This window comes from Carex rostrata, chromosome 1 (genome assembly GCF_964058835.1).
Source record: "Carex rostrata chromosome 1, lpCarRost1.2, whole genome shotgun sequence".
In the NCBI taxonomy this organism is placed as follows: domain Eukaryota; kingdom Viridiplantae; phylum Streptophyta; class Magnoliopsida; order Poales; family Cyperaceae; genus Carex; species Carex rostrata.
Genome location: NC_135918.1, coordinates 8,027,670 through 8,171,516, shown reverse-complemented (window position 1 = coordinate 8,171,516; position 143,847 = coordinate 8,027,670). Strand labels below are relative to the sequence as shown.

At 33.1% G+C, this 143,847-nt stretch overlaps 13 protein-coding genes across 24 annotated transcripts; 9 read left to right on the top strand and 4 right to left on the bottom strand.

Moving 5' to 3' along the window:
• Positions 1-1,592: 1,592 nt before the first annotated feature.
• On the top strand, positions 1,593-4,576 carry LOC144565717 (uncharacterized). The gene is made up of 3 exons (XM_078315540.1): positions 1,593-2,188; positions 2,633-2,731; positions 3,645-4,576. The coding sequence occupies exons 1-3, from the start codon at positions 1,642-1,644 to the stop codon at positions 4,031-4,033; spliced, it is 1,035 nt and encodes a 344-aa protein (XP_078171666.1). The 5' UTR covers positions 1,593-1,641; the 3' UTR covers positions 4,034-4,576.
• A 9,921-nt stretch (positions 4,577-14,497) lies between these two features.
• LOC144555971 (omega-hydroxypalmitate O-feruloyl transferase-like) lies at positions 14,498-16,750 on the bottom strand. Its single transcript, XM_078304437.1, has 3 exons — positions 16,401-16,750; positions 15,878-16,327; positions 14,498-15,619 (listed from the first exon to the last, which is right to left on the bottom strand). The coding sequence occupies exons 1-3, from the start codon at positions 16,401-16,403 to the stop codon at positions 14,756-14,758; spliced, it is 1,317 nt and encodes a 438-aa protein (XP_078160563.1). The 5' UTR covers positions 16,404-16,750; the 3' UTR covers positions 14,498-14,755.
• A 2,555-nt stretch (positions 16,751-19,305) lies between these two features.
• Positions 19,306-22,185, bottom strand: LOC144555963 (pentatricopeptide repeat-containing protein At2g13420, mitochondrial-like). The gene is made up of 2 exons (XM_078304426.1): positions 21,328-22,185; positions 19,306-20,554 (listed from the first exon to the last, which is right to left on the bottom strand). Exons 1-2 carry the CDS (start codon positions 21,970-21,972, stop codon positions 19,598-19,600), a joined length of 1,602 nt encoding a protein of 533 aa, XP_078160552.1. The 5' UTR covers positions 21,973-22,185; the 3' UTR covers positions 19,306-19,597.
• Positions 22,186-23,010: 825 nt separating this feature from the next.
• Positions 23,011-27,918, bottom strand: LOC144555952 (uncharacterized). Of its 2 annotated transcripts, XM_078304407.1 has the most exons (10): positions 27,664-27,918; positions 26,784-26,956; positions 26,545-26,700; positions 25,963-26,112; positions 24,869-25,012; positions 24,108-24,264; positions 23,742-23,914; positions 23,599-23,654; positions 23,394-23,496; positions 23,011-23,293 (listed from the first exon to the last, which is right to left on the bottom strand). In XM_078304407.1, exons 1-10 carry the CDS (start codon positions 27,863-27,865, stop codon positions 23,204-23,206), a joined length of 1,404 nt encoding a protein of 467 aa, XP_078160533.1. In that variant the 5' UTR covers positions 27,866-27,918; the 3' UTR covers positions 23,011-23,203. The 2 variants fall into 2 exon arrangements, with proteins under 2 accessions (XP_078160533.1, XP_078160539.1); XM_078304413.1 differs by lacking the exon at positions 24,869-25,012 and having other exon boundaries at positions 27,664-27,911.
• A 10,531-nt stretch (positions 27,919-38,449) lies between these two features.
• LOC144555938 (glucan endo-1,3-beta-glucosidase 6-like) lies at positions 38,450-41,888 on the top strand. 2 transcript variants are annotated; one of them, XM_078304386.1, is made up of 4 exons: positions 38,450-38,742; positions 38,996-39,073; positions 39,178-39,545; positions 40,635-41,888. In XM_078304386.1, the coding sequence occupies exons 3-4, from the start codon at positions 39,214-39,216 to the stop codon at positions 41,743-41,745; spliced, it is 1,443 nt and encodes a 480-aa protein (XP_078160512.1). In that variant the 5' UTR covers positions 38,450-38,742; positions 38,996-39,073; positions 39,178-39,213; the 3' UTR covers positions 41,746-41,888. The 2 variants fall into 2 exon arrangements, with proteins under 2 accessions (XP_078160512.1, XP_078160520.1); XM_078304394.1 differs by lacking the exon at positions 38,996-39,073 and having other exon boundaries at positions 38,499-38,742.
• Positions 41,889-44,831: 2,943 nt separating this feature from the next.
• Positions 44,832-46,303, top strand: LOC144555929 (uncharacterized). The gene has a single exon (XM_078304374.1). The coding sequence runs from the start codon at positions 44,988-44,990 to the stop codon at positions 46,272-46,274; it is 1,287 nt and encodes a 428-aa protein (XP_078160500.1). The 5' UTR covers positions 44,832-44,987; the 3' UTR covers positions 46,275-46,303.
• Positions 46,304-49,222: 2,919 nt separating this feature from the next.
• LOC144565699 (uncharacterized) lies at positions 49,223-53,235 on the top strand. Of its 2 annotated transcripts, XM_078315531.1 has the most exons (2): positions 49,223-49,609; positions 52,443-53,225. In XM_078315531.1, the coding sequence occupies exons 1-2, from the start codon at positions 49,343-49,345 to the stop codon at positions 53,079-53,081; spliced, it is 906 nt and encodes a 301-aa protein (XP_078171657.1). In that variant the 5' UTR covers positions 49,223-49,342; the 3' UTR covers positions 53,082-53,225. The 2 variants fall into 2 exon arrangements, with proteins under 2 accessions (XP_078171657.1, XP_078171650.1); XM_078315524.1 differs by lacking the exon at positions 49,223-49,609 and having other exon boundaries at positions 51,782-53,235.
• A 1,508-nt stretch (positions 53,236-54,743) lies between these two features.
• On the top strand, positions 54,744-57,732 carry LOC144554573 (uncharacterized). Its single transcript, XM_078302919.1, has 4 exons — positions 54,744-54,923; positions 55,130-55,307; positions 55,726-55,811; positions 56,266-57,732. Exons 1-4 carry the CDS (start codon positions 54,744-54,746, stop codon positions 57,478-57,480), a joined length of 1,659 nt encoding a protein of 552 aa, XP_078159045.1. The 3' UTR covers positions 57,481-57,732.
• Positions 57,733-58,153: 421 nt separating this feature from the next.
• Positions 58,154-62,242, bottom strand: ARP2 (actin related protein 2). The gene is made up of 15 exons (XM_078304363.1): positions 62,113-62,242; positions 61,777-61,887; positions 61,543-61,677; positions 61,314-61,385; positions 61,109-61,187; positions 60,967-61,016; positions 60,774-60,877; positions 60,616-60,684; positions 60,458-60,521; positions 59,508-59,576; positions 59,325-59,408; positions 59,021-59,079; positions 58,746-58,812; positions 58,583-58,666; positions 58,154-58,475 (listed from the first exon to the last, which is right to left on the bottom strand). The coding sequence occupies exons 1-15, from the start codon at positions 62,152-62,154 to the stop codon at positions 58,395-58,397; spliced, it is 1,170 nt and encodes a 389-aa protein (XP_078160489.1). The 5' UTR covers positions 62,155-62,242; the 3' UTR covers positions 58,154-58,394.
• A 7,002-nt stretch (positions 62,243-69,244) lies between these two features.
• LOC144564120 (uncharacterized) lies at positions 69,245-70,772 on the top strand. 2 transcript variants are annotated; one of them, XM_078314606.1, is made up of 4 exons: positions 69,245-69,549; positions 69,672-69,816; positions 70,235-70,293; positions 70,565-70,772. In XM_078314606.1, the coding sequence occupies exons 1-4, from the start codon at positions 69,352-69,354 to the stop codon at positions 70,664-70,666; spliced, it is 504 nt and encodes a 167-aa protein (XP_078170732.1). In that variant the 5' UTR covers positions 69,245-69,351; the 3' UTR covers positions 70,667-70,772. The 2 variants fall into 2 exon arrangements, with proteins under 2 accessions (XP_078170732.1, XP_078170118.1); XM_078313992.1 differs by having other exon boundaries at positions 69,669-69,816.
• A 27,444-nt stretch (positions 70,773-98,216) lies between these two features.
• LOC144555867 (uncharacterized) lies at positions 98,217-100,888 on the top strand. Its single transcript, XM_078304308.1, has 2 exons — positions 98,217-98,770; positions 99,505-100,888. Exons 1-2 carry the CDS (start codon positions 98,375-98,377, stop codon positions 100,723-100,725), a joined length of 1,617 nt encoding a protein of 538 aa, XP_078160434.1. The 5' UTR covers positions 98,217-98,374; the 3' UTR covers positions 100,726-100,888.
• A 2,414-nt stretch (positions 100,889-103,302) lies between these two features.
• Positions 103,303-107,547, top strand: LOC144555877 (Endosomal targeting BRO1-like domain-containing protein). Of its 7 annotated transcripts, XM_078304348.1 has the most exons (14): positions 103,306-103,435; positions 103,537-103,648; positions 103,747-103,804; positions 104,099-104,344; positions 104,446-104,529; positions 104,610-104,659; positions 104,752-104,887; positions 105,267-105,363; positions 105,883-105,949; positions 106,049-106,147; positions 106,242-106,331; positions 106,742-106,896; positions 106,983-107,090; positions 107,209-107,547. In XM_078304348.1, the coding sequence occupies exons 4-14, from the start codon at positions 104,119-104,121 to the stop codon at positions 107,369-107,371; spliced, it is 1,275 nt and encodes a 424-aa protein (XP_078160474.1). In that variant the 5' UTR covers positions 103,306-103,435; positions 103,537-103,648; positions 103,747-103,804; positions 104,099-104,118; the 3' UTR covers positions 107,372-107,547. The 7 variants fall into 7 exon arrangements, 6 of the variants coding, with proteins under 6 accessions (XP_078160452.1, XP_078160458.1, XP_078160474.1 ...); XR_013512151.1 differs by lacking the exons at positions 103,537-103,648; positions 103,747-103,804 and having other exon boundaries at positions 103,303-103,435; positions 107,209-107,425; positions 107,477-107,547; XM_078304318.1 differs by having other exon boundaries at positions 103,537-103,804.
• A 5,934-nt stretch (positions 107,548-113,481) lies between these two features.
• Positions 113,482-143,498, top strand: LOC144555853 (leucine-rich repeat protein 1-like). 2 transcript variants are annotated; one of them, XM_078304289.1, is made up of 7 exons: positions 113,482-113,630; positions 113,948-114,080; positions 114,465-114,536; positions 114,631-114,774; positions 115,074-115,154; positions 143,153-143,205; positions 143,322-143,498. In XM_078304289.1, exons 1-7 carry the CDS (start codon positions 113,489-113,491, stop codon positions 143,372-143,374), a joined length of 678 nt encoding a protein of 225 aa, XP_078160415.1. In that variant the 5' UTR covers positions 113,482-113,488; the 3' UTR covers positions 143,375-143,498. The 2 variants fall into 2 exon arrangements, with proteins under 2 accessions (XP_078160415.1, XP_078160423.1); XM_078304297.1 differs by lacking the exons at positions 143,153-143,205; positions 143,322-143,498 and adding exons at positions 115,696-115,742; positions 115,861-116,042.
• The last annotated feature ends 349 nt before the right edge of the window (positions 143,499-143,847 follow it).

Below are 143,847 nucleotides of genomic sequence, written 5' to 3'. Positions count from 1 at the left end.
AGGTCCTATTCGGCAGCGTTATTGTTTTTGTGGGAAAAAAATAAATTTAGTTCAACTGAATTTTTTTTTCCACCAAAACAATATTTTTCAGTTCAATTTTTGTGCTCATGTATCTCAGTTGGAGATCAAACAGGGCCTTAACCTCTTCAGTTCGGGATAATTTGTAAATGGTCCGTCCACCTCTGGGAATTGGCAAATTGTGAAATCTTAATTCTTTTGTCATATTATATATATTAATTAACATGTTGTCAACAATTTTTTCTAGCTCGGGATGATATAATGATTGATTAATTAGCTTTTTATCCGCTAAATGATGCTACGCATGGCATCATATATTATCTAAATATAATCAATTATGTCATGCATTATACTATTTTAATGACGATATATTGCATAAATTGAATTTAATTAGCATATTAAAAGGCCATACTTGTAAATTTATAGTGAAGGAATTTTTTTTTATGGAATATAAATTGTAGTTTACAATATTTTGCAAACACAATAAATTATTATTTTTTAGAAGATGAGGGTTCAAATGCAACATGATTTAGTGCTCCAATATATTTCACATTTTTTATTTTCGTTTTCAAAGTCTGAACTATCGATTCGAACTACTCAACATGATATTCATAATAAAATATTATTAGAGATCAAATTATATATATATTTTTTTAATTGTTTACTATTTTTTTACATAGGTATAATATCACTTTATCGGATGCTCTAGAATCTCCTTAAAACTGTGATTTTGTACCTATCCAAAAACATAGTAAAAAGTTTCTAAAAAAATATAAAATTTGGTCTCTAAGAATATTTTATTATAAAGATTATGTTGAGTGGTTCGAATAGACTGCTTGAACTTTAAAAACAGAAATAAAGAATATAGAGCATATTGAAGTACAAAAATTATAATTATGATGTATTTGAACTGTCCTCCATTTAGATGCATTTGAACCGTCCTCCTTTTAGAAATCAATTTTTATTGATACATCAGAACCTGTAAAACCAATCTAAAATATGTCTTTTGAAATTTGTCACGTATTGATCATTAGTACTTAGATATTGATGACAATTAGCATGTTTTCTAGATTTTTTTTGTTTTTTTTTAAGGATAGCTAACAATAGTTAAGTTCAAACTGAAAAATGTAACTGTGAGAAATAAAACAATGAGGACAAATAAAATTGACTGTAATTTACAAATTACCATCAGTCCTGGGCTGTGGCGTTATTTTAAACATAAAAGAAAACTAAAGTAACTTGGTTTGTAATTTCCAAAGCAAAAAGGGTTTCTGCGCAGAGGAAAAGGAGCAAATCACACCTGTAACACGGTCTAGCTTAAACTGGAATTCTATAAATACCTCTCCTGCTATCTTCGTCTTCCCTCTCTCTCTCTCCACCCAATTACAAAAACCCTAACCCCACATTGTTCTACACTTTCTATACTCTTACTCAATTCTTACTACAATTGATCAAGGTTCGATTCTCTCTCTCTCTCCTTTATTATATCCTTTCTTTTTATTTTCTTTTCACCTCCATTTTTGCTATCCTGAGCTCAGACTCGAGCTCGTGAGGCCATAGCTACTAGTTTGAGTAGTCAACTTGTCATTTGTCTATTGTCTCTCTTTGTTACCCCTTTTGGCCATGGGAATTCTAGTTTCCTTAGAAAAGTCGACTTTAGATCTGCATATCTTTGTATTGTATTGTATCGAGGTTGTTGTGGGTCAAGCGACAAGAGCTCGGCGCGGGATTGTACTAGTGACGAGACATCATTCAATCCCGATTCTCTTCGTTTCCCTATGTTTAGCTTCCCTTTTTGTTGATTTGGCTCTTTTAACGAGGATCCGATCTCCTAGTCAAATCCCCTCTATTGTTTCTCTTTTATTGCACCTTGCCTCGATTCCAATGCCTCTGGATCTAACTTGTGGTCCCCGTTTCTCTTTTTTTTTCTTATTTGCTTTCTCTTCTCTCTCTACCATTGCTGTAACAGAGACGAGAGCTGAGGGGACTTCAAAAGTTTTGTTAGCACTACTCGAACTGTCGACTGTGATTTCAAGGATGAAACTGGGATTTCGTAGTGATGGTACTCTCAAGTGCAGGATCGATGGAAGGCGTTTCTTAGCAATTGCAACGATAACTGCACTGGCTGTCGTCTTCCTCATCAGCTTCTACTCGGTCGCCATTGCACCAGGTGTGTGTGTGTCTCTCTCTCTCTGATTTTTATTTTTCTGTGTTTTGACTGAATCTTTTCTTGTTATCTACTATCTGGGTTTCCGAATTTGTTTTATTTGTTTTTAGAAGGCATTTTAAAGACAAGCAATCCCGTCTTAAATTATTTGTAATTATCAGGTGCTTGAATTTGAATGATTGTTATATCATTGTAATAGTTATATAACTCATGCTCTTTTTTGGAAATTGGTTTCTCAATAATTTATGTTTATCTTTTGTTTGTTCCTCTTATCATGTTATTTTGGATTTCTCCTCTTTGTTATTTATATCATTCTGTTCTCTTTTGTTGTTTTTTTTTTTTCTTAAACACCCCAAAACCATTATAATATGCCTTTCACTAAAAATATTTTTAATATAATATCTCACATCTTTATTACTTGTTTAATCATTTATTTTTTACCATCAGGGATTTATTGGCCGCCTCAGCAAGAAATGACGGAGAATAACGTACAGCAAGAATCACAGCGCAGCGCCGTTTCCTCGCAGCGGAAGCTTCTCAGTCAAGGTACAGTTTCGCCTCATTATTTTCTCACTTTATGACCTACTTGAAAATCAAATCAACGGTTAGTATTAAATAATCTGCTCATCCAATGGCTGTATTTAATTGGGGAAGAATATTCGTGTCTATTTTGTACAAATGCCAAACGAACATTTATCCAAGGGGGCCCCAAAAATTCAGCAGGGAGAATTGTTGTCGTGTAGTTAGTTTTTGCACGGGAAAGGTGAGCGTGGGTTGGCATGGGTTGGTCCCCGCCGGTAGATACTTCCAAAACCAGCTGGTGCTGGCGTTTGGAACACATGTTTTTCTGTTTCTTTTTCTATGTTGTGTTCCGTGTAATCAAGTCTCTGCACCCAATGCTATTATTACATATTCACATGCATGCTGATGCAGTGTCTGGTTGCACAATTGGTTACAATTGTTTTCAAAAGTTTGTGTGGGGTCCAGTAGATTTCTGGTGAGTCGTTGTGAACACAGAGATAGAAAAAGAGGGCAGTTGATGGTGTGGGGTTCAGAATCTGTTCCCCACGGCCCACAGAGCCAGTGTTGTACCTCAGTAGAATGGCGTAGCTTTTACTAAAAATTTCACTTTTGAATTTATCATGAAAAAAATTTACTGTTTTTAACAGTTCTAAGTATTTTTCATTTTGATTAGAGAGTTACTTATGTACTATTTTTTTAAGTAATAGTTTTCTCTAGTTAAGTAAAGTATTAGAAAAAAAATTTGAATAGTTTTTTGTATATCTGTTGTATATTCCAAACTATGCATTGGGAAACAGGTTATGTCGCCTCCGCACATCAAATCCGTCAAATTCTAATTCTTATTCCAATGGAACAGTGCATAGAATAATGGAATGTCTTTTCTCTTTCTCATTATTCGAATTGTCATTTCCTTTATTATTTTTAAAAATTCCTGCAGGCATGACGCCAGCAAACCGTTCAACATCAACACTGGACACGTCCAGTGTAACCACACAAAGGGTTGGAGACGGTTGCACCAAGGATGACATCGTCATTCACCAAGGCGCCACTGCTCCATTGCCAAATGGGATACCAACCTACACGGTGCAGGTATTAAATGTGTGCGCTGAGAGGACCGATGCGGGTTGCGAACTCGGGCAGATCCATTTGAGTTGTGGTTGGTTCAGCTCCGCCCGACTTGTCAATCCGCGTGTCTTTCGCCGGCTTCGCTATGATGACTGCTTGGTAAATGATGGCCGGCCTTTCCCATCGGGCTCATCTCTATCGTTCCAATATGCCAACTCATTCCCGTACCAGCTAACCGTCTCGTCGGCATCTTGCGTGTAGAGATAGATATATATGGTTTAGTATTAAGTATTCCTTTCAATACCAATATTTGGTATGTTTTGTGTGTGTATAAGGGTGATATATACCTACTAACCTAGCTTAGAAAGGCAAAGTGATGGATATGAGTAGTTCATTATTCCACCATCGTTGAACAGTATGCTTCACACTGTTCAAATATGGTGGTCTTATTACCTGCTCATCTTTTGGGTTTCTTTTTTCTGATTTTGGTCTAAGAGAAAAATTACCACAAAAAGAACAAAAAAAATAGAAGAAAAGAAAGAGACTTGGTTTATGTGTAATGTGGAGTTAATGAAGGAGGGGCGAGTGATGGGACATGGGATGGATGGACGACCGAGATAGTGACAGCATCACGTGTGTATGAGATAGCTACTTTCTTTCTCTCTATCTTTTCTCTTTTGGGCTGAGTCTAGTAGACTAGGCATGGGCCGGACACTGCTTTTATATGTTTGTCAGCTAATATCTCTCCTTTATTGTCCTCCTTTGGATATGTTGTAGTAAGAGAATTATATATATAGCTTTGCTAGTTTTTGAAGTTTTAATTTGCTCTCTTGCTTAATACGAATTTAAATTTTGGAATCTGAATCACTGTTGGCCATTTAAACAATTACTGTACTATTTCTAAAATTCAAGTTTCCATTGCATATGCTTGTGGGAGACGAACTCACGCTTCACAATAATCTTACATTCATACACAACCAGACATGCACGCTTACCTTTGTAAGCGCTTTAATTTATTGAAAGTAAAGGATGCTGGGGGAGAATTCAAATTTGTTTTTTTATAAGAGCGTTATTTCTCTGAACGATGAACAAGTGTCACAAAGAAAATTAATAGAACTGATGGCGCATAATTTGGGTAATGTATTTTGATCTTATGTTATTATTTATTAGTCTTTTTTAGTGATAAATGATAGTATACATTTGTCCGACCACGGTCAGTCGGTCACACACCTTTCGGATGCAGCTGTAACTCTGAACCTGTCTCTGGCAATCTGGTGCATGTAAGCGTACTATCTGCATTAATACCAGCATGTACATTTTTTCTGCTTTTTACCAATTAATAGACTCGTTGACACGTGTGGGATGATTAAACAGTATTATAGATAATTGACGAGCATTTAATGTTTTCTTATCAGAATTTGCGGCCATTTTTATTAATATCCCTAAAAAAAAAGAAAATTTTAAAAATGCCCCTGTCCCCCAATTTTTATCGAATATGCCCTGACCGCCTGGGCCTGGGGCGGCCCAAATAACCCAGTGAGGCGCCCCCCCCAGTGGCGCCCCATATCACAAGTGAGGCGCCTCACTGGTATTTGTTTTTTTTTTTTTTTTTTTTTTTGAGAAATCTGAGGATTTTGATTTGAATAATTTTGTTGAAAAAAGTGTTGGGTTTATGTGTATGTGTATGTCAAAAAATAAAATATTATGTGTATGTGTATGCTAAAAAATAAAATATTTGAAGAGTTTTGTGAAGAAAAACAGATTAATCTGGACCGCACATCTTAATGGGTAATTTGACTAATCTGGACCGTCGGTTAAAGAATTTTCATGCAATTGACTTCTCTGAAAATAAAATTCTCCGGGATAAACAGAGCGGTGCTTCGTAGCCTCAGACATCGCTCGCAGGGGGCTGCCGCCCCCCTGCCACCCCCCGCATACTCCTACAATCAGGTCACCAAATTTTATATTTTTTGAATTTTTTTTACTATTTTTTTTAGATTTATTGAAAATCACTGTTTTTGGATGGTCCCGAATTTTCACATACACATACACATACACATATACACATACACATATACATATACATAAATAATATACGGTTACCAATTTTTTTTTTTAAATACCAACCGTAAGAACAGAAATTACATAAAAGACCCTGAAAACGCTAAAATTATAAAGAACGGTCCAAAACTCCATAAAGGAAGACTTGGATCGCGAATCTGAGCCATCCGACGGTCGGATCGAGCTGGAAACGAAGTTAGCTTGGATTTGGGGCTGTGGAGCTCCTGTCAAAATTTCAGCACGATCCGACGGACGGATCAAAAGTTACACGCCTTTTCGTAGGACCATGTTGCATCATTATTTTTTTTTTTTACTTTTTTTAAAAAAAAAATTTCATGTATATTTTCAATAGAAAAATAAAAAATATTAAATTTTTCTGTTTTTAAAAAAAAGTAAAAAAAAAAAAAATATTGGTAACCGTATATTATTTATGTATATGTATATGTATATGTATATGTATATGTGTATGTGTATATGTGTATGTGTATGTGAAAATTCGGGACCATCCAAAAACAGTGATTTTCAATAAATCTAAAAAAATAGTAAAAAAATTTCAAAAAATATAAAATTTGGTGACCTGATTGTAGGAGTATGCGGGGGGTGGCAGGGGGGCGGCAGCCCCCTGCGAGCGATGTCTGAGGCTACGAAGCACCGCTCTGTTTATCCCGGAGAATTTTATTTTCAGAGAAGTCAATTGCATGAAAATTCTTTAACCGACGGTCCAGATTAGTCAAATTACCCATTAAGATGTGCGGTCCAGATTAATCTGTTTTTCTTCACAAAACTCTTCAAATATTTTATTTTTTAGCATACACATACACATAATATTTTATTTTTTGACATACACATACACATAAACCCAACACTTTTTTCAACAAAATTATTCAAATCAAAATCCTCAGATTTCTCAAAAAAAAAAAAAAAAAAAAAAAAACAAATACCAGTGAGGCGCCTCACTTGTGATATGGGGCGCCACTGGGGGGGGCGCCTCACTGGGTTATTTGGGCCGCCCCAGGCCCAGGCGGTCAGGGCATATTCGATAAAAATTGGGGGACAGGGGCATTTTTAAAATTTTCTTTTTTTTTAGGGATATTAATAAAAATGGCCGCAGAATTTGTATACGGGCTATATAGCCTAGAAGCAGGTGCTTACAGCTCTGTATTAAGCTTTTACTGGGACTGGGACCATGCTCTATTCTGCAGTTAGTATTTGCCCCCCATCTTTTCTTATTTATTATGAGACAAGTAGTCATTAATTCATACGACTGGAATTGCGGTCCAACGGTACCTGCTTGGAATTCCTTTCGCCATTAGGTAACAGCCCTGGCTTGGATCATCTACAATCAGTGGTGTATATATCAATTGCTATTATCTGATAGTAGGCTGCATGTCAGGGGCAGTGGTCTGCCCTGAATTGAACTAACACTGTAGATAATCCGGATATCATGTTTGACAATTTGACTTTGAGAAATTCCTAGCATGTGCAGATTTGCTCTGTTATACTATTCAACTTATTTATGATATGATACCTCATGCATTAATGCACAGCATATTTGCCAGTGGTCGGGGCACACCTCTGTAATTATGTTTTGTTTTTTCAATGATAAAAAAAAAAACTTTTCTGAAATCTCATCGGGCCTGTTCGGCAATAGATAGAATAGTGAAGGAATAGAGGAATTGTGGAATTGAGAATTGGTGACTCTTCCAATGTATTCCATTTACGTTCGGCAAGCATGACAATTGGAATTGTGAAAATATAAAGTTATAAAATATGAATTGATAGAGAAATTACTATTATAGCCTTATTGACTTTTTGTATATATTTGTACTGCTTACCTAGAAAATTGTCAATGAAATGTAAACAAATAATAAATTCCAAGAAATATAAAACCATGATTAAATCTTAGAGCAAACATCAATACAAATTAATTAAAATCCATAACAAAGTTGGCACCAACAAATTAATAAAAACTAATAAAAAAACAAAATTAATCATCACATGATATTTCGTTTCTTTTCAATTTTTGTTTAGCTAACGGAACAAGAAAAAAAAATAAAAAATTCGAAAAATAAATGAGATTAAACATGAAATGGAGTTGTCCATTGTTATACAAATGGAGAGTCACACCTTTCTTCACCAACAGCGTCAACATTCCCAGTGTATATTTATATACACCGGTCTAAGCGTAATTTCAGTTCTCTCCGATAACTAAGGCTAATTTGTAACTTGTAATTAATAGCTGATTAGATTTCTATAAAAATATCGCATTGTACACATATTAGAGAAGATGAAATATTAAAAGAAAAAACTTCTATTCAAATCATCTTCTTAAAAAACCTTTCAAATCATTTGCTTAGTGAAAGAGCAATTTGTGTCCATCAATCTTGTAGTCTTAGAGCATCTCTAACAGTGATTGCTTATGGATTGCTTATGCTGATGTGTCAATTGTTTTTGTAATTGCTGGGTTGTATGGCTATTGCTTATTTAGCAATTGTTGGAAAGAATTGCTTAATAAGAAATCATTTTCTAAAGATGAGTTGGCCAAATATATAATTCTTATTGGTCAAATGTTTAATTCTCAATTGTTTGGTTGATTGCACCAATGTAAGAGTGGATTGCTTAATTTTTAAATTTTCATAATTGTTAATTTAGCAATTAATTTTAATTGCTGAATTGGAGATGCTCTTAGTTTCACAAATCTCTCACCAAATTGTTAGAAATACTGATCGGGAGCAAATAGAGAGAAATGGTATTTCTCCTCTGGAAGCGTGTCGAAGGACAAAGGATGGGAGAATATTAAATGGGGATGAAATTGCCATGTCAGCAGAATAAAGGATAGAAATGGTCATTTTTCGTTACTTTTCCAGGCTAATTCCTAATTCCATCTCCCCCCTGGAATTGAGAAAAGAGGAAGAATGCTCTGTTTCAACCTTTCTATTCCAACTCATTTTGTTTCTGTTCGGCAGGAATAGAGCACCAATTCCTTCTAATTCCTCTATTCTACCCTAGCCGAACAGGCCCGATCAGGAATAGGGATAGCTTCTCTGGAAATGTTTGGTTTGGAATTAGCAAATGAAGAGGTTACAAATTCTATGATAAGTTGTATACATTTAATTTGTTGTGTTTGATTGCAATAGGAAAGAAAATAAATTACGGTCAATGCAAAACAAAGGCGGAAATAATTACTAGGTCATTTTTATCTTTAAGTTACATTTTTGAACTCTCGTCGGATTAAAGTAACACCATACCTTTATGCAGCCCAAAGTAAGCCCATCTTACAAATGAGGCTCAGGTTGCATTAATACATGGATTCTCTTTGGATCTCTTTTACCATATATTAGACATAAATTTTTGGGGTTGCTATTCTAAAGATAATAATTTCAATAATGAGAGCTAAGAGAAAATTTCTTATACTAATGTCCAATATATCCTTTTCTTTTAATACTATATCTGAGTACGTAATTAATGAATAACTAATATAAAAATTATTCGGATCTCAAATATCTTTTTGTACGTATAGAATGGAAACCATATAACTCTATCTAATGTTTTTTTTTAATGTTTGAAATCAGTTCCTATACTTCATGTTAAATAATTGAAATATAACTCACTTGAGAGTGCGTATATTCAAACTAAATCAATGATATCCATGTGTTTTGGCTTTTTTCACACTTGTAAATATCTAGTTATCTAAACTTAATATATTTTGTACTAAAAATATTTTGAATTTTATTAATAGATAAATCTTAATGAGTCAGTCAATATAAGTATACACTAATGATACATAGCATGAAACTTTTCTAATTAATTGGCTTGAACTTTGGGACTTACGATGAACTTGATCGCGGGTGTTATATATGCATATTTAGTTCTTAATAATGTATTATAAAGTTTATAAATAGTTTTTATATCATTAAATGAGATGTTTGGTTTATTGGGTTTGCTTGGTTCGTTTGGTTTATTTTGGTTTATTTGGTAGGTTTTAGTATTGTTTGGGTTACTTGGTTTAGTTTGGCTTATTTTATATATTTGGGTATTGTTCGTTTGGTTTATTTTGGTTTATTTGGTAGGTTTTAGTATTGTTTGGGTTACTTGGTTTAGTTTGGCTTATTTTATATGTTTGGGTATTGTTTGGTTGGTTTATTTTGGTTTATGTTTGAGTGTTGTTTGGTTTACTTGGTTTGTTACAATTTATTTGGCTGGTTTAGGTATTGTTCGGTTTATTTTGGTTTATTTGGTATATTTGGATATTGTTTGCTCAATTTGATATTTGAATCATTTCCTTTTTAGTCTTTCATTAATTACCTACTTGTATGGTATTAAAAGGGAAGGATAAATTGGGTATTAATATAAGGAATTTTCTCTTTGCTCTCATTATTGAAATTATTGTTCTTAATATAGCACCTCCCATAAATTTTAGAGTGAGGCTGTGATACTTGAGCAAAATCTTCTCCGGAAATGTTTGGTTTGGAATTAGCAAATGAAGAGATTACGAATTCTATGATAAGTTGTATACATTTAATTTGTTGCGTTTGATTGTAATAGGAAAGAAAATTAATTACGGTCAATGCAAAACAGAGGCGGAAATAATTACTAGGTCATTTTTATCTTTAAGTTACAATTTTGAACTCTCGTCGGATTAAAGTAACACCATACCTTTATGCGGCCCAAAGTAAGCCCATATTACAAATGGGACTCAGGTTGCATTAATACATGGATTCTCTTTGGATCTCTTTTACCAGATATTAGACATAAATTTTATATAATGGATCCACTTACACCTTTTTGGTGATTACACCTTACATTTAAAAAAAAAAAAAAAAATTCAAATTTAAACAGACAATCCAAATCATTGCACACGATGGATATAGTAAAATGTGCTTGCAAATCAAATTTTATATTTTTTTAAATTTTTTACTATTTATTAAGTTTTTTACAAAGTCATTGTTTTCAAACCATTGAATTTTTGTACACATCTTAATAAATAATAAAAAAAAATTCAAAAAAATATAAAATTTGATCTGCAAGCACATTTTAATATATTTATCATGTTAAACTGTTTGGATTGATTATTTAGACTTTGAAAATGTAAAGTGTAATCTGGTGTCACAAAAAAAAAACAGTGTGAGTGAATCCCTCCTCATTTTACATTGCGTGAAATTTCGAATTGTGGTAATAATTCTCCTTTCTCATTACCTTTTAAATTACAGTATAATCTAACACTTGGCTAACTAGTATGTACACCACTTATTGTCCATAAGCAGGTGTACAAAAATACTGTCAACCCATCTGACCCGTCTGACCCGATCCGTATTTAACCGAGTTGAGATGTTATTGGGTCGGGTACGGGTTGGATTTTGACAAACTCGTTACTCTGGGTCGGGTCATGGGTTTGCCCTTAATAATCCGTTTATATCCGGATCCGGCCTCAAATCTACGTTTCTACATTTTTACATAACTTCTCTTTTTATTTACTCCTCTCACGTTTAAAGCACTCTTTATTTCTACCCAATCTGAGATATGTACTTTATATTTTTATCGTGATGGATTTAAATTGTGTTTTAATCTTGCTGGACATACAATTTTTACATTCACATTTTTTTTTCCAGAACATGCAACACCAAAGTTATCTAATGCTGGGGTTACAATTCAAGACTAAAGGTAATTAATCCATATATGATCCAGATTCTAGAACTTTATATGATTTTATTATATTTGCTGACAAACTTAACTTTTATTTTTTATCACATCTTTATTATTATTTCATTTACCAGAAAGCTAAAATGTTGGAGCTCTTGAAGATATTTAAGAGTTTTAAGTTTAATTTAAATTTGAATTGTTATGTTTTTTATTTCATGAATTTTATATGCGATTGTTATATGTCGCTGCCTTTTTTTTAGGATGTTACATTCTGGATATGTTTTTTTTGTTATGGATGTTATATGCTAAATTATTTTTATTTTATTTATGTTTGTCAATTTTATTTGTACCCAGTTTTAATAAAAATAGTAAAAAGATATATAATAGATTTTTGATCAAAATTATAACCCGTTTAACCCGTCTAACCTGCATAACCCATAATAACCCGTATATAAAAAAATAGATGGATTGCGTTGGATTATGGGTGGGTCAAGTAAAGAATTTTTTTAATCCAGTGTAATCAGATTGGATTCAAATTTTAATAAAATATCATTGATTCGCCCGTTGTACACCCCTACCATAAGTCCGTTTATCCATGAATATTTCCAGTAATAGTTTACTAATGACTAAAAATTAATTTTATATAACGAAGTTAATTAATTGTTAAATGGCCTAACTAATGCGTTATAATATAGCAGATCAAAATTATAATTTTAAAATTATACAAAAATAAGAACATTTTGCTGTTAGGAGTAGACAATTTGGAGTAAAGTGGCTTAATTGGATAGAAGCTTTACTTAGTAGTGCAACTACTTGTACTAATGTCAATGGAGTGTTATCTCTGTATTTTAACTGTAGGAGGGATCAGAGACAGGGAGACCCCTGTCTCCCTTTCTGTTTCTGTTAGTAAGTGGTGTGCTATGTAAACTATTTTCTAGAGATAGAGCTGTAGGTGCTTTAAAAGGGCTTGGCCCTACACCTGCCTCAAGGGTATACGAAACCGAATCGTCTGTCCTCCGGGGGGCAGGAAATTCCTGCCCCCAGAGTCTCTGCGGGGTGGGACCGGTTACTGTTTAAGAGTTTAACTATTGTTAATGTTTTTAAATGGGCCCCACCCGCAGAGACTCTAGGGACAGACGATTCGGTCTCAGGGTATACTATCCGAAACTCTTATTAATAGGAAATTTTTTAAAAAATATCTGTAACAGAGAAACAATTTTCAGAAATTTGATATTTAAGAAAAACGTGATGGGATTAATGGGACGTTACTACCTATAACGTCCTGGTTTTTTTTTTTTTTTTTTCCCTTTTGCTGTTTTGTTAATTAGCAGTAATCTAATTTCGCTAATCAGGACGTTGTGGTCTCTAGACGTTATAGATCATCATGTTTTTCTTATATATGAAATTTTCGAGAACTGCTTTCCAATTGTTGATATATATTTTTTTTTAATAAAAATTTCGGATATACTATTACAAACTATCATTAGGCCGACGATACTATTTTATTCCTTGAGCATTGACACACTACAGTAGAGTATGCATTATGGACAATGTGCAGTTTTGAGACCTTGTCAGGGTTTCAAATTAATTTTCATAAAACTGAGATGATTACTTTACAATGTTTACATAGCAATATTGAGGAGAGGACACACTTAGCCAATCTGTTTGGATGTACACTTGCGAAACTCCCCCAAGAAAAAAAAAAATGTATTGGAAACAAATGATAATACTAAAATACCAGTATAGTTTTGTTCCCTCCAAAATAAGACATTTTGGAGGGAGGTGATGACATTGCAACAAATTGGCGAAATCAGATGTTCCTATAAGATGGGTAATGGGCAGTCTATTAGGTTCTGGAATGATGTGTGGCATGCTACATGTTATGTACATGTTATTTTCATCTCTGTCAGTTATGTACTAATCCAAATATTTCATTACAGAAAGTACTAAGGGCTTAAGGGCATAACATTGATTTTTTAAGATCCCTACATGTGGTCCTGCTGTCAGAATGGCAGTAATTACTAAAAATAATTTCCTTCCAAAAGAGGCAGGACACAACAGATTGTCCTTGATGGAATTGGGAATCCATGGGGAATTTTTATGTGGTTATTGTACCAAAATAGAATTTTAACTATGGTGCAGCTTCAGTCCAGAGGGTGGTGACTGGTTAGCAATCAATGTGTCTTGTATACAACAGGGCTAAATCAAGAAACTAATGTGCATTTGTTCCTGTCATGTCCAGATATGTCTTAAGCAGTGTTGTAAATAACGGTATGCGGTCGTCGGACGGATAGGATACCATCAAGCGATTAATCAAGAATAATCGGGAATAATCGGCCATAATCGGAAATAATCAGCCGATTAATCGGGAAAACCCATGATGTGGTGACTTATGCTAAGAATCCTTGGTGTAAATAAGTGCAAAACTTTTTTGACCATGTTTAGTGAGGTTTAATTATTGGGTTATTTGGAAATTGAGAAATAATAATTGCTTTAATTTGGGACCTTTACAATCTGTTAGGAACACTATAATTCTAACTTGCTCTACTTTGGATTACTAGGCAGGTAACATGAAATCAGAGGATATGGACATGATCCCTCTGCAGTGTGTGGGACCCTTGAGTAATATGTCCTTGAGCAAAATCACAGAGATAAGGCCAGATGTCAGATTATGCCTTGCTTGCACAAGAATATATGTAATGAGATAAACATGTTTGATTTGATTTTCAGTTTTCTGATTCAGTCTGTAATAACTAATAAGTGATGACTCAGATACTCTGAGCAGTGGCATTTGTTTCGTTATGCTGCATATTTTCAATGTGTGTTTGTGTGTGTGTTGGGGTGTGTGTGTGTGTGTGGGGGGGGGGGGGGGGGGGGGGGGGGGTTGTTGTTTCAGTTGGCTGGTTTAGTAGCTAATTAAGGATAAGGGGGCGAGTTTGTGACTGAGGCAACAAAGGGACCCAAAACAACAGGGCCAAGAAAGCAATTGTCTGAAACTGGTAGACGGTACCACTTCGGTACCAGAGACACACTCTTCATCTATTTGGTTACAAGGTCACTTAAATAGTTAAATCAATTATTTTTTAAAATTTCAACTTATCATGAAATTCTATATCAATAAAATTATAATTCTCAAACCCAAATATAAATGAATACAATACAATGAATAGTACATTGGAACATTGAACACACAAGTAGACACCAAGTATATAATTTTTCAGGTACAAACTGTCCAACAACAACAAGCACACTTTACCAGTAGAACCTCATAGCTGTACCTTTCTAATTTAACTCCTCCATAAGCTCCTGGAACTTCACCATAGCGGAGCTCGGTAAACCGAGAAGTACGTTGATGCTTCGGCGCTCCTCTCCGTGCGCCAGAAACAATATCACCTCCTTCTCAGGCAGCATCACCGGCCCAGAGGCGGTCGGCTGACCCCACCCAAAATCGGCATCTTGAAATGATAGTCTGGACCAGGTGGTTATCAGCAGAGTAGCAGATAGTGACGGGCGTGCACGTGTTGTCTCAAAGTAGTCAATTGCCGATCGAATGTACTCGTCAGTCACCATTTTTATTGCACCTTGCACCAGGCTAACAGAGTGCGACAAAGGATTTGCCAGTAGTTCATTTGATGTTGCAATTGCATTGGTCAACACAATACCATTTCCGAAATATCCTTTGGGGAGCGGTGGGTTAAGGCGTTGCCGGCCATCCACGGCAAAAAGCAACTTGGTCTTCTGATCGGGGTTCAGTTGCAAAGCAGCAGTGCGGGCCCGCCATACCATTGCTGTCAGTGCCTCAAAAGATGTGCATTTGTTAATAATGCCATCCTCTAGGGCTTTAGACTTGACACGGTCGAGGTCTTCAGGCTCGAAGTAGAATGATCGGTAAAGTAGTTCTTCTTTGTATAACGAGGCCGCATCAGAGATGTCAGCAATTTCTTCAAACTCGTGGTGTGGGTTTGAGATGATTGGTGGGTCACGGGGTTTGAGCACCGAGCGGTCAATGACGGGTGGGACCGACAGTGGGAGGCCACGAGCAGTCTGGCCCCATGACGACACAAACTCCATTGCACCAAGCCCGTCGAACATGCAATGGTTCATTGCCAGGCCAAGGGTGAACCCACCACACTTGAATTTTGTCACCTAAATTAAGGATGAAAGTTAAATTATGTTAATTTTTTTTTTAATGTCTGTTCTTCTTCCAAGTTTAGTAAGTAAATCAACTTCTATGTTTTGCCTCTGTTTGTCATGTTGAGTTAATTTGTCAATTCAAATTCAAATCAAATCAAAACAAAAGTTTTTAAAGCAGGTATCCAATAAATTCTCAATTCACAAACCTACAGTACAGATAATGTTTTGACTTTTGAGAAATAAGCTTTTGTTAGAAGTAATAAACCATACCTGAGCAACCAAAGGAGGTATTTCCAAAATGTTCTTAGCACCAGGAACTTCATACACAAGCTTTCCAAGTGTTATCGGGTCAGGTTTTGCCAAATCGCCAATATCCGCCATGTCACAATCCGCCTCTGCCTCAACAAACACTCCACCCTCAGCACTGCAATCTACAATAAGCTTCATTTCGGGACTGATCGTCAGACGACCTGCCAGGGGATAGTAGTGCACCAAAACCCTTGCTAAGGCATCCTTCATAGCCTCAACCGCGGTTTCATTGCCTTTTTCGCCCGATTTGAAGCAGTAGATGGTTCTTATTATGACGGCTATATTTTGATCCAAATTCGATAGATAATAGAGTCCGTTCGGGGTTTCTGTTGCCGGTGCTACTAGTTGGGGCGTACCAGCCTTGACCAAAACTTCCTTCTCATTTTGCAAAGCATCTTTCAGTGCAGCAATCTAAAAAAAAAAAGATGATTAATTAAGTAGAAAAATAACATTAATAATGATAAGAAAAATATTTCTTATTTACCATCTTTGCAGCTCTTTTTGGTTGGCTTAATTTGAGAAAGAGTGAGGATTGAAGGGAGATTGAATTGAGTGTAGAGAATGATGCTTCTTGCTTTGCTTTGTTTAACTGTGTGTATCTATATATATAGAGAGAGAGAGAGAGAGAGACTTAAGGTGAGATTGAAAGAGATGTATGGAAGGATTGTTGGGGTTAGGAGAACATAATAACTACCCAATCAAAGCATTATTCAATGTGTAGATTTGGTGGCGTAATGTTTTAACTAACAACAACTCTTGTGTGAAGCATTCTAGTACACTTGAGTCTTGAGCAATGTTTCCTTTAGAGCATTCTAATTTTATGGGGGTACGGATATAAAATACAACAAAAAAAGAATATATTTTGTACTGAACATAGACCCGCTAATGAATTAACACGTGGATTTAGTTTTGTACTCTCCGTTTAAACAAACAATGGACGTACAGATTCCTTCTCCGTGCAAATTTATTAAATTTGAAAAAAAATACTTAAATTCATGATATAATAAAAGTATATTTTCTCATTTCTGGACATGATAAATCATAATTTTGTCAAATTTTTATTTTTATTTGTACGCTATAGAAGGGATTGACATTTCAAGGTATTTCTCCAATTTTTTAAAATGGAGACAAGAATTATAAATTTAGCTGGGGTTGGCCACCTATTTGAGATGCGTTTACCATGTAATATGAAGTCTCCATTGCATCACATGTGCCGGGTTATTATATGATTATAAAATAACCCAATTTATAGATGGCCACAAAAAGTGTGCAACAGAGATTATTGACCTTTTATTGGTAAGGTTTGGCAAGAATTGGTGGCCTGCTTCTAACTGTGGAATATATAATTGAACAAATGATGTGATATCCTCATATCCACTTAGGAAATAGAAAACATCATTTTTTTAGAAAGTGGTTATTTCCATGAAAGGACACTTAAATTTTAGCCACATCGTTTTATTAGTAACAATTAATATCTGAGGCTAGGGGTGAAAAAAAATATATCGTGACTCGCATCTGATTCGATTGCTAACAACTCGTTCGTTATTTGACCGAGTTATTAAAAAGTCAGCTCATTATTAGTTCGGTTCAAAATTAATTAATGAGTTCAAGCTGGACCTAGCTTGCTCGCCAGCTCGTGAGCTAACTCGGTAAGACATCAATTTATGTGGATTTTATACTGTCCAGCTCGATCCAAAAAATTTATAAAATTTATTTTTTCTTAAAACAAGATTCAACCATATTCAGTGAGCCAGTCTGTCAACTCGCGAATTAGCTCGGTCTAGCTCGTGACAATTTCAAACTAAAATTTCAACTCAGATCTCTAAAATCAGCCCACTCGTGACTCGAATGAGCCAACTCTTAATAAATTCAAGCTGAACCCATTTTGTGATGATCAATTTCGTTGCCTCTATCTGAAAATTGAGACTTGTCACGTGACAGATCTTAAACATTTCTCGCAATAAATGCAGCAGATCTTAAGCCGGAATAGACATTTATCATCAATTAGAACATGAGGATATTTATCTACTTGTCACGTGACAGATCTTAAGCCGGAACCAAAAATATTACAGAAGGGCTCGGGTACCATTATTTTTCATGTTTGTATAATTATGTGCTTATTTTTAAAGCTTCAATAACTTCAGATTTAAAATTTAAATACCTAAATAAAACAAAATCAACAATATGTAAAAAAAAAAAAAAAAAACAGAGATGTTGAGCAAATTCTGAATATTTATTTTTTAAAATTTGGTTTTCCATCTTATCAAGCGCCTACAGAAATCATATTTAATGATTTTATGTTGTTATTTTAGTTCTAATTTTTTGTTATTTAAATATTCAAAAAGAGGAGACATTTGAATACTACACAAAATATTATCAGAAAGGGTAAAATAAGAAAAATGCATATCACATTATGGTATACCAAACAATATTCCAACTAATATAAGAGTGTGGGTTCTTTGTTTCATTTTTTCATTTTTGGTGTGTGCAAGCAGAGAGGATCTTTTGCTATACAAAAGAGCTTATTATTGATAGAATTGGTAAAATTGACAAATTTGAATCTGACAAGAGGCCTTAATGTTACATAACATGATAAGAACCAAAATTGACATGATAATAATAATAATAGAAATAACGTCAACTGTTTTTCTTTTTCTTTTTGTTTGTTGTTGTAACTTTTTTTCTCTTATATTTTTTTTATTTCTTTCTAGTTTCATTCTAAAAATGTTTAATTCAATAAGACAAACCAAAGTTGATGCACGCAAGCTTTTTATCAATTATTTTCCTCAAAAGCTTTTTTTATCAATTCACACAAATGGCTATCAATCTCGATCGTTTAAACTATAGTGTGGATTTAAAAATGTCATCATCAATTTAGATCATACGACTATTTAGATTTTACGAATGATTAATCACCGACCATTTTTCAATGTTAATGTTGATGGTCCATAAAATATTTTCATTTTACAAAAACTAAAGTTTTATTTCGGTTTGTTCAGTTCAAACTGAAATATATTATTTTTTTTATTTAAAGCAATTGATTTATAATAAACCGAAGTATATTGAGAAATAAACCAAAGTGTTAAGAAATAAACTGGGATATTAAGAAATAAACCTAGTATTTAAAGCAATTGATTAAGAAAAAAACCGGAGTATTAAGAAATAAGCTAAAGCAGTCCGAACTAAATTCATATTCGGTCAGTTTGGTTATTTCGTTTTGAAAATTTTCAAACCGAATCGAACCAAAGTTACAATTCGGTTTTAAAAAATAAATCAAAAAAACCAAACCGTTTAATCCAAACTAATTCGGTTCAGTTCAAAACCGACTAAACCGGACCCAATGAACACCCCTAGCTGCATACTGCAAAAATACACAATACCACATCATCTGTAGCCCAACTTTTTCTTTATTTAAGCCAACAAAAATTCGAATTACATAGCCAGCACTTGAGATGAGATTTTGAATTCTATTCTAGACGCCAACGTCCACTAAAAAAAAAACAAAACTTAGGCCATCATACATAGCCAGCATCCTTCTATAGCAATGATCTGTTTTTCAACAAAGAAAGGTTAAAATATTATCACCTAAACCTTGTCCCAGATACTCAGTTTTTGGCTGGAGATAAGTTAGCTGTATAAAGCTTGTCCACTGCACAGACTCACAAACAATGATCACATAAATCACCTCTTATATGGTTTCAAGTGATACTTCTCAAACTCACCTCCAAATTTTGAAGCCTCCTCATCAACCCGCTTCTTCAACCTCCGCCAAGTAGGAAGCATATCGGCTTGTATCAACCCTCTATAGAGTGATTCAAAGGTAACCTTCTGTGGAAGAAATCCCTTCTCTATCATTTCCATGAACATATGACACGCTTGCCTCCATTTCTTCTTCTGGCAAAGCCCATGCACCAAAAGGGTGTACGAATCGAGATCTGGTCCAATACCAGTCTCACACAGATCCTTCCAAATTTCCTGTACCGGCCCGAATCGTTCCAATTTTATGAACATCCTAAGTAGAATATGGTATGTGTGGATATCAAAGGAACCAGTGTCTTTCATCTTATGGTATAATTTCAATGCGGCATTTACATCTTTCCTACCAAAATACTCCTTAAAGAAACAGTTATAAGTGGCCGGTGCAGGTTGAATCCCATTTGTAGACATTTCATCAAGCAACTCATAAGCATCGTCTAACCTACCACATGAGGCGAGGCATTTAACAACCGAAGTGTACGTGGCTATACTAGGGCTAATCCCTTGTTCCCTCATAGTCCTAAATTTACAGAGGGTCAATTCTGGCTTGTGGGCCCGGCTATATACATGTAAAACAATGGAATAACTCGTCATGTCAGGTTGTATACCTCTCCTTTGCATCTCCTTCAGAAGTTCCTCAGCAGAGTGAATCGTTCGGTCAAATCGGGTTTCAGGGTGCAAACTCACATTTCTGCACAACCCATTAAGGAGTGTGTTGTATGTGATTATGTTTGGTTCAATCCCTCGGTCGATCATCTCTTCTAGAAGCTTTCTGGCAAAGTCCGGGCGGCTTGTCTTGCACCAGCCAGAGATTAGGATGGTGTACATCTTTTCATCTGGTTCATATTTGTATTTTCTTTTGTTGAATAATTCCATTGCAATCTGTTCAAAAGGAGGAAGCATGATGTCAATCACAAATCTGACTTCGCACTAAAAAGATGCAGACAAATCTGACCCAAGCTGAAAAACTGCCAGAACCTGAAACCAATAAATATATAAAAGCCAACAATCCTAACAAAGACTGACAACCCAAAACCTGACTTGTCAACAATCCAGTCCGGAGAACCTCACATTAACACCCTTTCAGCAACCAGAATGGACTGACACAAGACTTGTGATTAAACCGGAAACCAATTCAACCTGAACCTGAACCTCCCGTCTGATACTGACCTGAGAAAACCAAAATTACCAGAATCATAGATACAAGTAAACAGACCCAAATCTGTCCCTGATCTGATCCAACCCGAACCCCAATATTGAAATATGGAATGAATCCAAAATTGCAAAATACACAATCAGGAAAACCCAAAATAAATTGTGGTAACATCAGTGCTTGGTTGTATTATAAATTCACTAGAAGTATCTGTCCACCAAGATACCTAAGATGTAGAAAATATTTTGGAAGGTCACCAGCAATATTTTATCACAATTGCACACAGGTAATTGACATCTCTCACATTTACAACTCAATTCACACATTCCAGTAATATTTTATCACAATTACACATAAGCATCGACATCTCTCACATTAACAACTCACTTCACATAATCATCGACATCTCTCGTATTTTGGAAGTTTGTAAAAATATACATAAGAATATATGGCCTGATGTGTATTACCAGCATGCCAGCATTTGCACGAACATTATGCATACCTTAGGATACTTGTATTTGCATAATGTATCTAGCAGCATACAAAACTCCTCTTTATCAGGTTCTCTTCCAATAAAAGCCTCCATGTCATCAAATGCCCTTATGGCTTGACGTGTAAGCCCTTCCGCCACGTGTCTCCTTATCAGCACAGCAAATGTCTTGCTCGTGGGCCCAACCCCATCCTGTCCCATCTCCACAAGGATTCGCCACGCGGCATCAAACTGCCTTGCCCTCCCTAGCGAATCAATAATCAAATCATACGCATCAGCTGACACTTGGCCGTTTTCTATGCGTTGAAAATGGTCACGGACCCAGAGGAAGAGAGAGAAGGCGGGTTTGGAGTGGTTGCGGAGCCGGAGGAGGGTTTGGGTGAGAAGCTCGTTAGAGAATCCAACTCCGGTTAGTTGGAGAGGGGATTCAAATGGATGGAATGGGTTGTGGTTGGTAATTAGGAGGTGCGACAGTGTGTCCGCAAGGGGACACGGTGTCAGTGGAGGTGGAGTGGGTTTTGGGGACTGAGAGGAAGAACCGGAACGGAGTTCGGATTCGGTTTCGGTTTCAGTATCGAACTCGGGTTGGTATAATGAAATGGAGGAGGAGGAGGAGAATAGGCGGCGGGTGGTAGAAACAGAGCTCAGGCGGAGCATTTGAGAGAAGGCAATCGAGCTGGAAAATTTTCGTGTAAGGCGCCCGGAGATTGAAAGGGGCTCACATCACTGATGTCACAGCGGTAACAAACAGGATGTCACAGCGGTAACAGGCGCGGCTATTCTTCTCTTCGCGCAGCGCAGGCGCAGGCTGAGGTCTTCTCTTCGCGCATTTTTTTTTTTTTTCCTTTCTTTTCCTTCGCTCTTGAGGTTTTTTTTTTCTATGGGCTCTGGGTTATTGGGTTTGAGTTCTAGACCGGGGTAGGCTAGTTCAATTATCTGGAGTAGAGCTCAGTTCAAAAGCCTGGTTCAAAAAAAAAAAATTCCAGGGGTCCTAATTATCTGGAGCAGAAGCCTAGCTTCGTCCCTGCACATCAGCAAGTAATTGGTGGCAGAACCATAATACGGTCCGATATCCAACTCCAGCTGTCCCATCAACATCAATATTCGTGCCAACTTAAGATTCGTGTGACTTAATTAGACACGAATTATTAATCGGATCGAACAGTTCAGATCGTTCATCAGACCGAATTTGGTCCGATGCCCATCGGACCGTTGGCTCTCGGTTTCATTTTTATGGGCCGGGTATTGGACCGTCGCCTCTCAGTTTCATTTTTATGGCACGTTTCTGAGAAAGTGCAGATAATATCTTTTGTTATTTAAACTGCAAAGGCATATCCTGTTTCTAATAAGCGGGTTTACAACTGGGCCGAAAATATAAATAGACGCATACAACTTGCACCATGTAAGATATAAAAATAACCAAAACTCACATATATATCTTCGATTTTATCGTTTACAAAAAAATGAATAAAAATTATTCGTACTAAAAGAAAAGGCACAATAAATATTGTGCTTAAATATAAGTTGAAAATGTATTAACAAAATGTCGCGTGCATCTATTCATATTTTGAATATGGCCAAATTTTAGATTCTAAAATCACTAAAATAGACAAATACTATATTTTGTCATTAAAAGGAATAGCTTTTGGCAAGTACTATACAATATATTCGTATGTAGCTTTGGTGGACAGAAGCTAATACAATGAATCCTTTGTCATAGAATTCATCCAGTGTACTTGTTTTCAACCCATGGAATAACGATTATTCTATAGCAAAGATTATTATTTATTCTAAGAAATAAAAGGAACAAAAAAAAAATAACATCCTAGACCGAGCTGCACATCGAATGATAAGCTGTACTGCAGAGATTTTGGCAATGCAATCTAACCTAGACAAACTTCATACGATCAGGAAGATTGATGCCGGCTCGTTCTACAAGCTTGCTTGCTTGTTTCATTGCCAACTGTACAATTTCCTCCTGCAGCATCCAACACAAAAGTAACACAAAGACAGTTAATATCGGGGCAGTTTTGCATCAACAAAGCAAAACATGTTACCATAACAAAAGAAATTTTTACCTCATTCACATTCACAATCTTACGGTCCTTCATAATCCAATTACCATTGCACATCACCGATTCTATATTCTCCGTCCTCATACAATACACCAGATTAGATACACTACAAAGTAAGACAAAAATACCCATCAAGAGGGGACTTTTGATTAGATTGGGATAATTATTTTGTTTTTCATGCAATCCTTGGGGCATAGTTCTTTCTTACCAGTCATGTAGGGGAACCATAGTCCATGAGAAAGGATTAACAACAATCATGTCAGCCTACAACCAACAAAAAGATAAGTAATACGGAAAAAACAAATGATTGGGAAGTAGCTATAAGAAATTTGTTATGGTTTCATAACAAACCTTTTTGCCAACCTCCAGAGAACCAATTTCATTGTCCCAAAGAACTGTTTTGGCACCGTTTGTTGTAGCCATCTTCAGTACTGTCTCAGCTGGTAGAACGGTTGGGTTGGTTGCACCACTAATGTACATCTCTCTTCCCTTGTTTATAAGTGATGCTAAATACATCTCATCAACTGTAATCAAAACACAAAGAGTTATCAAATTAATTCAATGCACAAATAAGCCTTGCTAACAATTGTTCAGTGGCACTGTTTAATTCCCCTAAAAAACAGGCTTGCAATCTAGCAAGAATTGCTTGCATATTTTATAATAATATTGATATAAAGGTTTAAAATAAGCACAGAGCAGTGAAATAAGAAGGTATACCCATGCTCATTCGGTTATTGCTCGGTGCACCATCTGTCCCAAGAGAGACACAGACCCCCGCCTCAAGATACTCCTTTATAGGTGCAAACCCCAGAAGTCGCATTGCTGATGCAGGGCAATGTGACACCTTCACACCCCCACTTGCGAAGTACCCTATCTGCAATGTTCAAATAAGAAAAAAAAAAATTGAGCAGCATACATCTTCTGTGCACGTGATTCTCCAGTGGGTAGTATGTCAAGCGTGAGTACCAAAATTTAGTAGTATGGGATAGATTTGGGTCCAACACCAATCAGACTCAAATTGGAGCCCAATGGGTTCCCAGTCCGTCCGATCCGCTTTAAGATCAGTGCATGCTACATCTGCATGGAAATTAAAGTGGACATGCACAAATATTGAAACAGCAAGCACGATTCTTAAAGCGGATCAGACGGAGAGGGCGTCGGACCCAAATTGTTCCTGAGTAGTATACATCTGCTGTATGTGATCCCCCGAGTCTTAAGTATTAAAAAAAAAAGTTACTGTTCGGGACATCATATCAGGTCAAGATATATTTAACTATATATGCTTGGGGATGGTGGATACCATAGAGCTGAGAACTTGAGCAAGAGAGGTTCTGGACAGCAAAGAATTACACAGACACAATCTGTTTGGTACAATACCGGTTTTGTACCAATGCGGAGAGAATTGGGCTCAAATTCTTGGTGTAGAGTGTAGACAATGCAACATTCCAATTTAATAGAGAGAAAATATGCCAACTAACCTCAGCCTCATTAAGCCAAACGGAATGAGCAGCCAACAAATTGTTCCTTAAAAGACCGATTTTTTCCAGATACGTAACTGTACCGTGATCAACCCCTTTTGTTCTCACGATCAACTCATTCTCATATGGTATCTCAGCAATATGCTATCACAATAAAAACAAAAAAAATAAGTTGACAGAGATACTACATGTACCCCAACCACAGGGTTGTAGCAAGTTTTGAGCATCCCAGTCTGATACAAATTAACAAAGAGACCAGGCTCAATTATATTTAGTGGTAAAATTATGTGTACCCTGCAGCTAAACCCTTATTATATATTCCCTGCAAAACAATAAAGGACATGAATAATTAAATGCCCCAAAAGGAATGACAGGACATATAATAAATTCCCCAAAGCACATAAATTAATTAATATCCTTTACACGATCAATGAAGAGACTAACTGTACCGTGATCAACCCCTTTTGTTCTCACGATCAACTCATTCTCATACGGTATCTCAGCAATATACTATCACAATAAAAACAAACAAAATAAGTTGACAGAGATACTACATGTACCCCAACCACAGGGTTGTAGCAAGTTTTGAGCATCCCAGTCTGATACAACTTAACAAAGAGACCAGGCTCAATTATATTTAGTGGTAAAATTATGTGTACCCTGCAGCTAAACCCTTATTATATATTCCCTGCAAAACAATAAAGGACATGAATAATTAAATGCCCCAAAAGGAATGACAGGACATATAATAAATTCCCCAAAACACATAAATTAATTAATATCCTTTACACTGTCCTTTCCTTAGTATAATTCCTCCCTCTTTTCACCTCTAGATGTAGTTTTCGTATTTTCACAGATTATTAGGAGGGATATGTAATAGTTCCCATATCTCTTTTGTATGTGAATATTTTAATTTTGTAAGGAAATTAGATGAAATTTGAAGGATTTTAAGATGCAAACAGACACCTTCAAACTTAATTTTTATTTACTGGCAGGTTAGGCAATATTTAATCTAGATTTATCCTACCAATTGAGAAAGATGAGGAAGCATTGCAAAAGAAAGGGAAAAACAAGAGAGAAAGAAAGAAAATAACCATATGGATGCCGGTATTCAGCTCTTGTGCTATATCCCTTGTTTTAGTTAGCAACTGATCAGTTGCATTCATGATCTGTCTAAGACCAAACCAGATTCTGATCCTCCCATCGGCTGTGTTGTTATATTTATCATAGAGTTCTTTCTGAGACTGTCAAAATAATAAAACATATTCAATCTCATTTATACTAGATGATGAAACAAGTATAATATTCATCAAAAAAAATAAAACGTAAGAATTTCCAAAGAGGGCCGATTATGTTTTCATTTTTCTTTTTTGCTTCCATTATGTCCTATTGAGTGAAGAAGAAGATTGGCAAGTACATTATTTGTTCGAATTTAGAAGTTGACATGTATCCAGTAGAGTATTTTAAACTTGAACAAACAAGAAACCTGAACAAGACAATTATGCCAGAATATGTTATCAGTGAGACTGTTATTCCCTTCAAAAGCCACTGTATAGTAAATTTCAATTCAGTGATATTAGAAACTAAGAACACAAAGACCTTCCCTTGACCCCCTTCTTCTTTCTCATTTTGTGTTCAAAAATAGAATATCGTGCATAAAAATGGAGGGAGCTAACCTGAATACATTCATCAGTTGTGTATTTCCAATTTGGTGGCAAACCGTCACCGCAATCCATTGTTGACTGGGTCAAACATGCACGTAACCCCAATTGGTCAACTGCTTTTACCATACCAGGAACATGCTGCCCTCCTGCCTCCGCAAAGCATGTTGTCTGCCTCAACATAAATCATCACTCACATACATATATTCATTTCTTACGTGAGAAAAGGAGGGGCACGGGGCTGTCAGACTTACGCCAGATCGGATGAGCTCTATACCACAGAGGAGAGTAGAGAGATAAGAATCCTCTTCGGTCATGTGAGACTCATATGGCCAAATTCGTTTGTGCAACCATGTCATCAAGTCCACATCATCAGCTATCCCCTTGCCAAGCTGCTGCGACGTGTGCACGTGCGTGTTTACAAACCCTGGCCACAAAAGGGATCAATAGAAGATTCATATAGAAACAATCAATGACAAACCTGCTTAGCTAAGCAGATTTTATTTTATTTTTTTAAATAGGTTCTGAATTACGACTTTACAGAATTTAGACGCATTACTAGATATCTCCCAATTAGACTCCCCGTATATATAGCAACTTTCCACGGAAGGTCGAAATATCTTATAATAATTGAATTAAATACTGATGTGACACGCTTGTGTGTATATTCATAGGAATTATGCACAAAGAAATCCATCCTTACCTTTAAAAATACTCTCATAACTTTGATGCGTAATTTCTTAATTGGCACTTGAAAGATTTAAGGAAATATTAGAATAACAAAAGCAATATTGATTTGTATCATCAGTAATGAAGATATCAAAACTTAGGCGACTTGATGTTCATTTCCAATTATATGCGCAGAAATTTGTTTGTCAACTTCAAGAGTCTTTATAAATAAAATGGATACTCCACTACACTGATTTTTTAAGAAATTCACCAATCAAATATTCTATACCATCGACTAGTCCTCTGTGAAATCAGTAAAAAAGTTCAAATTTAATGAGAATTCAGATCAAGTATAATGTTTGATTAGATACTTACTGATCACTGGCAAGGTCAGCATCCTTTGTACCAGGAATCTAACAGGTACAGGAAGCCAAATAAAATCAAAGGCAAGTAATGTAACAATACCAGGGAGCAGAAATCGACCGTTGAGGTCGACCGATTCATCGGCGGTGTTGGAGAAATCAGTGAGGATCTGAGAGGTGGGGCCCACCGCCTTGATACAGTCGCCCATGATGGCCACAGCGCCGTCACGGATGACGTGGCACTCCTGGTCCATGGTGACCACCACAGCGTTGTACAGTAACACCAGCGTTTCTTTCGTCTCCATTCAATCTCTGTTTGTTTGCTCTCTATTATTTTCCCAGTTCTGCTCCGAGCAGGCAAGGGCAAAAGTGTTTCGAATCTTTCGATTACTGTGTCAGTATCGCCGTTGACTGTAGGAATTCAGATCCTCCCCGGTACCGTAATAAGCGAATCTTTTAGAATTATTGGATCTGGACCGTTCTTTTTAAATTGGCACGAATCTCAAAGAGACTGGGAGTTAATCTCAAACCGTAAAGTGAAGGGAATCTTTTACAATATTGGAGAGGATACTTGTCCAGACTGTATAACAAGGGCCCATTCGGATAATTTGTATTCTCTCCATTAACTCAAATTTTGAGTTACAATATTAACCGTCTGATTTAAATCCCGTATTAATATTAGTGAATTCTTAATATTAACGGTCTCTGTGTGGTTCGAATTCTGATCGCACGGTAAAAGAAAAAAATATAAACGGTTCGTTGATGCAGAGGATGGGGATTCCCGTTCGGATGCATATCTCATATTCTCATGCTGTAGACTCGTGCGAATAATTGGGATTGTTGACTCATTAGGTAAAAAAACAAATATCAAGGTCTGTTCCGTAAATTTTATATTTAAAGTAAAATTTTATTTTCACCATCTTTTTTACATGTTTGAGTTTCGTCCTTTTTTTTCCTTTTATTCTCTTTTCTTTTTATTAGTTTGATATTGATAATGAAAAAACAAGTATGTAGAATTATTAGTTCGAGTAATTACTAAATGTGTTCATAAATTTATTATAATTTTCGTAACATTTTATCATGCAACTATGTATTATTATTTGGGATTAGTTAAGGAGCTTTATAGATCATTTGTTGTTTTACATTCTTATTTTCAACTTTAGAGTTCAAAAAGTCAATCCGAACTACTTAACATAATTTTTATATTAAAATCTTCATATTAAAATGAGCTTAGAGATCAAATTTTACATTTTTAATAATGTTTTAATATTTTTTTAAGAATTATTAAACGGGTTAACATGTTTTATCAGTTTTTTTATAATTTTTCAAAAACTTCAAAAAAATCCGGAACATAAAAAACAGTAGTTTTGAATTATTTAAAAAAAATAGTAATCAATTTTCAAAAAAATGTTCAATTTGATCTCTAATGTCATTTTAATATGGAAATTATGTTGAACAGTTCGAATCAACTGCTTGGACCACAAAAACAATTCGAAAGAACATAAAGCATCAAATATCCTATATTTTATAACGTACCTTATCACATCCCTTATTATTTTTACATGTAGAAAATTTAATTATATGAGTATTAAGAATTTTTAAGTTCGTAAATATCAATAAAACTTTATTGAATTATAGAAAAGTTATTATCAGTCTCATAATTTGACAAAATATAAAATATTTATTTAAAATTTTGAATTTTGAAATTTAAGACAAAATCTTATTTTGCAATGTTTTCTTACAATTAGCATTTTTTTATGAACTAATTTAAAATCTAAAATAATAATAATTAAAGTGATGAGTCATGTCATATTTAATTGAATTTTTTTTAGTTACCACTCTCAAAATTTCTTAGGTTGCGTGGATGTTTTATTTTTATTTCTTGAAAATGGTTAATTAACGGGATATGGTGCATAATGACAAAAATAACTAGAAATAAATTTCTAAATATTAGTACTTAATTTTAAATTTTAAGATAGATGAATAATTAATGAGCCGTTTCTAGTTCAAATAAAAGAAAAATACATGGTTGTTGAGAATCACAAGTTCGAACTGAAGTTTGAGTGGGTCTATAGTACTATGCATATTACGATTTGGTACCGTGTTACGGCTCTATATTTGAGTTTTCAAATCTTAACGGTCGATCCGAACCGTTCATCTTGTTCTCCATATTAATATGTGTTTGCAGACCAAATTTTACATTTTTTGAAATTTTTTTACTATTTTTTTAGATATTTAGAAAATCACTTGATCTGAAAATTCTGGACCATCCAAAAACAGTGATTTTCAATAAATTTCAAAAAATAGTAAAAAAATTTCAAAAAATGTAAAATTGGGTCTCCAAACACATATTAATATGGAGAACAAGATGAACGGTTCGGATCGACCGTTAGGATTTAAAAACTCGAATATAGAGCCGTAACACGGTGCCAAATCGTAATATGCATAGTACCATAGACTCACTCCTGAAGTTTTGTGTTTCTAAACGAAGTTTGTTTGTAATTTTGATCTCGTCGGCTTCTCGGAACATAATGCTCCGTAAAAAAAACATCTTTCGTCTTTGCTGCTTTCCAAATTTGAGTCAAATGTTAAAATCGGAGTTTCTTATCAAAACTCATTACCATTTAAAATTTGCATAAACAATACATCAACTTATTATTGCAAAAACTTCTATGATGCACCATGTTTTATACTTTGATTTATTCCAGCAGCGGTACAATGTACCAACTCTGCTCTAGAATTAACTATTTTTCAAAAAAAAAAATCCCATTTTCCAAAAAAAAAAAAAAAGGATTTGAGGGTAACTAAAAAAATACATGGTAAGATTGAAAAATTTCAGAAGTCGATGATAAACTTAAAATTCTGAAATTTGAGAGTATTAACTAAATTGTTTTTGGCACGTTAATCACATCGGTCATGTTTGATTGTGAAGTAAAGTTAATAATAATTAAATAGCTGAATTCATCTTACTCCGCATATTTTACATCTCATTTGATAGTTTAACCCATGCTTAAATTAATCTGTTAAAAAATAAGTATCTACCTACTGATAATGAGTCCTATAAGTGGAGTGAGTACGGAGTAAATTAATCGACTTAGAGAAGTAAATTAAGTAACTCATTTCAGATTAACTCGCCTCTTACTCCATCTTACTCCTTGTTTGATTGTTTAAATATGGAGTGCGAGTCTTACTCCATGATCAAACTTGACCGTCATGCATAATCACGACATGTTACCCGTAACGTAATCATTCACATGATGTGATGTGATTGCCCTTCATTATTATAATCACGTCCAACAAAAAATCAGAAAAGAAAGTAAGCAAGAAAGAAATAGAATAAATAAAAAAATAAATATGAAATTCAGGAATAAAAAGAATGTATCAAATTTTAAAATGCATTCTGTCTGTCTATTCTTATCTTAGAACTCTTTACTTTATTTAAAACTAAAGAGTTTTTTTTTTAATTTCGATAATAAATATTATGATGTTTCTGTATATCTATATTCTATAGATATAATAGAATATAGAAAAGATGAAAAAACATTATATGAGGATAATGTTACATAACATGATGAGTCATGTCGCATATCTCAAAATCGAATAAACTTTTAGCGTGTTAATTTAATGAAAGGCATCTACACCTTAGCAATATCAATATGCTTTGTTTAGTCATTGCTCCTTTCTAACTGAATTCACTTTTAAATTGGTAAAAAGGAAAAAGTAAATTCGAATAACGCCTGCTAAGAATAATAATCTTCAGGTTAGATTTGAGCACGAGAAAATACTGTATTGCTGAGTGCTTGCTGCTGCCTTATTTTTTATTTTATTTCAACATTTGTAAAATTCGCAATCAAACCAGTAATTTAACAGATTATTAGGTTAGACTTTCAAGAGATTTTAGAATCAAGCTTCAATATAGTGAAGGATTTTTGTGAATTTTTTTTGTCACCCAATATTTTTTTTCACAGTTTGCCTTATAGTATAAGATTTATGTAGATATGTGACACTCAGCTAACTAGTGATTTGAAAATTTTAGAAGCAAATACAATAAGGTCTTGTTATTTATGTGTATATTTTTTAATTTCGAGTCAATACAATTAGGTCTCGACTTTTTGGATCCGTCACTGGTAATAAAAGCTTCTTTTGTAATGTATGTGAGAAACTGAAGCAAAAATAATTAATACAAAAGGAGAAAAATGGAATCATAGGTCACAAGTTTAAGATTTAATATCCTTACTGAGATAAATTGGAATTTTTAATCCTCTGTCGATTCAAAAAAGTCGAAGAATTATTAACCAGTGTTGTAAATAACGGTATGCGATTGAAATTTGTATTTTCCGAGGTACGGTAGAGGATTATTCTCACTTTACATTAAATCTAAGTTGGTTTGGGATTCAGACTAGCGCAGAACACAATATTCTTGGGCTGTGAGATTCGTGCCAAGTTAAAAATAATGGTTTAGATCTACTAATTGTAAAAGATTGCCTTATCAGGTAATGGAGATGATGTGAATTCATGCGGTCGTCCGACGGACAGAGTAACGCTGAGCGATTAATCATAAATAATCGGGAATAATCAGTTATAATTGAAAATAATTAATTAATTAGTCGGAAAAATCTATGACGGCTTAGTCACCACCAACGACTAATCAGTCTAAGCGAATGTTTTTTTACAACACTGAAAATAATAATGATATGAAATTTAGAAACTTAACCTTCATCTTTTATTCAAAAAGTATAAAAATATATAAAAAAAGAAGAATTTGGATATACAAACCAAGAACGTACGACTGTCCGAGTAAAGAGAGAGGGGACCGAAGAGCGGAGTACGTATCCTCTGAGATATCTCAACTTTTGCGTGACCGACGTGTCCGGTGCCTATTCGGGGGTGATGTATGGGTCAGTGTCATGTGGACTTTGAGATTCGTGTAGAACGTCTTTAAACGGTTAGGATTTTTCATAAAGTCACGCAAAGTTTGAGATATCTCAGAGGAATAGAGGATACGAATTCCCGAAGAGCGGGCTGAGCACTGGAGGGATTCGGTATTAAAATCATTTATCACAAGAAGACAAAACCAGATTCTCAAGTTCATTTTTTCTGGAACGTATTTTATGTTTCCGATGTTGTTTATTAGGTGGGTCCAACAAAATTCTAATGATTTTTTTTTTTTTTAAGGGCATCTTCAGCTGTTCACTTGAAATAATGAAGGTTTCTAATGGCATGTTCAGTTGGAAGGATTATCACAGAACTATATTTTACATATATGAAAAGTTATAAATTAAATTATAAAAAGAGTTGGGTTATGGTGTTTTATGAAGTGAAGCGAGTGTTCTGCTTCATACTTATATTTTGCGATTTCGAAGTTTAAAATGTCGTCCGAATTATTTAAGTTGGTATTCGTATTATATTGTGTTTGGAGATCAAATTTTCAAAATTTGAAAATCACTAATTTTTTTATGGTCCACAATTTTCTAACAAATCGTGATTTAAAAGAGTCTAAAAAAAGTAAAAAAAAACTACAAATTATTAAAATTTGGTCTCCAAGCATATTTGAATGGTACATATTGACTTTTTGAACTTCATAATTGAAAATATAGACGCGAAGTAAAACACTTGTTTTACTTCATAAAGTACTGTAGTGGACATGAAAATCTATATTTATTAATATGCACTGTAATGGATATGAAAATGTGCTGAAAGAAATATTCAGTTGTATCGTGAAAACAAATATGAAGGATCTTAATGTGAAAAAAATTGTATTCTTTTAAAAAACTTGTAATCAAGATTATTATTTTAATTAAAAGTTACAAGTAATTTGGTGATTAATTTTAATAATATAAAGCGTACTAATTAATATAAAATAAAATTTAGATAAAAACAATTGTAACATGTAAAATTACGGTGAAAAAATAATTTATAATAGATTAACTATAGAAATAAAATAAAATAAACTTCTCATAAGATGAAAACGAAAAAAAAAATTTGTTGAAATGTAAAGAGAGAATGAGTAAAAGCTGACGAGCGAGAAATAAACGAAGTTCAACTTCAAATTGTTTTTTCCATGCAATTGCGCGTAAAATTAAATGCATCTTCTCTTGATCAGTGTTTTTTCTATTTGGGAAAATTCACGAAACATGTTATAAGAGATAAATCTCATTTTAATTAACTTCCACAAGTTCTCATTATTTGTGGGTTATCCAGACACAATCTTCAGAGCATCTACGTTCCAACAACTCAAGTTAATTTTTAAATAACTGTTAATTATTTTTTTAAAATTAAGGTCTCTGAAATTTCTAATTCTTACGTTTCTGAAATTAATTTTAGAGTTTCTACCAAAGCACGTTAGCAGTAAGTTTAAAAAGATAAATAATTTGAACCAATTATTTGACAAGTATGGAATTTATAAACAGTTTCTTAACAAGAAACTTTTTTGCATAGTTTCTAAATAAGAAACTCTCCCGCATCCTTGAAATTAAATTAAAAACTACCACATCAGATTAGAAACTCTCATAATACTACAGTCCACAGATGTAGATGCTCATAGTATAATGACTTTGATTAGTGACAGTAAGATATGGAATGAAATCAGAGACATACCTAAGTGTGTTGAAAATGTGACTAAGTCACTTTTATGCTTTTAAAATTTTATTATGTATATTGAAATGTAATTGAATTGATTTTTTTTTTTTACTTTATACTATAGTCTTACTTCAATAATTATTAAATATTTATTTGTAGTCTAGTAATTAAAATCTCTATTTTGTGATTGAGAGAACTCGAAATTCAAATTGCACTCACCACGCATTGTACATTTTAATTTTCAGCACTCTTATAAAAAATAGTATTTATTTACAGGTAAAATCATTTCCAAGATCAGCAGTAAATTTAATCTCTCATTGCTTCAATATTAATGGTAATTTATATAACGAGCTTTTATTAATATAATTAATTTACAAATAGTATTTGAAGATTTATTATCTAATCGGAATAATGGCTCAATTTGTAAAATAGAACAGCAGAGCGAATTAGAAGAGCTCAAATTGCATCTTTAAATCGGGAGAGAAAAGAGACATTTGCCAGATCATAAAATTTTATGTCCCAATAATTTTGTTGGAACTTTTTTCTACTGAAAATCTGAAATGAGTTAAATCCTACCTTTTTTGTTTTTTTTTTTTAATTCTGATCAAGTGATTATACAATCAAAAGACTAAAATAAAATTAGCATGCTCCATTAATTTACTTAATAATTATTTAGAAGTAAAAAATTCTTTTTTTACGGATCAAAACTTGAAGAAGCTAATATCCCACATCGTGTATTACTCGATCATAAACATCTAAATTAATTTAAATCCGTACAAAATTGTTGGTAACACCGTAGTGTTTGGTAAATGCCCCCGGGGACCCAACCCGGACCGGTCCGCCCGTGCCCGTGCCCGAACCGGACCGTGCCCGTGCCACGGGTATGCACGAGTACACGGGCACACGGGCACGGGTATTAAACGGGCCGGACCCGGTTTTTTGGAAAAATGCCCGTGAGAACGCGGACCCCCGTACCCGTAACCCGTACCCGTGACGCCCGTGCCCGTGAGTCCGTGCGCCCGTGCCCGTGCCCGTGACCGTGAGCCCGTGGCAGAATTTTTTTTTTTTTTTTTTTTTTTTTTTACTTTTGGTCTAAAATTCAAAATTTAAACTCAAATTCTCCCCCCCATTCCCCCCATGCCCCACATCCCCAATTTCTACCCGGACCCCTACCCATTTTTTTTTTCAGTTTTTTTTTTTTTTTTTTTTTTTAATTCAAATTTTAATCCCTCCAAACAAAATTCTATAAATATACACCCATTCCTTACAAATTTTCACATCTCTCTCAATATTTTCATCTCTCATTCTCTCAATCTCCATCTCAATATTTTTATTATTCTCCAATTTTAATTTTATTGTCAAAAAAAATAGTTGTTAATTTAACAAATACGCAAACGCAAACACGCAAACGGAAACGAAATTACGAAGGTATTCTCGAAGATTTTCTCGCGAAATTAAAAAGGCAACATTAATTTTTGTTAGATTACATTTTGTTAGATTAAATTTTGCTAGATTAAATTTTGTTAGATTGAAATATTGAATGTTAGATTTATTTTTGTAGAGTAATTTAAAAATTAAATTTGATGTTAGATTTATTTTTGTAGAAACAATTTAGAATTTAAATTGAATGTTAGATTTAGTTTATGTTAGATTTATTCAATGTTAAGTAATTAGATTTGTTATATTTATTGAATGTTAGATTTATTAAATTTGTTAAGTAATTAGATTTATAAGATTTATTTTATGTTAGATTTGTTAGATTTATTTAGTTTATATTATATTTGTTAGATGTGTAGTAATTAGATTTGTTTTGAATATGTTAGATTTTATTTTTGAAATTCGGATTTATTTTTAATAGGTAAATGAAAGATGTTAGATTTATTTTTTTGAATATGTGAAGTAATTTGATTTGTTTTGAATAGATTAGATTTTATTTTTGAAATTCGGATTTATTTTTAATAGGTTAATGAAAGATGTTAGATTTATTTTTTTGAATATGTGAAGTAATTTGATTTGTTTTGAATAGGTTAGATTTTATTTTTGAAATTCGGATTTATTTTTAATAGGTTAATGAAAGATGTTAGATTTATTTTTTTGAATATGTGAAGTAATTTGATTTGTTTTGAATAGGATAGATTTTGTTTTTGAAATTCGGATTTATTTTTAATAGGTTAATCAAAGATGTTAGATTTATTTTTTTGAATATGTGAAGTAATTTGATTTGTTTTGAATAGGTTAGATTTTATTTTTGAAATTCGGATTTATTTTTAATAGGTTAATGAAAGATGTTAGATTTATTTTTTTGAATATGTGAAGTAATTTGATTTGTTTTGAATAGATTAGATTTTATTTTTGAAATTCGGATTTATTTTTAATAGGTTAATGAAAGATGTTAGATTTATTTTTTTGAATATGTGAAGTAATTTGATTTGTTTTGAATAGGTTAGATTTTATTTTTGAAATTCGGATTTATTTTTAATAGGTTAATCAAAGATGTTAGATTTATTTTTTTGAATATGTGAAGTAATTTGATTTGTTTTGAATAGGTTAGATTTTATTTTTGAAATTCGGATTTATTTTTAATAGGTTAATCAAAGATGTTAGATTTATTTTTTTGAATATGTGAAGTAATTTGATTTGTTTTGAATAGGTTAGATTTTATTTTTGAAATTCGGATTTATTTTTAATAGGTTAATCAAAGATGTTAGATTTATTTTTTTGAATATGTGAAGTAATTTGATTTGTTTTGAATAGATTAGATTTTATTTTTGAAATTCGGATTTATTTTTAATAGGTTAATCAAAGATGTTAGATTTATTAATCTATTGTTTTAAAATAAGAGCTTAATTATTTTTAAAATAATAGATTTAAGAAATTTTTTATTTATATTTTATTATAACAAAAATTATTGAGTTCAAATATACAACCATGTCAAATGAGTTTAAATTGGTATGAATTTGAATTTATAATTTATTGGTTTTCAAAAAAAAAAACAGAAAAAAAACAGCAAAAAAAAACAGCAAAAAAAAAACAGCAAAATAAAACAGAAAAAAAAACAGCAAAAAAAAAACAGCAAAAAAAAACAGAACAGAAAAAAACAGAACAGAAAAAAAAAAGAACAAAAAAACAGAACAAAAAAACGAAAAAAAAACAGAACCGAAAAACCGAACAGAAAAACCGAAAAAAACCAGAAACAAAAAACAGAAAAAAAAAACAGAAAAAAAAACAGAACCAAAAAAACAGAACCAAAAAAACAGAACAAAAAAACCGAAAAAAAAACCAGAAGAAAAAAAAACAGAACAGAAAAACAGAAACAAAAAACAGAAAAAAAAAAAAAAAAAACCGGTCCGGACCGGACCGCCCGGCCCCCGGTACCCGGACCGTCCTACCCCCGAACCCGTGACGGGCACGGGTATTAAACGGGCAGGGCAGGATTTTTGAAAAAAAAATCCGTGACGCCCGGCCCGTTGTACCCGTGTGCCCGTGACGCCCGTGACCGTGACTACCCGTGCCCGTGCCCGGGTTTTGCCCGGACCGCCCGGCCCGGCCCGTTTACCAATCACTATAACACCGTAACAGTATACAAAATTCTTCTCTATAAAATCCAAGGATCTTATGAGAACCGGCCGAAGATAAGTAGTAGACTGTTATTAATATTCTACTGTCGTCGAAGGGAAAAATATAACGGAACCTGATTCGCTACAGAGAAAATTACAGAGAAAGGAAACATTGAATCTGGAGTCCATAGAAGTAGATGAGTACGGAGCTATTGAGGTAGGGTATGCTTTTTAGCACAGAGCGGCAGCTTCAACAAAGTGGGATTGGTAATCTGGTATGATGGCCTACTCGCTTCCCGAATCTTTTCAAAAATTTTTAATTTTATATCACAATATCACATCCTCTCTCTCTGCAATTGTTACAATTGAATATCAATACGAACGGCGTAATATAACCGTCCGATCAAATATCACGGTCTTGATGATGCTCTGATCTATTGGCCCGCATCGTCTGCATTAACTCAAAAGAGCATTTTTTTTAGTTAATAAAAATAGACCGTCCGATTGTAAACGGAGACCATCCGGCCTCCGCCTGAAACATAGGGTGTCTTTAATATCCGGATTTAATTTACACAAATCTTAAAGCTGATCGGACGGTCCAGATGCATTAACTCAAAAGATTCCTTTTTGAGTTAATGCAGAGGATACGAATTCCTGATCTATACATTTCAGGGGATAAAAAAGTATTGTTATTTATTTTCCTTTTGGATTATGTTCATCACTTCGGTGTACTGCCCCAGTGCCCCTCTCTCTACCACCTTATTAGCTAGCTCTGTTCCCAGTTGAACTGGCCCAGTTCTGCACTGGATTCTCTCTCTCTCTCTCCTCTCTCCTCTCTCCTCTCTCTCCTCATAGTCATATACACGTACGTACGCACCAGCGGTACACTGATACTTTAATAAATAGTTCAAGAGCTAGCTTCCAAGCTTCGCCACAGACAGACGCCAGCTTCACTGCCCTCTTACTCTTCTCCTTAAAACCCTAACCCAAAGATATCTGGTGATCTTTGCTTTGGCTTCATCCCCAAAATCGCTAGGGTTTTTAAGGTGATCTTTCTTTCATTTTGCTACTAATTGATTTTTCACAGTTTTTGAATGAACCAAAATTTGGAATTTCGTTCTCTTTTTTGTCATTATTTAACTTGTCTAACCAAACTTGGGAGCAATTAACTTTTTTTTTTAACTAAATCCAACTAAGCCGTTTAATTAAGTGCAAGTTGCTCTGAATAGTATATAATTCTCTTATGTTGAAATTCTTTATCTGATTCCTAACCCTTTTTTTTTTTAATTGTTTTAACAGGTACCACAGCCAAAAGACCCCAAATAATGAGATTCAGAACTTGTTAGACTATTTCTTAATAAATTATTTTGATCCAAGGTTAGTTGTTTTTGCCTTCTTCTACTATCCTTTTTTTTTTCCCCATAATATAATTATTGATTGGGTTTCCCTGGAACATTTTCATCTTTTTCCTTTTCATGTAGGTGCGTTTAATAAAAAAGAAAGATCCAGTTGGAAAGATGGAAAAAGTAAAGGCAATAATTGTTTTGCTTTCATGTATATCTCTTCTATCAATCCGAGTGAATGGCATTGGTGCAAATTGGGGGACTCAAACCAGCCATCCCTTACCACCAGATACAGTGGTGCAGCTGCTAAAGGAAAATGGCTTCTCGAAGGTTAAGTTATTTGATGCAGAGGATGGAACCATGCATGCGCTAAAAAAAAGCGGTTTGGAGGTAATGGTTGGCATCCCAAATGAAATGTTGCAAACACTTGCCACAAACGCGGAATCTGCCAAAAATTGGGTCGCTAAAAATGTTTCTGCTTACGTCAGTAATGGTGTCAGTATCAGGTACTTACTTTTTGTTTATGTTTTTTCATATCTTTTCTTTGAAGAGGCTATCTAATGTCGGTACCAATGAGGAATTGCATAAGTGTGGAGTTTTTACCTGGTTATAAAGATGTTTAGTTATATTACATAAAAGTTAGAACTCTACTTTGTAAGAGTTATTCTGGATCAAAAAGATTACCTATTGAGGAAAGAAAGATTGCTCTGTGATATATGTGCTGTCATGTTTTGGATCAAAATATTATTCTTCTATAATAATTTGCATTCAGATAAAAATGAAAAAAAGAGGTTTTGGTTGGTGGAATGCAAAAAGGGACCTTTGGAAGTCAATCATGTAATCTGGACCTTATTTTATTTCTCTTTTACCTTTTATATGAGGTTGGGGGGTCATGCTGAATTGGAAAACCATATCCTAAGTACAACTTGGCCTATTGCTCTTCTGTATGGAAATGAATCTGCTGTTATTCCTTGGGAATAACAGGAACCTGTTATTCCGATCCCATCCATTCAAACTTTTCCATGCGCTAATCTCAACAAAATAAGTTTTTCATGTGCGAATCTCAACGGTTGGGATCAGATAACAGGTTCCTGGATTTATTTCCCTTCTGGATATAGAAATTTATGTTTTCTTCTTTGTTTCTAATCAGCTATTGTACTTTGTTGTTGACCTAACCTTTGCCTGGATTTAGAATTACTTTTCATGCATTGTGCACTACCTACTCTCTTGTGCATTTTTGTGCTTGCTATAGCAGTAGCAATGATTTATCGAGTTATTGTTGTGTTAGGAATTAGTACTGAGAAGTGTGTTGTAGTAAATTTGAATAATATCAAGTTTATTTGATTCTAGTACCTGATAAACCTTTTCAAATCTTAATTTGAGGATATTATCATCTATTTGAATTTGAATTTAAGATTCATTAGTGTAATTAATGTGAGATGAGCAAGTCAGACTTTGGTCAAATAAATTAATTTTGCTGACAAATCTGTTTGCTCCGTTACAAGTGACTGTCAAGCACAACCTATTTGATTGTTTATAGCACGTCTTTTAATCTATTAAAAGATCAGAGTTAAAGCCATGTCTTTTTGTACCAGGTATGTGGCGGTGGGTAACGAGCCATTTTTGGAAACATACAATGGCAGTTTTCTCCAAACAACTTTTCCCGCTCTGCAGAACATACAACACGCTCTCATAAATGCAGGCCTGGGCAACCAAGTAAAGGTAACGTGCCCACTAAATGCTGATGTGTACCAATCAACATCTGGTAAGCCGTCAGACGGTGATTTTCGAACGGACATACATGACCTCATGCTAGCCATTGTAAAATTCCTTAGTGACAACTCAGCTGCTTTCACTGTCAACATATATCCTTTCATAAGTCTATACTCTGATGCCAATTTTCCGGTGGAGTATGCATTTTTTGACGGCAATGCCTCCCCAATTGTAGACGGCTCTAATACATACACCAACATGTTTGATGCCAATCTTGATACTCTGATCTGGTCCTTGAGGAGAAACGGGTATGGTAATTTGCCCATAATAGTGGGTGAGGTCGGGTGGCCTACTGATGGGGACATGAATGCGAATACCCAATATGCTCAACGATTCAACGAGGGTTTCATGACTCACATATTAACAGGCCGGGGCACTCCAATGCGACCCGGGCCAATCGATGCATACCTGTTTAGCCTGATCGATGAGGATGAGAAGAGCATTCAGCCTGGTAATTTCGAGCGTCATTGGGGAATTTTCACATATGATGGGTTACCTAAATACCAACTTAGCCTAGGTATTGGGAATTCTTCCAGGGGTTTAATTAGGGCTAGAGGTGTGCAGTATCTTGACAAAAAGTGGTGCGTTCTGAAACCATCAGTTAGTCTATCTGACTCGAAAACTTTTGATACCATTAGTTATGCATGTGCAAATGCCGATTGCACAAGTCTCGGTTATAAAACCTCATGTGGGAATCTCGATACAGGGGGGAACATATCCTATGCATTCAATAGTTTTTTCCAGAAGAATGATCAAGATGACGTGGCGTGTGATTTTTCTGGTTTGGCCACTACTACTAACATGGACCCCTCGACAGGTACTTGTCGCTTCGGAATTATGATAGAGGTTGACCTTGCAATTTCATCCAAGCTGCCACAGTTTGGTCTGTTGATTTCTAGTTTCCTTCTCTATCTGTTTTTAACAGCTTTATAGGTTGTTGCAGATTGGAGTTAGTTTTGTATTTTATTTATTTGATGCGTGCAAACTAAGCTTTTAGGAGCCGTTGCCGTGTTATTGTTGTAGGATTTTGTTTTGTGATAAAAAAAATTGTCAACAAATGTTACATTGGGCTGGAACAATTTGTGCAGTTGTACCTTTTGTTGTTGGTAAGGTAATGAAAGCACCAAAGTTGGATTTAAGACCTGAACTAAGATATTGTTTAATTTCCTACGCCTATGCTGTCACCTTTGAGCGCAAAGGCGAAAACATGAGAGGCCCGGTTATGTAAATGATAGTGTTTTCTTGTTATGGGTCACCTTTTGTTTGGGGTATCTTTCTTCTTTTTACTTAACAGAGAAATCATAAGAATTAAACTTTTTTTTTTTCATATTTTCTTGAGGCATCTCGGACAATATTCATATGGTATTTTTTTTTGGAAAGACCGCTATCACCAGAACCAATATCAGTTGTAGAAAAGAGAAAAAGGACAGAATTTTTATTTATTTATAGAAATAATATAAGAATAACATAGAATAATTAATGGATTGTAATATTGGATGGACATTTTGATTCTATAGAAGGTATTGAATATATTTTTTGGGTCTCTTTAAAATTGTCTAGATGAACTGAAATTCTGAAGGAATAAAAAAAATTGTTCAGTTTCTTTAGTATATCATCCACTTAATTTCATAGAAAGAGTACGGCTAACACGCTTCCTCTAGCATATGGGCCGAAATGCTTCCGGTGGAAATTTGAAATTTCAAAATCCAAAAAGTCGATCTGAACCGTTCATCTTCTTCTCCATATTAATATCTGCTTGGAGACCAAATTTTACATTTTTCTGAAATTTTTTACTATTTATTAAGCCACTTTGAAAATTGCTGATCCAACGGTGGCTTGCCAAACAGTAAAAATCAGAAGCTACCGTTGGATCGGCGATTTTCAAAGTGGCTTAATAAATAGTAAAAAAATTCAGAAAAATGTAAAATTTGGTCTCCAAGCAGATATTAATATGGAGAAGGAGATGAACGGTTCAGATCGACTTTTTGGATTTTGAAATTTGAAATTTCCACTGGAAGCATTTCGGCCCATATGCTAGAGGAAGCGCGTTAGCCGTACTCTCATAGAAAATATTATTCCTAAAGTAAAGGAATAAGGCCCAAGGGCATGAATTAATAAAAAAAAAATGAAAGGAATAAAAAAGAGATCGGTACTTTTAGAATTGCCCAAAGAAACTATTTTTTTTTCCCGACCCTTATTATGGGATTAAATCTCAAACTAATCCATTTATTACCTTATATTAATTTAAAATAATTTCAATAAATAAAAATGTTGGTTCTTACACCGTGCATTCCACCTAGGACTGTTCAATATTCTTTGACATTATGTGGTACTTACTCCGTGCATTTCACCTCGGACCGTTCAATATATGCTTTGGCATGAATGATAAAGGGGTCCTTTGCATTTCATCTCGTGTCAGATTGGCACAAATTCAGATCGGTCCGAATCTAAACTCAAATACTATGTTACTTCAGGATATGAATTCATACTGATACAATTTTCGTATTAGGGTGTCAATGGCTCCTTCTTACCAGTTTATTCAATCCGTAACACATTCGATAAGACAAGTACATATAATTTTTATTTTTTTGTTAACTTATCGAGTATGAGTAAAGTTTTTATTTTGTAACTAAACATGTAAGAATACAGATAAGATAAAGAGTAAAGACTATTTTAAACACGTTACCCAAATAGAATAATAATAATAAAAATTTAAGTTATACATATATAGAAAATATAATGACTATTCAACTGCACCCTGAGAGAGAAGAGTTGGATACTTATATTCAATGTTATCAAAATCGGACCAGATATCGACTCGGTAAACTTTCGGTTCAACAGTTTATTGATCAAATCGATGGATCAACCGATTCAATTGATGGTATGTACCTTTGTCACTTTACATAGTGTAAGGTACGGATGAGAGCCTAGCACAATAGCTTTGCATTTCTTGTCTCTCCTAATTAATGCTGAAAAAGTGTATCAAAAGCTGAGCCCGTTTAAAAATCGATTTTTCTCAAGAACTAGTTACTAGTTTTTACCAAAAAACCGGTCAATTAAACCGATATTTAGCAGTTCAGTTGCATATCCGATCATCTAAACAAACCAAACCGTAAATAGGTCCGGTTCCAGTTTTTACCGATCTGTCCGTCCGGTCTGGTCCGGTTTTAATAACAGTGCTTATATTGATAATTTTGGAAAAAAATACATTTCATTAAATATTAATTAAATTATCTTGACATGGACAGTTGACCATTACAAACAATGAAAATAAAGTACATTCTTTAAATTGCTCTGGGAATTTAATTGGGTCTGCAAATCTCAAAAGTTTTACTTAATTGATGGAGCATACAAGACGTTATTTTTAATGATTTATTTAAAAAATAATATAATTAATTATTACATTAATATTATCGGCTATTTATTCGTTATTGGATAATTATAACGGTTAAGAATATAATCAATTTGTATCAAGTAAAGGATAAAGTAAAAATAAAATTAATTCATAACGGATACGGATATGAAAATACCTCCACCGCACACGTATCGTACAATTGACACCCCTAATTCATACGGATCAGTTAATACCTGAGGTGATAGCAGAATGGCTGCGCCCTCGTAGAAATCTGCTTTATTATAAAAGGAATGAATTATAAATAATCATAAACATTGATTTGTCTTTTTACAATAGTAAACATAAATTTATTGTTTGTGAAGTTTCAAATGGATGCCCATTTGCTATATTATATAACAAGCACAAAGAACAAAACAGGTCTATGAGGCCTTTTTTGGGCCTAAACAAATTCCAGCCCAATTTTGATTTACAGGCTAATTTGAAGGGAATTTCTTTTAATCGGTGTTTGCTGTTTTGGTTGATAGATCGGATCAGAGGAATATACGCAATCCCTGTCGTTGGATCTTCTTCCAGAAAGTGCCAGAACACTCTCACCGGCACTGGTAACTGAAATCGTTGCATGGTTCTAGAAACCCCGAGGACGTTCTCAAAATATCCAGCTTTTTACTATCTTCTTCTCCAACCCATATCACAGAAGCTATATAAACTCCGCATAATTATCCTCTTCAAATCAACCAAAGCAAGAAAACAGAGAGAAAACAAAAGAAAAACCAAAGAGAGCTTAAACCACTAATTTAAGAAGAGAGAGTACGAGAGATCAATGGAGGAATACTTCGGAATTCCAAGGAAAAGCTTCACCTTCTATCCCAATTCAAATCTAAAACCAAATCACTACCGCAGTTCGAATTCTTTTCGTCATGCAAATCCATACGCTAATCACTACTTTAATCCTGACCATAATCCAATTTCACAACCTAATCAGTACAGTAAACCTTTCTATAATCCAAATTTTAATCCTCAAGAAACCTCAAATTCTACACTGAAACCTAAAGTTATCTCCGTCCCAATCCACTTCGTCAACTCTGACTCGGGAGCTTCGCAACTTCCAACTCAGACACCATCCCCGGTGACCCCGCCACGACCTTCACCTGAAATGGCGGCTGTGAAGCTTCAGAAGGTGATCCGTGGCTTCTTAGTGCGCAAGAATTGGAGTATTGTGCGAAAAATTGAAGCTGAAGCTGAAGCAATTGGGGAAGAGATTGCAAGAGACGAGATGATTTTAGAGAAGGAAGTCAAGGCTAGGATCAGGGTAGGAGAGATGCTGATGCGTCTGTTGTTTCGGCTCGATTCAGTCAGAGGCGTGAGAGATTACAGAAAAAAGGTGATCAGAAAGGTAATCTCTTTGCAAGAGCTGGTCGATTCAATTGGTGCTAGAGGTGATAATAAGGTCGAATCAGATACGATTGAGGTCGACGGATCAAATGTGGCTGTTGATTCTGTTGAATTTACTGTACAAAACCCAAATTCCCCTCAGACAGATGAGGACAAGGTGGTAGAAGCAGTGGATTCAATGGATGTAACCTCAATTGGCGTGATTGATTCAATCGATTCAAGAAAATGCAGAGAGGAAAATATGTCGGTGGAAGCTGTTGATTTGATGAAGGAATCCCCAATTGAACCCATAAATTCAATAGAAACACCTCAAATGAAGATATTGGATGAGAAACCAAATGTTGATGAAGAATTCACTGAAGCCCAAGAATTGGACGAGGTATGTGATCCTGCTGAAACCTTAGAAATGGAGGAAAGTGTTAAAAGGTCGAATGCTGTTGATCAAGCACCCGAATCATCTCAAGCTGTGACATATATTAATCAGAAGAATGAAATGGAGATGAAGGGGATGAAGGATGTAATGGAGAGGGTGGTGGTAGAGAACGAGACAATGAAGAATTTAATGGAGGAGTTGTGCCAGAGTAGTGCACGACAGTCGCAGCTCATGGAAGGGCTGGTGGACCGTGTCCAGCGACTCGAGAGGGAAGTGGCAAAAATGGAGAAGAGGGATAAGAAAAAGAAAAAGGGAAATGTGAGAAAATGTTACAAGTTGTAGCAAAAATAATTGTTGAATTGTGAGAACTTTTATGGTGTATGCTTTTGAGTAGAACTAGGGTGCTCTCAAGCTCACCAAAGTGTTTGGTGAGCTTGACTCTAAAATCCATCAAATCGATTTCAAATGACGAATCCGAACCGTTGAAACCTGCCTACCTTACGTGTGATGCGTCTACATGTGAAATTTTTAAACATTCGAATTAGTTTAGTATAAAGTCAATCGGTCAAAATTAGAAAGTTAATAAATTAATTTTAGTGCATTCATTTTTTGAATGTTTTTTGACCGCTTGACTTTATACTAAATTAATTTGAATGTTTAAAAATTTTACATGTAGACACATCACACGTAAGGTAGGCGAGTTTCAACGGTTCAGATTTGTCATTTGAAATCGATTTGATGGGTTTTAGAGTCAAGCTCACCAAACACTTTGGTGAGCTTGAGAGCACCCTAGTTGTACTCTATGCTTTTTGGTTTGTAAATTGAGATGTTTTGTTTCGTATTGTTGTAATGGCCTTTGATAGTGTTGATTTTATAGAAAGGAATGCTATTCTTGTTGGATCTTTTGTTTTGTAACCTTAGCTTTTATTTCTAATGAAATCATTTAAATTTCATTTGGCAAGGCCTAAAACTAATATTGACCACTTCTAAACTAGTCCATTTTTTTGGACATTATAATGACAATTTCTCAGACATTATGATCAATCACTAACATAGTAACATGCAATTTCAGAGCTCTTTTCTGATTCGTCCTCCAGTTTAGGCGCCATGGTATGAGTTGGTTTGCATTGGTACCCTTGCAAACTGTTGATATTTGCACAAGCACTGTAAAATTAGGAGAAGCAAGATTATTAAGAACCCTTTTCAGTAAATTACTAAAATCAAAAGTTAAAATTAAAGTGAATGTGCACATGTTGGCTCATATGGCGCCAGAGAAATGGAAAAATATTTGAAGGAAATTGCACACCAACACTGCTGATTGAGAGAACTGTGGCCTAGTTTGAACTGTGGAAGGAGGTACTGCTAGAATGTGTAAATGAAGTAAAAATGAAGGATGGCGTGATGACAGTACAGGGATTAGGGTTTGGGCGAATTAATTTGAAGCAGGTGGTGATTCTGGAAAGCTTTCTGGTAGGGAGGATGCAGATAGAGGTACCGGTATTATCACTGGTACAGGAGTAGGGGCATGGGAGAAGTGCAGCTAGTGTTTGGAAAATGCTTGCTGGTAACGAGAGGAGAGGAGGCGGGAAGAGATGTGTACTGGTAACGCTTATTGGTACGGTGAACAAATAAAGATAGGGTAGAGGATCACTAGAAAAGTAGAAAGTCGAGTTCCAAAACAAAATTAGAAGTGAATCCAAGTCCAGAAATAACAAGAAAAAAAATACAAGTTTATTGAGTCAATTTGAAATTATCGGAGCTGAAGAAATACGAACTTGGTTCGTCTGTTCTTGAAAATGACTGGAATGAGGAATGTAAGTAAAGAGCTATACAAATTAATTAATTTATATGGACTTTAAATAAAGGCTCAGATTGAATATATTAAGATATTTTTTGAAGCAACAAAATGATATATAATATAATTTGAATATTTTGAATAGATTAAGATAGTTAATTATGCCATAATTTTAGATTATTTTGAAATTTAAATAGAAACAAGATAGATTATGTTATGATGCTAAATATATTTTGAATAGAAAAAGATCTATAGTTTATGATATTAGTATTACTATGGGTATTTTGAGTCGCAATTTGAACTTTGTATTGGTTTAATATGAATATTATAGTTTTTTTAATCAATTTGATGTTATTTATTGTTATATGAGACTTAAATAATGTTTATAAAAATAAGAAAACGCTATATAGCATAACTTTCGTTATAGCGACGCTGTTCGCTATACCTTTTTTTTGTAGGCTTTCTGCTATGAGGTGATAAACGATATTTAGAAACTTGGAAAAAATAGAAGTGGAGTTACGTAATCTATGATTTGATCTCAAACTTGAACCTTGTTCTCAGCCTCTCTGCTATGTGAACTGATACTTTTTAATTTTTTATTGCCATTCTTTAATTTCAATTTAGTTGTAAAATTATTTATAAATTATGTACTAATACATTAAAACTATTAATTAGGATGACACTTAATAGTTAAAGCCATGTTTTTATTTTAGACCTCAATAAAATATGGACAATTTAAAATCGACCTAATTAAATAATTGCAGAACCATCTCTGAAATTGTATACAATTAAACTTCTATTATAATTGAAACCTATACAATTATACATAGTTACTACTCATCACCACCGGCTCCTATTCTTCCTTATTTAGCACATCATTTTTTCACATTCTTCCATTGTAGATCTCTTATCGCCATCGATCCATCTTCCTCGGTTAAGATTCAGATGTCCTTCATTGTTGGCTTCATGCCTAATACTACTGCAGAGGTCTCGAAAGATGAAACACCATTGGCTACACAACAGCTGCGGCGCTTCCACTCTGGCCCGATTCCTCAGCTTGACGACGTCTATCACAATAAGGTACAATACTACTACAGTCTGAATTTGGTTAGTATCCTCTGTATTAATGCAGAATGAATCCGGACCGTCCGATCAACGGCCGAGATGCATTTTTATCTTAGCTTTTTGGAATTTCTTTTTTCCTTTGATGTCACCAAATGAAGTTCCTCTTACATGCTGATCAGAATCATCATACTAAAGATTTCTCCTTCTTAGTCTTCTTTTTTTTTGTATTTTTGAAAGTTCCAATTATGAGATTCAGTCACCTCTTTCATTTTCCAATATGATTTTTCCTCAATTTCTCTCCCCATGATCACATTGTGATTCAAAAGCCTAATCAGCTTCGACATATAGAGCAAAACTTTCTTGTTTAAACACTAACATTATTCATTTGCACATTTTTAGAAGCTTGAACTGAGTCCAGGTCCCAGAAAAAAGGAGAAAAGATGGAAGAAGTTCAAGTTCCTTACCAAGAAAAACAAGGACTCCAGAAAAACAGCACCTCAGCAGACCCTTTTGCAAGAAACAGCAGCAGTGATGCTTCAGAAGGTGATGCATGCGTGGCTTCTTAGTGCGCAAGAATTGGAGTATTGTGCAAAAAACTGAAGCTGAAGCTGAAGCAATAGGGGAAGAGATTGCAAGAGACAAGATGATTTTAGAGAAGGAAGTCAAGGCAAGGATCAGGGTTGAAGAGATGCTGATGCGTCTGTTGTTACGGCTCGATTCAGTCGGAGGTGTGAGAGATTACAGAAAGAAGGTGATCAGAAAGGTAATCTCTTTGCAAGAGCTGGTCGATTCAATTGGTGCTAGAGGTGATGATAAGGTGATCAGAAAGTGTTAAAGGATGTAATAATGAGAAGAAAGAAATGGAGATGAAGGGGATGAAGGATGTAATGGAGAGGGTGGTGGTAGAGAACGAGAAAATGAAGAATTTAATGGAGGAGTTGTGCCAGAGTAGTGCACGACAGTCGCAGCTCATGGAAGGGCTGGTGGACCGTGTTCAGCGACTCGAGAGGGAAGTGGCAAAAATGAAGAAGAGCGATAAGAGAAGAAAAGGGGAAATGTGAGAAAATGTGACAAACTATAGCACAGATTGAATTGTGGCAACTTTTATGGAGAATGCTTTCGGTTTGTAACTTTAGATGTGTTGTTTTGTATTGTTGTCACGGTGGTCTTTGATAGTGTTGATTTTATAGAATGCAAATAAGTTAACAAGGACATATGCAAATTAATTTGGTACAATCTGCGACTGTAAATTATTTTCCTAACTACGGTTGTTCAGAACTAATCAGATTTAAATTTATTAACTAATTGAGTAATCGATAAAAACAATATTTTAACTTATACTTTCCAATATTTTGACTTGTAATTTTTGATACTCTAACTTATAATTCTAATTATCAATTAAAATTCAACAAATTTATATCAAATTTTAACTTTAAATTTAACTCAAATTACAAATCGAACATTCAGAGAAAGACAAAAAATTTCCAGGAGGACAAAGACAATCGAGACCGATAGATCTTCACTAAAACTCAAAATCCAAAAAGAACAGATGTTCTTCTTGAGACCATGTAGATCCACCCCTGCTGTTGTTGTTACTTATTAAGTTGTCAACTAGCAATTATAAACGGAAGTATTATCTTCATCGAAATCATAAAAACATAAGCAATCACCACTTAACAATGTGAATCCTGTTTTCAAGTATTTTATTAATTATTATCATGTTATTTTTGCAACCTTGTTATCCAAAACGGGTTTGTTATCCATTACCGCGTTTCACGGAAAATGACTTGGATTCCCTTCGCTGATTACTATTTTATATATATATATTTTTTTTATTTCTTCCCTGTATTATAATTGTCATAACATATTTCTGCGATGAACTCGGTTTTCTTTTCATTCAGGTTGGACAAGCAAAAAGTTAAAATTATTTAATAAACAGTAGGGCTTACGAACTCAATTAAATTTATTTTATAGAAACTGTAATGGATCTTAATTTTGTAGTATTCTTTTCTTAATTTAATAAATCAGAAGTTCAATTAAATTAATTAAAGGGAAAGTTAGAATGGTTTCTATTCTTCCATTCGATTAGAAATTTAGCGCCAGGTAAATTTGGATTTCCATCTCTATTTTTGTATGTTGTTCTGTAAATTATGTGTTGTTATTTTGAATTGATTTATAATTTTTATGTGCTAATTTTAAACTATAATTTTGTATCTTACTTATTTTCTAATTACGTAATATTTATTAAATAAGGTTGTTCTATTTAAATTTATTTCTAATTAGATATGAATGCAAAATAGGTTAAAAAAATTTAACTTGAAATCATGCTCCAATCACACAAAAATAGTTTAAATTTACCCAACTTGGATAATCAACATTGTTAATTTAAGCCTAAATCAAACATGTTATTATGAAATTAATAACGAGATCCCAATATATACTGAGTTGGAGATCTTCCAAACAGAGAGATGACACACAGAATCTTGTACAGGATTAAGAAGCAATAAATCCATAACATTCTTCGCATGATTCCAGAAATCCAGCTGACGTTCTAAAAATATTCAGACTATATTCGTCCGGGTCCAGATCCCCTAAAGTAAGGTAATTTTTGAATTCATATCAAGACCGTCCGATTCGAAACTGACGGTTCTGAACTAAACTAAAAAATTGAGTTACTTTAGGAGATCAGAACTCATGTTCGTCACCCCAACTCACAGAGTTCAGAGTGCGTATCCTCTGAGATATCTCATATTTTGCGTGGCCGACGTGTCCGGTGCCTATTCGGGGGTAACGTAGGGGCCAGTATTATTTTAGCTTTGAGATTCGCGTAGAACGTATTACAACGGTTGAGATTTTCCAAAAAGTCATGCAAAATATGAGATATCTCAGAGGATGACCCCAATCGACATCATAAAAAAGCTATATATATGTATACATACATACACAAACCCCCGCATAACTATCGTCTTCAAATCAAAGCAAGAAAACAGAAAGAAAAGAAAAGAAAAGAAACACCAAAGAGAGCTCAAATGGAGAACTACTTCGGAATTCCTATGGAAAACTTCACCTTCACCAATTCAAGTTCAAAACCAAAACCAAATCGCTACCGTAATTCTAATTATTACGAGCTAAACGCTAAATCCTTATTTGAACCTTACATTCATCCTTACTATAATCCAAATTCACGATCTAATCAGTACCGTAAACCTCCCCATAATCCAAGTTTTAATCCTCAACAAACCTCAAACCCTACACTGAAACCTAGAGCTGTCTCCGTCAACTCTGATTCGGGAGGTTCGCATCTGCCTACTCAGACACAATCTCCGATGATTCCGCCACGACCTTCACCTGAAATGGCGGCGGTGAAGCTTCAAAAGGTGATCCGTGGTTTCTTAGTGCGCAAGAATTGGAGTATTGTGCGAAAAATTGAAGCTGAAGCTGAAGCAATTGGGGAAGAGATTGCAAGAGACAAGATGATTTTAGAGAAGGAAGTCAAGGTCAGGATCAGGTTTGGGGAGATGCTAATGCGTCTGTTGTTTCGGCTCGATTCAGTCAGAGGTGTGAGAGATTACAGAAAGAAGGTGATCAGAAAGGTAATCTCTTTGCAAGAGTTGGTCGACTCAATTGGTGCTAGAGGTGATGATCATAAGGTCGAATCAGATACGATTGAGGTCGACAGTTCATATGTTGTAGTTGATTCTGTTGAATTTACTGCACAAAACCCAAATTCCCCTCAGACAGAAGAAGACAAGGTGGTAGAAGCAATGGGTTCAATGGAAGAAACCCCAATTGGTGTGGTTGATTCGATGAAGGAATCCCCAATTGAACCCATAAAATCAACAGAAACACCTCAAATGGAGATATCAGATGAAAAATCAAATGTCCATCAGGAATTCACTGAAGCCCAAGACAGAACAGAAACCCCTCAAATTGAGATATTGGATGCAAAACTAAATGTTGATGAAGAATGCAATGAAACCCAAGAATTGGATGAGGTATGTGATCCTGCTGAAACCTTAGAAATAGAGGAAGATGTTAAAAGGTCGAATACTGTTGATCAAGCACCCGAATCATGTCAAGCAGTGACATGTAATAATGAGAAGAATGAAATGAAGAATAAGGGGGTGAGGGATGTAATGGAGATGGTGGTGGTAGAGAGTGAGAAAATGAAGAATTTAATGGAGGAGTTGTGCCAGTGTAGTGTACGACAGAGGCAGCTCATGGAAGGGCTGGTGGACCGTGTCCAGCGACTCGAGAGGGAAGTGGCAAAAAATGGAGAAGAAAGATAAGAAAAAGAGAAAGGAAAATGTAGCAAAAATAATAGTTGAATTGTGAGAACTTTTATAGAGAGTAGTGTTAGAGCTTTTGTTTTGTATGTTTAGATGTTTTGTTTTGTTTTGTATTGTTGCCAAGTTGGCCTTTAATAGTGTTTTGATTTTATATAAAGAAATGCAATTCTTGGATCTTTTGTTTTCTCACATCAGCTTTTATTTCTAATGAAATAATTGAAATTTCATTTTGCAAACTGTTGATATTTTCACCAGCACTGTAAAACCTGATCTGGTCATTCTGTCACTTGGATAGAGCTGATAACATTTCGAGACGCTATTGATCTGGTCATTATGATTTATGATTAGAAAAATTAAATAATTTAAATGTTGATGTCAAAACTATTCAAGTATTGAATCCTTGTTTTGTTAATGATAGATACTTAATAAACAATTTGTTTTATCGTTTTAAAAAAAAACCTCAAGCAATACATTTTATTGGACCTTTTTGTATGTATCTGTGACAATTTTTTTTTTGGTGAACGAATTTAATTAGGACAAAATTAATTATCCACATCAAGCCTTATCATTTCAAAATAAATAAAAGAAAAGTACTATTAGATGATCTGGCATAGCATTATTTTCTATCAAAGAAAAGTATTATTAAGCTGTTTAGTCACAAAACATTACTCTTTTTATAAAAGAAATTTAATTTGAACCATAAACTTTTAATGTCAAAATTTTATTTCCTGAAACTAATTAATAGGCATAACAATACTACAGTCAAATTAATAAAACATTTTTTTTTCTTAATAGTTACATAAAAAATGCCCATTCAATTCAACACCTTTAAGTTATTTTTCCGAATCACAACATTAAAAATTGTAGGAAAAAAAATTTAACCTTATTCTGCCTAATCAATATAATGCAATAAAAAAAACACCAATTAAATATTTTTTTTTAGCGATCTCTTTCGAATGACACATCTATACCATTTTTTCAAATAAAAAAATGGAAGTAGAACTACGTTGTCTATAATTTGACACATATATACCATTTTTCTGATACTTGTAAATTATGTATTGCTATTTTTATTTTCAATTTAGTTGCAAATTTATTTTTCTATTTATAAATTATGCATTGACATTTTTAAATCTTTAACTTTTTTGTTATTATTATACAATATTATTTTTAATTAGGTTATTTTATGCTAAATTTATTTTAATATGCATGCTAAGGCGAAATAAAATAATTCAACTTAGACAATATATGACTTAAGCCACAAACTCTGATCAAACAAAAAATAGTTGAAGCCATTACTAGACTCTAGGTCTCAATCAAATATAGATAACTTAGACTGAAATTATCTAAATTAGGCCTCAAATTTAAAGTCACAATCAAATTTACCGCATATATGTACGTATTAGGCATCATGAAATATATGAACAAACAATAATCTGCCTAAATAATGTTAATTCTTCCAAAATCAACCCTAAACAATTGCACACCCCTCCCTCTCTGAAATTGTATACAATTAAATTTCTTTTTTAATAGAAACCTATACATAGTTACTACTACTCATCACCACCGGCTCTTACTGTTCTTTATTTAGCACATCATATTTTTTTCACATTCTTCCATTGTAGATCTCTTATCGCCATCGATCCTTCTTCCTCGGTTAAGATGCAGATGTCCTTCATTGTTGGCTTCTCGCCTTGCAGAGTATCAACTCCCCAAGCGAGTACTACTGCAGAGGTCCCGAAAGATGAAACACCATTAGCCACACAGCGGCAGTTGCACCCCGAAGGATCTGACACTGCAAATTGCGAAGACGAATCCGAGTTTGATCATTCACTAGAATTGGTACACTTCTCATGTTCTTTCCTTGATGATATATTAGTCATCATAAGATAAATAGTTTGTGTTATTTATCTTTCAACAAAAGATTCAACATAAAAAATGCTATAGGTATATATATATATACAAGTCCTAAATTAGTGAAATCTGTCTCTGATGACATATTTCAATCCATACTAATTACAAGCATCTTTCAATTTTTGGTGCTAAAGCGGGCAGTGAGATCATCAGCATTATCGAATAGGACGACCAACCTCATCGACGGGGAGTTGTCGAGGTCCCCAAGCTTCAAGGAATATTTGAAAAACGACTCAAAACTCGATTTGAATGAAGACTCAAACCTCAATGAAAATCGAGTTCTCAGGCCCGGTTATAAGCAAACAATTAAGGGTAATTTTATGATGTTTTATTTGCTTACATTATGTTCTTCCCCAGCCGTGATACTTGAATCTTTTGAATTTTCTATATAGCTCCGGATAGCAATTTAGAAATCATGGAATATATTTTTAGCAAAAAGTTACATGTATGCTCTAAGATTGACACCATTATCTTAACTTCTTAAGTAAACAATTAAGGGGGAAAAAGTTACACTTGTTGCCTTGAATTATTGTAACACATCTTCCCATGAACTCCTCAAATTAATTATTGAATATATAAAGAACAAAGGAAATTATATATCATTCTGAAACTGAACAATAATTCTAATAGAATGATTCTGACTCATCTACTTATGTGTTCTTATAAAGAAAATAGTTCTCAATGAAAATAATTGAGATATTGAATAACTTATTTTCGTGTACGCATGCAGACCTGCTCGGAAAGACGGATGCGGATTTCCAATCACCATTGTCCTTTCAGCCAATTGATACTTCAAAACCCTTGCTTTCAAATAAGGTACAATGTGAATTTGGACTTGAACACCCCTTGTAGGTTTTGCATGAATTTTAGGACATTTCTATCTTAGCTTTTTGGAATATTTTTTTTTCCTTTGATGTCACCAAGTGATGTTCCTTTTACATGCTGATCAGAGTCATCAGACTTGGTGTTTTTTTTTTCTTTCAAAAGCAATTGCTCCTTAGTCTTTTTATTTTTTTTAATATTTTTGTAAGTTCCATTTATGAGATTCACCTATTTCATTTTCCAATATGAATTTGAGAACTCCTAAGATTTTCCTCAATGTCTCTCCCCATGATAGCACTATGATTCAAAAGCCTGATCAACCTCAAAATATAAAGCAAAGCTTTATTTTACTGATGTTTAGTAAAACGTTCAAACACATTTTCAAGAAACTTATGTTTTGAAATTTTGCACATATAGCCACTAACATGATTCATTTGCACATTTTTAGAAGCTCGGACTCGGTCCAGGTCCCAGAAAAAAGGAGAAAGGATGGAAGTTCAGGTTCCGTACCAAGAAAAACAAGGACTCCAGAAATAAAGCACCTCATCAACTCCTTTCGCAAGAGACAGCAGCAGTGATGATTCAGAAGGTAATCCGTGGGTTCTTACTTCGCAAACATTTGAAAATTTTGCGAAATATTGATGCAATAGGTGAGGATTTTGGTAAACAGCTGGGCAAATATGGGGAGATTTTGGTGTCTGACAGCTTGCAAAACAAGATCAAGCATATGCTTTCTCAGCTCAATAAAGTCAGAGTTGCAATGGTTTATAAAAGGAAGGTCCTTCAAAAGATCATTCTTTTGCAAAAGACAGTGCATTCAATTGCTTCAAGAACACGTAAGTTCGACTCAGATACAATAGTTGAGAAATCAGATGTTGTAATGGATTCTGATAAGTTGATCATGGAAAGCTTCATTTTTCCTAAATTGCAACTTGAAAGGGTGGTCGAAACAGAAGGTTCAGTGGAAAAAGCCCCAAGTGATAGTACATATTCAATCAGAGTGTGTGACAATAACAAAATTAATGAGAATATTGATTGGGATCCATTTGAGGATGACGATATTGTAATAGATTTTCATATACCAACTACGCAAAACTCTTTAGAAGAGAACAAGAGAGTGGAATCAGTGAATTTAATGGAAGAATCTGCAGTTGATGGACAAGAAACAGAAGGTGCCAGGGAAAACAGAACGATGAAAAAGGTTAATCTAGATTCAATTGAGGTGCAAAATGAGTTTGATCCTATGTTGGAAAGGGAAAAATTGAAGAAGCAACCCAAAAGTTTTGATCAGAAGGATGATGCCAGTTCGACAGAGATAGAGGAAGTGGGAAAAACATCAAATACTGATAGCAAATTCATTGAAAACGAGTTAAACTCAAATGATCCAGCCATGGAAACAATGGATGAGGTATGTGATGAGATAAAATGCAAAATGTTGCTTAATAATGTTCAAAAATTGAAACGTAACAAAGAATTTGATGATAATGTGCTAGAATCATCTCAACTAGTGAGGTGTTGTAATCAAACTCAAGAAAAATATATCAAGGGACTCATAGAGTTATCAGCAGAGAGTAATGAAATGAAAACTCTTATGAAAGAGCTTCAAAACAGTGTTCAGGAGCTTGAAAATAAACTTCAAAGAATAGAGAGGAAAGAAAACTAAACATGAAAAAAATTTGAAAAAAAAATGCAGTAGTTCAGTTAGTAATCAAAGTATTGAGAAAGGAATGTATTCTCTTTGAGAGTCTAGATAAATATTTCAAATCTAGCTCTTTGTTTTTTTTTTCTTTTTTCTTTTACATTTTTTTTTAGTTTGTTTTTGTTATATGTCTATAATAGCATCATGTAATTTGTGTTTGTTATGTCTAGAACATCATGTAGAATATTATTTGATTTCAAACTGCAGAATTGTTAACAGCTAACACTCAATACAAATTAGCATGGAGCAATTTAATTGTCACTCTAGCATGGCACTGCACTGCAGTGTGTAGCTATTTGTTTTTTTTTTCCTCTTTGTATTTTACATTTTATTTATTTATTTTGTCTAGTTTGTTATTTGTTATATGTGTATAACATCATGTAGAAGATTATTTGATTTCAAACTGCAGGATCATTAATAGCTAACATAAATATTTAACAGCTTGTTACAAATTAACATGCAACAATTTAATTGTCACTCTAGCAATGCACTACGCAAGAGAACAATTTTTGATGAAATGCTCCGCAAATTTACCAAAGCAACTTGAGAGTAGTTGAAAAGAGGAACCTATCCAATCTTTCAAAAAAACACACACACACACACACACACTTGGATTAATATACGGGGACACAAGATATTAAAAACCATTTCAATATCATTTGCAGTGAGGCTTAGTTAAAACACTGTGAAACATGTAACAACCGTCTACATGACAACACCAACATTCTAGAAAATTTATTCAACACTTTACAGCAATAAAACCCGAAGTGAAATCTTACAACAATAAAAAACTCAAATCATCTTTTTCAAAAAAAAAAAAACTCAAATCATACAACCTTACTATCTTTGATAATTTACACCTTGGGGTTTCTATAATGCTAAGCTTGACCACATTTTCTAAGAGCAGCTACACCATCCTCTTGGTACTCTTGCCGTGTTATCCAAAATTCGGGAGCATCCTGTGTTCATCCAAAAAAGTCAAGCTAACTCAGCATTTCTAAATGACTACTTTATTGTAAAGAGCACTGTGTAGCAAATATATTTAAAGATGAAGTAATGTACAGACCTTCATGATTCCAGCAAGAACGGCTCCTCCTAAGTAAACCATGTGCTTCCTTCTAGGTGGATCCTCTATTCTTAACCGCAGTTTCTATAATCAAATGGAACCATATTTACTAGTCACTTGGTTTCATACGACGAGGTGTAACATTAAATATTTAAATATTTACCTTCAATCCATCCTTGTTTCCTTTCAAAACTACGTCAAGATAACGGTCGAGAATTTCCTTTTCCAATCTGAAAAAGTAAACATTTTCACATTTTATTGTTTAAACTTCAAAGCTTTTCTTCAAGTTCAGGAAACAAAGTTTGATATTATTGCTGGTGGTACTTGCAAACTTTTATGCTTCCCTATTTAACACTGTGAACAAGAAATTACAAAGAACATTTTTATTTGTTGAATAAAATAACATTATTGGGCAGAAAATAAAAAAAAAATACATACCTGCTAGGAAGTCCAGGATACATAGTACTTCCTCCACTGAGAACAATGTGTTGGTATAACTGCTCAGTATAAAAATTTAGCTCATTAGGCATAAAGGTATCACAAATTTCACAACAGAACTATGATACATAAAATTAATAATATATCTGAAATCCACCAACACATACCAAAACCGGTCCTTAATTGGAAGTTACTTGATAGAATCGCACCAGCTTTAGGCAACTTGGGAATTTTTTTTTGTTAGCTATTAGTTTATTTCTTAATTGGTAACCAACTAATAAATTTGAATTGATAACAGACTAACTGTCATTCGGTTGTCAATATCCATTTCTTGAATACAATGAAATGCCATGTCAGCCATGCCATCACCTTCTACATCAATTAGCTCCTGATAAATCAAGAACCAAGTTTCATTTATATTACAATGAAATGATGAAAGAAATCATATGATCTGCAATTAAAGGAAATTTATAAGATAATAACTTACAGGGGTAAAAAGAGCCTCCGGTGCTTGAAATCGCTCAGTGCCCACCTTTATAACCCTTCCATCTGGCAGCTGATAGTTTCAAACTTAGATATTGTGTCTTAAACATACATGTAAGGGCCTTTTGCAAACTACACCCAATATTTCTCCGCTAACTGCAAGTAAGACAAACATCTCCAACTTGCATTTAGCAGTAACTGTTTTTGGAGCTATGCAAATAATGAGTAGCAATTAATATTGAATTAAGCCCAAAAAAATTTATTACATTGCCACTAAGAAGAGCGTAGAAAATGGGGCCAGTTGACCCCTGGTATTTTAGGTTGTCTGTTGGTAGTATTTTTCGAGTTATATAAAAAAATAAACTTTTAGAGGTACCCACTACTACATCTCCTAATAATTTAGACCAGACTTAACATAAAAGAAGCCACTGGAGTCATTCTAAAAAGGAAGAAATTAGCAATACTTCGTGAAATTGGTTCATTTAGAATCAATTTGAAACCATCGGCAATAGGTTGTAACAATCTGAACATTTCCACTACAAAAGAAACATCTCGGCACTGGACAAAAGCCGTCAGAAGTTCACTACTAAATTTCATTTGCTCTACTAAATCTTAATACTTATACACAAGTATACAATTCTCGCTGAAAATGCTTTCCATTGACACAGGTCTAAAATTTCTGGTCCAACCTGCCAAATCCAGCATTTCTTACGTGCTTAGGAGAACAAGATGACTTTGTAAAGTTTAAAAGCAAAACTATAAGTACCTATTGCAATCCCTAGTTGGTACCTATACCATCAGCATAACTACTAGCTTTGTGCTAGTTGCAAATATGAAAGCTGATGTTGTTGTTTGCAGAAATGAGACATGTTGAGTGTTATAAGCAAAGGTTATAAAATTTTGGTATTATTTGCAAAAGGTAGATTCAAACTTTGTGAGTTCTTGTTGGCTTACAGTGTAACTCTTGACAAGAATTGTTGTTTCAAGCCCTAGTTGGTATTCCCGCTTGTAGTCATTGCTGAAAGCAGTTAGTAACATATATCAAGGTAAATTTGTAAATATTAGTGCTACAAATATAAATAATTCAGCATTGGGGTTTAAGAATTACTGACCTTATGTAACATAACTTCTCTTTTATTTGTCTTACAGTTTCAAAATCAGCCGACTTATTCATGGCATATCTGTTTACAGAGGGGAAACACAAATTGAAACTTCTCAAAGAAGGATCTATGTAAAATACATGTAGGTACAAATAAAAAATAAAAAATACCCTCTACGAGAGAGAAGATCAACAAGGTAAGAAGTAATATGTCTCCCAGCTACATTCATTCTCTTCGTTAGGTGTGGATAAGAGTACCCATCTACCACTGGCACCTATATTAGAAAAAAAAAAAAAACTTATAACCTAATTTATTTGTAATAACCAATGTTTGATTAATTGCATTATAATGAAGAAAACATACGACATGAGTTACACCATCCCCTGAATCGATGACAAGTCCAGTTAGCAAACCTGGGGGGAAAAAAAATATATCAGAACCTAAATTTTTCTAACAATCTAAGAAATTTCAAATGTAAAATATTGAAGGCACTCGAAATAGATACCTTGAGCATAAAGGGAAAGAACAGCTTGGATTTGGATAAAAACACCGGAAAAATTGTACTTCTCAAACATTGTCTCGATCTAAATAGAAGGAAACTTATTATATTAAATTTTCCAAGTGTATTGTTTAAAATAGTCAACTTTGAGCTGGCATCATAGTGTAGCTAAATTTAAGAAAAATACAACACACACGAATACATTGCTTACCATTTTTTCTCGATTCTTCACAGGATTGAGGGGTGGATCTGTGAGTAAAATTTTACACTCTGATGGATCAATCTAAAAAAAATTAAAAAAAAATAATAATCAAAGAGCAGGCCTTAAAAATTAGAAAAAGGTTTACTCTGTAGCATGTTATATAGTTCCAGAAATGTTTCTTATGCAAAACTGTATTACAGAAAATCAATTTAAGAAAATATTAGAACGGACAATGAACCTTAAGTTCACTAAAGAAGGCATGATCCCAAACATGGCCCATCTCATCCCAATTTTGTACAATTCCATTGCTAACTGGATATGATATGTCCAGTTGGTGCCTCATGTCTGCACAAGCTGCTCCTACCACTATATCCTGCAATTCTCATCCGAAAGATTCCCATAAAAAATATATATATACAATAAGCTCAGGTATCATAACATAACAACAACATGTACCAGTTAAACAAAGTACCGAGAGTTCTTGCTCTTGAAGGGATTCTTCGTACCGAAGCAACGGCCTGCCGATGACACAAGGGAAGACAGAGGTAGGGAAGTTCTCTCCAGCAAAACCACATTTCACATACTAAAGTCACCAGTTTGCATAAAAATTATGATTAATTTGAGCTCAAGTATTTGGGAAAAACAATCAATTTATTATACATGGCAGGTGTAACTGGAAAAAGGTACAGAAATTTAGGATCAAATCAAGAGAGAGACAATAAGATGTTGATCTGATCTGGATTTGGAACTGAAAAAAAAAATACTGAATCCAAAGGGAAAGAGAGACGAATAGGAAAAGCGTGCGTACCCCAGTGCCATTATCGCATACGACAACGTTCTTGTTATCCATTATTGATCTCTCTCTCTCTCTCTCTCTCGTTTCCCTTGCAAGTGAAGGTAAATCAAAGGGGAAAGAGGGGAGACGGAGGGAATTCACATCCCCTCAGTTACCGGACTGCGTACAATTTATTCGGACGGCCCAAAATTGCTCTTTTTTAATTTGGCACGAATCTCAAAACACAAATAATACTGCCCCTATGCCATCCAGAGAAAGCACCTGCTACGAGTAAATCTGGACCGTCCGTTTCAATTGTGTTGAGTCAGGTTCCTGGGAGGATACGGAGGGGCGACGAATGCGACTTCCCTCCGCAATACTAATCGGACGAAAGGCAGCGCGCTAAGATCGCTGTTGTGCAGCGATCAAGCGTTCTCGAAAATCTCAATACTAATCCGACGGTCTCTAGCACGTGCAATCTCCGTAGCAATGAAGCGGTGTTCCGATCTTGTGCGAAAAGAGCTGAAGAGCCGAGTCTTGCCTCACCCGTTTTATTTGAGGAATTTCATGTATACCCCTCAAAAATCTCAAAATTACGTATTTCTTTCTCTAAAATTTATAATATCATATGTACCCTTCTAAATTTCAAAAACTCACTAATTTATTCAATTTGTTGACCTTTCTATTAAAACTGATTTAAATTTATAAAGTAACAAGTTTATCTTGTATTAGAAATAAAATTTGTAGTCCGAGTAAGAAAAGCGTTTTGTCTTTTAACTTATCGATTTTCAATGACAAATGTTTCATTTCTCTACTTGTGACGTATATACAATGACTTTCAAGTATATACTTACATGTGCATTATAAATAAGAAGATGAATTATTTTCTCTCAAAACCGACCAATTAGACAACTAAATATTTCTCTTAAAAATATTACATATTTTTATGTTTTTAATCAATTATAAAATTGGTACTTCATTAATTTAAAACGAGTTTTGATAAAAAGAGACAATAATTTAAATAAATATGTTAGTTTTTGGAATTTATAAGGGTAAATGTGATATTCTAAAGTTTAGACGGAGGAATACATAATTTCGAGGTTTTTGAAGGGTATACATGAAATTCTCCCTTCATTTATATTCTTCAAAAATCTTAAAATTATATATATTTTTCCTCTAAAATTCGTAATATCAGATTTATTTTTCTAGATTTTATAAACTCATAAATTTGTCTAATTTATTGTTTTTTTTTACTAAAACTCATTTTATAAAATTTAAGAAAAATGTACCAGGTAAGCAGTAATTTATAAATGCGTTACCTTCATGACTATCATTATTATTAAACTAAATAATTTATGATAAATTCAGATAAACTCAACGGTGCTGTTCGGCTAGACAAGATTAAGGTTCCTTAAGGTTCCTTTAGCTCTTAATCCATGTTAATCTTTCCGAACAACAACTCCTTTTGCAAGATTAAATCTCCTCCTTAGCTCAACACCTTAATCCAGGGACCCCCTTCCTTAAGATTTTGGACTCCAAATTGCTTCCTTAAGACCAAAAAGTGTATATTTATTTTACAACTATGCCCTCACCAGCGGACCTCCTTAAGGTCATTTGCATTTTTAATTCATTTTCATTGTCTTCTTCGTTTGGAGCGGGAACGCATCCCTAGGCACAGGAAAGAAAAGACATGATTTCTCCGGCATAAATTGACGGCTCTCCGACGAATAATTTCTAAATCCGACACCGCACAGCCATTCTCGTCGACGTGCTCTCTCTATTGACACCCATCTTGTTCGGTACTTTTTTTTTCTATCGTTGGCATCTCTAAAATCCTCTCTTGACACTAAAATTCTTGAATGAAGTAGGCATCCTTTGTTCAGATTGGTTTATCACTCAGGCCTTTTGTCACCTAATTTTCTTTCGCATCGTTGTTGAGTGTTTTTCATTTTTCTATTTCAAGATAGATGCAGCTTTGATTCTTCACTCCATGATGCAGTAGTTAGCTTTGATTGCTCACACTAATATTATTTCTTCACCTTAGCTTTGATTCAAATCACCTATTTTTTTTTTCTATTTCAGTTTAGTGCTTTCATATGCAACTTTTATTTTTACTAACGTTGTGCTTTTACATATGAACCATAGTCTGATTCAACTGGTAAAATAAGCTAATTGTGCAAATTAGATTAATTTTTTCCATGAATAAGCATGAGCCTCTTGGTTATACTGTAAATGAAATTTTCTCAAGTCTCTTGGACATAAGCATAAAGATTCGACTAAGAAATATTATAAAGTCTAATAGGATACTGATTTTGGTACTGACTTGAGAACTTTGTGTAAATTGATTGGTATGTCTAATTGCAATTTTGTGACAGTAGGCTCAAAGAATAATGAAATCAAATTCACTTCTATGTATCATTGCATTATATGTACTGAAAATCAAGATGAAATGCATATATGCACAGGGGTCCTCATTATTTATATTCTTTTATTTTAGCATAGAAAATGGTGATTGTGTACATATAAAGATGTTCATATTTTTGTAGAAGGTCATAGGATGTTGGTGAGTTTAATAACTTGGTCATGTTCAAAGATCATGCTACACATATCCTCTCTTCATAATTTACTATAAGGTCCTTAGTTTTTTTGGTATTTTTAAATGTCTGTCAAAACAATCCAAACAGCCAGTCCATATGGTACTGGTAAAAATGAGGGATTTCACCTTATTCAAATATATGTAGTTTTTGTATAGGGATTTTTTTATCATATTTTAGCCTCATAAGAAGCTATGACCGGCACTTATACATAAGTGGTTGTTCGGTTGACAAAATACCAACTTTGTTCAAATTAAACTATGGTACTAACATGAATAAAAATGGTAATTGAGAAAAAACTTAAAAACTCCTTTTTGAATTTCTGAAGGTAAGTACTTAACAATTTTAAGTAATAATTTTATTTGTTTTGTTTCATAGGTAATATGGATAATCTTAACTTCGATGAGCTTATGAAGGTTTTGGATGATAATGATGAATCATGGATTTTTATGAATAATGTCCTTCCAAGTACCATATTTGGAGGTTCATCATCATCTTCCACTCAAGATCAAGATAAGAGGAGAATGTCGGGTGTTGAATATATAAACAACATACTTAATGCAACGCCGGAAGTACCTTATGATTATTTACGAATGAACAAAACCAAGTTTTTGATCCTTTGTGATGTAATATTAGGAAAATGTATTGTCAATATTGATGATGTGACAATAGAAGAACAAGTTGGTATGTTCTTGCACATAGTTGGTCATGCCTCAAATATGAGAGGTGTTAGCTATCATTTTCAACGTTCTTTAGACACTGTCTATCGAACATTCAATGATGTTTTATGGAGCATCATTGAGATGAAGAGTGATTACATTAAGTTGCCCGAAGCCAATGCACCAAAACATTCTTGTGTCAGGGAACGCACGAGATTCTCTCCATTTAAGGTACTGTCATTTTGAATAATTTATAACTATTAATTAAAATCTAGAGATATTCAAAACATTGTATAAATATTTGTTATTATTAATTTAGGGTGCCTTGGGTGCTATTGATGGTACTCACATCCCCGCTTTCGTGAAAAAAAAAGAAGCGAAGAAGACACATTAATAGAAAGGGTTTTGTTTCTCAAAATGTCATGGCTGCAGTTGACTTTGACATGTATTTTGTTTATGTGTCAGTCGGATGGGAGGGTTCAGCTGCAGACATGAGGGTCTTGCGTTCGGCATTAAATGATGGTGGTTTCATTGTTCCTTCGGGTAGATATTACCTTGCTGACTCGGGTTATGCAAATACAGGTAATTTTCTTTGCCCATATCGTGGCCACAGATATCATTTGACACAATTTCAACAATTATCTACATCAAACCGGTATCAAACAGCATAAGATTTATTCAACCATCGCCATGCCCAACTTCGAAATGTTGTTGAGAGGACTTTTGGAGTATTAAAAATGAGATTCAAGATTCTTAGAATCATGCACCCTTACAAGTACAGAAAGCAAGCACTAATTGTGTTTGCATGTTGTATTTTACATAATTTCATCAAACGTCAAAATGAGATTGAAACAGAAAATGATATTTTCTTGGATGAGGAGCGAGCAATAAACGAGGAAGATGATGATGAAGATGTTGAGCAATCCGGAATTACCACTGATCTTAACGAAACACAGCTTGGAGACTTACTTCGAACGGGCATTAGAAATAAATTGTGGGATAATATGCCAAGCCGTGTAAGAAATCAAAGAGAGCGTATAAATTAGATATTGTTGAATATGCCAATCTGTGTCTCTAGTGATATCATATTTTTTGTTTTACTATCTAATATGGATTACATTTTGTCTCAATGAATTGTGCTGGACACTTTGTTCTATAAAATTTGTTACTTTTTTTTTCTTTTCCAAGAGTTCACTTTATTTATACATTGAATGTGCTAATTATTTATATTTTTCATACTTGCATAGTTAACAGTGTTGCAGTTTTATATTTTTTTTCAAACTATTTTATTTAGAATCTCATATTATTGATATGAGAATATTTTTTTTATAATATTGTCAAACTCCTGTGTGACTACAAAAGTTTTGCTTGCTTAGCATTACTGGCATGTGCATGTGTTTTATCAGTTTTTTTTAAGGGTGGCCGATACAGCTACTGGTAATTGTAATCAACATCTTTTGTTAGGAATAAAAAATTCTATTTCGTTTGAGCTAACACATTAATTATATTTGACTTATCCAATATAACTACGTCCCTGGAGAAAACAAATTATAAACTATGCTCACATTTAATACATATTAATTTTGATGAAATATATTAATTATTTTTAACTGAAATTATAAGTCAATTTGATTGATCAATTATATTATATGACAACAAGTCAACAACAAGATGAAGGGGTAAAATAGTCTTTCACTTCTTATATATATTTTTATTCAAATATATACTACAATCTTAATCTTTATTATTTGCCGAACACAAATTCATTAGCGCTCCTTAAGTTCTTAATCCTTCACTTCTTAATCCATGTTGCCGAACAGGGCCAACAAAGCCTATAAATTGAATGATAATGCCATTAAAGTGTACAATAAAAAATGACAACAATGATAGTAACAAGTCAACGGTAAAAGTCCCGTCAATTACAAGTCAACGGTAAGATTTTTGTCCATTGACAATGGTATTTTTTTTGTTTATTTTTTATTAATACAAAATGTCCATGTCATTACTCAATTGTCATCTTTGATGAACTTATTAATTTTTTTTAGAAAACGTGAACCTCGCCGAGCAGATTAGAGTAGATTAGATAGAGAGACAAATTTTGATATTATCTATTGCCATTTTAGTTATATTATCTTGTTAAACGAATTATAAATACAAAAAATATTTTGTCCTTAGCCTTCATTTCTAGAATGGACTCTTCAACCAGTTCAAGTGTTCAACTCTTAACTACTTTTTTTTTTTTTTTAATTTGTCTCCAAGTTAAAAAAAAAAAAAAAAATCTTTCACCCACTTGATTTTTTTCCTTCGATTATTTTTGTCCATTTTTCTGATGATTTGTGAATTTTTTTTGCGAATCTAAACTACAAATATTTTTTACTCGATTTTATCTTTTAAATGAGATCAATGATGAAGTACTTTTAAGTTATATCTGTGTGTCTTTTTTTCTTGATATGTTATGTGTAAAAATTTGATATGCTCGGTTTAAAGGCTTGCACGCATAGGTGTAAGGGCTTCATATGCTATGTACAAAGACAGCAATTTGAACCTTATAAAGGTTTGAGAAGTAAATTTTAAGTACCTATAGGCTTTAAGTGTAAGATAAAAATTGATAAGTTACGTGTAAGGTTTAAAGGATTGATACAATTAGTTAAAAAATTATAGAAAGAAATTTAAATACTTGAGAAACAAAGTTTAAAATGCATATGGCTTTTACTGGAAAAAAAAAAAAAGAAGACTTGATAAGTTACATGTAAAGTTTATATAAAGTATTGACACAAATACTTTAAATCATTGTAGACATATATTTAAAAGTTTGAGAAATAAAATTTAAAGTGCCTATTGGTTTTACTATCAATTTTTTTAATAGGTTACATATAAGGTTTAAAAATTTGACACGAGTATTTTAAAAGATTGTAGATAGAAGTTTACAAGACTTAAAAAGTAAAATTTAAAGTACCTACGGACTTTTACTTAAAAAAAAAAATGGTAAATTACATGTAAAGTTTAAAGGCTTGAAACGAGTATTTTAAAAGATTGTAGATAGAAATTTAAAGGCTTGAGTAACAAAATTTAAAGTGTCTACAGGTCTGAGAAATCGCGCTAGAAAATGTGTCACCGACTTTTTAAAAAGCCATCGTGATCAAAAGTGCTAGGTGTAAAAATATCAAAATTTTATAAGTTAGATTTTAGATTTAAAAGCTTACTGATAGCACTTGAAAGAGTTGTAAACCGAATTTTAAATAGTTTGACAGAGCGTCAACATTCTAGAAGGCCCAATAATTCGGAGGTGTCTCAGAAATTGAGCTTAGAGGGCAGTTAGCACGTTCCTTACAAATAATATGTTTGATTTTTTACTAATTATTCTCTCAAGAAACGTTTTTTTTTTTTTTTTTAATTTCGAGTTTGAACCGTCTGATTTTGTAATGCATGAAAACTTGATCCGATTATATCATTCGGAGAGAATTCTTTTTGTGAGTATGATTGTTCTGCGTGAAATATTGCTCAACACCATTCAGTTTGGATAATTTCCAAATGATGCCAATTAAGTTCATAGCATCACATCAAATAGATGAATTAAACTGATTTCAAAATTTAAAGATATTTTTGAATTCTTCGTGACTAATTATTCTTTCGTTTTACTAATTTAATGAATTATTGGCATCAGCCATCAGTGATGTATATAATAGGGGTGCCAGCCACAGGAAATTTACACAAAATCATTAAGAATTAAATTAAGAGACTCAAAGATTGAAGTTAACTACATGAACCGCCATTCAACAAGCGCTACAGAAAATCTGAATATGTCCGATATAAGTGATTTCAGAGCAAAATTAGAAAAACTAAACACTTCACATACGCCCTCCCTCCCTCTCTCTCTCTCTCTCACCAATACTCTAATCTATACATAGTTATTACTTTACCAGAATCTCTCACATCCATCCATCACTTCTTCAGCTAATCATTTACAATCAATTAATTAATCTTTACCCTCTTCCATTGATACTTCATATTCATTCATCATGGGGTGCAACATGTCGTCAGAGCCGAATGTGGATGATGAAGAAGCGCTTTCACGAACTGTCGCAGCACCAGCAACACCGCCACGATCAGGTCTGCAAGGGCAACGCGTACATGATGTCAACCGTCGTTCAGTCACCTTACAAGACGGATCTCATTTTGCTGCTAAAGGCAAAGATAGATTCCCTGGCTCTCCTCAGGTATATACTTATTTCGCAATCATCGATGAATACATCGTGTTTTTTCACGCACACAAATTATGTTATATAAAGGACAAATTTAACAATGTATCTTAAATCAATTAATGTATGCTGAGAAGCAGGGAAAGGGGCCGGCTTTGTTGAACAGGGTCGGAAGTACAGAGGAGTCAATCGGGTCTCCGAGCTTCAGGTGTTATGTGAAGAACGGCATGCAACCCGATGGAATAGATATTGTTACGGCAATTTGCGAGCAAAAGAAAGCTAACAGTATGTTTATTCTAATTTCTTAATTTTCTGCAATTTTTTTTATTATACATGAAAACTATTATTGAACCAAAAGCCAGGAAATTATTATTATCCTTTGACAGAAACATTCAAAATTCAACTAGCTGAGATCTCAATATATCTTTGATCAATTTCACTGTAATAATATAAAACTCTAATATTCAAACTTTTGGTTGAATATGGTCTCAATCTTTGATCAAGTTCATAATTTAACTATCATACAGATCCAGGAATATTGACTCCTACCATCATTGCATGAACTAAAGCAAAGAAAATTTTGGTCACAAGAAAATATTCTTCATCTTATTCCCTTTAGGATTTTATCAAAATGGATCATAGTTTTTTTTTTTTTTTTTTTTTTTTTGACGAACTAATTGACATGTTTATTTGTTTTACTTAGGGAAGTTTAGCAATTCACCATTGAGAAATGAAACTCCGAGCCCCTTGCATTCAATTCAGGTACAATGCATTGCAAATGAATGAGCTGCTGTTCATTATTATTTTTTTTTATTGGATAAGATACCCCAACATTGTTTTTATAAAAAAAATTGAACATTTTTCTTTGGAATGCATTTATTTGTAGAATAGATTTTGGCACTAAGATCCTCTTTTAAATTTCTGACCTCATAATAGAATTATGGGCCTAGAATCTTTGAACTATCTCTAATATATTAGCCCAAATATAAGAGCCCAATTGATTTTTGATTGTATTTTTATTATAAATTTTCAGGAAACAGAATTGAAATCTCAAAAAAAGGAGAAAGGATGGATGTCAAAAGTTTTGTCTAAGCGAGATGGGGATTCAGGCAATACCGTTCCCCCTTGCCAGTAAACAGGGGAAGATAAAATTAGTTCTTTATTTTTCTTTTTTGCATAGGTCACTTTTTTCCCTTTGGCATTTTTCTCTTTTCAATATCCATTTTTTGGAAGAAAATCCTAAGCACATATTTTTTTCTCTAAATGAGTGCTTTCTCCATTCAATTATTTATAGAGTCATTTTAGAATAATTAATGGTGAAATTTTGAGTTTGATTGTATGATGTTCTTTTCTTTTATTGATTTTCGGTCTTGTTTCACGTTTACTGGCAAAACGAAAGAGCTATATACAGCCGAAATTTTTATTTATACCATATTTAAAAAAAATAAACCAAAACACCTCAAAATATGAGGATTTTGAAAAATATCAGGACCTCCAAGTTAATTTGCGGCTTCATTCTTAAGGATTGCATATTGGTTTGAAAGTATCTCAAAAACCTAAATATATTTAATATTACAATGCATTTTTTGATTTTGGAAGGCCCGTCAATTCCACAATCCACACCCCCACACCCCACACACACACACACACCAAAGAATGTAGCCACAGACTTTGTAGCAGACTAGAAAATTTAACATAACTGGGATTCTAGCCCAAAAATCGGCGTTTTCTCCATTTTTATCTTCAACTCTGACAAATCAGGCCCAATATAAAGTGAACTCTTAACTTTAATTAGGTTAAGCCTAATAAAATGAACAAATTTTTTTTATTCACGTCTCCATCTTGTATTGTATTGTTTATCATTTTATTTGGAATGTACAAGAAAATCTTATTCCTTGAAAATTGAAAATTAAAAATAAGATTGAATTGGTTGCCGAATTGTTTTGTTGCAAATTAGGAGATAGCAGTTTCGATTGTCTAACTAATCAAATTTATATCACGTAGGTTAACAAAGTATTTATGTTTACATTCGGACCGTCTGATCAGAATCCACACAAATATTAATGTGCATTTCATCTTGGGTTGGATTAATTCGAATCCTAATCAAATCTAAACAAAAATATTTTGTTACCTCTAGGATACGGATTTCTAACTAACATTTTGAATTCGAAGTTCAAATAATCGATTTAAAGGGCTCAACATATTCTTCATATCAAAATATGCTTGGAGATCAAATTTTATATCTTTTGAAACCTTTTTAATTATTTGTTTAAAATTGTTTAAAATCACTATTTTTCAGAAATTTTGGACCATAGAAAAACAATGATTTTAAAAAATTCTAAAAAAATAGTAAACAATTTTCAAAAAAATGTAAAATTTGGTCTCCAAGCACATTTTAATATGGATATCAAATTGAACGATTTGGATCGGTTGTTTAAAAATTAAAACCAATGATTTATAGTCCAATGTACAAGAGAGGCTATACATTGTAATACACCATAGCCCAACTCTCTCTCTATATATAATTTAATCCAGTGTTGTAAATAACAGTATGCAGTTGTCGAACGGACAGGGTACCGCCAAGCGATTCATCGAGAATAATCGACCATTATCGGAAAAAATTGACCGATTAATTGGGATTCTTTGACGATTTGATCACTACCAATGACTAATCGGCCAGTTAATCAGCTTAAACAAATGATTTTTACAACACTGATTTGATCTACAAATACATTTTCATATAAAAATCATCTTGAATAATTCAGATCAACTATTAAAAATTTTAAAGATAAAATTATTGCATAGTATAATAGTTTGACTCTTGTCATTTTGTATTTGCTCCTTGTTGATCGATTTGTTGTGTCGTAGGAACAATGTTTATTCCGAACAACAATGCATTTTCCACTGAAGATCAAGGCCAAGACTTGATAACTTCCAAAAGAATTTGTCAGCAACATAAATGATATTATATATTAATAGAATCCGTATCCTCGTAAGTACCTGACTGCGAACAATTATCACCGGATGACTCAGATTAATTTCGGTGGAGGTAGCTCAACTCAATCCTGTCTGTTTAGATATTCGTGCCATGTTGAAAAAACGATCCAGATTTAGTAACTGCAAGATTTCGAAATCATTATTACTACGTGCTAATTTTTAATTGGGTTAGAGGTGGGACCATCCTGACTGTGTCAGCGGCGGGGTTATGATATATATATTAACAGAGTAGTTTTTTTCCTAAAAAAAAATAATAATAACAGAGTAGTTTTCACTCATACAACCTTTATACTATACAATAAAAAAAATACAATTTATTAACTACATGAAGAAAAAAACGGACTAGAAAGTTTGTCCGGTTTAATGTCCAGTTTAGTTAATGATTTTAAGTTTAATTATTTCCTTTTTCTTTTTCAACGGAAATGATCTCTTCCTCCTCTCTCTCTCTCTCTTTATAAGCGAGACTTTACCTCGCTAGTTTGACGATTAGGTTGTGTTTTAACATCTTTATTTCAAATTAAAATATCTAATTATTGGTGTTTAATGCATCTTTTTATTTTGATTTTCATTTTGAGCCATATCAAAAATGAGTTCAGGACTTCGGAGATACGACAAATGATGCATTACGCTAAAATTGCAAATGCCAAAAATGAGTTCAGGACTTTTGAGTAATGTAGGATTATGTATGAGAAAATTATAGAGGTAATTAATTTCTACAATTAGAAAAAGGATTTAGTTCTTCAGCCTAAGCAAGTGTATATACCGCTCTTGTGGTTACCTTGAGTTGCGATTAATTTGTTGAAATATACCCGGTGCTTGTGCCATTACTTTGTAGAAGAAGTTGATAATAAACCTTTCGATGTGCTGTCAACTTTCAGATCAACTCATCTTGTTGATTCTGATGTGGTGCTGTTTGTATTTATAATTATAATATTTTTGATTTTCTCCAATATTTATGTATTAATTTTTAAGAAAAACAATTTATCTATTTTGTGATCAATTCATAAATATACATCAATATACCGAGCAAAGTGTCTTAAATATGAGTTGTACATGGATTCACAAAGTATGCATTTTGTTCACACCAAAAGAATTTTAGTGCAACACACTTTATTCATCAACTTGGAAAAAAAAATTAAAATAAAATAAAACTAAATAAGAAGTACGGACTATGTATAACCGTTTTTTTGGTAATTCTTTAGATTTTTTTTTTTTTGAAACTCTTGACAGTGGCTGCCGTAATTCTTTAGATTTAAATGATCGTAGATCCAATACGAAGGATGATAAATTTTATGTTTTAACAGATAGCATGGATTTAATTTTCGCAAAAGACATCTAAAATGAAATGAATACTAGAAGTTTATAAGAATTATATATTTAATAGAAAAACTACAAATATTAGTTGGATTATAAAAAAATTGAAAAATATATCAAGATATCATAAATGAAAAATGTCAGATTTCAATTAATTTTCATCTATAAATAATCGTGAAGATTGTTAAAACAACTTGATTTGTTTTTTTTTTTTTTTAATTGATAACTAAATACATTGTGAATGGATTTAAATTAAATTCTATTACCATAAACTGTGGTTGTACCTTAATCTTACTGATTGAGTTAGTGTAGAAAAAACGATTGAATAGAAAAATTGTTTTATTTTAAAAAGTTAGTCTGCAAAAACAATAAAAAAATAGCATATATAGTTTTTATTGGGTGTACATAGTCTTTAATTTCAACAGAAACAAGCTAATATTTTTCTTTTTTAATATATTGGTATAACTCGACTAAAAGAACTGATCCACTAGTGGTTTGCTAACGGGTTACCCGTTAGGGGTAACGGGTAGGACGGGTAAAGGGGTAGGTTGGGTACGGGTAAAACCCGTAACGGGTGGACGGGTAATTTTTCCAAAACCTCTATCCGGTCCGTTTATTACCCGTACCCGTTGCGGGTTGACGGGTACGGATCCGGGTATCCGGGTACGGGTCCGGTCCGCCCGGTTTTTTTTTTTTTCCTGTCTTTTCCCTTTTTTTTCTGTTTTTTTCCAAAAAATTCAAATTTTTTTGAAGTGAAACGGGTCGGGTACGGGTAACGGGTACGGGTATGCGGGTAGATGGGTACGGGTAGGCGGGTAGACGGGTATGGGTATAACGGTTTTTTTTTCAAATTAGGTTGTCCGGTCCGTTTATTACCCGTACCCGTGTACCCGTTTGTACCCGTTTGTACCCGGGCAACGGGTACGGGTAGCTCGGGTAACGGGTACGGGCCGGGCAAAACGGGTTGAACCCGTTAGGGGTTTAGCAAACCACTATGATCCACGCGTAGAAAATCATATATATGCTTGAAATCTCATTGAAATATGTTTTTTAATATTTAAAATATGAAAAGTAGATTCGGATTTTTTTTCGAAAATAAAAAATAATGGACGGTAAGTAACGAGGTGTTTCAGACTAAACTCAGTATAATATCTTATCTACGTTATTCGATTCACGTCGAGATTTGTAATTTTATTTAAAATTATAAGCTGATAAATCAGGTTCACAAATCTCGATGCAGATCCAATGGTTTAGATCAAACATCAGATCAAATTTCGTTCAATCTACATCGCACTCCTTAGTTCTCCCTTGTTTTCGTATGCTTGAGATAATTATGAGATTTATGTAGCAGTTTGATAAAAAATTATCATTTAGTCTAGTAATAAAGACATATGATCTCTAATGTGGGAGGACAAGGTTTTAAAATTCGAATGAGAAAAATCTTTTGTTGTAATAAAGATATGGAATTTAGTCTAGTAATAATTTTTATTTAATAATTAAATTTACATTGTAATATATGACCATAAACTGGTACATTGTACAAAATATTGTTACAACCAGTTTATGGTAATATATATATGAGTAAAGCTAGGGTGTGACGTGCTCATCAAGAGTGTTTGGTGAGCACAACTTCAAAAGTACATCTGATCGATTTCAAATGTCGAATCCACACCGATGAAATCCATGTACTTCATGAGTGATGCATGTACATGCAAAATTTTAAAAGTTTTGATTTTATTTACTGCACGGTCAAGCGGTCAAAGAAATGATAAAAATTAAATATATAAAACAACTTATAAATTAACTTATAAAATGTTCAATCCTTTGACCACTTGACTTTGCAGCAAATAAACTCGAAACTTTCAAAATTTTGCTTGTACATGCATCACTCATAACGTACATGAATTTCAACGGTTTTGATTCAGTGTTTGAAGTCGATCCGATATGCTTTTGGAGTTGTGCTCACCAAACCTTCTTGGTGAGCACATCACACCCTAGCTTTACTCATATATATATATATATATATAGGCTGTGGCTAATTTGCTGCCGGCAGTATTTTTGCTGCCGGCAGTATTTTTGCTGCCGCCCATTTTTCTGTTTTGTGATGTCCAAAAAACAAATCCAAACCGTTAGATGTTTAATCTATATTATAATCTACTTGGAGACCAAATTTTACATTTTTTGGAATTTTTTTACTATATATTAAGCTGGTTTGAAAACCGCTGATTTCAATGCTGCAGAAATTTACTGAAATCAGCGGTTTTCAAACCAGCTTAATATATAGTAAAAAAATTCCAAAAAATGTAAAATTTGGTCTCGAAGTAGATTATAATATAGATTAAATATCTAACGGTTTGGATTTGTTGTTTGGAGATCACACGACTAAATATAGCCCCGGCAGCACCTCTGCTGAAATGCTGCCAGCAGCAATTTAGACAGATCCTATATATATATATTTATATTTATATATATATATATATATATATATATATATATATATATATATATATATATATATATATAGATGGGCTATGGTGCATTGCAATGCATAGGCCATGGTGTGCATTGGACCATAAATCACCGATTAAAAGTCCAAATGACCGATCCAAACCGTTCATCTTGTTCTCCATATTAATATGTGCTTGGAGACCAAATTTTACATTTTTTGGAATTTTTTTACTATTTATTAAGCCACTTTGAAAATCGCTGATCCAACGGTGACTGTTTGGAACAGTAAAATCAGAAGCCACCGTTGGATCAGCGATTTTCAAAGTGGCTTAATAAATAGTAAAAAAATTCCAAAAAATATAAAATTTGGTCTCCAAGCACATATTAATATGGAGAACAAGATGAACGGTTTGGATCAGTCATTTGGACTTTGAATCGGTGATTTATGGTCCAATGCACACCATGGCCTATGCATTGCAATGCACCATAGCCCATCTCTATATATATATATATATATATATATATATATGAGGAGAGATCAAGTTACAACAAGTTACAACAAGCATTTTCTACATTTTGAAAGTTTAAATCATCGATCCAAACCGTTAGATGTGATCTCTACAATAAAATGTGCTTGGAGACCAAATTTTACATTTTTTTGAATTTTTTTACTATTTATTAAAATGGGTACAAAAACTAGTCAAATTCAGACCATTGAAGTAAAATTGCTTAATAAATAGTAAAAAAATTTCAAAAAATGTAAAATTTGGTCTCCAAGCACATTTCAATATAGAGAACAAGATGAACGGTTCTAATCGACGTTTTGAACTTTAAAATCACAAAATATGAGCGTGAAGTAAAATAGTCGCTTTACTTCGCAACTCACCGTAGCCCATCTCTCTCTATATATATATATATTAAAATTAAAAAATCGACCGAAGAGAATTAATGTTGTTTTATTTTAAGTTCTTTTAGCAAAGGTTGGAGGGCACTTGCCTCAACCAAGCCCCTTGTTTGCATGTGCCTTTTGTAACTATCGGTTTATGATGAGATTCTATCAGTTGAATCGGAGGGCTGACGATTCATGACGCAAGAGCATTTAATGCGTCATGTGCGGAGACTGAGAGAGTCTGCCTACAATTGGGCTTTCTCATGGGGCCCATAAAAAAAAAATCAAATATTGGACCGTTGTTTCATTGTATTTTGTGCTTTTGAGGAGATATTTGAAGTAAAATTTGTCATCAAAGCATGTTCTATTTCATGTTAAGGACTTAATTGTGAAAACAACAAATATATCTGTATCAACAAATAATGATATTAATTAACTCCTAATTCTTTGCAATAGCTGGGTTACTGCTAATTAATATTATTTTTGTTAATATTATTTTTACTGCTTTTGAAATGACTATATACCAGTGTAATAAAATGTGGTTTTATGCGATCGCATATGCGTATGCATCTTATTGCTACATAAAATATGCCTATGCGGTCTAGGCTAAAAACGGATTAAAAAATATTCAAAACCCATTATCGGATCCATTATTTGAGTACTCAGACTCAAAAATATCTAGAACCCGTTATCTGTGTTTAAATTTTCCAGTGCCTGTCTTGCTTGTTTTATAGCACTTTGATAACATGTAGTATGAAATTATGGGACTAAATGATTGAGTTACAAACCGACTAGAGGAGCTAAGCTGCTGCTAGACTTTGTTAAATGCCGCTGCACAGCTAGGCTTTAAATGGGCTGCTTGATTGTTCTCTACACAAATGCACATTAATGCATGTGCTCCATTTGGACTACTTTAAACAATAAAAATGGGCTAGCAGCATACCAAATGTTGAATGTGCTTGGAGTAGTCTTGGAGATATATAGTCGATCTGAATAGGAAAATATACGCATACTTTAAGCAATAAATGTACCAGTTCAAACTTCAAAGACAGAACCAATCACCTTCCAAAAAGACGGTTCTGGTATATGTTCAGTTCAACCTCTTGAGACCTGTGATTACTGTAAGAGAGCAGTCCATCTAATTTACATCAATTTTGGTTCGTTCTTGCTGAAAAACTGGTGCTGAACTGTTTGTGATATTGTCTATTGAATTCCTTCTAATTAAATTCTAAATTATATATATGAAACTTTATATAAGCAATGTAGTATTCCTTGCTTCTATAAACAAACCGAAAACTTTAATTTATGTGTTTTTATATCTTTTCCATAATTAATATTAGCGTGATGATATATAAGCTTTGGATAACCGTTTCCTCATATATATGTCTACTTGGGAGAAGTCTGAATATTTGCATTTCCATTATAATTTATAATAGAACATTTATCCTTTAACATCTTAAATCAAGAATAGGGGTGTCAATGGTACCTTTTTAGCCGTTTACCCGACCCGCATTGTATTCGATACGGCAGGTATGGGTAAAGTTTTTTTTTCGTTAACTTATTGGGTATGGGTATGGGTATGGGTATGGGTAAGAATTTTTTTTTGTTAAATAAATGCGTAAGGGTATGGGTAATGTCTATTTCGTATCCATTACCCTATAGGGTAATTATAAAATCCAAATATATATTCAATTCAATTTTCAACTCACTTAAATATATAATTGTGTTTTTGAATTTTTATTCTTTATAAAAAATAATCTAGTTGGAATCGATTGCGCATTTATTTTATTTTTTATTAGAAATGAAATTATATATGTGTTAAAATGAATGAGTTTTTTATGTTTAATTTGTAAAATATAATAAAACTAATTATTATACTAGTATTATCTGTTATTCACCATCTACCGTTTCGTTACCCGATAATATTAACGGGTAAGGGTAGGGTAGGGTAAGATCAATTTTTAATGGATATGGGTAAGATCAATTTTAATGGGTATGGGTATGAAAATGTCTCCACCCGACCCGTACCGTACCCATTGACACCCCTAATCAAGAATTTATCTACCTACCTTCAATTAAAGAAAGTTTGTAGTAACAAAATCTGTAATAAAATAAAATAAGAAAGTTCTCAAAAAGCCCAGTTATATATAAAATTTCGTCCCTGTAATTAAATAAAATAAAGTTCAGGTTCGCATTTAATACCCAGCCCATTATAAATTAAGAAGGGAACCAATTAGTGTTCTAAGCAAAATTATCATCAGAAAATAAAATTGACGAACTACCGTATTCTGATACCATCTGTGAAGCAAATTAAATAAGAATGGATACGGCCAGTTCTATTACATCCCTTGCATTGTAACTAAATTTATTTGAATATGATTTTAGCTGTAATTGAGAGTCCTTTGAGCTCACAAGAACATGAAGTTTTCCGATCTTCGATGTTGCCCCATATTATCAGCTTTTCAAGTACAGGTGCATTTTTTAGTATGAATTTTGCAAATGCAATAGAAAAATCCGAACTCAGATCAACTTTGATTATAACGCTTCGAAGGCAAGAAAACAATCCTTGTTACCTGCTTTCAAGTTGCTCATAAGCGCTTGAAATAGATGAAGATGCAAGTGTTTTAAACTGCAAGTATATGTTAAGTTAAAGAAAAGGAAAAAAGACATAATTAAACAAATTAAAAACAAACACTACTAATTATAAAATATTATATGGTTTAAAAGGTAAAAGATGAGAATATTTAATTTTATGCTAACCGATAACGTGAGTTCCTGTAGATTTGGAGAATTTTGAAACAAGAAAAGCGTCAAAGTCAACTCAGCATCAGATGGTCGTAAATAGATGTACATGGCGTAGCCAGGATTTTCATTAGGGGTAGGCAAAATAAATTATTATTATTATATTAATAATTATTATTATTTTATTTAAATAATTAAATTATAAAATATTATTAAATTAATTTTCATTGGAAGCGGAATCGGTAATTAATCATGAATTAAAATCGAGAAAATTGGTAGAAATCCATCAAATTAGATCGAAAACTCGAGTTTTTTGAAAGTTTACTTTGAAGCATAGTTCACAAGACTCTTTTATTAAAATTCAGCTCATTTTGAATAGTTAAACATAATAAAAATATTTTAATGCATTACATTAAATTTCAGTATATTACTTTATAAAATATTTTAGTCTATTCCTTTCACAAAAAATAACAAATTTGTGGTCCCACGATCATACCATTCTTATTAACCTTCTTCTTGTCGGAATATTTAAAAATATATTGATGAAAGACTATTAAAATTGTAACGACTCGGCCAATTTCACTAATCAAGAGTTTTGACTCAGTCAGGAGTAGACAAAACTCAAATCCAGAGATAGACAAAACCTAAATCCAAACCAACTATATACAAATTTGGTACCGTATTTCAAAATCCAGAAGTAGGCGGCTGCCTACCCCTAGATACAGGTGGCTCCGCCACTGTGTACATAATAGTTAAGTTGCTAAGTAACGGAGGATTCTTCACTTGTAAAGATTCAATCAAATAATCCTACAATATAAAAAAAAAGTTAAGAAAAGATAAATTTCTCTACAAATTGTTATAACAAATTAGATAGTTAATTAAGAAAACCAATTAATGCCTTCTTACCGGGCGTTGACAGTAAATAGAGAGGTACTGAAGGTTGGATATGGAACTGAGAGCTTGGATAAGATTTCGTCCAACTACCACTTCTAAGGTAGCGAAGGTCTTAAAATTGTTAATAAAAATAAAAGCATCCAACAGCTTAGGAGTTTGTAGATACAAATCTCCAAAATTACCAAAAATTGACATTTTTCGAAGGTTCAAGGCATGAATTTTAAGAACACAATAAGAAAATCCATTTAACATGAGTTCTTCCAAGAGAGGGCAATTGGAGATTAGCTTTGTGATGTCAGTCTCATTAATTTTATATTCACCATTCAAATGAAGGGATCGAAGTAGCTTAAGGCCATTAAAATCATCAGGTAACTTGATAGCACAATGACCAACGATTCGACATGGGTGCATATGCATTGATCATTTTCTCTTACATTCTAACTCTAAAATGAGCTTCCTGATTTGCATTTGTGATAGTTTAAGCATCCATCGCTCAAAATCCTCTTCGTCGGATTTGGCACCGCTAATTTTTAATGTATGGACATTGCCATTGTGAAGATTAAGAACTTGATCAATAAATCTAATGCTTTCTAAATCATTTTTATTGTCCGGTGCCATCATTTTACCAGAATTTGAGTCTTTATTGCCAACATCTATATATAATTCATGAAGTTTAGACCATGTGTGTCTCCAATCTTTTGATAAGATGCACGTTCTCACTGCCTCTTTAATTGGCAAATATTCAAGGATTTTTTCCTTTATGAACTCTGGAAGGTTGTTGATTACATCAAAACTATAATAACATTTTTTTTCAGTATGAGAATTATTCATCATTGACGAGTAGTAGCTCTTAATTATTGCTCTGCCAACATGAAAGTCATATAAAATTATGTAAACCTCCTGCAAATTGAAATGCTTTACTTTTCTAAACAATTGTAGCCCAGATGGAAGAAGCAAGAAACCATCACTCACAAATTTTAATAAGGTTTTTAATTTGTTAAGAAACCATCACTCACAAATTTTAATAAGGTTTTTAATTTGTTTTAGGGATGAATGGAGGCAAAATTTGAACTATTAATTTGTAAATCATATTGGACTTCTATGCAGTATTATCACAATTTATCACATAATATTAGGCAACACAGTTTTTACATGTGACACAATTGACAAGATAGTAGGGAATGTAAAATTCTAAAGCCGGAAAAATATATAAAAAAAGAAAGAAAGTTAAAACATGTTAAATTTGATGGGAATGAAATGAAATAAAAAGCGTGAAAATGATGACATACTCTTAACGAAGCGCGAGAGAAAATGAATTTCTTAAATCACATCTTAATTGTTGCTCAGGGTAAATGGGAAAAATAATTTTATTTGGCGAATATTGAAAAGAGAACGGATGAAGAGCCAATTTATCAATAAATTAAACTTCGACCACCAACATTAGAAAATAAGAAAAATAGGAAAAACACATGGAAAACTTTGGTACCGTCACCAAATGATAAACTTTGGTACCGTCACCAAAATTTAGTTATATGTCTAATCTAAATATAACAAATTGAAATCAAATTATCAATCCACCGGTGAGTAATAATTTCTACCCAATAGATAAACTGACCTATAGATAGATAACACGTTGTTTCTTTTATCAATAAAACTCGAAACCAAATTTTATTGAATTTAGACATCTAGTTCCGTTGAACTAAACACAAGTGATAAGAAAAAGAACTATTATATCATCCTACCTTTCCATTGTGAAGCTATTTATTATTGATTTCTGTGGTCAGTTGTATAGATGGATTATAAAATTGCTCCATCAATAAAGTGAATCAGTGGAGCAAATGTCTTTGTGTCTTCACCGATCCGCATGATCGGTGGAGTCGTTTTTTTGTAGAATTCAAATTAATGAGATTTTTAAGGAGCCTCCAATTCAATCTGCGTCCTCTTAAAAATGGAGTTGCAGTTGAATTAGAGACCCTGGTAATTTTTCTAATTCTTCAATTACAACATTGTTTTTTTTTTAAATAATATTAATAAAAATTTCGGCAAACAACGCTGCATGTAATAAAAACTACTCTGTCAACATGTTTACTCGAATTTTTCGCCTAAAAAGAACTCTGCGAAGGGTCGGGTCCCACATTAGCATGCTCGAGTTTACATTAGTCTTTTTCCCATGTCTTTTTAAAAGTCAAATGGGCAAGTGATTCTAATTCTCTCCAGTGTTGAAAATCAAGAACATTTTTCTGATGAGAAAACGATGGGGAAAACAACGAACTGGAGACATCCATTGACCCTGTACCGGAGAGAATTAGATAAAAGGTGCTAAAGGCAAAATATTGAACAAAAAAGGGCAGAAAGGCTGGAGTTTACTTTTTGTTTCTTTTCCCTTGTTTTATTATCTCTAATTAATAAACTTTAATGGATATGTTTTTATGCGTGGTGGGTGCGTAACCTCGTAATTAGATCCGAATAATTCCACTTTATTACTGAAATAAATAGAATTGCCGAAATTTTTTTTTTCATTTGGAGATATAAGTTTTTATATTAAGTAGAGATTAAAATAATATTTTTCACATGAGAGATAAATTCTGAATTCTCACTTTATTCACATAATCATCGGATAAATTTATATTGGATTAGAAATTGACATCCTTATTCATCTTCGTCTTAAAAATAAATTATGCCTCTTCAAAATATTAAATGAAACTTAAAGTTTAGAAATATCCAAATTCTTAATTACATTTTCGGTTGAAAAAAAAACCAAGTGTTGTTGATGTTGTTAAAAATTCTAACTTTCTAAGGATCTTCAAATTCTTAATTGATGTATGTTTACAGGAATAAAATGAAATAAAAAGCGTGAAAATGATTACATACTCTTAACGAAGCGCGAGAGAAAATGAATATCTTAAATCACATCTTAATTGTTGTTCAGGGTGAATGGGAAAAATAATTTTATCTGGCGAATATTGAAAAGAGAACGGATGAAGAGCCAATTTATCAATAAAACTTCGACCACCGACATTAGAAAATAAGAAAAATAGGAAAAACACATGGAAAACTTTGGTACCGTCACCAAATGATAAATTTAGTTATATGTCTAATCTAAATATAACAAATTGAATTCAGATTATCAATCCACCGGTGAGTAATAATTTCTACCCAATAGATATATAAACTGACCTATAGATAGATAACACGTTGTTTCTTTTATCAATAAAACTCGAGGCCAAATTTTATTGAATTTAGACATCTAGTTCCATTAAACTAAATACAAGTAATAAGAAAAAGAACTATTATATCATCCTACCTTTCTATTGTGAAGCTATTTACTATTGATTTTTGTGGTTAGATTGTATAGATGGATTATAAAATGGCTTCATCAATCCAGTGAATCAGTGGAGCAAACGTTTTTGTACCTTCACCGATCCGCATGATCAGTAGAGTCGTTTTTTTGTAGGTCCAAATTAATGATGCTTATTTTGTTAAAAGTTTTAAATTTAGTTCTATTAAAAAAAAATCTAAGGTTTCATATAATTTATAACTTCGTTCAAAAAGTAATAGATACTTTTTCAACAAAGAGCAAATACAAAAAAATAAATAAAATAAGATGCATATAATTTGTGATCATATCGATCCAAGACCTTTCAGTGAAATTAGACTTTTGAAGAAATAACATGCAAGCTCATGTAATTAATGAACCGAAAATGTTATAGTTAGCAGTGTCAGCACAAAAAATATTTAAAAAAAAAAAATTAATTAAGTGATTCTTGCATTCTCTTTTAGTAGTACCATTTAATAGTTTCATTTTGCATATCCAATATAATTTTTATTAAGTTTTTATAATAACCGCAAGAATTATATAGAAGAGTAAATTGAATATGAAGCTCGCGTGCTGGTTTGTTTATACTTTATAGGCGCGTTTTTCTTTTCTCTCTCTAAAATTGATTGATGGGTCAAGACTGAAGACTGAAGAGTAATGTGGGGAAGCCGGGAAGCCTAAAGTGATACATAACTTGTCTTAAACTCTTAACTACGAAGGAAATTTTACACATGGATAGTTAGCACTTGCAAAGCTTGTGAAATTTTACACGTTTTTTTTTTTCAATTTTTCCGCTCTCTGGATTCGTTCCCTCATTCAAAGAACTTCACGTGGGTGCGTGTGGGGGCCTGTGCTATTCTGAGTCCGGAATCCGGATCCCCTAATGTAACCCAATTTTTGGATTTAGCATCTCCACCGTCCTTTTTGTTGGAGGATTCAGATTTAATAAAATTTAATTTAGTATCAATATTACTTTTTCTTCTAGTCAATGATGCCACAAGTTATTACTTTTTCAACGAAGTTATAAATTATAGTCGATGATCCCCTAATGCAGATCAAGTGATTTTAAGATCAAGTTATTTTCTATCTATCTAAAAAAATAGTAAAAAAATTCTAAAAAAAAATGTAAAATTTGATTTGAAAGTACATATTCATATGAAGATCATATTGAACGGTTCGGATCGACCGTTAGAATTTTGAAAACTCAAATATTGAGCCGTTGCACGGAGGACCTCTATGCTACGCGTAGCATATTAACATTTTCCTATATATATGTTTTACTCGTCTGTTTAGATAGGTTGAAAATCACTTGATTTGAAAATTTTAAACTATGATAACTATCTAACAAAATAGTTAATAAATTCTAAGAATCTAAAATTTTGTATGCAATTATATTTTTTTTATGAAGATCATATATGATCTAAAATTTAAAAATAAAAATATTAATCCATAGTAGTAATCAATCCCACTATGTACAGAACCGTAGGTACGTAACCTCATCCAAGGGACAATACTTATATGAGATATTCGTCTATACTCCATATAAAAGGAGCCCATTTCAACTTTTTCTGAATTTTGTATTAATTACCTAATATTCAGTTGTTAAGATATAAAAAAGAGTTAGTTAGGAATCCGTATCCTAATAGGTAAACCGTAACATTTTTTTTGTTTGTTTAGATCTGAACTGTTTGATTAGGATTCGAATTAATCCGACTCAAGATAAAACTTACATTAATATCCGTGTGGATTTTGATCAGATGGTCCGAATTTAAACATAAATATTTTTGTTAACTTACGTGATATAAATTTGATTAGTTAGACAACCGAAACTACTATGTCTTAATTTGCAACAAAACAATTCGGCAACCAATTCAATCTTATTTTTAATTTTCAATTTTCAGGGAATAAGATTTTCTTGTACATTCCAAATAAAATGATAAACAATACAATATACAATACAAGAATACAAGAATACAAGATGGAGACATAAGTGAATAAAAAAATGTTCATTTTATTAGGCTTAGCCCAATTGAAGTTAAAGAGTTCTCTTTATATTGGGCCGATTTTTGGGCTCGAATCCCAGTTATGTTAAATCTCTACTACAAAGTAATTAGTATATTCTTCATGTTCTTTGGTTACGGTAATTAATTAAGAAAAGAAAAACGGAGATGCCAAAGTAAAATTAAAGATTTTCAACTTATTTTTTTATTTATTGTTTCCAATTTTTGTATCAAACACACTACAATTGATCTTGTCTTCTTCATTTCATTTGTATGAAATATCTCACGAGTGACTAACTAATTAAGTGAGTAGCATATAAATCATTTTTCTTAAATTTTAGAGTTGATTGACCTCCCATGAAAATGTCAATGTGTTAATTCAAGAACAATTATATTACTCCCCCCCATTCCATCCCCCCACCATCCCCCCACTCTATCTCTCTCCAAATTAGTTTGATCTCATTTCGATCTCGTTCGTATTTCTCACGATTTATGAAAAATTTTGCGAATCTAAAATCACGAACGTTTTCTACGTAATTTTCTCTTTCAAATGAGATCCATGATGACATACTTTCGGACAACTCGTTACAGAAGTATTTATCCCTCATCATGCAAGTATTTATATCTATACAGACATATGAAAATATTACTATCAATTATTATAAGTATTTATACTGACATATGAAAGTATTAATATCATGTATTATAAGTATTTATACTGACACATGAAAGTATTACTATCAATTATTATAAGTATTTATACTGACATATGAAAGTATTAATATCATGTATTATAAGTTTTTATACTGATATATGAAAGTATTAATATCATGTATTATAAGTATTATATGCAAAAAAATACTTTCAAGTATAGATATAAATACTTACACGATGAGGGATAAATACTTCTGTAACGACTTGCTCGAAAGTATGTCATCATGGATCTCATTTGAAAGAGAAAATTACGTAGAAAACATTCGTGGTTTTAGATTCGCAAAATTTTTCATAGATTGTGAGAAATGTGGACGAGATTGAAATGAGATAAAAAAACCCACCTCTAAAAACGTGCATGGTCCCCCCATGTGATTTGAGATTCCCCCCACCCTCCATGAAAAAAATGTGCATGGTCCCTTAAATACTTTCGTACTTAGAGATAAATACTTTCGTTCTTAGAGATAAATACTTCTGTACGTAAGTATTAATACCTTATGAAAAAAAATGACAGCTGGAGTTTTTTGGCATTTTGTGCGGGGTTAATTGCGGGGTGGGAGGTGCGGGGTTAATTATCAGCCTCCTTAATTCAATAGTTGGCCTTCTAGCATTGTCTTTTTGTTAGGTTTCCAGAGAGTAACGAATGAATGGAAAGTTTTATGTGACCGGTGTTGAAAAATAATTCTTAGAAAAACACATAAAATTAAGTCTTAGAAAGAAACTGCGTGTGATCAAAACGTACATCAAGATTCAAATAAGAACGAATAATAATAAGAAGAAAGCACTCAAATATCTATAACCGTTCGTAGGCCAGCGGACAATCAATTGTTCTTAATAGTTAGATAAGGAAATATTATGCCTGAGTCTTAATTTTATAATTTTACATTCCAAGAGCAACTTAATTTCTCAATTATTTTGATATTCTTTCTCACCTTTTCTCAATATTTAATGGCGAATGAATGCGTCTCAATTCTTTTGATATGGAGAGAGAGTGAGAGAGAAATGAGAGGAAACAGAGCAAAGAGAGAAAACAAATTTTGATAAATCGGTTATCCAAAACATTCAATTCGTTTGTCGAAGTAAGAAATCCAACATTGCTTATATAAACGAACTAGAGAAAACTGTACATATAAGATGAATAGTATCTTTTTTTTTATGGGTTTAGTTTAGGCCCAATTAAAGTTTTGAGTTCCCTTTTCTTTGGGCCTAGATTTGTCAGAGATCGGAGACAAAAATGGAGACGAGGCCCAATCCGATCCTTGGAATCTAGTAGAATCTTAATTTTGGTATTCGCTTAGGGGTGAACAGGGAATTCACATCCCCTCAGGTTACCTGATTGAGTACAATTGAATCGGATGGTCTGAAATTGGAAATTTTAACTTGGCACGAATCTCAAAGCACAAATAATACTGCCCCTTAACGCCATCCCCAGCCCCCACCGATTGAAACTAAATCTGAACCGTCCATTTCAATTGTGTTGAGTCAGGTACCTGGGAGGATACGGATCCGTGAAAATTTGGGGATAATATTAATATTAGATTCGTATTCATATTTCAATTGAATAAGAATATGTATATGAATAAATAAATGAATGTTAAAATTTAAAATCAAATTCTCCTTAAACATATATGGATACGAAGTGAATATTATACGAATACACATACAAAATTAATAATTGTCGAATATCTATAAAAAATAATAATAGTGTATTTATATTTAATATAAACTGGTGTAATAAAAAAACAACATTAAACAGTGCATTAAAATAACAATTAATTAAATTATTTTAATGACAAGTAAGTGGTTTAAATTAAGGATTTTACTGAGCAACATCAAATCTAGAGAAGTAAATAATATATGAACTTGTTTAGATGAAGATTTAGATCTCCAATTGGCGTAGAGAACTTTAGATGATTTAGATCTCTATCAGAGAGATTTGTACATATTTACTTTCGAATAATGTGTGTAAATAACTTTTTTCTATTAATCAATGAAATGTCAATTCTACTGACCTTCAAAAAAAAAAGAACTTGTTTAGATTAAGGGTTTTAGTAATCCATAGTAAATTCCAATTTTTTTAATACTCTCAATTAAATAAAAAAATTGAAAAATGCCCCAACGATTCCATTGTATGTTGACTTCTGAAGATAACCGCTACACAGTATGATTGTTCACTATTTTTTTTGGCAAATTTAATATAATTATGCAAAATAAAATATAAATTCGGAATTTCTCTCTCCTCCCACTCATCACTCACTCAAACCCAACTGAAAAGAAAGATGAAGAGAAAATAGAAGAGTAGAGGTGATTTCTTAGACGAAAAAGATGAACACTAACAACTGAAGTAGATCATCTAATCGTGGTTGTTTAGTAAATAGAATCACCATAGTAAAAATAAATTTCCAAATTAATTTAGTATAAACTCAAGCAGTCAAAATTAAAAGATTTATAAATTAATTTGAATGCATTCACTTTTTGAATGTTTTTTTATCACTTGACTTTATACAAAATTAATTCCAAAATTTAAAGGTTTCGTATATAGATACATCACTCGTAAGATAGATGAATTTCAACGGTTCAAATTTGTCACTAAAAATCAATCAAATAAATTTTAAACTTGGTAACTTAAAAACACCATAGTTGTACTCTTTATATCGTCCCCGGATTTGTTGCATAAAAGCTTGTAAATGTAATGCAATGAATGATAATAAATGATTGAATGAATGAATGAAATAATTAGATAAAATTGGCACTCAAAGAAAGAGAAATTGCGGGTACTTGTGTGGGGCACACGTGCGTAATATGCATGAGAGACATTAGCATGTGGATGGGCCTAATATTTTTTCATATTAAATGCGAAGATATATGTAAATTGATATATGGTTACTTGTATACCCAACATAATTTATAATGAGCACATCAAACTCCTTTTCAAGGCTGAATTAATTCTGGTCCCAAGCAACATGTAGTCATTGATGATTGCCAATTTTGAGCATATATTATATCATATAGTAAAGTCCCCACGATAGTCAAAATTTAATTTCCATGACAAATGCAATTGATTAATGGTGTTATATGATCAAGAGATGAACAATAATTTAATCATCGCAATATTCATAATATTTCACTAAAACAATTTCATAAGATTGGAATTGAAAAGTGAGCTCATAAGCTTGTTATTAGACATTTAATTTGCCTAACAATTAAATTTTATATATACGAGGAGGGTTTTAATATCTCATGTCTTTCATATCTTATCATACCTCATATTTAATAGCTTCGTTTTCAAAGTCCAAATTGTCGATCCGAACCGCTCAACATGATATCAATACTAAAATAGGACTAGGGATGAAATTTTTATAATTTTTGGAATTTATTTACTATTTTTTAAGATAGTTACAAAATCATTGTTTCCGGACCGTTCAAAAACAGTGATTTTGTACCTATCTGAAAAGATAGTAAAAATATTTCAAAAATTATAAAATTTGGTCTCCAAGCATATTTTAATATGGATATTATGTTGAGTAATTCGGATCAATAATTTAAATTTTAAAAACGAAGATATAAAATATGAGGCACGATGAGTTATGAAAAACATAAGATATCCTCATAATATTTAAAATTATAAAAAAAATTTAAAAAGGTTACACAAAAATAATAAAATAATACTATAAAAAATAGCTCTCTAAATAATTATTTGGAGAGAAGTAGGCTTCATACTTTTTGTTGGAAAGTAGCTGTTATATCTCTACTGTAACCTACAAGGGGAAAAGAGATGCTACTTTCATGTGAAGATAACCAAATCCGAGAAGCAATTCACATGGCAAAACCTCTACTTTCCTCGCTAGTTATTAATTCTATACTTCACCAATTAAAGAGCGCCCAATTTTTGTTTTTTTGTTTTTTTATTAAAAAAAAAAAAAAAACAGCTTCCAAGAATTTTAACTTCATTTGCCAGAAGAACAAAATAAAAGAATTTTTTTTTTATTCTCGGCCGGTGAAAAATTGCTCTTAAGCTCGGCCATTGTTACATTTCACACCTACCATGTACATATTTTTTTATAAAAAAAAGGCTATTATTTAATAATAAAATATTAAATATGTTGTAACTAATAAATTTGTTATCACTATTTTAAATAAAACTTGTTAGTCGTTTTATACCATTATGATTGAATAGATGGTATGCTTGTTTTAATATCCGAATTATATTCCTATTTGTATTTGTTTACGTCCAACAACATTTAATTTAGGAGCGGATCTAAAATTTTCATCAAGAGGAGGCAAAAAAATAATGAATCGGATTTAAAAAACTAATTGAGTTCAAACCCATTGGCTAATTGGATATTAGATAAAAAAAAATAATGATCTGACTTCTAATCTTAATTACCAATCCGAATTCAAGTAAATTTATTCTAATTTCAACCCAAATTGCAGATCAAAATTTCAAAGGGGGGCAAAAAAAACTCCGAAAAGAAACAAATTTGGTTTAGACAATCAAACCTATAAATCTATATAAAATTTCAAAATTCAAAGAACAATTGCCCCCCTGCTCCTGATTTAATTTGTATTCTTATCCATCTTAATATCTGAATCTATCCATATTCGTATCACTCTTTGAAAAATAATTAAATATATATACATATACATATACAATTTAATCACTATTCAATATGTATTCAATTTATTTTCACATCTAACTTTTATAATTAACTCATATATATCAGAGGGCTTGTGACATTATTCCTATCAAAATTTATGATACCGTTTTATTATATCCAAATTCCAAAATATGGAATTATCAGTTTATAAAGACAAATTCATAACGACCTAACCTAACCAATAATTATTCAATAATAATTGTGAAAGTGAAAGAAAGAAACAAGGCCACAGTATAAAATTTGGAGAAAGCAACCGTACCAAAATGAGAAGGTTCTATTTTAGTCAGGATCACTTCCTTTGCTTCTCTTCTCCGTTTCAGACATCATCGAAAGATCCTGTAATAGCTATCTAACAATAAAAGTTTAACCTCTAACCTCTCCAGTTGTCTATTATTGGAGATGATTGATGAGCAAGTAAACAACCATGATAGAGATGGTCCACGTCAACGATGTAAATTTTGGAATTTGGATGATGGTTAGCACTGAGCAGTTAGCTCGTTCCTTTCAATATGAGCTCTCTTCTCTCTTCTCTTTTCAATTATTTATTATTCCTTTTCTTCTTTTAAATACAACCTCTCTTCTCTGCAGTAGTTAGGTACTGTAGATTATTAGTACATGTCTGAATTGAATTCTGAATTTCTGATTGATGTGTACACGCACTATGTGTTGTATATGTTTGGAAGCAACACGCGACAGTAACAATATATGCGATTAATTTATTTTTTATTTGTTTTTTTTTTAATATTTTCGAACCAAACTCCGAATAAAACGTAAAAAAATAGAATACTTTTATTCGCGAATAAATTACGAATCACGAATTATTTGTGAGAAAAAAAAGCAAAAAAAACATGACTTTTTTAAAAAAAAATTATTCCCTGTTGCACCGAATCATTCCCAAATTATACCCGAATCACTAACTTTTGACCCCTCCAAACCGAACCCGATCTATTTATTTGTCACCAGGGGCGGATCTACTGTAGCATGGGGGGGGGGGGTCAGCTCCCCCCAGCTGGATTTTCAAAAATAGTGCTAAAAATCTTCTTTTCGGATCTCTGCCTCTCCCTGGAATTCAAATTGCCCCCCTGTAGCCCATTTTGGAATTCTAATAGACAGAAAGGAGCCCATATAAACTCTGAGTGGAACAAATTAGCGGAGCCCAAATAGGCGCTGATCCTAAATAGCGAAAATTAGTTAAGCCAAAATGTTTTTATTTTTTAATTTTTTTTGAATTCAAAGGCAGAGGCTGCCAAGTTGAACCAAAATGTTGAATTTTTTATTTTTTTTTCAAGTAATTTAGGATTTTTATTATATTGATTGGTATTTTTTTTGTTATGTTGAATTGTACCCGATAAGCTATTTGTATCCGATTATTGTCCCGCCCTGACAAAAATCCTGCGTCCGCCCCTGTTTGTCACTATGCAACACCCTCATTGAATTTTTGTATATTTTGTTAGTAGATGGATAAGGTACTTTTTTTTCAACAAGTGGTTATAATAATTAAAAAATTTAACTTAAAATCTGAATGTATGATTTTGCATTTGAAATCGAGCTTAGACCTTAAATCCAGGAGCTAATTCCTAATGATCATATTATCAGTGAATAGTGATCACTGCATTTGTAAATTAAAGTAAAATAATGGTGTACACTTGGGCTCAGAGATGGAGCTAGTTAGAGGATTGAGTGTCAGTTGCCTTTTTTTTTTTTTCAAAATATTTATATTTATACACAATTTTTTTTTATATAATCTAGTATAAAATATTATTTTTAAATTGATCATAAAAAAATTATATAATATGATCTACATTTATTAGTCAGAAAATCCGACTCCGCTCGTACTTGTATTAGTACACAATTCACATCGATCGTTATCGTAATTGTAGTGACACCATCGTATTTTTATTTCATCTATTTTATTTTATTTATTGATATTTTTAATTGTAGGAAATTACGAATTGAACCCCTCCTCTACCCCTTTCCTTTTCATGTACTTCTCTATTCTAAAACCAAATAGTTTGTTTAGATTATATCTAATCATTTAGAATTTTATATGGTTAGAATTGAATAATGATGTATAAATAGTGTCATCAATAATGACAACACATATGACATATATGTGTGAATTTAATGGAAGTCACGTAACGAGGAATAATAAAACTATAATTAATTATTATAAACACTAATCCTTATAGATTATATATTGATTTTTTTTTTCTCTCTCTTTTTATAGCGCCAGTTAACAGGGTCGATTTTTTTTTTCTCATCTTTTAAAATAAATAAATAAAATAATCCCTTTTTATATTGAATTTCAATAATTATCATTAAATCTGCAAAAGCATACTACATATTTCGCAAGTTTAAACTATAGACTTAGGCTGATGCGTTTGGATGCACATCCGGAAAGAGCAAGAATAGCGTTATTCCATCGTTTGAATAGGTTAGCAAGAACATCACTAACCTCAGGAATAGCTCTATTCTCAGAGTGATTCAAACGTAGAATAGTGGAGAAAAATAGTCACTAACCCAAAAACAGCGTCAATTTCATGCTATTTTTGACGATCCAAATGTACCATTAGTCAGAACCTGCGAATCCAACAGTATGATATTGAATGATAATCTTTCGTTACTGGAATTTTGAATGATCTTGAAGGGTCGGAATTTGAACAGTGATACTTAGAAAGTTAGAATTTTGAACAACAACAACACTTGTTTTTTTCAACTGAAAATGTAATTAAGAATTTGGATATTTGTAAACTTTAAGTTTCATTTAATATTTTGAAGAGGCATAATTTATTTTTAAGACGAAGATGAATAAGGATGTCAATTTCTAATCCAATATAAATTTATCCGATGATTATGTGAATAAAGTGATAATTCAGAATTTATCTCTCATGTGAAAAATATTATTTTAATCTCTACTTAATATAAAAACTTATAGCTCCAAATGAAAAAAAAAAATCGACAATTCTATTTATTTCAGCAATCAAGTGTAATTATTCGGATCTAATTACGAGGTCACGCACCCACCACGCATAAAAACACATCCATTAAAGTTTATTAATTAGAGATAATAAAACAAGGGAAAAGAAACAAAAAGTAAACTCCAGCCTTTCTGCCCTTTTTTGTTCAATATTTTGCCTTTAGCACCTTTTATCCAATTTTCTCCGGTACAGGAGCAATGGCTGTCTCCAGTTCATTGTTTTCCCCATCGTTTTCTCATCAGAAAAATGTTCTTGATTTTCAACACTGGAGAGAATTAGAATCACTTGCCCATTTGACTTTTAAAAAGACATGGGAAAAAGACTAATGTGAACATGTTGACAGAGCAGTTTTTATTACATGCAGCGTTGTTTTGATTGCGTTGTTTGCCGAAATTTTTATTAATATTATTTAAAAAAAAAACAATGTTGTAATTGAAGAATTAGAAAAATTACTAGGGCCTCTAATTCAACTGCGACTCCATTCTTGAGAGGGCGCAGATTGAATTGGAGGCTTCTGAAAAATCTAAATATCAGTATATTTTAGTGCATTTTTTTTTTTGGGAGGGGGGCTTCTAATTCAATCTGCAGCCCTTCAAGAATGGAGCCCCATAATGAATTGGCGGTCTTGATATTTTTTGAATTCCTCATAATTTGTGCGTGTGTTTTTTTAACAACAGTATTAGTAAAAATTTCGGATATTGTTCCTCTATAAATTAGAAATTGCTCTGTAAAAATCCAAAATTTCAGAAAAAGATGAAAGAAAAAATATCAAAAGCTTTCCCTCTCTTTTTAATAGATATTTTTCTTTTACAATTTTCACCCAAGTATAACTTTATTATCAAGCACTCCAGAGAATTTTCTCTTAAAGAAACAATTAAATGCACTGATCTGACGATTCATGAAGCAGGAAAGAAACTTTTTTTATAAGATTTTGATGCATGTTTGCAGAAAATGGTTTATTGAGATTGAGACGAGACGACTCGTTATAATTTATTTTCGATTAGTAAATGCACTGACAATAATTTTATTTTATGATGGTGCTCCGTATATGTTTTTTAACCATTAAAAATATAAATAAATGTAAATTATCCTATTTTTTTTTTCGGTTGTAGAACTTCTTATAGCTATTGATTATTCGTTAGCAAGATATCAACAACCTTGAATTATTACAATCAAATAATGATACTTTTGATTAAATTTTTTCTGTGGAATCAATGAGATTAATTAAACCGTCAGAGACAGGGGTGGACCCAGATGGTTCCAGGGGTGGTTGCTCTCTTAGATTTTGAGTTTAGTGAAGATCGGGACGTTCCGATCCACTTTGCTCCTTCTGAATTTTTTTTGCTCCCATATGGATGTTAAATTTGTAATTCGGGTTAAATTTAGAGTTAAAATTAAAATAAATTTCTTGAATTATAATTGGTAATTATAATTACAGGTTAGTGAATTGCAAATTATAAGTCAGAGTATTGGAAAGTACAAATTAAAGCATTGTCCTTTATCAAGTATCTAATTAGTTAATGAGTTTAAACCCGATTCAATAAAAAAAATTTCACTCCTAACAAATTTTTTGAGTTAGCCTTTGATCAGAGGTGACCTGCAGGGGCGGATTTATGCATATTATAGAGGGTGTCAAACCACCATATGATTTTAAAACTAGTGATTATGTATATTAAAATTTAGTTGAACTTTTGAATTTTTATATAGTCTAGCATGTAAGGTCATGGATTCAATTCTTACTGAGTATAATTTTTTTTTTGTCTTTTTTACATATTACATTTATAGATTTGCCCCTATATTTGAATTTCCTAGTTCCGCCCTGCTGACCCGGAGGGTTAAAAGTTAAAAGTACAATAATAATAATAATTAATGTTGATCTTAATTAGGTGACGCCTTTGAACTAGTCGACTTGTCAGCATTGACCAATGGCTAATGTAGATGACAAGCAAACGTTGGCACTTGGCACCAATGAAGAGAAAGCAGGTACGTATAACAGTAATAAAAAAAGTATGCATTGATTTTGAACAAACATATTCTGCTCAAATTTATGACTTGCCATTTTTTTTTAACTCTTTCACTTGCGTACTTTCGGTTCAATTGTGGTACTATCCAGTGTGACCATTTATGGTTCAACAAACTAAGTGGAAGCGAAAAATAAACCAAAACATCACTAAAATTGGAAAATTTTAAAAATATCAGGGTCTCCAATTTAATCCGCTATCCAGTGTGACCATTTTGACAATGTATTTTTTGGTTTTTAGGGGTCTCCAATTCAATCTGCAGCTCTCTAAGAATGGAGCCACAGATTGAATTGGAGGCCCTGGTATTTTTTGAAATCACCATAATTTATGTTTTTTTAAGTGATATTAATACAATTTTTGGGGCTACGTAAGTGCACTTGATATTTGATAATTCTTTATTTTTGATAATATTGACAATCTTTAAAAACAAAGTTTAAGATTGAAATCTAATATTATAAGTACGGTTTATATTATTCACATATCATGTATATAATATTTGATGCTTGTTTCGCCATACTTATAAATAAATAAATAATTTATTATTATTATTATTATTATTTTTAAATACATTGTCAAAATAACCATTGTCAAGTGATCTTCCTCTAATGTAAAAGCTACTTAATAAATAATATTTATTTTTTATTTCAAATAATTATAAGGAATGCATGTTGCATTAACATATTAATTTTATTTTTGAATATGTAGCCTAAATGTTATTTAACCAGCAAAATATCTGACACTAATTTTTAATTATTTGAGTTTGAACAATCCACACTTAAGTGTTAAGGTAGACATTTTTCTGCTAATATTTTATTAGATTAATACAATAGACTGCACAAAGATATTTCATAAAAAAAACTTTTGATGGCATTTTGTTCTACTTTTTTAAAAGAAGGTAATTAATTGAAAATTGAACTGTAAAATTAAAATATATGTTATTTGATTAGTCTCTTAGTCTTTACGTAGAGATGAGGATTCTATTATCATGAGAGTATCTAAAAAGAACAAAAATGTTAGGGTTTACAAAAAGCCCTTATTTCAAACAAAAAAAAAATGTACATATAACATATTTACAAATTTTAAAGTTAGAAAATTCACCTTTTTATCTCATCTCATGAGATTATAATAAAAGCACGCGTAAAATTTATCTAATCCAACATCACCAATTTCAGTGCAATAGGAAAAAAAGAAAAAAAAAAACACTCACATTAATTTTTTTTTTTGAAAGAAAGACGGCGGTATATGTAATTTTGCACCATAGCACCATGGTAATAATATACGTGATAAATTTGTGAATAATTAGAGTTTTATTTATTTTTTTGATATTTTTGAACCGAACTCCAAATAAAATGTAAAAAAAATGTATAATACGTGAATCATGAATTATTCACGAGAAAAACGCAAAAAAAAATGCAATTTATTTATATATTTTTTAAATATATATTTTTATTTCCTTATTGTACCAAATTATTTCTAAATTATATCTAAATTATACCTGAATCACGAATTTTTGACCACACCAAACTAAATCCGAACTATTCATTTGTCACTATCAATCTGCACTGCAGTGCTTTGGGCACTCCGATAAATGAACGGTGATGGGCATAAAAGATCCATTCTCCATGTAAACCTACTCCCTTCCTCCCCCAGCTCAGCGCTCAGTTTCCTTTTCTTTCCTTTTCCTTCCCGCGAAATTTTTCTAATTTCTTTTTAACTTACCCCGCACCTAGTCACCTTCCTCCGCCTCACCTCCCTTTCTCTGACACAACCTCACCAAGTTCTCTCTTTAGTCTTTACTAACTCTCTCTCTGTGATCTGCAGTTCTGCACTCACTCTTTCTCTCTCTGAGATATTTCCTATCGGCGGCGTTTTGTAATGAAATCACCGGACCAACCTGCCCCTTCCCCAACTGGAGAGGAGCAAGAGCTCCAGAAACGCTGCCTCTTTCTCCTCTCTACCCTCCCTTCTCCTCCACCCACCTCCCTTCTTCGCCGGAAATGGCCATCTATCACCGCATCTTGTAACCGCCTCGTCTCTACCCTCCCTTCGCTCCCTCTCTCCAGCCCTCTTTCCCTTCCTCTCCTCTCCTCCCTCTCGGCCTCCCTCTCCCATCTCCATTCCCTCTCCTCCGAACCGCCCACTGGAAAGCTCCAGTTGCAGAGCGAGCTCTCATCGCTCGCAACTACTCTCGATGGTCTCGCCTCAGATGCTGATCTGCTCGTCTCTAGTGGAGGCGGTTCGTCAGAGAATGATCTTGTTTCTCGTCTTCAGGTAACTGTACTACAAAAGATTCATCTTTTATTTCTGGGTTGTTAGATAATAGCAGAAAGCTTGTTTCTTGATTGAATTATATACTTTTTATTTTATTTTATTTTATTTTCCAGCTGAAACAGTAACTTCAGTTTGTACACAGGATTAAATAAGTTCCAGCTCAATTTCTTAATATCGAATTGCAAATCTCAGCTTTTAATTGCGATTGAACTTATTCCTCAGGAGATCATTGTCTAATTTATCAATGCCATTTTATAGCTATTTATTGTTACCTGTACAGCCTCACACCAATATAAATGCTAATTGGCCTAGCTTGGTACCCATGTTATAGTTAGTTGTACACTGTGCTGCCTCACAACACAGAAATGATGCTTTGCTTGAATGTCAAATTTTGTTTGTTGTCAAAGTTTTACAACTCTCTCAATTGAACAAATCCATGGAATAATTACTATTCAGCTCATTTTCATAGGGAATCAATTCTAGTATATATTCTCTATTTCCCACCTAATATCTAAGTTTGTTCTTCTCTAATTTAATACCTTATATAATTATTCTTCTTAGGTTCAAGTAGGTCTATTTCACACTAATTCACCAACTTCTAAATTTATTATTGACTGTACTTGTGTATGCATATCATGACAACAACCCAATCCCTCAATGCATAATTTTTTCTTTGCCGATTACCAATTGCATGTCACAAATTATTCTCTAAAGTTTGAAAAATTGCATTGCAGGTTGGCACAATCTCCTCTCGACTCGAAGCAGTAGACTTCCTTCTATTGGACAAAACCACCATGTCAGCATCCTGCCTCCAATCTGCGGTACCATCCCTCCTGAAGCTTCTAGAACCTTCTGCCTCCTTTGAGGCACGGGAGAAGGCTGTATCAGCATTTGCAAAACTCTCCTTGTCAGAGTCCTGCCACCATGTCATCACCTCTGGTGAAGTGGGACCTGCACTTGTGATCCACCTTTCCCGAATTCTGGACTCTGGTACTGGTGCAACCGCTGCAATTGAGAATGCATGTACCATACTCCAAACCCTGACCCTAGTTAAAGAGAACGCAATGGCACTTGCCTCACGAGGAGGTGTGGGCCCACTTTTGGAGATATGCCATGCTGGCACACCATCAGCTCAGGCCTCAGCTGCTTCTGTATTGGGAAATCTTGCGCAAGTGGAAACAATTAGGCCGTACTTTGTAGATGAAAATGGCATACCTACATTAATCAACCTTTCTTATATCGGTACGGCAGTAGCGAAAGATAATGCCATCGGTTGCCTCTGCAACCTGGCTGGCCCTACAGAAGATGAACTACAGGATTTGAAAATCACACTTTTCAAAGAAGGGGCATTGGATTGCATCAAGAGTTACCTGGAACTCCAGGTGCAGGAAGATCGGGATTGGAACCTTGAAGGCGCAATTGGGCTGTTAAGGCATTTGGCCTCTTTTAGGTACATAGCAGAGATAATTACCAATAATGGGTTTGTACCGTTTGTTGTATCTGCATTGGATAGCACAAAATTAAAAGTTCGAATTGAAGCAGCACGAGCTATTGCTGAGCTGGCAGTTACAGGAAGGATTGTCAAAGAAATTTGCGAATCAATCCCAAAATTAGTTAGAATGCTAGAAGGAAAGGTGTCCGAGGAGAGGGAAGCGAGTGTCAAAGCATTGTCTTATTTAATGCATGTTTCAGGCTATAGGAGAATTTTTCGCAAGGATGAGGCTGCAATTGTAAATGTGGTGCAGTTACTTGATCCACTGGTTGGTGATGTGGAGAAGAAATATCCTGTTTCGGTTTTGTTGAGTTTGTCACAGAGTAGAAAGTGTAGGAAGCAAATGGTGTTGGCCGGTGCTTGCGGGTACTTGCGGGGAAGTTTAGCAACGCAGGTGGAGGCCAAAAAACTTCTAGAATGTCTCGGAAGGGGAAGGATACTTGGTGTTTTTCCAAGGGTTTGAGAATTGGGTGTAACTATTTTCTTTTCCTTTTTACTTTTTTTTTTTCTTTTTTTCTTTTTCTGGTTTTAATTTTTAATTAGTTTTGTGTGTACTGATAATGGTGTGGGTTGTACATGATGTATGGATTTACTTTTGTTAACTAAGTATATTTAGAGGTGACAATGAAGTACAGAGGTTGTGCACTATTATATTATTTCTTTCTTTCCTTCTCTTATTTTGTTTCACTTTTTGGCCCTTGTTTAATTAACTTTGTAAGCATAGAATTGTAAAGTTGGGTTGACTTGTCTATTAGTTGAGGTCCTACTCTTGCTTGCTATCATTGTCACATGCAACCTTAGTGCATGAATTTCTCTCACCAATCAAAGACGAGATCAAACAATAGTTTCTTTTGATCTAAACAGCTTTTCGTTTCTTTTTATCTCCCTTTTTAGCCTGGCTAGAGAAGAGAAGATGTCAACTTACCCGAATTTTTTTTATAAACCATAATTAGAAAAAAAAGATTTTTATGAAACCAATATGATTATTTTTTTATTTACAAAAATCAAAAGAACAGAAATGCTATTTCGGTCCCAAATTTTTTTTTTTTTTTTTGACCGAAATGATAATTCGGTCAAGGTATTCTTACAATTTTTCAACGTATTTTTTTTCTCGAAATATGTGAAATCGACTGGTCATTTTGGTCCCAAAAAAAAAAGACCGAAATGACATTTTGGTTTTTATGGTTTTTGTGAGAAAAAAGTAATCATGTTGGTTTCATAAAAATCTTTTTTCTAATTATGGTTTATAAAAAAAATTCAACTTACCTCAATAAATTATACTTAAATGGTATTATACAAACTACAGAGCAGTTGTGTGCTGTTACTACTGTTACAATACCCAATTTATCAACGAAATTATTCCTTTGTTGCAATTGCCATGAGATGACACCCTTTGCATGAGGATTGTGCATCAAAGTATTTTATTTAAGAGAGGATAAAAACAAAAAAAAAGGTGAATAACAATAATGACAACAATAAATAATAAAGAAGTTGTAAAATATTCAGCATTGCGTATTTTTTAGTTGATACTTCCCTGAGGGCATGTGATGAAGATATAAATAAAAAGCAAAGTTCTTGCCAAAAGACAGCTTGACATTCTTTTGTTGGTGCCTTCCCTTGAAGCTTCCTCTTTCTATTTGTTTATAATTGTCTCTGGCATCTAGACCTTATTTGCTGGATTATGTCTTGTTCAGATTCTGAACATCCTCCTTTTGTAAAGTTATGTTGATTTATTATCCTGATTCTCCTCCTTAATATATGCTATTATTGAGTCTGAGTCACACAAAATGCTAAAGATAAGGTGCACACAAAAATGGGCAAAGTAGTATTATATATCATTATTAGTACATTATTATTAGAGAAATTATAGAATTGAGCACCGTGTCACATGTAGGGGTTCCTGAAATACAGCTTTCACATATTGCTGCGCAAGCTTTTCTCTTAAGAACAAGACAAATTTCATCTAATCTCAAAATTAACATGGTAATCAGGGTTCTAAATAGCTAGTAGCTATAGCTACGCAATAGCTGCGTTACAGCTCTTTTGGACCTCAGAAGCTATAACGCTATTAACCGCTTTTCTTTTATAATAATTGTAAATAGCTAGCTATAATTGTGCTATAGCTTTTTCGGACCTTAAAAGATCGCTATTTAGAACCTTGATGGTAAAAAATTCATATCACCCTTCTATTTCAGGTTCAATTTTTTTTTTTTTAAAAGACCCTTCTCTTTCAGGTCAAAATAATATTCCACTCATGATGCACTTCATCTGAAAAGAAATTATAAACTCTTTAAAATTATTTTAGGAGTGAGGCGGTGGTACTACGCATAATGTACATTGATCCGTACTACGGATTAACATTTTTATTTTCAAAGTTCGAATAGCCGATCTGAATCATTCAACATAATTTTCATATGAAAATATACTTGTAGACGACATTTAAGACTACTTTTAAATGGTTTAAAGATATCAAGTGATTTTCTACCTATTTAAATAATAGTAAAAATATAAAAATATAAAATGTAGTCTACAAGTACACTTTCATACGGAGATCATGTTAAGCTATTCAGATCGATTATTTATACTTTAAAAATAAAAATATTAATTCATAGTATAAACCAACATTAATACCATAACCTTACCTCTTGACTCTTGTTTTAGTGCTGCTGCCTTGAATACAAGGATACAACTACGATGGTTTCCAGGATTGGGCTGTGATAACCCTAATTGGGCCAGATCTATAATTTAATACAATTAATTAATTAGGAAGGAAGTTAGACTTAATATTGGGCCGGATCAAAATCCAATTGATCCGATCCAATACTCTTCATCTTCCCTTAGTACTCTTCATCTGCAGTAACGTATCGTTTGAGTTTATATATTAACCGGCCGATCTGAGTCTGATCCTTCAATATTCGTGCGGATTCTGATCGGACAGTATAGATCTAATCTCAAATGGTACGTCAGAGCAGAGGATATGAATTCATCTTTCCTCCCCCAGTTTCTCACTTTTGTTTTCATTTTCTTACTTGTATGTATTGCATTATAATTTAATCCGAAGTAGCCGAGGTGTGATTGTTTAGTACTGGTGCTGACTGGAGATTTAGTACTTACCATTTCCTACGCCATCGCCATGTGAGACTCCACCTCGGTATCTTCAAAGAGATCTCCATGTATCCCCACTTGCTTTTACTACTCGCAACCGTACTGCTCCCTCCCTCTCTTTCTCTCTCTAGAATCCAATAATTTATTATCTATTAATCTTATGACTTAGTTATTGCTCAAAGATGAGATTTGAGTCATTTGACTCACCGTTCCTCCATTGGCAGCTATAAAGTGTTCTCATTTATTTTTCGAGCTGCTTGCTCTAATTGGTTTCTTCTCAAGTTGTTTTCAATTTCTGATAGTATTAGATTTTTGCTTGATTGCTAGTTGGATATTGGCTTATTTCTTTGTTGATTTTAGTTTACTCTTTTGAGTACAGACCAATTAGATTGTATCTACTTGTGAAGGCTTTAATCTGGTGTCAGGCAAAATTACTGGTACAATGTGTGCCATCTCAGTGTTTAATCAATTTTACTGTATTTTCTTTGCATCAACAATATGACAAGTTGTTTCCTCTAAACAATAGTATCCATGATTTATCAAGCTGAAAGTGCTTCTTTCTACCCATATTTTCTCATAGAGTTATTTTTTGTGTGGTAATTCAGAATCTCTAGAAACTTGAGAATATCAATTAATTCACGATAGATTTTCCATCAACACATTGTGTTCATTAACTTCTCATTGGTCCTGCTTTTTATTTTAGTTTATTTTATGTTTCTCTTACATATTAGGATGCTTGGAAAGAGAAAAGATGGGATGCACTTCGTCCAAACCCAGGCGATACTCCATAAAAGGGAAAGATAAGAGCAAGTCCAAGAGAAAAAGCCTCATTGCTGAGGTGGCAGTGTTTGTTCCAGCAGTGCGGGTCCCACTGCCAGTCGATCTCATCCATCCACTTCGTGGTTTGATTTCGCGAGATGCATTAGATAAACTCTCAACCCACCGTGGCCATCTAGTTCAATTATCAGCAGAAGATGGTATCCCCTGCCTTTCTTTATTTATTCTGTAATGCTTTTTTTAGAGTTTTTTATGCACATTATTCTATTTTTCTAATGAATTTGAATCTATTTATTGTCAGATCTATTAAATGTCTCTAGGATTTCACAGCTTCAGCAAGCCCTTGAGGAGTACTTGCCTGTTCTTCTTGGTCTTACAAACAAAGGTTTTATTAGCATCTATTTGTCTTACTTTTTATATATTTATGATTTCACGGTACTAACAAAATTATCTACACTGGAAAAGGGCTCGATACACTGGTTGAGTTCAAATGGAAGAGCCTTGAAGATGATGAGGTAAAAGTAGCATTATATCATTTTTTTTGTTAATTCTATATATACCAACTACTCATAATATTGTTCAATTGAATTTTTCAATTGTCTGGCAGGAGTTCAGTGTAGCATGCGCTTGGTATGAAGCGTTGTCAATAGTTCATGCAATGGCAATGCTCTCTTTGCTGGAGGCTAATTTAATGCTTCTTCCCAAAGAAATCCAAAATGGATCTGAGAGGAGGGTTTCTGAAGGTCTGATATCTATATCGTATTATTTTATCATAAGTATGTTCATATGACAGCGATCAGTAGCTCCTTTGGCTGGCACAAGCTCTTCAAACCTCAAAGGAGAATAGATACATTGAGTTCAATAGTATAAATATTAGCACGCTTCAAAATGATTAGTAAATTAGAAAAAATGTAACAAATTGACAATATTGTAACAACACAATTTAATGATTAGTATAGAAGCTAAGAACATAATTATATGTTAAGATACCTTTTTTTATACGATCTAATGTACTAGATATAGATCTGGTGCTGCCTGATATAATGCAAGATACAGTCTGGTATAATAATCCCTGCTTTGTACAATTTACAATGATTAGCTATTAGCATTTTTTAATGATAGATTCAAAGAAGGATGTGGTAGAGTTGCTACTAAAGGCATCAGGATGCTTAGAATATTGTGTGCACCACATACTTGTCCAAATACCTACCCAGGTCAGGTATGCATATCACTATTAAATTACTTCATATTCTTGATTTATTTAATATAAGAGCAGGATTCAAATGCCTCATGTCTTTCATTCCTCAATCGTACCTCGCATCCTTACCTCCATTTTCAAAGTCCAAGCAGTCGATCTGAACCCCTCGACATAATGTCCATATTAAAATGTACCTGGAGACAAAATATATATTTTTTTTTGGAAGTTCTTTTACTGTTTTTTTAAATAGGCACAAAATCACTGTTTTTCAGATGATTCTGGACCATCCAAAATTAGTGATTTTGTACCTATCTAAAAAATAGTAGAAAGTTTTAAAAAATATAAAATTTGGTCTCCAAGCACATTTTAATATGGAGATCGTGTTGAGCGGTTTGGATTGACTGTTTGAACTTTGAAAATGGAGTTAAGAATGTGAGCCACGATTGAGGCATCAAAAAACACGAGGAATTTGAACCCTACTCTTAATATTATATATTTTAAAATTGACATTTAATGCATAATTACCTTTTTAACTTCTAGGAAGAATCTACCTAGCAACCTGCAGCAGGGCACACTTGAGGCCATTTCTATCCAAGCTTTGGCCCAGGTTGGTGTTTTACATTTTTAACCCTGGAACTCTTTTGGGTAAATGTCCTTTTGTCAAAATGTTAATTTCTGTTTGTTGATTTAACAAATATATTAACAGGGGGTTGAAATGCAACTAGGATTGGCCTCAGAGAGTGACAATGCTACTTTATCTGTCAAAAGAAGGCTTGCTTGTGAGCTAGTTGCCTATTTATCACAGGTTTCCCGATTCATTCATTTCATTTCTCTTCCTCCCTAATTAGGTATTATATGTCTATTTTTATATTTTTTTCCCTTGATCTTTTGGTATGTAGGCACATTATATATTGTTAGGATGTGACACAAGTGATTTATATGGAAAAAAGCTCCTATTCTTTATTAAATGGAAATTCCTGGAGGCTAAGGTATCTTTTATTGGAGATTTATAATTTTTTTTTCCCTTTTGATATGTATCCTTGTAAACTGTCTGATTGATAATGAACCTAATAGGACTTCTCATATCCTTATTTAATATTCATTTCTCCACCTGTAAGAATGAGCTAACTTTGTTAGAACTAGAAGACAAAAGGGGAAAAAAATGGTAGTGGATACTAGGGGCACTTCAGCAATTATTTGCATATCTTTAGCTTATAACTTAAATAAACCACAAGATTGCATGTACGACAAAATGTAGATTGAAAGCAAAATAATGCATGGCCAAATGTAGTTGCAGATAGCAAATTTTGGAGGGTGTAAAATATCAACAGACGAGAGATTTAAGTTGTGATACAATATAAATACCGGTCCCAAGTATAACATGCAAATATAATCGTAGGCGGCTGCATACTATTACCATGGTTTGGTTATTGACAAGGGAAATGAACCAAGCTGCCACATCAGCGCAGTGTGCTGTCTCTGTGCAGCTGATGATTTGTTAAATGAGAGCAAGCGGGTTTGCTTAAGCTTTTGCCTTGCTACTCCTGTAACAAGGTTAAATATTGTTTTCTTTAATATTTATTAACTGTTTAAGGGACACACTCCTTTCTTTATACGTAATTGAACTCCTGTGATAATAGAGTACCTCCTTCGTGGGGAGTTATGAAGCACTTGCACAAGAAAATACCTGATGTTGCATTCAAGAGGTCTCAAATGTATGCTTACCTTCTTGAACAAGACAAGAATGCGTAAGTCGATTTAACAGCTAGATATATATTACCAAATATTTACCCTTTTTTTTGGTTTTTTTTCTCTCAACATACTTAGCTAACTAGATATGTACATATTTTTGGTGTTTTGGTACAGTACTCTTCAATCGTTGCCTGATTTGCCAGAGTTCCAGTTATCGCTTAGACCCGACCCGTATGAATTACCAAAAGCAGACCCTTTATGGGAAAGTGAGGATTGTGGGCCCCAAATTCAGAGTTTGAAAGATCATCTTGAAGATGAGGATGAGCATGAGTCATAAATTAAGTAATTTATTACTGTCACTTATCAAATCTTCTAGAAGTTTGTATGGTTGGTCAATATGTGTTGTTAATTTTTTATAATGGAAAAAGTTGCACAATGAAAGGAGATATGTGTATAACTAAAAAGTTTGAATACTGTTACTCTAGAAGCACGCAAGGAAATATTTTCTTGTTTCTTGGGTTGAAGTCTGAATGCTGACTCAGATTTTTCTTTACAATCTTCCAGATACTTTGAAAACTGCCCTCTCATTTTAAATAGATATATTTTCCCTGTAACATTAGTCTCAATAAATTCCAAAATTATTTCAAGAACACGACATTATCCCGAAGACTTCTTAACAGACTTAGCTAAATATTCAAGTTTCGTCATGGACTTTGCGTTTTTAGCTAGATATAGTCATATAGATATAAATAGTAGAGGCATTATATATACCTACAATAATAATACATAACATAATAAAAGAAGGAAAATATGAGTAGAACTAGGGTGTTCCTAAGTTCATCAATTCTTCCTGTGAAATCAAATCTAAATTAATTGGATTGATTTCAAATGATGAATCCGAACTGTTGAAAATCATCTACCTTACGAGGGATGTGTCTACATGCAAAAATTTTAGACTTTCGAATTAATTTAGTATAAAGTTCAGCAGTCAAAATTAGAAAGTTTATAAATTAATTTTCATGCATTCATTATTTGAATGTTTTTTGACCAATTGACTTTATACAAAATTAATTTAAAAATGTAAATTTTTTGTATGTAGATGCATCACTCGTAAGGTAAATGAGTTTTAACAGTTCAAATTTGTCATTTGAAATCAATTAGATATATTTTAAAGTTGATTTCATAAAGAGTGTTGGTGAACTTAGAAACACCGAAAAACATAAGAATTAAGAAAAGAAAATTATTAATGTTGATCTTTACAACCATTTTTTTTATTAGAATCTTTCCTTTGTGGCGGGACGTGAGACAAGATGGGACAAAATTTTATAATTATTTTATAAATTAAGTATATTTGTATGATTATTTAAAACGTAATTATAGTTTACAAAATATTTAACAAAAAAATTGAACAATAAAGCATAACTTTATAAAAAAATACATTCCAACGGTGGCTCTAGCAAAAAAAAAAGAGCAACAGTATTTGGTTGAAACCCAGCAACAGGCAGCCGTTACTCCTTTCCACTTTTTCTATTTTTTTTTTCTCTAATTCCATTTTCTCACTCTTCTAGATCTCACATTTTCGAAATTTTTAAATATACCATAACCACAAAAATAATAAACCAAAATGCCACGGTTTTGTGAAAATTCAAAAAATGCCATGGCCGCATGTAGGCAAAGCGGGCATAATTTTGGACCGCTTCTAGAGGATACGGCCACGCAGTTTTTTTTTTTTTTTCCAGAATTAACATATTTAGTTTTGATTTTTTGTTTTGAAAGTATTTATAGTTATAGTTGTGTATGGCATTTAATTTGAAAATATTTTACGTTTGTCAGATGAAATATTATGTTAGAAATGTCGTTCGTTAACTGCATATGTATGAAAAAGTAGTTTGATTTAGATTAACTTAAGATACGCCAAATAAACATGAAATGAATATTCAATATAATAAAAGTATGCCTAAATAATATTCTTCAAAATACTACAACAAACGAGTAATGCAATAACAACATAAAATTGACTACTATATAAAAATACACTGCTTGCCTCTCTCTCAACTTGAAAATTGACAAACAAAAATGTATTGTTATTATTAAGTCTCAATAATTTTGTTTAAAGTTGAAATTTAATTTTAAAATATGAATTGACTACCTCGTGCATCTCGAGCAGCTCTGTGTTTACCACCGTGTTCTCATCTCGAGTAGCTCTGTACCAAGGCTTCTGGCATGTACATGTAACCGTGTTCTCATCCGTGATTACCACTGTGTATTTGTAATTCGCCTTGGTAAACCAGCCAGAAGCATCAGACATGTATGCATTAACTTTCTCTTGGGTGAATGTTACCTCAAACTCGTTCCAGTTGCCAAATCCATCGAGCATTGTCATAGATTGTGACCTCCCGCATCGTTTGTTAATCAACTACGAAAAATTGATGATATTAATATTTTTAAAATAATTTAATGAAAATAGAATAATTTAATGAAAATAAAAAATAAAATAAATCAATGAAAATAAAATACCTTGTGCACACGACATGAGAACTGTTGACCCTGACTTGCTTTAAATTGTGCTTTTGCTTTCCTTTGAGCAAACCATTGCTGACATTTGTAAAATGTGTTCTCAATTATTGCTACTACCGGCAACCTACGAGATGACATGAAGACATTATTAAGCGACTCGGACCCGTTTATAGTCATAATTCCCCAATGGAAACCCCCATCCAGCGCTTGGAATATCTTCCATGGTTTTGGATACTCGTTCTCATCTTGATCCAGATACTTACCCACACCGTCCAACCAATTCAAAGCACGATCACATACATCCCCCATTACTTGCATTTCTTGCTCATATTTCCTCATCTTCCTCTTCGCTACACATATCTTGAAGTACTTGTTTGCCTGTTCATTGCAATAATTCTTCTTTATGTTTTCTGCTATGTGAGTAGCATAAAGACGGTGAACGCACTCATCATCATCTTCCTCATTCCATCCCAGATCATCCTGTCTAAACACCTTTTTATGCCCTTGTCCCTATCAGTGATGACACACACAAACCTTGAGTGAATTACATTGCGCTGCAATCATTGCATGAACCATGGACAATCTTCAAAATTCTCTGTATCTACCAAAGAAAAAGCCAACGGGAGTAGCTGATTTTCTGCATCGTACCCAGTTGCAATCAACAATTTACCTATATTAAACCATCAATAGTGAATAAAAAAGAGCAAACATGTGAATAAATAAAATGACATGTCAATTTCGATTTTTATTACCTTTGTACCAACTTGATAAGAAACATGCATCAACAGTGATGACAGATCTCAGGTGTTGGAAAGTCTCTATGCACGGTCCAAATGCCCAAGCTGTCCTATAAAATTACCTGAAAGGTCCAGGCTCACCAGTTGGATATGAGATAACATCAAACAATGTACCTGTCAATAAAAACAAATTATTTAGTTTCACATTTTTTGTTTGTCAATGTTGTTGAAATAAAATAAATAATATAGTACCTGGGTTTTTCGCTTAATTGCCTCCAACAAAGGGACTATAAGTACGTATGACCTCTCCCAACTACCAAATTGGCGGGCAATTGCTAACTCCCTTCCACACTATAATTTGTTATATGCCGGTACATGACCATTATACGTTTGTGCAACCGCGATTCTGACAACATTAATACTAAAATCCACGTCATCTCTCATGTGCACCGCGATGCAATCGGCAACCATAGCAGTCGTCAACTGTGCATGATCTATTATTGTGACATCCGCACGACAAACATGTTTTGTTGGGCACCTGGTTACTTTCCATTGTTTACAAAAACCAGTGGCCCTTGCTAATATGTACCAAGCACATCTGGGGTCCCTGCACTTGAACCTAATCCATTGTTTGTCGCTGTGTGTATTTGTAATCTCTTTATTACAAATAATATGAAACTTGTAAATTGCAGCTTTCATTTCCTCCTTTGAATCATAGGTTTCTCCCTCTGATAATTCATTCTCAAATTATGTATGTCTACCAAACAACTCCACATTTGCTTCCTGAAATCCTGATATGTCATTGAAAGCTGCAATCGGATGCTCAACCCCGTGACCCATTATCCGAAACCCTTTATCAACTTTGAATTTTTTTCTCCGCCCGAGCACAGGCCTAGTATCTTCTTGGTCACTTTGATCGCTCATGTAATCAGGATCAACATCCCCCCAATTTTCCTCTGCCTCTTGTATTTCTAAATCAACCGTCTCCTCAGTTTCCTCCATATCACAACGCCGACCCCAATGAGTGGTCCGACTACTACTAGCAATTTGGTCAGGCTGGGGTCGGGACCGACGGGAGGGCCGACTACTAGACGGTCGGTCCCTCTGAACTGGGGCTTGACTACTCTCAGGCATGTCAATCTGCAAAGGGGTTCGGGACCGACGGGAGGGCTAACTAGTAGACCATTGGCCCTCCTGAACTGGGGCATTACTACTCTCAGGCATGTCAATCTGGAAAAGGGGTTGGGATACTGGACTTGAGGAGGTTGACGTATTACCCCGAGTAGCACTCTGGATTAACCTCGTAAGGGGGTTGGGACGCTGGACTCGGTTAATCTCCACATAGAGTTCAATTACCTTGTATCCACCCCCAGGAAACTAATGGTCTGGTTGTACAGTACTCGCTAGACTCCATCATTCTGAACATGAAATAGTTGGAACCAGGTTTGTCCTGAACCAGTGGGCATGCTAATTTTGGCTTGAATATCAAGGTCATATCGATCCTGATTCAATCCCAGGTTCTGAGAAATAATCGATCTCAGAACCAACAAATCAGTACCCGGCATTACCGGTATCACAGAAACAGACCCGATACTATAATAAACCTCATTAAGGCATGTTAGAACCTCACCACCAGTGTAAACAGATACCATAACAACCACTTTGGTTTGAATATATAATTAAACCTAAAATTACAAATTAACTAAATTAATTACAAATATTGAAAAATAAAAAAATGAAAAAGAGAGAAAAAAAACTTACAGTTCAGCTGAGAAGAAGAGGCTCGGTAAAAACTCAGTGTGAATTAAATCTCTCTCTCCAGAAATGGTTTTTATAAAAAATGGCAGTTTAGCCGCATCCCCTAGAAGCGACCCAATATTCTGCTAGCTTTGCCTAGATGCGGCCATAGCGTTTTTTGAATTTTCACAAAATCGTGGCGTTTTGGTTTATTATTTTTGTGGGTATGGTATATTTAAAAATTTCGGCTCACATTTAACATACATAGCTTCTCCCCTCTCTCTTGACTCTACTTCCTCGAGTGGAGAGGAGAATGACAGAGGGAAGGGACTGGAGGTTAGTGGAGTTGAGAATGCAGTATCGTCGGAGCTCAGAGTATTGAGCTTCTACGCCATCTCAATCGGAACGCGGGTGAGTAGATCTGGACGTCGGAGCACGACAACAGTAAAAAAGAGTGGATCCGATTATAGAGATCGATAGGGATTAAGATGATAGAGTAATTATGAGTGTATATAAGTTAGATTAGAATATTAGAGTTATTTAGAGTATTTGGAGAATTTTGTGAGAATAATAGAGTAGATTTAGTATTGGAGTCATTTGACTCGTTGTAAGTTTATTTTTTTATCAATGAAATTGTTAGTTGATACTAAAAGCTAATGACTTTAAAAAAAAACACAACTTTATAATTACTTTCAAAATAAACATCATTTTTACAATTTTTGTTATTGGAAATAAAATTTTAGAAATTTCGGGATGGAGGGCAAGTGTCCCCCTCTGATTATATTTGATTTGCCACTATTTAGTGTAATAAAATGCGGTCTAAAATGCAGCCACATATGCGTATTCATCAGTTGTAATTTGTATAGAAATCTGTATGTGGTCACATATTACTACGACATATCCAACTACATATTATTACCCCATATTCAGCCGCATATTACCGCATACTTGTTTGTATGATATCGATTATTATCACATATTACCGAATATTATCGCATTCTTATTTATATATATATAAATTCTTATTTTACAATCTAAATATATAAATCTGCATATGCAGTACGTATAGACTATCTTTTGCATTCGGCATAAAAACTGTATTTAATAACATTGACGAAGAGTCGACCAATCAACACGCCATATATCGTACACGACGGTGATTGCACTCGGAAACTAATTAACGTAGGGGACCGGACCAATCGGGAGGAAGAGCGTTTTATTCGACACGTTCTGTGCCATGTGCCTGTTTAATTCAAATGCCACTTTTTCCATAATAATAATTAATTAAAAAAATTACTAAAATCAACTCTCTCAAATTTTCTTGGTCATCGTTGTTTGCATGTTAATAAATGTTATCTTGTCAATAACGGTGGCTGATGGTGATATCTCTAGATAAAATTTGTTGACATGTTAAGAGTCTAGAATTATCGTTCACAAACTATATAGGGACTGATGATTGGTGAATGCAAAACTCAATTATAGACATACTAATACACACACACACACACAACCAAACACAGCATACTAAAATGGGAGCTCAGCATATGGTTTTTGGGCTACTCGGTTTCATTCTCTTTGCAACACTAGTAAACTGTAATACTGAAGGTATGTCATACTAATATGCAGCTGTAATTTTGTTATATATACTTTCATGTTAATTTTTAATGCAATGGATGTAATTTATAAACATAGAATCTGTGACACAAAATGAAAAACGACCAAACCCTTTTAATGAACAATTCGAATTTCTTTTAAGGCTGGCTAGTTGCAAAGTTTAATAACGATTAAAAACGATGCAATTGGAACCTACTTAAGCAGAGATAGCACCAGCATGTGCTTAATTTAAAAGAGGAACTTTGAATCAACACAACACCATTTCTAATGAACATTGAAATTTGTAATCTTATGTGAAATGCTACCAGTTGATATACTATATGCACAAAAGGAAGCATGGACTGACCCAAACAATGTGCTAGAGAGCTGGAACCAAAGCCTTTCTACTCCTTGCAGTTGGTTGCACATTACTTGCAACAACAACAACTCTGTAGTCAAAATGTTTGTCCTTCTTTCTCTCTATCTTTTCCTTTTATTGCATATACACCCTTCAAAAACTTGGTATTGCATACGGGCTGTATGAAAATATTTCTTTGCTTGAAATTTTTCATTGATGTCTCACACGATATCACAAAATTTATTAGAAAAATAGTTTATTGAATTGGAATTTACATGCAGGACCCGCTATATATAGTAATCTTCCATATTTTTTTAGCAATGCTTATAGGATTCTGCAAGTCAACACTGCTGTACCAGTGAAAGATTAAAAAGAAAAACAACAGATGAAATTTGTTTGAGTTACTAGGTTGCAGTATTTATGGGGAGAAATTAATTTCTTACTTATCTAGATTTACTAATGATTTTGTTTGATTTTTTTTTAAACAGTGATTTGGGTCTTGCTGGCCTCTCCGGATCTCTTATTTCTCAGCTAGGAGAATTAACCTATCTGGAATACTTGTAAGTGGCTATGTTGATGTATTAATTTTCTAATTCTAACTGAATAAGTATAAGGACTATATAATAACTATCTTATGATTTCTATCTTGGAAAGGTATCTTCAATATAACAATATATCTGGCGAGATACCGACATCATTTGGTAATCTGACAAATCTAATTTTGTTGGAACTCGAGTGGAATCAGCTTAATGGCACAATTCCAACCTCCCTCGGCAATCTTTATTATTTAAAATATCTGTAAGTAATTTATTTACTGGCATAAGTTCCTTCTCTCCATTTTTCTAACAGTGTTATCATGCCTCATGAAGTTCATACTGTATACAATATGCATTGCTTTGACTGACTACAATTTTATGGGTAAATCATTTACTATAAAGAGATTTGACAAAATCTTATGAACAACTTTACAAATAAAGCAATGCATGTTGACAACATCAGAAACTTCAAATAACATAAACAAAATTAGTATCCAATTTTCTTGTTTTAACAGTTAGTGATTGAAATCTGATATACTTCTGATTTTACTATATTTTCAGGAATTTGAATGGTAATATGCTCAGTGGATCATTACCATTGGACGTTCTCTCTCTTGTCACAACTGGAAGCTTGCTTGAATTGTGAGTTTACTTTTTTCTTTTGAAAGGCTATGAATAAACTTAAAGGGGATTTTTTTTTATTTATAAAAATTATCATAAAGAGTATCTAAGTTTTTTCATACCATAGATGTATCATCAGAAATATTTCAGCACTCCTTTTGTTTTAGAGAAAACAATTTGGATCCGGAAAAAAAAAAAGATTTTGGTTTCAAAGTTTGAATCCGAATTTTTTTTTTCTGAGATCCATATATAGCATCAAAAAATGAAAGTCCTCTTTCTGTTTTTATTTATTATTTAATAATAATATCTATAAATTAAAAATTCCCAACTTTAAGGGATAAATATTTTGACAGAGCTAGTTTAGCTTCAAGAAATAGAGTGAAAATGAAAAAAAAATATACTACTAGTGTGCACGAAGCCAAAACAGCTCAGCCAATATCTTTATCAAAAACAACACAAGTCAACGTTAAATTTTTCAACTTGTTTCATAAACTAACCTGAACAGTATCCCTAAATATATCAAAAAATGAGAGAATATTAAATTTTGTTTCTCTATTGGCAGATATGTGGCTAATAATACCCTAAATGGCACGAGCCCACAGATAAAAGGTACAGAAAAATAATTTAAAGTTTGCATTTTTTTTATTTTTTATTATTGAAGTTGTTACACTTCCCTGCTCAAGCTCTAATTTCTCTTTAATTTTTGTTTTGTGATTGCAACTGACAGTTACAACAATTATTCAAGATATGAACACTATCTCCGTTTAGAGATTTCATTTCGCCTGGGGAGTGGGACCCATTATGTACATAGTTATTTATTTCAGAATAACAGCTTGTGGATGGCATTTCAGACAAGCAGCTCCTAGGCAGTTTTTGTTTTGTATTTATATGTTATTTGTGTTGAAATAAATGCATCATGGTTTGCATTTTGAACATAGTTATTTGTATTTATATATGTTATTTGTGTTGAAATATGTGCACCATATTTCATGGTTTGCATTTTGAACATAGTTATTTGTATTTATATATGTTATTTGTGTTGAAATAAGTGCACCATATTTGTGTTTAATATATATATATTTTTTATAATCAATATCAGCTAAAGAATTATCGGATTTTGGAAGAGGAGGGTTCAAATGCACCCAAATTTTTGTGCACCCAAATGCACCCTATCTTTCAAATTCTTTTTCTCCGTTTTCAAAGTCCGAATAGTCATCCGAACTGTTAGATGCGATCTATATATTAAGATGTGCTTGGAGACCAAATTTTACATTTTTTGGAATTTTTTTACTATTTATTAAGCCATTTTGAAAAATCGCTGATCTAATGGTCCAGAAAATGTAAAATCAGCGATTTTCAAAGTGGCTTAATAAATAGTAAAAAAATTTCAAAAAATGTAAAATTTGGTCTCCAAGCACATCTTAATATATATATCGCTTCTAATGGTTCGGATTGACTATTCGGACTTTGAAAACGGAGAAAAAGAATTTGAAAGATAGAGTGCATTTGGATGCACAAAAATTTGGGTGCATTTGAACCCTCCTCTTTTAGAATTCCAGTATAATTCTCGCAATTAATGTTTTAGAAATTTAGAATGCTAATTTTTGTATCAAATACAGCCCATAGAGTTTCATGGGCTGACTAAGATATATTGGGCCAGTAAATAGGTAAAATTGGTTCATTCATAATATATATTCTGATCACGACGAAAGAAAGGAAACGGGCTCGACCATCTTATAGAAAGTTATAGAAAGTCGTCATCCTCCGTATTAAAAAACGTCAGCGTAAACCATGTGCAGATTGGAACCAAATCTTAACACTTCTTCTCACTGGTCTTACCTTACACAAGTCTTAATATCCATTAAAAATAGGAAGCGTCTAATTGTCCACAGCCTTCTGTCCACCATTTGTCCACAGCTTTGACTTGCGCGAATACTGTAAAATTACTTCTACATGCTGTATAATTATAGAATATATCACATAAAATATATCAGTTAATCACAAAACATCCAGCAACTATTTGAAGTGGTCCCATGATTGTTAGAAAAAGATTGCAACGAGAAAAAAAATGTACTTTCAAACTGTACTTTCGGAAATTGCAGTTATAGAAAGTTATTGGCAGTTAGAGTTAGTTATTAGCGTCTGCACTGGGTTGAATCTTGTATACTGTAAAATTGAATCTTGTATACAGTAAAAATTTTGATTGAATCTTGTATACTGTGAAATTGAATCTTGTATACTGTAAAATTGAATCTTGTATACAGTAAAATTTTCAATTGAATCTTGTATACTGTAAAATTTTCAAATAATACTGTAAATTTTCAATTGAATCTTGTATACTGTAAAATTTCTAAATCTAAACCATAAAATAATACCATGTAAACTATAACCTGCAAAGAATCATGTATAATATAAAATTTCAAAATATAAACCATAAAATAATACCATTTATACTGTAAAATTTCTAAATCTATATATACATCCATTATCTGTTAAACAAAAATCTGTTCACCACACAAAAAATCTGTTCACCACAAACAAAATATGTTTACCACACACAAAATCTGTTTACCAAAATGTTTGACTCTGCTGATTCTTCAATTCCTACATCTCCCACAATATCGGGTTTGGCATTTAAATCAATTTCTACAACCCTAATTTCTACAACACTATTCACGCTTGAATTTTCACATGCCAAATCTTCATTCAAATCAAAAGTCATTGGGGCAAAACTGTAAAAATCAATACTAAAGAATGTTAGACACACAAAAAAAAAAAAAAAAAAAAAAAAAAAAATATATATATATATATAATGATGTACATCAAAATGTATTCATAACACTGTATTTGTATATATTATATACTGTAAATTACTTAATATAAAATGCAACATACACATATCATAACAAATAATACAAAGTGCATATCAAAACATTACTTATATACTGTAAAATTTGTCACCTATACCGTAAACCAAACCCATTTGTAACATAAAATGATATATATAACATTTAAAAAATAACAATATATATCATGTAAAACTGACTTGCGCCAATCCTGTAAAATTCCTAATTCAAAACTGTAACTTATGTAAAACAATCTAATAACAATTTTCAAACATAAAGAAAAAATGTCATTTCACTTGCACCAATCCTGTAAAATTCATCATTCAATGCTGTAACTTAAATAACAAATCTTATAAAAAATGTAATTCAAATTTTCAAACATCCAGAAACTTTCATAATAGATTGCAAAATGCACAATTTCACAAAACTAACAGTACAATATGAAAACATTTCAATATGCACCAATAATGTACAATTCATCATTCAATGCTGTAATTTAAATAACAAATCTTACAAAAAATGTACTTCACATTTTCAAACATCTAGAAACTTTCATAACAGTTTGATATCCTGTAAAATGAGACATATATATTGTAATTCATATATATATGTACTGTAAAAAACAGACAATACAAAATCATACGAAATTACAACATACGAATAATATTTAGATAAAAATATTATAAGAACTTGAGATCTGAATTAGATTTGAATTAGCAAATTGTAATTAGATCTAAAAATAATTCATATATATATATATTGTAATTAGATATGAATTAGCAAATTGTAATTAGATCTAAAAATAATTCATATATATATATATTGTAATTAGATATGAATTAGCAAATTGTAAGAACTTGAGATCTCTGATAAAAAGTTCTCCCAAATCTCATTAAATAATATAGTACTGACACTAATCGAGCAGGAAATAAGAGTTTTGCCTTGTAACGCTTGGAGATCCGGGTCTGAGAAGCAGCAAGCTCCTTCATTACATCATTGTGGCATGGGTCAAAGTGTTGCTTGAGTGACTCAGTGCGTGAAGCCACAAGGTTCCAGAGATCAACAATGGTGCTTGAATTCATAGGAGACGAAACTGGAGACACATCAAAAGCAATTGGAGCTGGAGGAGAGAGCATCTTCCTGCCCCTTTTCAAACCAGAACTAGACACAGAGGAGAGGAAGGGAAGAGGATCCATGGAAGGCGGAGTTTTGAGTTGCCTTCCCCTCTGATTGGGGGTGGAGAAAGAGGTGAGGAGGGGCAAACTTTTCTCCTAGACTCTTATGTGGCATGATTTAATGTGGCATGATTTACAAAATGATAAGTGGCAACAGAGGTTACACGAAAGTATACATAAAACATTTAAAAAATAATAATTCAATAATAGTAAAAGCCTCCTAGACTCTTATCTTAGCCCAGCAGCCAGGTATATTAATACCTTAGTAGAACTAGGGTGCTCTTAAGCTCACCAAAGTTTCGGTGAGCTTAACTCTAAAACTCATCAAATCGATTTCAAACGACGAAACCGAACAGTTGAAACCCACCTAGCTTACGTGTGATGCATCTACATGTGAAATTTTTAAACATTCGAATTAATTTAGTATAAAGTCAAGCGGTTAAAAAACGTTCAAACGGTCAAAATTAGAATGTTAATAAATTAATTTTAGTGCATTTATTTTTTGAACGTTTTTGACCGCTTGACTTTATACTAAATTAATTCAAATGTTTAAAAATTTCACATGTAGATGCATCACACGTAAGTTAGGTGGGTTTCAACGGTTCGGATTCGTCATTTAAAATCGATTTGATGAGTTTTAGAGTTAAGCTCACCAAAATTTTGGTAAGCTTAAGATCACCCTAGTTCTACTCAATACCTTATATTACACATCGATAATGTCAGACATCAAAACTATTGGCTGAGTTCAGACATTTTAATGTACATGAATATCATGTTGAGCGGTTTTGATCTTTTGTTTAGACTTCATAAAGTATTTAAATCCACAATCAAATAACATATGCATGATTGATCATGTAAAACTCATCTCTTTCTCATGATTTCTTTTGATGTATTTCAATAGTTGAATAGCCCAAATGTCCCATTTTCTCTAATATCTTTTTTTGATGTATTCGCACAATCCAATTTTCTGTAGATCACCTAAAAACAATGATTTTATATATATCTTAAAAAAATAGTAACAAAATTAAAAAAAAATATATAAAATTTGATCTCCAATCATATTTTAATGTGGATATCATGTTGAATTGTTCGGATCGTAAACTTTAAAATTGAAAATAAAAATGTTGGAGTACGATCGATGCAAGCATAAAGCAATGAGGTATTTGAGCCCTCCTCTTTTATAGTAAACCGGACTGCAATATCAAGTAAAAAAAGGAGAAAACAGTAACGTAATAAATAATAATAAAATATTTCACAAGCTATGCCCCGTTAGTAGAGCTGCAAATGAATCAAACCGAATCGAACTAACTCCAGTTTGAATTTAAGTTTGAATAAGATTCGAACCAAATTGGTTTAATTTATTTCAAAACGAACTAATTTCGAATTTAATTAATTACGAACTACAATTTTTTTTGGTAGTTTATGCATTAGTTTTTTTTCTTGCGGAACAAAATTCACACGGTTTTCTTTTACCTTTCACGAATTCACACTGATGGATTATGAGCCAATTCAAGATATCTTTATCTTTTACACTGCTGGATTGATTAAAATCACAGCATGGACCTAGTCAAATGGAACTTATTCTATTGTTAATTTGTTACGCTGCTAAAACTTTTTTCTATTATAAGTTACCATTATATTAACAATTTTGAGCTCTGATATAAGTTTTTGGTTCCTGAATTATTAAAGATTAATAGTTGAATCCATTAATTACATTATTTGAGTTTCAAATCTAAATAGTTCGCGAATCAATTTCGAACGAATTATATCTAGTTTGATTTGAATAAAATTCAAACCAAACTGATTTGATTTGTTTCAGAACGAACTAATTTTAAATTGAATTAATTGCGAACTTTTTGTCGAATCAAACTCAAATTGAATCACAAACTACGAACTTTTTGTGCAGCAATACTCGTTAGTCAAAATTAATGCGAATCAAATCCTCTGCAACACACGATCTTAATTATCATATAATTAATTCCATCTGGCTCTTCTATTTTCAATAAAGAAAGAACTCGATCGAAGCAGCTCTGTTAACTTCATTTATGAAACAAATTATTAACTATACATTGAAAAAACTGCTCTACTGTACATCTTAAAAAAGAGAGCTCGCGTCTTAATTACTAATCAACTCGTGCTTTAGAAACAAACGGTGACCAGTGTTGCATAATTGATTTTTTATTATAAAACAAAACAAAACAAAACAAAATAAAATAAAAACGCTACTTTTGTAGAATTTCTCAAGAATTTCATGCCGTACGTAAATCTTTAACATAACATCTAGAACTAGGCGGACATTAATTGTCTGCACGGGAGATATATTGATGCGGAGAATATATATGTTGATTCAGAAGTCATTGCTGAGGCATGTGCCATAGATTTATAAATATATAATTTTCTATATTATTTTAGCTGATTCGATAGAAATTAAATTAAAATATAATATGTATATTTGGAAGATGAGGGTTCAAATGCTCTAATTATATTTTAATATCTTTATTTTCAAGACGATTTGAACATTTTAACATAATATTCACATTAAAACATAATTATTTTCTACTATATTTTAAGATAAATACAAAATCATTATTTTAGATAATTCATAATTTCTTGAATAACAATAATTTTGTATCTACCTTAAAAATAGTAAATAATTTTTAAAAATATTAAATCTGATCTCTAAACACATTTTAATGTACATGAATATCATGTTGAGCGGTTCTGATCTTTTGTTTAGACTTCATAAATTAATGAGAATAAAGATGTTAGAATACAATTGGAGAATGAAGTAATGGAACATTTGAGCCCAACTCTATTAGAAAACTGCAACCAACAAATAAGTGAAAAATAGAAAGAAGAACGTGCCATGCGGGTTAACAGGAAATTAAAAAATTGAAGTCAGTATTCAATACGGATTAATTGGGAAAAAGAATGTAAGTATATATTTCAATACAAACCATAAACACATTTGTTTGAAACAGCTGTTGCCTCTAAAAATCATAATTGTACACAATATAAAAAGTGAACTTTCCGACTTAAACATTTGTGTTAATTTTCTATGTATCTCTCAAACACATCCTTAATAATTTCATATTTACCTCTTAAATCTTAAATATGTCTTATTTATTCCTTAACTCTTATAATAGTTTCTTATTTATTCATCACTTAACTAATTTTATATTATCTCTAATTAAATTATAAAAAATTCTTGATTTAACTTTGATTAGAAAATGAAAGACAGTTCATACTGAAGAGGAACCATATTGAAAGGTACATGTGACCTTATTATGAAATTCAACAAGTACAATTTCCTTGTGACAAATTAATGTCACTATATCACTGTAGAAGACAAATAATGATATGCTCTTTTGTCTTTTCAGTAGCTCACAGGTGCACAATTAAAAATTTAACAAAAGAATCGTTACCTTGATTAGAATACCAGTCGTTACCTTGATTAGAATACCAGTAGATAAAAAAAATTCAACTGAGATTAGTATAGTTACATGATCATACTGCATTGGGTTTTTTTGGAGCCCATATTGCAGAGTGGTGCTTTATACATATTAAGAAGAGATTTTAACTAAGAGATAACTTAGAATGTGTAAAGTGATAGATAAATAAAACAAAGCTATATTGTATGAATTAAGAGATAAATAAGGAGCAAAGCTAGGGTGTGATGTGCTTATCAAGAGAGTTTGATGAGCACAACTTCAAAAGTATATCGAATTGACTTGAAATGACGAATCCAAACCGTTGAAATCCATATATTTCATAAGTGATGCACGTCCTTGCAAAATTTTGAAAGTTTCGAATTTATCTGCTACAAGGTCAAGCGGTCAAATAAATGGTGAAAAATGAATATATAAAACACCCTATAAAATAACTTATAAAAGATTAATTTTTTTGATCGCTTGACCTTGTAGCAAATGAATTCAAAACTTTCAAAATTTTACATGTATATGCATCACTCATGAAGTACATGGATTTCAACGGTTTGAATTTGTCATTTGAAGCCGATTCGATATATTTTTGGAGTTGTGCTCATCAAACTCACTTGGTGGGCACATCACACCCTAACTTTGCTCGATAAATAAAATAAATTTAAGACTAAGAGAGAAATAAGAAATTGTAGTTGTCTTGATGGATATCTGGAAAATTAGTCCTAAATATTTCTGTCGGCTTTCCTAATAGGGTAATAGACTAATAGGTCATATTAATAGAGTTTCTTCCAATGTATATATTACAAAGGTAACTTCCAGGCTTCAACACAGCTAATGCGCACTTCAGACTTGCCACGCATTGACCTTTATAAGTTTCCTTTTTGAATTTTGACTTTGGTTTCATAAAATTCTGAACTAGATTTAATGTGGCATGATTTACAAAATGATAAGTGGCAACAGAGGTTACACGAAAGTATACATAAAACATTTGAAAAATAATAATTCAATAATAGTAAAAGCCTCCTAGACTCTTATCTAGTGGTTTGCTAACGGGTTACCCGTGACCCGTTCCGGGTAACCCGTTAGGGGTAACGGGTAGGGCGGGTAGACGGGTAGGACGGGTACGGGTACAACCCGCAACGGGTAGACGGGTAGTTTTCCCAAAACCACTACCCTACCCGTTTATTACCCGTACCCGTTGCGGGTTGACGGGTACGGGTATCCCGGGTACGGGCGGGTTTTTTTTTTTTTTTTTTTTCTTTTCTGTTTTTTTCTGAATTTTTATGCTTTGAGATTCGTGCCAAGTTAAAAGACATCCCAGATGGAGTTTAGATATAGGGGTCCGTTTTGAGATTCATGCCAAATTAAAATTGATGACTCAGATCTCATTCTACAAAGTCAGGTATTGCACTGGATCTGAATTCTATAGGGTGCCGCCAAAAAAATTTTGAAATTCAAATTTTGTAACGGGTCAGGTATGGGTACGGGTAGACGGGTACGGGTAGGCGGGTACGGGTTGGCGGGTAGACGGGTACGGGTTGGCGGGTAGACGGGTACGGGTACAACGGGTTTTTTTCAAAATTATGTTGTCCGGTCCGTTTATTACCCGTACCCGTCTACCCGTCTACCCGTTTGTACCCGGGCAACGGGTACGGGTACCACGGGTAACGGGTACGGGCCGGGCAAAACGGGTTCAACCCCTAACGGGTTTAGCAAACCACTACTCTTATCTTAGCCCAGCGGCCAGGTATATTAATACCTTATATTACATATCGATAATGTCAGACATCAAAACTATTGGCCGAGTTCAGACATTTTAATGTACATGAATATTATGTTGAGCGGTTCTAATATTTTGTTTAGATTTCATAAAGTATTTAAATCCACAATCAAATAACATATTCATGATTAAATTTTATTTCTATATTATATTTCTATTTTAGTGTCATTTTACAACCACTTACAAGAGAGTTAATACATAAATTAAATTTAGGAGAAAGTGAAGAAGGTGGAGAAGGTGAAATATCTATTATTTATTATTTCATAACACTCCCCCTTAGATATTTCATCTTATATTATATACTATTAATATTGTACTGCAGGACAAATATTAATTTGGTACTTCAGAACCAATTTGAATTAATTGATATTTCCGGACCAGTTATGCTACCTCATTAAAAACCTTACTAAGAAAACCCAGTGGGACAAAACTTAGTGAAGGTAAAAAGAGTGCAGCGTGTATAATACTCCCTCTTATTTTAATGTATATCTTTTAACCGACGAATGCCGATCTTCTATGAAAGTTGCTCAAAAACTTTTCTTGGCAATGATTTTATGAATAGGTCTGCCAAATTGTCGCTTGATCTGATTTGACAAACATCTATCAAGCCATCCTTTTGTAGATCATAAGTTGAGAAGAATTTTGGCGAGATGTGCTTGGTTCTGTCACATTTAATATATTCTTCTTTGATTTGAGCAATACATGCTGCATTATCTTTATATAGTACTGTCAGGCTTCCTTTGATTGACTCGAGCCTGCATTCCTTTGATTGATCTTAACTAGACACATTCTCGACCAGCATCGTATAGAGCAATTAATTCGGCATGATTTGATGATGTTATTATCAGTGTCTGTTTTGTTGATCGCCATGAAATTGCAGTACCGTCATATATAAACACATATCCGAATTGTGATCGAGCTTTATGCGATTTATACATAACAATTCGCGGCGTCAGAAGTCCTGTCTTGCTTAGTATTTGGTCTTACTGACATACCAACTAGAGTATTTGGTCTATTCATTAATCTGACTGTAGGAGATGAGTATCGCAAGGGAGACTGGAGAGGGATAGAACATTACCTTCCACTTGGATTAGCTCAAGGTTTGAAACAATTCCAGCGGCAAGGAATAGAATCGCAAGGAGAGTGATCGACCGCGCACGCGATAGAAACCCTAGCGGATTGGAGAGGTGAGTGAAGGGGCGAAGTCAGATTGGGAAGGTGAGGCTAGGCGAGTCACGTCCCTTCTAGCATATTCGAAAAGTTAGTGAAGAAGGGAAAAAAGAGAAGTGGGGGAGGAGAAATTGAGAAATGAGGGAGGCGGAGTGAGATGAAAGGAGAGGGATAGGGGTGTCAATGGGTACGATACGGGGAGGGTGGAACCATTTTCATACCCATACCCACTAAGAATTGACCTTACCCATACCCTACCCATACCCGTTAAGAATTTGTCTTACCCTACCCTATCCATACTCGTTATGATTAACGGGTAACGAAACGGTAGTGGGCGAATAACGAAAATACCAATATAATGGTTCGGACAGCATATGATCAATTTTGTCATTTGTTACATTCTTTCTTCTAACATTTCATTCCATCTCATTCAATTATTAAATATATATATTCATAGTATAACCTTGAGAAAGCTGACATGTAATGCAAATTTTAGACGCTAACACCTGAGCTGACATTAATGGATTACTTATTTAGACCAAACAATATATTATTGCCATAAAATAAGGTGAGGGTATATTTTCTTTGAAACATGGAATATTTTCATTTGTAGAATTGAGAAAAAAACAATAACGATGAATAAGGAAGAAAACAAGGAAATGAATTCGTTGATATATATGTCTCTAGCGTTGATACATGCGTACAACTATATGAAAAGAAGAAAAATAAATAAATTGGATATAATATTGATATATTTATATATAATATATTTCATATAATTACCCATTACCCAACGGATACAAAATAACCTTTACCCGTACCCATACCCGTTTATCTAACGAAAAAAAATCTTTACCCATACCCATACCCAATAAACTAACGAAAAAAAAACCTTACCCATACCCGTCTTATCGAATACGATACGGGTAGGGTAAACGGGTATCATTGACACCCCTAGAGAGGGAGGAGGAGAACTGGACTTTGAAATTAGATAACAGAACATAAATTTCTCTGTTTCCATTAGCGCAGAATTCATCAGATTGATCTGTGATAGCACGAATTTTAAACAAATCCTACGATACCAGATTTAAGTGTACCAAGACTTAGTGCAATAGCACGAGTCCCGTCTTTTTATAGAGAGATGCAGACTCAATTCTCGAAAATAATATCTAAAAATTGTTGCGGTGTACCTAAGAAAAATCCTTCTAAACTTCAAAAACTCACATTTTTATCAAACTTATTGTCTTTTAATTAAATTAGAAACTCATTTTAAATTTATAAACTTTCATCTTTCCATTAGTAAATATCAATTGAATGACAAATAACTTTCCAATTGACTACTATCTATCAAAACTGTTCAATTAATCCGTATCAAATATTATGTGTTTGGTTAGATTCACATAATGAATTTTAAAATAAATCGTCCGTACGAATCTTAACGTGAATCAAACGGTCCAAAACCGGACATCAAACTAATTTTTCGATCCATATAGAACCAAGTTATCGGTCCAAAAAGAAATATTTTTAAACTTTCGTTTCAAATTAACTTTCATTTTTTTTAATCTTTAATTTAAATTATTTGAAGAAGGTTTTATCAATTTAAAGATTCACCATATATCTGATTATTCATTGTGATTTGGTCAAAAGAAATATTTTATCCCTGCACGTACACAAAATTGAATCACAATAAATAATCAGATATGGTGAAAGAAAATGCATGCACCGTGCAACTATAAAAGACCACTTGAAGGCATTCTCTTCAAATTGATAAAAATCTTCTTCACATAATTTTAAGAGAAAATTTCAAGATAAAAAGCATGATCGAGCAAGTTATTCTTCGCCCTTGTTCTTGTTATTCTTGTGACAACAGGTATTCTTTAAAATTATGTGCAATACATTTTTTTTTTTTTACAATTTTCAGCAATAAACAATAAATGGCATATCTGATTCCAATATTAGAATTATATTTATTTTAGTAATTTTGTATCCTTGATATCCTTACGTACATACTCACAGAGACGAAGTTACACTATGTGAATGGGGTCAACTGACCCTAATTTAATTTCAAAAATTCTATACTCATATACGATTTTATGTATAGTTCAAAGTAAAATATTATGAATACTGTAAAATTAATTCTCATTCGCAGCATGAAAATTTTATATGATTGATCTCCATTCACATTTTACTTCCATAGCTTGACCCTTATTCCCAGCATGAAAATATATTTATTTTACAATTTTCAGCAATAAATGACATATTTGATTCCGATTTTAGAATTATATTTATTTAGTAATTTGTATTCTTCATCTCCTTGTGTATATGCTGGTATTATAGTCTTAAAAAACTAATTCAATGTAATAATTACTTAATATATAGTTTTTGATGTTGGTTTATAGTTGAGAACATGTCAAAGGTAGAAGCAGCAGATGAAAAATGTCAAAGAACTTTGTAAGAAGGCTGTGAATTGGTTAGCTGTAGAATTCACTGAGCTGAGCATTATAACATGGAGAATAGAGATGGAGCTTGTGTTCAAGTAAAGGCAAATGTCTATTATTGTGTTTGCTCATATAATTGTAACCCTTGATTGTACTTGTCAATCATCTTGCATTTTCTTTCTTTCTTTTATATTGTCAAATCCAATAAAAGTTAAAATCTAGTCCATATCATGGTTGTGTTTGCAAGATGTATTTTCTAATATTATAAATGCAATATCAATAATAATAATATTTAACGACGATGATGATGATTTATTATTATTGTTATTAAGTGATTTGATTGTTACAGGCATCATACCAAATTTGGTCTGATGCCATACCAAAACCGTTCAATTTGTCTTAAAATTCGAACATACAACTTTAAAATTTGTACAAATTAAGTACACACGAGTTTCCAATGCCCATAGAACCACCCTCCACTCCATCTTAATTTTACCGTCCCCCCCCCTCTTTCTTCCCCCTTCTCATGCGCCTCTTTTTTCTTCACAAATCCTCCCTACTATAATAGCATGCAAATTTTTTTAGGATCCAAAGCTCTATTCACCCAAACAAAATCTCAGCCATTGATCAAAACACACATCAATCTCAGCCTTTAATAAATGATTTTGATTTTATATATATATTTCATGTTGTCAAGCATGTAGAAATCTAAATTTAATTAACGACGTATTCACTACATGAAAAGACACATAGAAAAACACAGGCGGCCACGCGTTTTCCTTTCTTTTCTCCACGCGATCACGCGGTTTCCTCCTTCCGACGCTTCATTTCAAATTTGTTTAAATTCCGACTTTGGAACTACCGCTCACTGGGCTACATGCTCTGGGCCTATGGTGCTAATTTTTTTTTTGTTTACCATTTTTCTATTTGATATTCTCCATTTCAACACCTCCATTTATTAATTTTTTCATCATGTTTATTTTCTATTATTTTCTAATTATATTATTTTCGAGTCCTTGGTATCCTTTTATTATTTTTCTTGGTAAATGACAAATGCTTGTTAGCTTTCAAGTTTTATTCTGACACATGCAAATTTTTCTTATAAAATTTAAGAATAAGACGAACAAAATTACTGATCAATGTGAATCAGTTTTTTTATTTAGATCTCATAAATAAATAAAAAATTAAAGATGCCCGGCAGACATGTCATACTTTTCAATTTACATCTGAAAAGTATGGAACAAAAACTAATAATCAATGTGAAGTAGTTTTTTTCTTAATGCTATAATGTCTTTCAAATTGTAAGCTCTATCAAATTAACCCGTCTTCTATGTCACGATTTAAATTCAAGGAGAGAATTGAAAAAAAAAAAAACATTACACATATGAGGTAATTAACAAAACACTAAGTACAAATTTCCTAATAAGATGATTCAATTTAACACTCCACAACTTTAGTAAGACAACAGATTCAACCTGTATCGTAATTCAGATTTTACCAGAAACCAATCTGTTTTAGATCTTTTGAATTTATATATATTCACATATCCACTCTGTCAATATCTTCATCGATTTTAACTCTTCAAGAATGCCGAGATGTATCTTCACAGAGTTTGCTTTTCACATACTGTTTATTTTCTACCTTCAATTTCCTTAATATGCACATACACTTATAATTTTCTCCACAAATAATATAGTATTAAGCTCTAAGGTTATCGTTTGCTTATTATTGATGAACACATAATGAAAAAATTAATTAAAAATTAGTCACATTAAAAAAAAGTGCTGAAAATAATATTTCAATATATCTCCGTTGCAACGCACGGGCACTTGACTAGTAGTAATTAAACATTGCTAGCGGTATATTTCTATTCTTTGAAAAATGTAGAATTTCTTGTGCATATACAAAACTTTCGGTGAAAAATTACATATAGCTCGCATAAATCTGAATAGAATTAATTGGTACCCCAAACAGCATCAGAATATAATCAAACTAATTAAATCAAATCAAATTGAAATCGATAACACCAATACAGACATAACCAGCAACAACACCAATACAACAACTAGTACTCAGGGGCGGATGTGGTCCTGGGGGCAGCCGCTTTTCTGGAACTGGTACCGATATTTGGTACAGAAATGGCAGAGGCATCACGCACTGTCATCTCTTCACCATCACTTGAACTGACAATCGGCTCATCTGCCTTGGCTGCCATGTCAGCCATAAATTTTAATAGCCTATTCTCGACTTCCTTTAGCTCAAAGAGAGATTTTCCACGTCAGCATCCCATATGGTCTCTCTCACTCTCAGCTCGTCCATCTTCTTTTTGAGAGTCTCCTCCTTTGCCTTCTCAGCAGCAAGCTGTGCATTGAGTTCATCGAGGATTGAAGGAGTGCCACGAGTGTTCTGCTTCCTCTTAGTTCCAACTAGCATAGGTGTAGCCTCGCTGCTGCTTCCTCTTGTATCCTTTTGTGTAGGAATCCGTGTGCTGAACTAACTGATCTTCGCGTGATTACTTTCTTTCTTTCTTTGGGTCGATTGGTAGGAGCAAAAGATTGATAAAAGGAGAATTCTATTAAGAGGGGATGGTCGATGGATCACGGGGGAGGATTTATTTTGAAAAACGGCGATTAATTATAGAAAGTATCTATCTTTGTAAAACTAAAATTAGATCCGTTTAAATTAAGCTTTCCCAAAATAGATTTGAAGCGCTCCATCTCCACGGCGTGGAATTCCTATCTATTTTTTAATTCAACTCTCGTGGTAAGATCCGGACCATTCATTCGATCAGTAGAATCGGATTGAGAAATCTGAAAAGTTGCGTGGTCTTTTATGTGAATATTTGAAATTAACCCTGTCAGAGGTTATACTGCACCGCCTTATGTTTAGCATAAAAGAATAGAAAAGGCCCAAAAAAAATTGGGCCCAAATTAGAGGATATGGGCCTTTTTTTGGTGCATGGTCAACATATTCTCTTATTTTTAACTTGTTCTTTGTCATGTACTCACAAAAGATGTAAATTAACAGAAGAGAAAACCAATTGCACCAATAGAATTTCAACATGAGTCAGGAGATTTCACAAGGGTTTGTGTTAATTGTGTTTTTTCTAGAGGCTTCTTTTTATCCAGAAATTTCAGCACAGGCTTCTTTTCATTCAAAAGATTAAGAAAACAAATTTTGATATTTAACACAAACTGAAAAATTGGAGTACAGGCTTAAAATAGTTGGTCTACAAAAAAAAAATGACAACATATATTCATCCAATTTGCAGTTAAAAAAAAATGGTCTACAAAACTTAAAATAGCACTCTAACGGATCAAGAGAAAATATTGAATTTCAGAATTTCTCTTACGGCCCACTTAATCATGATCCGTTAGCCCAATAACTCGTTCTCCTCTCCGCCTTGCGCAATGCGCACTCTTCGGAGTCCGCATCGTCTGCATTAACTCAAAAGAGCATCTTTTGAGTTAATGCATCTCGACCGTCTGATTTTAAATGGAGCCCATCCGGCACCCGCTTATGACTTAGGGGGCTTCAATACTAGTGCGGATCTAATGTACACGAGTTTTAAAGTTAATTTAACGGTCTAGATACATCAACTCAAAAGATTCCTTTTTGGTTAATGCAGAGGATACGAATTCCATCGTCGTCCGGCCGTACAACTCTGAGGTAACCCAAATTTTGTGTTTTAATTTAGACCGTCTGATTAGAATACGGAATGCATGGGGCTCTTTAATATTCGTGGTACAATTGATCGGACGGTTCCAATCTAAACTCAAATTTTGTGTTCCCTTAGGTGATATGAATTATCGTCCCGCCTCCGCCTTCCAGTAAAAGTTCTCACCGTAGGTTTTAGGGTTTTAGCCAAAAACCTCGTGCTTTCGTCGCTTCTCTCCAATCTCGCTCTGGTGCGATCCTCTTCTCCAAACTATCAGCGCTACCCTTTTGAGTTTCAGCTATCTTGCTGAGCATTGCAACTATTTCATCCAGTCGGCTGTTCAACCTCACCTACTCATCCTTGATTTGATTCATCTCGGTTTGAGTCCTAGTAGCTTCTGCAACTAGCTTTTGTTGCTCTAAAGCTCTTCTGATCCCATTTTATTTGCTCACTTATCGAGGTATGTTGATTGTAAGTATGAATATATGGAGTATGATCGTATCAGTAAGTTTCCAATTGTACCAATTCACTAGTAACAGCACGATAGAGGAACTCGAATAGTGTACTTTGGCAAAGAACCACTTTCAGATTGTACACTTTTGACTAAGAACTCACTGGTAACAGTAATTCTATTTTTGTTGAGAAAACATTCTCTCATAAGAATAACAATTCGTACATAGTTTTGGTTAAGAACCAGCTTTATATTTAATTTTGCGTAGGATATGTTCAGTTACACTATCAACTACTCTGAACCTTAAGCCATTGCCATTCTGAGCTGTACCAGTACTGGCACAGATGAGGTTCAGTATACCTGTACAAAAATTCAGGTCGAACCATAGTTTTAAAAGTAAACAGATTTTACGAATAAGCAGAGTTAATTATACGAATAGCATGTACAAAAGTAGTTTTAAAAGCTGCTAAACCTTTTTATCAGTAGTTTTAAAAGTAAACAGATTATACAAAAGCATGTACCACCTAATTATACGAATAAACAGATTTAATTATTTTTAATTAAAGATTTTCAGTAGTTTTAAAAGTAACAGTTACCATTAAAGTTACCAATAATTTTACACATAATTAAGAGATTTTGTATAGTTATTATATTAAAGATGGTTTAATTTAAAAATCACCAAAATGAAACCTGAGTTCATCGACTTCTATTTAAAATTCCAAATCTGAGTTCATCTATTGTCTCTGAACAAAAGCTTCTCGAAGAATCAACCATAATATATCAATTTTTAACATTCCACACTTCACAAAAACAAAATTAAACCTAAATTATAAGGTTCGACCAATAAATTTAATCTCTTCTACATCCAGAGATGACCCTTGCTCCTCATCTACCTCTTGATGAAAAAAAAGCCCTTTCACATCCTGTGTTAAAATGACAATCATGATAAGATATTAGTTCTATTTAAGCACTGAATCTATTAGGTTTGTTTAAGCATTACATAATCTTTCACTAATATCTGCTAAGATATTAGGTTTGTTTAAGCATGCTATGAGATATTCAAGTACCTGACCCGGTACCACTCATTATACAATTAAAACTCTTATACACTCTTGAGTCTCCTTTGTTTATGTAAACTCACAAGAAATCTTCAAAATCTGGTACTGATGTATTGGTCATGACCGATGTTATCTTTAGGGGGTAATGGTTATTTATGCTCAACCAATCAATTTTTTCAGAAATAAACCCTTTGAATATGAGATCTTTTGCTCAACTAAAAATTTAAGCCAACCTCAATTTTACCAAATGGCATAACATGCAGCATAATTCACCATTTATTGCAAAGAAAAAAAAAGAGGCATAAGAAAATAAAAAGGTAATTAATCAGCAGGTACTGGCACAAAGTACCTCTGAGTAAGATCACATTTAAGAGATCAAATTTGAGAGGATACATGATCTGCACCCAACTATAAGGAGAAAGGTGATAAACCAACTTTCAGGTAAAACGCTACTAATTTAATTTTATTCATTTAGATAATCCAGAATTGTAGAAGATTCAGAAAATTACCTAATTATCTAAGAAGTCACAACCAAAATCCATATGAGTCAATAGGTCAATAGGAGCAAGTAGCACCTGAAACATTTACAAGTTAAAAGTTACTACAATTCGAGTAAATTCACCCTAAGTAGAGCTAACTAAATGATAGAATTTACCCTAAAAAGAGGAGATGGTATTTACCTTTAAAGTGCCCGCATGAATGGACAGAATTGGTCCAAGTCAAAGCCACCATCAACGGAGTAAAACCAATCTTTGAACAAATAAGAGCCTGGATGGTTTCGGCATTCATCGAGTTGCGCGAGTGATCCGTCAATCGACCCACTGCACTAAACGCCGACTCCAATGCAACGGTTGAGACTTGAACTGTCAAAAAGTCTCTTGCCATCTTTGCTAATGTCGGGTACAAGTCCGAGTTTCTTTTCCACCATTGCAGAATATCGAAATTTTCTTCATCACATTCCAACATAGTTTCTTCCAAATAGTTGTCCAACTCAAATCTCCTTGGCTGCATATGACGTTTTTGAAACTTAAATTCAGATAATTTCATATCAAACTTTCATTTCCCCAAGGAACTACTTTCCACTTGTGGAGACCCGCCACTTGTCGCTCGGTCTGCATTGCACATCCTCGCATAGTCATTATAGCATTTTCTAAGTGATGAACGCACATCTTCCAATCTTTTTTTGAACTCATTGGTCCCATCTCCATATGCAGCACCCAAAACAAATTCGATGTCTTCTAACTTCGCCTGAGGATCAGAAACACAAGTTAATATGAGTATCAAGTTCGGGTTTTCCCAATATTTGTTAAACTTTGGTAGCATCCTTTGTGCCAAGTCTTGCAGAGTTTGATTGAAACTCATATAATTCTCCAACAACATAGCACGGATAGTCCACACCTCTTTCATATACAAGTGTGAACACGGTCGCCTCACAATGGAGAAAGTTTTCGTAGCATAAAAGAACACCTCTAAAAATTTTGCCAACTCTTCCGCCTCCTTCCACTCATCCGAACTAGGAACCTCCAATAAATCGTTTTCTCCAAACCTTAATAAGGCTTGTTTGAATTTTGAAGCTTCTTTAATCATCTCGTATGTTGAATTCCACCTGGTTGGGCAATCTAGAGTAACACCATTCTTTTCTCCTAATTGAAGTTCTTTTAAGATATCATTGAAAAATTGGAGTCTCTTGCCACTCGAAGCTATTCGCCGCAGTATCTCTCTAATTTTTTTCAAAGCCTCTGAAATAATTTTCATGTCGTCTTGCACCATTATATTTAAGACATGAGCCGCACATCTTATGTGCATGTGTTCCCCTCCAAAAATGCTATTATACTCAAATTTCTCCTCTATACTTTCTATCGCATTATCATTCACTATAGAATTATCAAGTGTAATCGTGAAAATCTTAGCATCCAACTTCCATTCAACTAGAATTTTCTCAATTAAACTTGCAACCGCTAAACCCAAATGCGGGTAAGACATTTGTCTGAAACCAATAATCTTCTTTCTATAGTTGAAGTTCTTGTCGATATAATGTGCCGTGAGGCACAAATATCCCAAATTCACACTTGATGTCCAAATATCGGCCGTGAAAGACACGCATGAATCTAACTCTTCGAACTCCTTCAATGATACCGCCAACCCCTTCTTATATACCTCCACACAATCATTTCTTAAGGTTTGCCACCCAACGACCTTGTATTCGGTCTAAGTGATCTCATAGTTGTTCTTGAACTGTTCAAGTCTCCGCATATTTGTTCTTTTTTAAGTTTCGATAGCTTTCTTTAGAAATTCTAAAGCCCAACTAAAGTTTGGCCCGGTCCAAATTCCCAACAGAGAAACCGCACCACGTGGGCTACGAATCGAAAATGTAAATGCAATAAAAATTAGTAAAATTTGCACACAACCTATACAAAGACCCTACTTGTTTTGTGCCCAAAAAAAAAACACTAGTTTTGATTATTTGAAATGAATTTTGATTAATAAAAATACATCTATATCTTTAAAATCCGAAATTTTTTTAGTTAGCACCCTAATAAATTATAATTAAACAGACACCACTCATTCACTCAATTAGTCATATTTCAGTTTTTACCACCCACATATACCCAGTATGCGCATCGAAGTTTTTAATGCGCGCACTGAATATGCTCATCAAATTGATTTTTTCATTATTTTTTTTGTTTTTTATTATTTGGTGCGCACCCTCAGTATGTGCACCAAATATTTTTTTTTAGTTCTGTTCTAAATTAATTGAAACTTTTAGACTAAATTTTTTTCTGTTATGCGTATAATTTATAGTATAAAACGTTGATCTTGTGCGTATAATTTGTAGCAATATGCGTACCAACTTAGTACAAAACGCTGCTCAGATTGTGCGTATAATTTGTTGTAGAAATTTTTAGTTCAAATTTAGTCCAAAATTTTATTTATTAAATAAGTTCATTTTATTTTCTACAATTTCACCGTCAACTTTTATGTATACATATAATTCTAAATATCGCAAAAGAAAATAGAATAGAACAGAAAAAAAAATTAGATGAAAAATTTCAAACAATTTAGAACAAAACTAAAAAAAAATGGTGCGCATACTGATGGTGCGCACCAAATAATAAAAATTGAAAAAAATAAAAAAAAATAATAATTTGGTGTGCATACCAAGTCTGCGCACCAAAAAAATTTGATGTGCAAACTGAGTATGCGTGGGTTTAAGAAATGAGTGTTGTTTGTTTAATTCTGATTAATTGGGCTGCTAACTAAAAAAACCAGCTTTAAAATTGATCCAATAAATATTTATAAAATTTATGAAATTATTTAATAATTGTTAATTATTTAAATTTATGTGTAAAATTACATTACATTTAATTTATAACTATCAATTTATAAAATTATTTAATAATTTAGAACGAGTAAACTAGGGCTGCAAACGAACAGAACCAAATCAAATCTGCCCTGGTTCGAATTCGAATTCAAAATAATTTGAACCAAACCCAGTTCGAAATTTATTATATTTCAAACCTAAAAAGCCAGTTCGAATTTGGTTCGAATTAATTCAAACTAGTTCTATTTGATTGAGGCAGCTATTTGGTTAAATGATTACACTACTTTAAATTGAGGCAACAATTCGACATTGAGGCAGTAATTTGATTACAAAGTACTTTAAAATCAATAGAAACAATTAAACAAACCCAAATATCAATAGAACAATCACAATAGTTTTATTAGAATTATTACAAACCCAAATATTATCCTAAATAAAAACCATTTGTCTCTAAATATGTTAAACTGTAGGCCACTTCATTGGAGTAAAGATCAAACAAGAGTTCAAAACGCTGCACCATAGTGTAGACACCAGAATAGTCACCTGAATAATTTGAAGAACATAATTTTTAGAAAATAACGTATATTCACTTCTCAGATGGGAAGGAACCGTGAAAGATGTTGCAATTTTGAATCTTTTTAATACATAAAGGTAGAAACTGTGCACCTGTAAAACACTTTGTTGCAATTATGCAAATCTACCCAAAAACATTCTAAAATTGAATCTTACAAAAACATGATATAAAAAACTATGGACCAGTAAAACACTGTTACAAATAACAAGTATTCACAATTCTCAGATGGGAAGGAACCGAGAAGAATGTTGCAATTTTGCAAAACTACCTTAAAGCCTTCTAAAATTGAATCTTACAAATAAATATATAAATGTAGAAAATTATGCACCTAGCATGTAATAACACTTCTCATATGAGAAGGATCAGAGAAGGATGTTGCAATATGCAAAGTTACCCTAAAACCTTCTAAAATTGAAAAGTTTTAATACATAAAGGTAGAAACTATGCACCTGTAAAACACTTATATTTTAGATTTTAACTTACTCTAATCAGTTTTTTCCATCGGTATTGGCACTTCAAGGTTTCCCTCTTCTTTGGTGGCTTGCTGAAAATATTAAGAAAAAGAAAATATAAGTGCAAAAGTTATTTCAATATTAAAAAAAATGAACAATAGATATTATAAGCATTGTCTCTTACTTGTAAGGTGTGCAATGTGATAGTTGAGCTTGCCCTTATCCAATCACCTCCACAAACTAAAAATTCAACCATATCTTTAGTTAGGAAACTTCTGTAATTATCTAATACATGACTTCCGGCACTAAAAGCTAACTCAGAGGCGACCGTTGATATTGGGATGCAAAAGATATCTCGAGCAAACAAGCTCAAAATTAGAAACTTCACGCAATTAACTTTTCACCACTCCAACACATTAAAATTCTCTCCTTGCCCTACAACAAAAACCTTTTCTTCTAAGTACACCTCAAGGTCTGTTTTTGGATTCTCTTCGGTTTGATTTTCAATCACAAAATTAAAATAGTCATCCTCGAGTGGGGTATCTAAAGAGGTACCATCTTGATTAGAGGTTGAAGAAACTGGTAATCTATTATAAGCCATATAATCCCTTTCATAATTTTTAAAAAGCAATTCAACATTGCTTCTAACCTCATCAATACGAGCCTCAACCTCATGACTTTGGTACAAGTTTTTGAAACAAAATCCGATCAAATATAGAAGCAATAGTCATTAAAAGACTAATTCCCCCCCCCCCCCCCCCCCCCAATACTTTTAAAACTTCTCAAACATGACTTGAGACATGCTACTCAATAAATCATCCAACGAACCATAAGCCTCACATATTGCTTTTTTAACCTTAAACACTTCATTAAAGAACAAATTTGAGGTGGGGTAGGAGGTTCCCGAAAAAAAGGTTAGTAGCTTTAGTGAAAACATCAAGCAACTTAACTATCTTCTCGGCATTCGCCCACTCCAACTCCGTGGGCAACCACTTAAAATCTGTATCTCTCTTGGCATACCTTTCAAGCATGCTCTTGTAATAAATAGCCGATTGGAGCATGCGATGTGTTGAGTTCCACCTAGTTTTCGCATCAGAACACAACGATCGCCTAGTGTTTATGCCAAATTGGATAGCTTGTTCTCCGAATTTGAAAAGCCTAGATGGGGATTTTCTAAGGTAATTAACACCCTCCCTAATCTTGATAATGCAATTCTCAATTTTACTAAGTCAATCTTGCATTATCAAGTTCAATTTGTGAGCACAACATCTCACATGAAAGAAATAACCACTAAAATGCAACATGCCCGTTACTTCAAAGTTGGACATCAAAATGGTAGCGACCTTATCATTGTTTTTTGCATTGTCTAGGGTAATTGTTCCAATTTTGTCTACGATACCCCACTTCCTGAGAGAGTCCAATATGGCATCTGCGATAACCTCACCAGTGTGAGGTGGTGTAAGCTTAATAAAACTAATGATTCTTTTTTGCATGTTCCAATTTGGATCTATGTAATGAGCGGTTATAACCATGTAACCAATGGTTTGATTTGAAGTCCAACAATCCGAAGTGAATGATATCATTTTGGCATACTTGAATTTTTTTTTAATCTTCTCTTTTTCAGATTTAAAAGGCTTTATGCAATCATTTTTTATGGTGGTTCTACTCACTTTTTGATACAAGGGATTATTGTACTTCATTAGGACATTATACCAATGACATTCAACAAACGTAAACGACAATTCATGAACCACGATCATCTTTGCAATTATCTCCCGACATTTCATGTGATCATAACCCCCGCTCTCTCTCACTACATCATAATCAACTTGGTTACTAGCTTGGAATTTCAACGTACCTGATTGTGATATTCCTTTGAGTTTTTTTATTTCATAACAGGTTTCAATATACTTTAAGAGGTGAGAGGTACTACCAGTTGAGTTCACACCATACTTTTTGTGACATTGCATACACTCTGCCTTGGACATTTTCACCATTGTCCCTTTGGGCCCTTTCACATTCACCTCTACGGTTTTAAACCACTGCCACACTTCTGATTTTCTTTTGAGTCCGACTTTCGACGGTTTTTTAGTAACCTCTTCTTCATTTGTGATAACCACTGCATTCTCATCAATATTTTCAAGGTTTTTCTCACTGCAGCTGTCGATATCTATAGCTTCATCTTCTTCCACCTCATTAGTGGGAGTATGAGAAGATTCAACCCGCGACATTCTATAAAAGAACAAGATGTATTGTTAATGTTACGGTTCAGATTTGTATCTCTTGACTTAAAACTGTAATATTCTGAAAAAATATTAAAAATAAGAATTGTTGTATGAAATATTAAAAACAGGAATGTAGTAATGGGCCATGGCGTCCCTGCATGACATCATGGCACACCTCAACCCTGCGAAAATAATAATAATTTTTTTTTTCGAAAGTGGGATGCCATGGGGCAACCCAACCCATTAAAAAAAATGTGAGACGTCATGCGACAACCCAACCCAGGAAACAAAAAGATATTGCCATATTTTTTCGTTTCCTGGGTTGGGTTGTCCCATGACATCCCACTTTTTTTTTTCTTTCCTGAATTGCTCCATGACGTTCCACTTTTTTTCGTTTTTTTTTTCACGGTCTTAAGTGTACCATGGCATCCCGCGCCCCCCTACTGCCTTTCCATTTTTCAAATTTCCGCATGATATTTCCTATTTTTAATATTTTTATTTTTTATTTTCCTATTTATAAAAATTTCGGTAACACCAGCATGTGCTTATAATTAAAAAAAAAAGTTTGAATGAACACAACACCATTTCTGATGAACATTGAAATTTGTAATTTTATGTGAAATGTTACCGGGTGATATACTATATGCACAGAAGCAAGCTTGGAGTGACCCAAACAATGTACTAGAGAAGTAGAGAGCTGGAACCAAAGCCTTTCTACTCCTTGCACCTGGTTCAACGTTACTTGCAACAGCAACAACTCTGTAGACAGAATGTTTGTTCTTTTTCCTCTCTATCTTTTCCATTTGAATTTATTTTATAAACCATTATTAAAAAAAAAAATTATGGAACCAACATGATTACTTTCTTTTTAAAAAAAAAAAAAAAATCAGAAAAACTGAAATGTCATATTGGTCCGAACATTTTTTTTTTTTGACTGAAATGGCAATTCAAGAGGTATTTTCACAAGTTTTACAACATTTTTTGTTTGGAATATGTGAAAATGGCTCGGACCGAAATGACATCTCGGCTCTTATGGTTTTTGTAAAAACCAAAGCAATCAAGTTTGTTTGGTAAAATCTATTATTTTATTTATGGTTTCTAAAAAAAAAAAAGTTCCATTTGTTACATATACACCCTTCAAAAACTTGGTATTACGTTGTATGGAAATGTTTGGATTGTTTGAAAGCTTTCTTTGATGTTTGCATAAAACAAGTAGCCTAAATCTGATTGGTTTGCTTGAAAATTAGTAAAAATTAGTAATTTTAGTGGATATTCCCACAAGTTAAGCAGTAATTTTGGTTTGGATCTATATGCAATGAAGTACCCTTTTGTAATAAAAAGGAACTTACTTCAAAAGATACTTATTTATATAGAACAGTTGTTTTAAACTTATAATTTGAAAGCTATTTTGCTAGTTCACATGATATCAAAAAATTTATTAGAAAAATAGTTTATTGAATTGGAATTTACAGGTTCCAAATTTTTTAGCAACGCTTATAGGATTCTGCTAGTCAACACTGCTGTACCAGAGAATGATTAAAGGAAATTTGTTTGAGTAATTAATAGGTTGCAGTATTTATGGGGATAAATTTATTTCTTACTTGTCTGGATTTACTAATTAGTTTGTTTGATTTATTTTTAACAGTAATTTGGGTTATGCTGGCCTTTCCGGGCCTCTTATTTCTCAGCTAGGAGAATTAACCACTCTGCAATACTTGTAAGAGGCTATGTTCATGTATTAATTTTCTTATTCTAACTGAATAAGTATAAGCACTATATAATTATAACTATCTTAATTATGATTTTTATCTTGGAAAGGGAACTTCAATATAACAATATATCTGGCGCAATACCAGAAAGCTATTTTTTGAAATATCTGCAAGTGCTATGATCTTGCCTCATGAAGTTCATATTGTATGCACAACATGCATTCATTCTATATATTATGTAAAATATGCATTGCTTTAAGTTAAAATAACACAATCTTACGAACAGGGGCGGAACCAGGATTTGAATTTGGGAGGGGCCAAAATTTTTTGGGGGGGTTTTGGGGGGTAAACAACTGTGTATATGGTTTATCGGTATGCATATGTAAACAACTGTGTATAAATGGTTGATGCATGTATATATGATTTCAACATTCATAGTTTGATGGGGGTGCCTGGCCCCCGCTTGCACCCCTCCAGTTCCACCCCTGCTTATGAACAACTTAACAGATGAAGTAATGCATGTTGACATGAGAAGAAACTTCAAATAACACAAACAAAAATTAGTACCCAAATTTATAATATCCAAAATGCTCAACATGTCAATAATGGGATCCAAATCTGGTCCTTTTCTTAGGTGCTTATATAGATTAATCAAGCACTTATATAAAAGATTTAGGATGTTGTTTTTCAATGATTTCAGTGGACCCACTTTTTTAGCACAGTGGATTCCATTCTCTATTGCTTTTGAAGAGAAAGATAGAGAGAAAATGGAAAAAAAGAGGGTCCTCCTAGTCTCAAGAATAAGAGCAGATTTGGATCCTCGGTAATGCCTGTGTTTTAGAAGTTGGTGATTGAGATCTGATATCTACTTCTGATTTTACTATATTTTCATTTCAGGTATTTGAATGACAATTTGCTCAGTGGCTCGTTTCCATTGGAGATTCTCTCTCTTATCTCAATTGGAAGCTTGCTTGAATTGTGAGTTCACCTTTTTCCTTTTGGAATTATTTTATTTATAGAAATCATTATTAAATAATAAAGGGAAACAAAAATAGTATTCAAGTTTTTCGATACCATAGATGGATCCGAAAAAAAATTCGGATCCCAACTTCTGAATCGAAATTCTTTTTCAGATCCAAAGTGTTTTATTCTTTTTTTAGTGTTTTTTCAGAATAAGTTCCAGCACGCTTTTTCTGTTTTAGAAAAAAAATCCTAGCCACTCTTACTATTTCAAAGAAAAAATCCCAACACTTTCTGCTTCAAAAAAACTCAGCCACGTCAGAAAAACACTTTGAATCCAAAAACAATTTCAGATTCAAAAAGTTTGAATCCGAATTTGTTTTTGGGATTCATCTACAGCATAAAAAAATGTAGGTACTTTTTCTGATTTTACTTATATTTAACAATAGTTTTTATAATTAAAAATTACCATATTTAAGGGATAAAAATTTATAGACAGAGCTAGTTTGATTTCATGCAACATACTAGCAATAGAATCAAAATAAAAAAATTACAACACTAGTGTGCACGAAGCTAAAATAGCTCTGCCAATATCTTTATCAAAAACAACACAAGCTAACGTTGAACTTTTCAACTTTTTTTTTTGTGATTCAACAAAAAAAAAGTTAAATTTTTCAACTTGTTTCGTAAACCAACCTGAACAGTATCCCTAAATTTATCAAAAAATGAGAGAAAATTAAATTTTGTTTCTCTATTGGCAGATATGTGGCTAATAATACCCTAAATGGCACGACCCAGCCCCCACAGATAAAAGGTACGTACAGAAAAATAATTTAAAATTTGCATTTTTTATTATTATTGAAGTTGTTAAACTTCCCTGCTCAAGCTCTAATTTCTCGTTAATTTTTGTTTTGTGATTGCAATTGACAGTTACAACAATTATTCAAGATAGGAACACTATCCCCATCCCAAGCAGCGCTTAGAGCAGTTTTTGCTTTGTATTTATATGTTATTTGTGTTGAAATAAGTGCACCATATTTCTTGGTTTGCGTTTTGAACAGGCTGTTGTGACAGTTCATTGAATGTAATAATAAATTTCATTTTTTTTTTTTTTTGCAAAGGTCTTTGTCATGCCATGCCAGATATTTCCAATTCTGCTAATAAAATGTTTACAGCCAAAGAATATAACTGAGTTTCAATCGATCGTACAATTCGAGAATGATCATCCGAGCCAGAGAAAAATGATGTCGGTAATCATGTGAAAATGTTTTTTTTTTTTAAATTATAGTGTGGCTATCTAAATTTTTAAAATAATTATATTTCTCATCAAAACATCACAATATCCAATATTTTCATACAAATTTAACATTTTTTCTTGTATCTTTTAATCATTTAGCATTTTATTTAATTAATTTTAAAATTAAATTGATCAATGTATCTTTTAATTTTAATGGGC

Bases quoted from the DNA above. Each gene is read 5' to 3' on its own strand.
- LOC144565717 (XM_078315540.1), top strand. From the start codon at position 1,642: ATGGGAATTCTAGTTTCCTTAGAAAAGTCGACTTTAGATCTGCATATC. The intron at 2,189-2,632 runs GTGTGTGTGTGT...TTTTACCATCAG, and splicing joins CTCGGTCGCCATTGCACCAG to GGATTTATTGGCCGCCTCAG. The intron at 2,732-3,644 runs GTACAGTTTCGC...AAATTCCTGCAG, and splicing joins GCGGAAGCTTCTCAGTCAAG to GCATGACGCCAGCAAACCGT.
- LOC144555971 (XM_078304437.1), bottom strand. The intron at 15,620-15,877 runs GTATGGTTTATT...TCCTTAATTTAG, and splicing joins TACCTCCTTTGGTTGCTCAG to GTGACAAAATTCAAGTGTGG.
- LOC144555963 (XM_078304426.1), bottom strand. From the start codon at position 21,972: ATGCTCCGCCTGAGCTCTGTTTCTACCACCCGCCGCCTATTCTCCTCC. The intron at 20,555-21,327 runs GTATGCATAATG...CCTTTTGAACAG, and splicing joins GCAAATACAAGTATCCTAAG to ATTGCAATGGAATTATTCAA.
- LOC144555952 (XM_078304407.1), bottom strand. From the start codon at position 27,865: ATGGAGACGAAAGAAACGCTGGTGTTACTGTACAACGCTGTGGTGGTC. The intron at 23,655-23,741 runs GTTTGTTATGAA...TGTTGGTTGTAG, and splicing joins CTCTGGAGGTTGGCAAAAAG to GCTGACATGATTGTTGTTAA. The intron at 23,294-23,393 runs GTAAAAATTTCT...TGGATGCTGCAG, and splicing joins AGATTGTGAATGTGAATGAG to GAGGAAATTGTACAGTTGGC.
- LOC144555938 (XM_078304386.1), top strand. From the start codon at position 39,214: ATGGAAAAAGTAAAGGCAATAATTGTTTTGCTTTCATGTATATCTCTT. The intron at 39,546-40,634 runs GTACTTACTTTT...TTTTTGTACCAG, and splicing joins AGTAATGGTGTCAGTATCAG to GTATGTGGCGGTGGGTAACG.
- LOC144555929 (XM_078304374.1), top strand. From the start codon at position 44,988: ATGGAGGAATACTTCGGAATTCCAAGGAAAAGCTTCACCTTCTATCCC.
- LOC144565699 (XM_078315524.1), top strand. From the start codon at position 51,822: ATGGAGAACTACTTCGGAATTCCTATGGAAAACTTCACCTTCACCAAT.
- LOC144554573 (XM_078302919.1), top strand. From the start codon at position 54,744: ATGCAGATGTCCTTCATTGTTGGCTTCTCGCCTTGCAGAGTATCAACT. The intron at 54,924-55,129 runs GTACACTTCTCA...TTGGTGCTAAAG, and splicing joins TTGATCATTCACTAGAATTG to CGGGCAGTGAGATCATCAGC. The intron at 55,308-55,725 runs GTAATTTTATGA...GTACGCATGCAG, and splicing joins TTATAAGCAAACAATTAAGG to ACCTGCTCGGAAAGACGGAT.
- ARP2 (XM_078304363.1), bottom strand. From the start codon at position 62,154: ATGGATAACAAGAACGTTGTCGTATGCGATAATGGCACTGGG. The intron at 60,685-60,773 runs GTATTTTTTATT...CTCTGTAAACAG, and splicing joins GATCTTCTCTCTCGTAGAGG to ATATGCCATGAATAAGTCGG. The intron at 60,522-60,615 runs GTCAGTAATTCT...AACTGCTTTCAG, and splicing joins GAGAAGTTATGTTACATAAG to CAATGACTACAAGCGGGAAT.
- LOC144564120 (XM_078313992.1), top strand. From the start codon at position 69,352: ATGGGGTGCAACATGTCGTCAGAGCCGAATGTGGATGATGAAGAAGCG. The intron at 69,550-69,668 runs GTATATACTTAT...TATGCTGAGAAG, and splicing joins GATTCCCTGGCTCTCCTCAG to CAGGGAAAGGGGCCGGCTTT. The intron at 70,294-70,564 runs GTACAATGCATT...ATAAATTTTCAG, and splicing joins GCCCCTTGCATTCAATTCAG to GAAACAGAATTGAAATCTCA.
- LOC144555867 (XM_078304308.1), top strand. From the start codon at position 98,375: ATGAAATCACCGGACCAACCTGCCCCTTCCCCAACTGGAGAGGAGCAA. The intron at 98,771-99,504 runs GTAACTGTACTA...ATTGCATTGCAG, and splicing joins ATCTTGTTTCTCGTCTTCAG to GTTGGCACAATCTCCTCTCG.
- LOC144555877 (XM_078304326.1), top strand. From the start codon at position 104,119: ATGGGATGCACTTCGTCCAAACCCAGGCGATACTCCATAAAAGGGAAA. The intron at 104,530-104,609 runs GTTTTATTAGCA...ACACTGGAAAAG, and splicing joins TCTTGGTCTTACAAACAAAG to GGCTCGATACACTGGTTGAG. The intron at 105,364-105,882 runs GTATGCATATCA...TTTAACTTCTAG, and splicing joins CAAATACCTACCCAGGTCAG to GAAGAATCTACCTAGCAACC.
- LOC144555853 (XM_078304289.1), top strand. From the start codon at position 113,489: ATGCAAAACTCAATTATAGACATACTAATACACACACACACACACAAC. The intron at 113,631-113,947 runs GTATGTCATACT...AAATGCTACCAG, and splicing joins AGTAAACTGTAATACTGAAG to TTGATATACTATATGCACAA. The intron at 115,155-143,152 runs GTGAGTTTACTT...CTCTATTGGCAG, and splicing joins ACTGGAAGCTTGCTTGAATT to ATATGTGGCTAATAATACCC.